Here is a 144,179-nt window from a genome sequence, read left to right on the forward strand (position 1 = left end):
AAAAACTTTTGGAAAAGCCTTCATTGCCTTCAATGGTACAATTTTGAATCAGTAAAGACTGCTGCAACATGCTTTAAAGTATAAAGGACATTTAAAATGAAAATTTTAACTTATAAATAAATTGAATTGAACTTTATTAGCTCCACACTCAACTACAAAAATACATGTGCTCCCTGTGGCAAAAACATTCACACTTTTCCTTACTCATCTCTTCTGATAACTCTGACCAGGTATTATTCTGAGTCTATTATGTGATACACTGACAATGGGTCTTTCTGGTTTTTGTAGAGTCAGACTAAAACTATAAAGGTAACCACTGCATTATTATTATTATTATTTAGCTTGTCTGTTTTCAGTCTTTCCATTATTTGTTATTATTTATTATTCATTCTTTTATGTTTTATTTTATTTCTTTCAAAATTTATGGAAATGATCACAGAAAGGTACCTTCATTTGGTCCAGCATCTAGAAAGCATCAAATTGGTTGAATTTTTCACCATGACAGTGATCTGAAATACACTGACAATGGGTTAGGTTTAGAGTTAGGGTTACACCTGGGTAAATGCAACATTAATTTGCTTTACCACAGCCCAGACCTTATAATTACTTAAGCAGTTTTGGGTTATCTTGACAGAGAACAGGACAAAAGACAGCCAACATCTAAAGAAGATCTTTGGAATGTCCTTCAAGAAGCTTCAAGACTATTCCTGAAGACTATTTCAAGAAATTACAAGAAAGAAAAGTTTTCTACAGTCATTGGTCTGTATTTTGAAAGCTTCCATCCTGGCAGCAGTGTAAGGTGAGCGGTTCTCTAAAAGACAGACGTAGATATCTCCACTTTCAGGAATTTAAATAAAGCTGTGAGGGCAAAATATTGATCACAAGTAGTTTCTCGTCATATCTTAGTTTTTCCTTTATGATAGATGATCCAAGTGGTCGTGGCTCGAGACATGTGGAAAAAACAACACTTTTTTCTGACGCAACAGTGACTGTCCACTGTTGGGCACCATTATACCCCCCAGGGTATCAAGTCGATCACGTGACTGCAAACTATGACTAAATCGCTGCAACTATTCCCGATTTTCCTAGCAAATATGGGGCAAAAGAGATGACGGGTGGCTCAAGACTACACGGTATTGTAGTTGTTGTAAAGGCTCACCTTTTAGCACATTCACTTCACCAGATGCACCTTGTTTCTTTTCCTCACCTTTAATTGGGTGTGGTGCTTGGCCTTAATTGCACTCACCTGTCACTCATTATATAAGGACTGCACTCACCTACCCCTCACTCTTCCTTCACTCCCACATGGGGCGGCAGCTGAGAGATAGCAGTCCATGTGTGTCTTTCCTTCTTTGCTTTATTGAGTTGAGAATAAAAGGAGAACCCTGTGAATGATTAGATGACTGCTTATTCTCATTCTGATCGGATGAGCCCATGATGCTGATTATCTAAACCCTGAACCTGCCTTCCTCCAAAACATGGTCCTCCGAGCCGGAGTAGTGTTATCATCATGGATTCACAGCAGCCATTGACTGAAGATTTGAGACGTTCCGGTCGTGAAAGGCGACCTCCTACCTACCTGCAGCAATATGACGTTCAGTACCCTGGGAGTATAAGTGCTAGATGTGATACAGAGAGTCAAACAGAATGCCAGCATAGTGACACAGACACACATGGGCTGAAGAATCCTGACAGAGAGTCAGAAAGCCAACCAGAGACATCCCCTGCTCCTTTACCCACCAATCAAGATGAGGTGATGAGGGAACTCCTGATGACGATGAGGGAGATTAGGCAATTTATGATTCAGTTATCTCCTCCCCATTCTCGCAGTTCCTCCAGATCTTCAATTCACACTGTCTCATCTGATGAAAGCAAATCCTCTCTATGTGGTTTACAAGCCATTCCCCAAACGCATCAGCAACATGAGCAGTTCCCAGTGATTGATACAGCAACCTGTCAATCACCCTTGCAGCCCCCACAGATTAGCCATCAGTCTGGTTTAGTTCCGGCTGCTAGCCCTCCTTTCCCTAATTCAACAATATTAGATGCTGCAGTTCCGTCAAGTGGTTTGCCTAGACCAGTTTTTCCTACACCAGATGAGACTCCTTTTAATTTCCTGGCCACACAACTGCAAGGTCCGCACCAGATTTCATGTGTTCAACCTGCTGTTCCTCTAGATGAAGACCCCGCTCAACCTCTCATTTGCATTCCAGAACCAAGGCAGCACGCTCCTGTAAAGCCGCAACAAGCTACATCCAATGGCTTACATGAACAGAAACCTTTGGTACCTGTTACTGCTAGCTCGGGTCACTCCTCTAGCATTAGAACACATGTATATAAGCTTGAGGGTCCTTCTTTCCCAGAACCTTACCAGTGAAGATGAAATCCAGTATAGGCTGTTACGAATGGCCCTTACTAACCTTCTTGACCCTCATGAGACAGAGCACTTTAAATATCATGTCCTTCTCGATCATCTGAAAGTAGACCAAGCTAAACGGTTAGCTATTTCCTTTTCCTATGCTCCTGACCCATACACTCAAGCCATCAAAGCTCTTGATGAGCGTTATGGGCAACCAAGACAGCTAGCATTGAAAGAGCTACGGAATATACTGGAGCTTCCTCCTATCAGAGCAGGTGATGGTCGGACACTGGATAACTTTGCTCTTCGTGTGCAAGCTTTAGTTGGTTTGCTTAGCACTATGGGTGATCAAGGATGGACAGAACTAAAGTGTGGCTCCCATGTCGATCGCCTACTTGAAAAGTTGCCTGCAGAGCATTCCAGTCGCTTTAAACGGCACATTTACAGGGAACAAGGAGATATGATGTATGACTTACCTTTGTTCTCATCCTGGTTGCAAATGGAATGCAAGTGTCAACCAAGAAAGGACAGTCCTGTTTCATCTTTTAACCAGCCACGACCTGCCCGTAAGTACACCTCTCCACTTACAACACTATTACATGGGACAAATCCATCCGATCCTGTACAGGCAGCACAACCCATCATAATGACTAAGGCAAGATGTGCATATTGCTGCTCACCTGAACACCACATTAGCAAGTGCCCTGAGTTCATCAACAAGACAAAGGATGAGAAGATAAACTGGATAAAGAGAAACAAACGGTGTTGGCGTTGTGCTAGAACTCATCAGGCTGCAAAGTGCGATCTGAGAAAAGACTGTGCTACCTGCATGAGAAGACATCTACAGATCCTATGTGAGGTGAATCAGAGACCTAGAACTGAAGTTAATCCTGTAGTGAGGACACTGTACTTTGATAAACCTAGTGACTGTCCCAGTGTACTATTGAAAGTTATGAAAATGCTCCTGCGTAATGGCAAAAGAACCCTGGAAACATATGCAATACTTGATGATGGCTCCCAATGTACCATGCTTCTGACATCAGCAGCTCAGCATCTCCACCTAACTGGGAAAGCTGAAAAATTATCACTCAGAACTGTCCATCAAGAAGTTGAAACTATTCAAGGTTCTTCTGTACATTTCCAGATTTCTCCCATCGCACATCCAAAGAAAACTTACACAATTAATAATGCCTTCGCTACAAGTCACTTAGCACTTTCAGACCACACCTACCCCGTATCATCTCTCCAACGGAGATACAAGCATCTCAAAGGTATCCCATTACCCTTTATTAACAAAGCAGCTCCACTACTGCTCATAGGCTCTGATCATACCCACCTTATTACGCCTATTGCACCAGTTAGACATGGACCATTTGGATCTCCTTCAGCAGTCAAAACCCGCTTAGGATGGACACTCCAAGGTCCAATCACAGACTTCCAACCCCAGAGCAGTTCCACGCATGCCCAATGTTTGTTCACATCTTCCAGTTCAGGTGAACCGCTCCAGCACATCCTCGTGTCCGCTGATGGCTCTGAATTCATTCAGCCACCTCCTACTCTACCATCAGCAGTACCTACGTCGTCACCGGCAGTGCCGCTATCACCAGTTCCACCGCCTGTGGCTAACTTTCCGCCAGTGGTCAGGGCGCCACCTGCTCCTGGATCACCTGGTCCTGCCCCTGCCAAGTCCTGTCAATTACACCCAGCACCTGCAAAACTGCCTGACGGTCTGCAGGTCTGGGCCTGCAGCTGCATCCCACGCGGTTGGCATTTGGACCTGCTTTGCCGCCACCGCTGGCTACATGGTCATCCCCCTGAACTATCTGGCCTGCGTTGACCTCCAGGTCGACCCCCTGAACCTATATTAGACCTGTAGTATGTCTGATTCCTCTGCCCCCGCTTCATGAAAAAGAACAACTTTAACCCTTTCAACATATTTCTCAGTAGAAATATGGGGGCGGCTGTTGTAAAGGCTCACCTTTTAGCACATTCACTTCACCAGATGCACCTTGTTTCTTTTCCTCACCTTTAATTGGGTGTGGTGCTTGGCCTTAATTGCACTCACCTGTCACTCATTATATAAGGACTGCACTCACCTACCCCTCACTCTTCCTTCACTCCCACATGGGGCGGCAGCTGAGAGATAGCAGTCCATGTGTGTCTTTCCTTCTTTGCTTTATTGAGTTGAGAATAAAAGGAGAACCCTGTGAATGATTAGATGACTGCTTATTCTCATTCTGATCGGATGAGCCCATGATGCTGATTATCTAAACCCTGAACCTGCCTTCCTCCAAAACAGTAGTTATGGGTTTAATGGGAGGCTACACTACCCTGCAGCACTAATATTTTGTGCAGAATATTGCGACGACGTTAAGTTATATTTAGGAGGCAGCTGCCCACGTTAAACTGTGACTATCACCAGTAAACGTGGGCATTTCCTAAAGTATCAGCAGGTGTTTAACAGCTGACAGGTAAACAGGTTGTATGCAGGTAAACTAAAGGGTCGGTTGAGCTGATCGGTGGTGTCGTAAGGAAAATGTCGGCTTGTTATTTATATTACAGAAAGCCAGAGGGAGAGTGTTATATGTAAACAAATTCAGTTAACCTGAACGACACCGGCATCACCCTGTGCTTAGTGACAGGTGGAACCGGTCTCGTGCCTGCTAATCACTGAACAGGGCGCACAGACTGAGGCCTTTAACGCCTGCTTTGAACTCTCTCGTATCTTCTTTTAAAACAATTGTTAATTATTCAAAAGTCAAATATATTGTCATAACGTAACCGACGTTTTAAGCCTTCCTACTTCCGTCGGAAACCCACATTTTCGTTTTCATCGTCCCTGGCTGAAAACCGCAGGAAAGCAGACGCCTCCTCCGATCTCCTTCCGATCGAACACGAGCATTCCCGAAAAATAAACCGTGGTCTATTTCCATTGGTGAAACGCTCGTCCAATGAACCAGGGCCATCTGTGTGGGATTCAACGCTGTTAGGTTTCTCAGCTTACGTTTCCTTCATCGGACTTTCAATCTCATCGTTTCACCACCTGGTACCAGACTGCAGCTAGCATCATGAAGTTTCCAGTGGTAATTGCTGTAGTTTTGGCATCGTTAGCTCTAACTATCGACGCTACGGTTTACTTCAAGGAACAGTTTCTGGATGGAGGTAGAGCACAGTCAATTTCATATCTGCTTGTCTTATACGAATGATTGCATTAAAAAAAGTCAACGTCTTCACAGCAGTTCACATTAAATCTCTTATTTGGTAATTTAATTAAAGACAACTTAATATATGTTCCTGGAAAGATAAGGTAACTTACTCTATAAATTTAACCCATTGGTATAGATGAGTAGCTGGCTGAAAATAATAGCGTAATATATTAGTAAAGCATACGTTTCAATGTTATTTTTAAGTTAAATGTGTCTAAATGTCGTCCAGTACTGGGTTAAGGGCGCAACTATTTTCTACTACTATTTTCTATTTTCCTTTGTTAGTCTAACCATGATGAATCGTGCTGGAACCTTATGGGTAAAAGCATTTGGATAAAATATTTGGAGCCCCTCAATAAAAATTTTTTAAACAGAACAACTCTAAACCCTGTCACTGCATATAGGAGTTCATTTATATAATCTCTAAGTTTTTCACTTTTATCATGATGTTGAGTAATTGCATTTGGAGTCCTCAGTAGGTTTGTGGTACAAGTAGTGTAATAAATGTGCACCGTGGCTTGGTGTTAATGTAACCAGAATCAGAGGAATTACTGTGAGTAACCAGTGGGGTTTCATTATGTGTTTCAGATGGATGGAAGAGCCGTTGGGTCGAGTCGAAACATAAATCAGATTATGGACAGTGGAAACTGAGCGCTGGAAAATTTTATGGGGATGCTGAAGCTGATAAAGGTAAGAATTCTGTGTAGTGTCGGAAACACAACTGATGCGAGTTAATTTGTTAAAATTGTGTTATTTGCATAGACCAAGAGTTGGTGTCTTATCATGCAAATGCAGCTAACACAGGTTTGCCAATGTAAATATGAGCACAGGGTCAGACAGATTATACTCAGGAGTGGAATATCCTGCAAAGAGCCTCCAGTGCTCTCATGGCCTTTGATACTCCAATTTTAAACCTATTTTAAATTTGGATATTCAAATTTAAAATGTGTGTTTCGAATTAAAAAAAACATTTTGTACTATCGGTAATCATCCCATTTGGTAATGTAAACCTTAGATTAGTTTTCCCATTCCGAATTTCTATTACACTGATAAAATAGTTAATATTGGACTTTAATTACAGATGGAAGAATTATAAATATGACTGATAGTCATAGAGTGCATGGATGTAAACACAGTGCTCTGACCCAATGCAAAAGTACCCTTTTTTTGTCCAGAGAATTTTCCCTGTCAATAGTACCCAAAAATCAACTTTTTGGGTACTATTGGAAACCATGATTTTACGGAAGAGGATTAGTGCTACTGGGGGGGAAAAAGTGGGCACGTCTTTTTTTTTTCTTCTGAGAAAAAAGTCTGAATTCTGAGATTAAACTTAGAACTCTGAGAAATTCTGACTTTTTCATCAGAATTATTTTTCTCAGAATTCTCAGATTAAAGTCAGAATTTTCTCAGAATTCTGTGAAAAAAGTCTGAATTCTGAGATTAAACTTAGAATTCTGAGAAATTCTGACTTTTTCATCAGAATTATTTTTCTCAGAATTCTGAGATTAAAGTCAGAATTTTCTCAGAATTTAAAGTCAGAATTTTCTCAGAATTCTGTGAAAAAAGTCAGAATTCTGAGGTTAAAGTCTGAATTCTGAGATTAAAGTTAGAATTTTGAGAAATTCTGACTTTTTCATCATAATTATATTTCTCAGAATTCTGACTTTAATCTCAGAATTCTGAGAAAAAAAGTTGGAATTCTGACTTTTTCTGACTGTTTTCTCAGAATTCTAAGATTAAAGTCAGAATTTTCTCAGAATTCTGACTTTTTTCTCAGAATTCTAGAAAAGAAGAAGAAAAAGACGTGCCCACTCTTTTTTTCAGTGGCCCTAATCCTCTTCCGTTACAAAATAAAGACGGTTTTATTTCAGATTTTAGAATCTTTGACATTGTTGAAGTGAAACATTGAACCACAAAATTCTGTTAGTGCAAAAGAAGAATAGAATTAAGAAATTTAGGGTGTCAAAAATGTGGCCCGTGGGTGAGAATCGGCTTGCCAGGGGTCTGTTTGTTTGCCTGGATGGGTCTTCAACATGTGAAAAATCCCTAATTATTCAATGGTTTTCATTCTAGTGCAGTTCCTACTATTCAAGATGTAGTTTCAGAACACCAGCATTAGTGCATACAATTATAGAAACAGACATATTACTTTTATTTTTCTTAAGGCATTTCAGGCTGCTCAGTGTTCTTAACATATGGATATTTTAAGAATATACTTCTTTACATGCCTTTACTGAAATTAGAAAGAGTTGTGCATTTATATTCAGTCTATATTGGTAGTAATAATAATAATAATCACTTTTGTGCTCATTCTAGGTATCCAGACCAGCCAGGATGCCCACTTTTATGCCCTGTCAGCCCGCTTTGAGCCATTTAGCAATGAGGGAAAGCCCCTGGTCATCCAGTTCACCGTCAAGCATGTGCAGAAGATAGACTGTGGAGGTGGTTATGTCAAGCTCTTCCCCGATGATCTTGACCAGAGTGACATGCATGGAGACTCCCAGTATTACATCATGTTTGGTGAGTCTTGGAGAGACACTGAAGCCTGAAACCAGAACATGATGGTTTTCCATCTGACTTTGAGCTGTTTGAAATGAAGTCCTTTTGTAATCATGGTATATAATCATATCATAATGTGGCCTGTGTACACAGGGCCTGACATTTGTGGATACAGCACAAAAAAGGTTCATGTGATAATTAACTACAAGGGCCAGAACCATCTTATCAAGAAAGACATCAAATGCAAGGTAGCTATGCACCAAGACTGTTAAATAATTTCCCTTTTTAAATTTTGTAAACCATGAATCTGTTAGAGATTTACCTTAAATTCTCTCCATGTCATCCTTCAGGATGATGAGCTGACCCACTTGTACACACTGATCGTGAATCCAGACCAGACATATGAGGTGAAGATCGACAATGAGAAGGTAGAGTCTGGCTCCTTTGAGGACGACTGGGACATGCTGCCCTTAAAGAAGATCAAGGACCCCGAAGCTAAGAAGCCAAGCAACTGGGATGACAGGGCTAAGATTGACGATCCCAGTGACACAAAGCCTGAAGTAACATGACTTAAATTGATTTTAGATTACTTGCAATAAAGCTATACAGAAGTTCTTAGATTAAATTCCCAAATTTACAATAAAATCTTGAACATGGTGTTAATGACAATGAGCATTTTCTTATTGTTAAATTTTGTTGTAATGCATAATTTCATTAGGCCATCCACTGCAGCCAGAATACACTGAATAGTGCCAATTGTGGTGTGATAATGTTGATCCAGTCTTACATTAATGTTGCCATTCCTTGTTTTTCTTGGAACAGCCAGTATGGATCTATTTGTACTCTTGTACAAGTCACATTCCTGTTTTGATTGGCATCTCTGATTGGTAACTTCAGTGCTGCTGTCTTCCAGGACTGGGACAAGCCAGAGACGATCCCTGACCCTGATGCTAAGAAGCCTGATGACTGGGACGAGGACATGGATGGAGAGTGGGAGCCCCCCATGATTGCCAATCCAGAGTATAAAGTATGGGCTGCATTGCTCGAGTGAAGAATTTCCATTGGAGGTCTTTTTACTAGTATAAAGGAAAAAAACATGTAACTTATTCTCTAATACCTTTGTAGGGGGAATGGAAACCCAAGCAAATTGACAACCCTGACTACAAGGGAACATGGGTCCACCCTGAGATAGACAACCCAGAGTACACTCATGATGCTACTATGTATAAATTTGACAACATTGGAGTCCTGGGCCTGGATCTGTGGCAGGTAATTATACTACACTACTCCCCATTAGGGTCTGTTATAAATAAAATGTTACAAAACACTTTCCTTCATGTAAAAATGAAACTACATTGCGTTTTATTTATTTAGAGACAAATAAATTTATAATTTATCTGTATGTCACAACTATATAATATTGCCTTGTTTTTGTTTTTTTTGTTTGTTTTTTCATTGAAAGGTCAAATCTGGAACCATTTTTGACAACTTTCTGATTACCGACGATGTGAAAGAAGCAGAGGAATTTGGAAAGGAAACCTGGGGAAAAACCATGGTAGGACTGTTTAGATGTAAATAGTCTAATGGGGAGTCACAATTTAAAAACCTGTGTCAGAAAACTGCCCGAAATCAGTTCTAGTCACAATTAAGGGCAACACAATAAATAGACAATGCATATGTAGCTTTACTGAGTTGATCAGACATTTTCCAAAGAAAGAAGATAACTTCTCAACAGCTTTCATGTAGTCTGTAATGTTTCCACAGCTCACAGCTGATCCGGATAAGTGGTTTTGGGCATGTAAACACTAGAAAGCAATAAAACTATCACATGTGAGCAGTTGTCTATGTATTTAAACAGGGAAGATGGTACTTCTTGTAGCTTAAGCAACATTAACTATAGTGCCACTTCAACTCTTGAGCAGCTTATTGTAAATTGAGCAACTTTTGAAATTCCATATTGGCAGTAGAGGTTGAAAGTCTTGCTTTCAGTTTGGGCATCAAACTTGGTGTACTTAACATAAAAAGGACCCGAACTAAAAGTTTGGCAGGTGATAAAACAAAAGGATTTTGATGAAGACAAAGAATGTAGCTTTTAGGTTCAGCACTGGTTCACACTGCAGGTGACAGTTCAGTACTCCCCTGTTGTGGAATCACTTTCCATTATGTTAAACATTAACATTGTTCTTCACCTGCCTAGGGACCAGAGAAGAAAATGAAGAGTGATCAGGAAGATATGGAAAGGAAACTGAGGGAGGAAGAGGAGAAGGAGAAGAACAAGGAGGACACTGAAGGTGATGATGAGGATGATAAAGAGGATGGTGAGGAGGAGGAGGGAGAGGATGACGAGGAGCCAGATGATGATGCTGGGATAGAAGAGGACAATAATGCCAAACCAAAGGACGAGTTGTAAAGGAGTAAGGTCTGTGTGTGTGTGTGTGTGTGTGTTCCTCAGGTTCAAATGACAGACCCACAGAAAATTGGCTGATGCCATCTGGACTGTAGCTTTTCATATAGCAGCCTTTTATTCAGGTGGGATGTTTGAGGGATGCGAGGTTTTTATTGATTTCCATGCATTTTTTTTCCTCCAAACCATCAAATTGGAGAAGGGTTTGTTTATGCTTGCGTTTGTGTGTTTGGTATATACGTGGATTTTCTGATTTAATGTGATTTCTTTCTTTCTTTTTTTTTTCTTTTCCCCTTTGGAAATCCCATAACTTGAGCGTCTGTGATGTCTGGTTGTGCACTTTGATCTCTATCATACCATAATGTACTGTTTGTTTTCTGAGGTGATCCTTTCGTAAATTATTCAAATATTACATTTGTTCGTGGACATGACAGTTCACCAAGTTTTTGAGTTTGTTCATAAGTCCTCTGTGTGATATGTGTGCGCGTGTGTGCATTCCCAATGTTTTGATTGAATATCTTCACTTTGTGAACACAATTTGAGTTAATAAATTGAAGCTTCTCAACTTTGCTGTTTTTCATTACTTTCAGTAGTTGATCTCTGTTGCCTGCCTGACTTTGGCGGTTTCTTTCACGCTGAGTGATTTTAATCTGTGTAGACAGCAAGAGGCATGAGAAGTGCAAGTATTTAAGTATTTGTGTGTTATTTATGTGGCATGCCCATTTCAGAAGCTGGAAAACAAATCAAGTCACCCACTCCCCAGTACTTTTATAAATCATTGACCAAAAAAAGTCTAATTTGCCTTTCACCATGCATCCTTTTTTTTAAAATTATTATTATTTTTTGTTTTGCATTTTTGTATAGCTCATTTATTGTGAAGCACTGGGCTGCAGCTTGCTTCAGTTGATGTCACTGATTACATTTGAACATTTTAAATGCTTCATTCAGCCTGATCAGCTGACTGAGTTTGACAGGCGGACCTTTGAATAGACAAAAACAAAATAGTTGCATTGATAGCTCTTATCCCTGACATGCTTTACTAAAGGGACTATTTGTGAGTTAAATTTAGAGGCTATAATTAGAAATTCTAATCTCCTTGAGGTAGCTGTGTTGTGACTTAAACTGAATTTAATTGCATTATAATCATTGTAAATGTTTTTGTGCTTAGAGTTGGGGTATTTCCGACAGGATGTGAAGTCAGCAGCATGTCATACTGTGACTCCAGCAGTAGATGGCGTGGGTGGCCAGCATGCTCAGCGGCACTAAGACAGCTGAGTCACACAGCTGAGCCGGAAAAATACTGACAAAAAAGAGCTGCTATTGTTGAGAAATTCTACCGAGTCCACTGCTGTCCGAGAACCACCGGCCTGTGACACGATCAGGAAAGATGCTAACTATAACACTGAAGACACTCCAACAGCAGACGTTCAGAATCGAAATAGACCCAGAACTGACGGTGAGTAGAAGTTAACGGGGCCGAAGTAAACATGGTCGTGCTCGGGGGGCTGGCTGAGGCATGCGGGAATTTTACCCGGTGTGGGGAAGTGCCCATAGTAAAGGGTGTTTAAATTGAGATAAATCAGTTATTTTTTTATTACAAAACCCCCCCCCAAAATAAATAACATTACGTCGATGTGACAAAAATGCTTCCAGACAAGTTATCAGTTCTGCAGTATCGCAGAGTTCACATAAGGTACTATAGCGCAGGAAAGACAGGAATAGAGCACATTTCCTTCAAAATAAAAGAATAAAACACTATCGAAAAGTAGGCTCCATCCCCACCACGACCATGCGGAAGAAGCTGCATGAATGGAAGATCTGCAGTTTACTTATGGATGGTGTTTGCGTATTCAGTGGCTTTGGTTGTGATGTTATGCAGTGAGTAAGCAGCGTGTGTGTACGTTGAAATAACAGACCGGAAATATGTTTGTTTTGTTATTTCACTTGACACTGTTTCACTCGGACTTGTTTCAGTACATCACCATGAATGACGGTGCAGTATTTTAAGCCTGTCCACAAATGTAACACTGGGATGGCTGATCGTTAAATGTCTGTTAGATTAAAAAAAAAAGTAAATAAAAAAAATAGGTTTCCTCATCAAATAATAATTCATCAAATTAAATTATGTTTATTAAATTAATAACGTTTTTAATAACGTTTCAAGTATTATGTCATGTTAATGGCAGGGACTGTAACAATCATTGGCAGTACACAGTGTTTGGTGTTTATTTCTTTTTCACATGTCTTTTTATCAGTTGGTTATGCAAATATGAACTGATGTAAAAGTATACCATGAGCTATATAATGAGCTTATAGCTTTTTATGTAACTGTCAGGTCATTTTAAAAATGTAAAATTGCTCAATTCATTACTATTATCTTTTTAAAATGGAAATTTCGCCCAACACATTTATTTTCCCAAGTGGACCTTTTGTTATACAGGTGCGCTTGATTGCCATAAGGTTTGTCACATGGATTGTGCATTGAGCTGGCTCCAGAGAAAAGAGGCTAAAGATATTTAACCATTTTAAAACAAACTACAGGCATATGTTGTTTTATTAGAAGAGACTCACCGACCTACCGCGTGAACTTAAAACACCTTTGTTTCCTAATGTGTTCTCAGCCTGCTATAGCTCTAGGCAGAGGAATGTAGCAATTTTAATACATACAAATATTAATTTCACAGTACTCACAGTTATAGATCCAGAGGGAAGAATTCTAATTATTAAATTATCCATACTTAACAAAAAGTTCTGTATTGTAAGTGTGTACGGCCCCTCATTCTTCCACGTATTTTTACTGCACTCTCCCTAGATTGTTTACTTGTTCTTGGGGGTGACCTCAGCTTTGGACTAAATGAAGAAATGGACAGCTGAATTCAGCAGGAACTCAGCGCAATTGGCTGTCCACAAATATAGTTAAACAGTACATGATCAATTTCAGACTTTGCGATGCATGGCATTCCCTCCACCCTAACCGTAAGAATTATACTTTCTTCTCACATATCCCTCACTCCTACTCTTGTCTGCATTATTTCCTAATCAGCAGCTCACTGTAAAGTGAAATTTCAAACACTGAGATGCACTGAGATACTGAGATGATCCTGCATCTTTAATTATAATAAGTAAGAAGATTATTCCACCAAGTAAATCTGGAGATTAAATACATCATTGCTTAAAGATGAAGATTTTATTAAATATTTAAAAAACAGTGGGCTTTATATTTAGACTGTAATGACCTGCCTGGCACATCAGCATCTGTTTTCTGGGAAGCAGGAAAAGCTGTGATGAGAGGTAAAATAATTTAATTCTCATCACATAAAAAAAAGAGAAAACAAACATATTCAGGAATTAGAAGAAATAATCAAATCGTAGAAGAAGACTGTGTCCTCTCAGGAACAGGAAATACTGAACAAAATATTTAAAACAAAACTAGAATTAAATGACTTTTTTTTTTAAAAACTAACTACTTAGTGCAAAGACTTTGCTTGCAAAATTCTGAACATGGTAACAATTCAGGTCGATTTCCTGCCAACCAGTTAAAAATAAATAAAGAAAAATGACTATAGGTGCTGTTTAAGACTTATCTGGGAACACACTATATGACCCTGAAAGAATAAACAACACTTTCAGGAAATTTTACAAAACTTCATATTCACCACAGATGGACCCATCAAAAATTGAAATCGATCCATTTTTTGACATCGTAATCTTTCTGAAGTTATCAGCTTCACCGCTGACATCAGGTGAACTCCAGTAAAGCCCTGAATAGTATGCCCAATAGTAAGGCTCCAGGTCCAGATGGATTTGGCACCAGTATTCCACAGAATTTTGCAGGAAATCAAGGAAAATGGCAGACTACCACCATAATGAATTCTCCCAACATCAGTCTCCTACTAAAATCAGGCTATAGTGATCGAGAGCATAAATTGCAAGAACGTAGAACATAAAATCAGTCTTTATGCAGATGATGTGTTACTTTTTCTCCAACACTCACAAACCACTCTCTTTCTGAGGTAATTATATTAAAAAACTATCTCAAGAGTTCTAGATTATTCGATAAGCCGATTAAAATATATCTATCAGTCTGCTTAGGTCAAAACTTCTGGTCTCAGATATGTTTAAAAACCTTTAAATTGATTAGAAATCCCAGTCTACAATTAATACAATGCAAAATACTACACAGAGTGCACTATACAGGTTAACGGATGTTCATGATGGGTTTTATGTCATCTAACAACTGCTCACACTGTCAAGGCCATACACCTGACAATTACATCCATGCTATTTGGTTCTGTCCACCTGTTCAGAGGTTTTGGTGCTGGATATGTGAAGACTTGTCAGAGTGTCTGAAATGTAGCATTCCAGCCTCCCCTTCAGTTTGCTTATTGGGCGACTTACATGATGGCACTACAGAGATGAATACAGTTCACATGGCTCTCACCGCCTTATGCATCGCCAAGATGACTGTCCTCATGAACTGGAGGGTTTTGGGGGTTCTCCGCCACCGGGCTGGGGTTTTGGCTGGGCCTGGGGGGGGGTTGGGTCCTGGTTGGTGTGTTGCCAGGGTGGTGGTGATTGCATGCGCGGTGGCCCAGCCCTGGTGCGGGGGGCCTCTGGTGCATCAGTGGAACTGGGGGGGCCCTTCAGCTGCCAGGGAGCAAAAGACAGCCAGAGAGGTTGTCTTTTGCTGGTGGTGTCTGCTTTTGAGGAGTCCACTCTGCAGGGAGGGGGGGATCTAGCACAGGTGGAGGATGAACTAAAACCTGCGTATCCCTGGCAGGGATCTTCATCATCTTATGTAGTCTGAGAGTTGAATGAATGTTGGGGTGGGTGTAGTTTTTCCTCTGCAGTGGTGTCAGGTAGGCTGCCCTGTCCTCTGTGGGGCTTGGTGGTGCTGCTGCTGTGGGCTCCAGTCTGAATGGGCCCAGGCCCCCTGCCCATGGTGGATTTTGGGGAACATGGGTCCCTATGGGAGTCAGGGGACAGGTTATCCCTGTGATGTGCTCCGCTGTCTATTGGTGAACAGAAACTATTTTTGGAGTGGCACAAAGTGTGGCATCTTATTGTGACACCTAATTGTTTTGTAATTTTAATTTTAGTAGTAGTTTTAAATGGTTGTACAAAGAAAAGCCCCAAGGTATTAGCTTTTAAAATTTACAATTTATATTTGCATTTAAATATTAAACATGTTTGTGGTTTTTACAGTAAAAAATATAGCTTTTTCTAACTTGAATTTTATGATTTTTGTGTAATTTTAGATCAATTGTGTTAACACGGTATCTTAATATAGAAAGAATAACTCTAAATTCAGACATGTGAGGTTGTGCTGAAAAGAATGATATCAAACAAGGCAAGTTTTAAAGGTGAAATACAAAGGCAAAGTCAAAAGTAGCGAAAAACGGCCAATTAAACCCTGGACCCCAGAGGGTTAATTAGCCAACAGCTGCCAGGTGTGCCTCATCAGGAGGGTGGAGGGGCACGGGGAAGGAGGTGCTTTCTGGAACAAGCCATTTGAAGACAAAACACACATACAGACAGAGAGAGAGAGAGCAGACTGGTACAGGAGGACCCAGGGGATCATAGTTTAACATGCAAAGAGGTGCAGCTGTTAAAAAGAATTTACAACCTAATAAAAGGCATTAATTCATTCATATCAACCTATAACAATATTCTAGAATATTCTGAGAACCAGGAGATATAATACAGCAACACTTTGTGTCTCCTGCTAAAGTAAGAAAATCTCCCAAAAAGTCAAAGTAATTTTATTTAACATCACTGTACTTGTGATTATTTATTTTTCCATTTAGGAAAATGTTTTCTTTAAAAACTCTGATTTTAATATGGCATGTAAAAACAATGAACAGCTTTGTTTTTTCTGACAGATGTATGCAGTTAAACTATCAAAACATATTACTCAGTGTTGTGGCAAAATGGCATCACTGGAATTATAGAAGCAACAATCAAACTCTTAAGTGTGGTTTCATTATAAATAGTTACATTTTCAGTTATCTTGATAATCACAAATAATCACTTTTACATGAGACAGTGAGTGCAGACAAATGGATCTGTCTGTTCTCAGACAAAGGGTAGTAAGAAGAGTTCATTCCACCTAATATTTCTTGATATGTTTGACAGGTGAAAGCCCTGAAGGAGAAAATAGAAGAGCACAGAGGTAAAGATGCATTTCCTTCAGTGGGACAGAAACTCATCTATGCAGGTAAGCTTGAGGGTTAAGAGAAAATAATAGCTGTGTTTTAATCAGACGTCGTTTCTCATGTCATTACCTCAAAAAAAAAATTAGTAATAATAATTTACTCAGTATAATTAATTTGGGAAATGTAGACTGCAAACACACTATAATTATAGTAATCGAATAGAACAGCTGTGGCAGAGGTGGATAAGCTGCAAAAAATATGGCATTTAAACAGTTCTCCACTTCACGACCTCTCCTGCTATCATCTGATCTTAAAATATTGTCTGAGGGATAAGTGATAATACCTAAGTAAGTTATGTGCCTAAGTTTTAGTACAGAGACCGCCACAGCAAGCAGTGGAGATATAATTGAAATGAAGACTGCCATCTTTATACATTTCAGAAGAAACCCTTATATGTTTGTTGCAGTATATATTAAAATTACAAAAATTGTTGTCTTCTCTTGTAAACTACTCGAATATCACTATGTTCAACTTCCTGACTGAAGGATTTTAATATAACTCACTGGGCTGAGCAGGTTTTCCATATGCTGTAAGACTAAAGCAGAGGTCCAGGCTCCAATCTGCTATTGCTTCTATTTGTTCTCTAACCTCAGCTTTCCTGTCTTCTCTCCACTGTCCGAACACAATAAAGGGTAAAAGCCACAAAAAATACATTGGAAAAAAAAAAAAAAAAGTAAAACTGCTTTAACACACTAAACTGTTTATTATTGGAAAATTTAACTTAAAGTAGTAAATCTAAAAGTACTTTCTCTGCAGAAAAAACTTCTCATTGCTATATGGAATAACACATGTTCTGAACAGGTTAAACGTATTCATCCATCCATCCGTCCTCTTCTGCTTATCTATTCAGGGTCGCGGGGGTGCTGGAGCTTATCCCAGCTACCATAGGGCAAGAGGCAGGGTCCACTCTGGACAGTCTGCTGCAGGGCCAACACAGAGAGACAGACAACCACTTGCACTGACATTTGCACCTATTTAAAATGACCAGCTAACCTAACTCCACTTAGTGCATGTCTTTGGACTGTGAGAGGAGGACCCAGGGAGAAAACACGGGGGAGAACTCCACACAGAAAGGCCTTGGACACATGGTAGATTTGAACCCACGAACTTCTTGGTGTGAGGCGACAGTGCTAACCACCACACAAGATGCTGCCCCAGATTAAATGTATATTAGAAAAATTTAAATGTCACAACTGGAATTAAAGGTGAGAATAAGTCTCATAAGTTTGATTTTGACTACTACCATAATGCTGTTGAATTGGGGTCATCATAACAGCTTTGACTGGCAGCTGCAGTCACGGAGAAACTTGCACATCCCTGTTTGGGAACGGAGGATCAGGACCCTGAGAGGAGGTCCAGCGTCTACTTTCCAAAACCACAATGGACTGTTTAAACTGACAGCGTGAGGTGTTCTGCAGTAAACTGGATTAACCAACAGAAGGACCCGAGGCCCTGGCGCACTTTTTCGGTAAGTTAAATGTGTGTTTGTCCGCTATTTAGCAACTATGTCCTTGGTTAGCTAGCTACGATGAGCAGTCGGCTGTCGGGGAAAGTTGTGTTCATCAGTTAATCTGTGCACATGAATAAAGAAATCACTTTGAGCTTGAATGTTCATTAAATTCAGTGCTGTAGCTCAGACATTTACTCAGCTGCTCTGACTTTACTGAACTAAAGGATGTTCAGAACTGCAGCTGAAGGTGAGGTGCTGAAACCAGTTACATGAGAAACAGGGAAAAGTCACCGGCCTGTTCAGTCACTAACTAACGTGTGTTAAGATTGGAAAAGCAACAGGCTGGACTGTCCTTCAGCTCTGTGTAGAGCTGATTATTAAATATGTGCAAACAGCAGCATGTTTTCTCTCTCTAGTCACATCTGTAAGGACAATAACACCAAATTTCCAAAAACCTTGCAGTTCAATAACTCGTTATTAACACAATTTTAACTGTAGGTGAATTACAGAGGACTGAAAATGTTCTCACAGTTACAGCTTACATCCTTCAGAGAAATACTATGAAGTATTAATATAGGTCCAATACTTAGGCAGCAGCTCAAACACTGGTGATGATACGTCCATATGTTTGTCTGTTTTCCTGCAGCTGACCACGATGCAGCAGGACTGGAAAGCTGCTCCATCAGCTCATCTTTGCAAATCACAATTTAAAAACCACCAACAACTCAAAGGTAAACATTAAACTGTAAACTTTTTTGTAAATAAAAAGCTAATGTCAGCAGAACTGTAGAACTGAAAAAAATTAAGAGTAGAACTGCAGATCCTCAAGTGTGTGAGGACAGGAAAGGATCAGATTTATTTCAGATTTGAGGGATGAACATTTTACAGTTTGTGATGATTCTGTTCTCTTTGTGATTACAGGAGCTGCCCTCAGATTTGACCTCAGCACCACCCAATGACAGACAGATCATCCTATGATTCACGCATTGCAGTAACTCCAACACTAACTGATGAAAAAAGTACAAAGGCTAAAGCACCATATTGTGTGCTTTCAGTGAAATCTGCAGCTGTTTTATTGATAAAGTTTAAGACAAAAAGTCAAAGGGATTAATCATCCATGCTATATATCAGCACAAACAGTACCTCAGTTTGGTGTTTCAGAAAGCTGCTGATCTCAAACCTGCACAGCTTCTGTTTAAAAGACTGACTGTAGTCAGCTGCATGACGAGGACGTGAGATTTCCTCTGACAGCATTAAATACAACCTGATGAAGGTCAAAGGTCGTCACTTCTATATTGAACTGAAAGATTAATCTGCAGTCCTTTGACACTGTGTGTGTTATTTGTAATTGAGTCATTCATACCAGAATAATCAGAGAGGATTATATATTTTAAATATATAACTTTCTACAGGTCTGAATATAACCTGATCATGTGAGTCCAGAGCCTCTTTATATGAGGATGATGTGCAGTACTTCTAACAGCACACAAAGCAAATGTTGCTATCACACCGTTCATGAAGTGCTGGGTTTGTACATTTTCTGGGAAGGGCTTAAGGTGGAGGTCTGAAGATTTCCCTCTGAGGGGGCTGCTGGTAAACAGTGTGAGTCCTGCTCGATCCCTGCGATGAGCTTCAGTCTTCCTGATGTTTCTGAAATGACGTCTTTCTCAGTAGTTAAACAGAACATCTGGCAAAGGACAGCTGTGGTCCTGCTGGTCACTGGTTTTCCCCCAGGGTGAATGTATCTGTTGATGATTCTAATAAATAAATAGAAAAATGACACCGCTTTCTGCTGCTGTGCTTTAAATCTAACGTTTTATTTAAAGTTTCCATGTTACCAGGTATGAGAGTGCTCTGTGAGTGTAATTCATCTAAAACTGTTTAAAACTTCATTTTTATATTATCTTTGGTCTTATGTAAAATCTCAGGGCAACAGTTAACTTCCAGATAATTATGGTATGAACAGTAACTCTGGGCCTCTGTGGAGTGTGCAGTAGTAACAGGTGTGTAGCATTGCTAACTAGATAGCATAAGAACACCTAGATAGCTACCTAGAACAATAAGATGTTGCGATGTGTTTTTGTAATTATAACAACGGTGTTGTTAGATAGCAAGTTTACCTCAGAACAATAAACAGATGTTAGGACGATGTATTTTTGTAATGTTATATTTTCCTGGGCAGCAACGGTGTTTGTTAGCAAGAAGGTCCTGAGGCAAGTCTTTTTAGACCCGTGTTTTTTTCATCAGATCTCCCCCTACATAGTTTGGGGATATATAACAGTAGTAATAATAGGACATTTTCATGTTACCTGTCCAGGGTGTACCCCGTTTCTATGACAGCTGGGATAGGCTCCAGTCTGGAAAGGATTCAATGGATGGATGGATGGATGTTATATTTTCCTAACTTTTCTATTGATGACAGTACAGGATAGAATGAAAGCAGGTTTTATGTCCAGTGTTGTTGATGTCATGGTGTTACAGTCCGCTCATACAGAGGCGTTGCTGCTTCTGCAGCCTGGTTTGTCATCTATAGCCTGATAAGCCTTCCATTGCTGCCACAGAAAGAAGATAAAGAAGTAATTAATTCTTTGAGCTGATCTCTCGCAGTAAAGTATTACACATTATATTCCTGTAAATGATTAAATGTGTTACTTCTATAATATTCACAAGTTGTTTTTTTTTTCTATTTTATTTTCATTCCAAGGTAAAGTATTTGTTGTGTGCCAAGTAAATGGGTTACAGCAACACCTGGGTATGTAGAGGTGCATATATCCAAACCTACACTGTTGTTTTTTATGATACAGCACAATTCCTCAGCATCATTTGAAATGGTTTTCTCCAAATGAAGAAAAGTAATTACCAAAAAAGAGAAACTGGCACAAGCAAGCACAGTGGAAAAAATATTATTTCTTAATAAAAATGAGCAAAGTCACAGTCACCATAGTATTCATAAGCACATTCCTGTCCTATCATTTGACAAGACTGCAGCAGTTTTAACATAAACATCTCATGCCCTATTGGATTTTAATTAAACATTGAGTGAAATCACACTGACATTGATAGACTTCTATTAGCGTTACCCAAACATTAATCCAAAACTAATTAGATGAATGAATGAACCACAAAAAATCAGATTAGATTATTTTTATTTCTGTTCTTAGTATTAATTATTCGCATGCTGACACTGTTGTAAGACAGCCAAAAGGCTGTCACAAATAGTTGACATTTGGGGTGGGGGTGCCATGTTGTCCATCTTTTTTACAGTTATCGATCTTGCCCGTTTCATGAAACCAGACATCTCCATCATCAGAGGTTTACTTCCTAACATGTTAAAGGAGTTATTAAAAGTTTCTTCAAACTACACATTTGCCAGCGTTAGCAGTTAGAGAAAACCTATGATGATAATAAATGATAGCCACAAATTTTGATTAGTTTAGTTATTTCCGATCAGTTTCATGATAACAGCTCACATAGCAAACTGCACATACTGATTATTCTTAAAGTGAGTTCAGTATCATATATTTGTCTGAGCTTATTAGGGGCTGATATGGGCCAAAAGACTCTGAATGTAAAAGTAGAATTTTTATTGTGACTCCCAGAGAAATTTAAAGTAGTTCACTTAGATTCACTCAAAAAAGAAGAAGAAAATATTACTCTCTGGCTCTGTTCCACAGCCTGTCTTTGTCCTGTCAGACACTACGCTAGCACACTGGGTCCAGGCTCCTCCCGGTGCGTGACAGTGTGTGGCCTCATGTTATGAGAGGATGCAGTTCCAGGAGGTTGCAGCAGCAGGCTGCACCTCAGACTGCCCACGAGCTCAGTGATGCCCTGGTCCAGATCTGGGAATAAATCCTCTTAAGCCACCACCCATCGTCTCACTAGGAGAGTGCCCCTACCTTGTCAGGCATGCATACAAGCGGGTGGGGGACATACAAACTATTGAGTACTACTTTGAATTGCTGCAGTGAAATTTCAGCAAAATGGACTAGCCTGACACATATTTTTTTCTGGGAGTTTCAAGGTGTTTTAGAATTCACCCATTAGTAGGCTGATAATTCTCATTTGTACCATTCAATGTGGGGTCCTTTCTTTCCTAAAACATGACCTAGTCAATATCAGTCTAGATATCCAGCTAGAATCCTTTTTAAGGCATAGCTCAGAGATCTCTGTCTGACTGGACTGGGGAGGGTACTTAAACATTTGGTCACAGGTTATTTCAAGTGTGAAAACAATTATTAGCTTATTACTGATGCAGTTACATGATAAGGGCTTTAAGCAGCTTGTTAAAAAGCTTGACCCAAGATATGACATTCCAGAAAAACATATTGGTAGTGGTTTCTATTACAGCCTTGTAATAGTATAGTAGGATAACACGGAGGAACAGAACATAATAATGTGGTAAGTTCTAAGTTAGTACCACTCAATTACAAAGTAATAACCACTTAATACTAAAGTAATATTGTGGTAGCAACAGTGGTTACAGTTGAGTAATATTACACTGAAATTTATGTAATTGGATAATAGAGGCCTAAAACTGGGGGCAATAATGTGGAAACACAGCTCTGTAAGAAAGTGGTAATAGCAGGGTAACAAGTCAGAAACAAGCATTAATAATGTGTTATTACCGCTCAATTACCTTTGGTAGCTTAAAGGTGTGTTATTATTACCTAGAAACAACTGTGGTAGTTTTTACATAATAAGCAGAAACCAGAGCCAAATAAGCAAAATGCAAGGAAAGCAGGAAACAGAGTTTTGAAATGCAAAAGTGCCTAATAACATATTCATAACCATGTTAATAAAATTTTAAAAGAAACTTAAGTGTATCTTGCAGTTTTAACAAGGGAAGCCATTGTAGAAGTGCATAAAACTTTTTGTTTTGTAAAACGTTTCGTAAATTATGGTTCCACTGATATCTATAAGAAGGATAATGCCACTTGCAGTTGCTTGCCTTAGAGATTGATGGGTCACACTATGAGTGTGTGATGTCCCTGAAATAGCAACAGTGAAAATGCTCAGCTCAAGGCTTTTTGATGGGACTTCCTAAACCAGTGGTTGTTGGGGTGCCTGGGTCGTTGACCCAGAGTTTTGAGTTTCCATTATTATTGTACTTTGATTTTTGCTTTTATTTATCATTTCTAGTCTTTTGGCTTCTTTGTCAGAGTTGTGCCTTCTGGTTTCTGTTCTGTTCCATAGTTGCTGTATCCCTGTGTCAAGTCTGCGTCTCTGTGTTGTGTTTCCTGTTTTACTTTGAAGGTCCATGTCTTATGTTAATGTATCTGGTTTTGCTTCCCCTGTTTCATTAGGCCTGATTTGCCCCAGCTGTGTTTCCCATTCCCTGATTGCTCCCTCTGTGTATTTAAGCCCTGTGTTTCTCTGTGTCCGTGTTGTGATCTACCGTCATATATGCTGTGTGTTCTGTATGCCTGTGTAAGTTATTTGGAGTCTTAGTTTTGTTCTGTTTGAGTTCACGTTTGTCTCCAGAGTCTGCACTTTGGGTCCTTTTCCTGCCTGCACACAGCCGACACATGACAGTGGTTGATTTCACATTGGCTACGTTTATATTTTCTATACACCCTATATTTAAAGGTTACAGCCTATAAATCTGTTTCATAGTCAGTGTTCAATAATTCTGTCATATCTTTTGTCACTTGTTGTTTCTGTGTGAATGTCACAGGCAAAATCTTAAACGATGATATCCCACTGAAAGAGTACAAAATCGATGAGAAGAACTTTGTGGTGGTCATGGTTACCAAGGTCAGTGTCTCTGCGCATTGGTTTCTTCTTTAGACAGTCATGTTATACACACAACTTTGTTGCTGTGAGCTTGCTTGTGTTTTTATTTACTCAGTTTTACTATAGCTTATGATGGTTGTCAGGGTGACTGTATTGGTTCTGTGCACTTCCTCCATAAAAATGATATCAATACACTATTATACACTAAGCATCAATTCTTAACACTATCACAGTTATTTATTGCAGTCCTTGTCCAGTTAAAGTTGTGCACAACAAAGTTCACGTGAAGACTTTTAAACCAGTGTGCTTAACTCTTTGCCTGCCATGTATTAGCAATACTGTTATCATATCCCTGTAGTTTGGCACTAAGCCTCTGTTAGAACCCTAAAAGTTCATTTTTCCTGAATCTATTTAATTGGTATACATTTTTTCACACCTTTGGTTTTTCTAGTGAAGTTTTAATATCTGCAAAAATTTCTAATAACATATTTTTCATATCCTTGAATATCTCTGAAAACTAGTTTTATGCCCCACTTTCTATTTTACATACTTTTTGCTCACAAGCTGTTCTGTCTTACCTGCGAAGCATTACAAAAAAAGTTCTTAGTTCCTTTGCATGTCATTGAGTGAAGTAAGTATTTGATCCCCAAGGAAAACATGACCAACTTGGCGAGCACAGTGGTGACAGTTGTTATATGAGGAATTTTGTCCCACTCCTCTTCACAGAAACTCTCTAAATCATTTAGATTCCTTGCCTGCTGCTTGTCTCACCACACAGCTTTCAGCTCCCTCCATGGATTTTCTAGGACTGAGGTCTGGAGACTGACTAGCCAATCCCTCATCTTAATGTGCTTCTTTTTAGGCACTCATTTGTTGCCTTGGTGGTATGGTTTGGGTCATTGCCATGCTATAATGCTAATTCAAGACCCATCATCAGTGTTCTGTTAGAGGGAGGTTCTCATCCAAGAGTTTACAATGCATACCTTCGTGCTTGGCTGTGGGGTGATTTTCTTTGGGTCATGCACTCGCGTCTCTCTTTCTCCACAGTGGGTCAAGTTGACGCTAAAGAGATTCTGGTTCCACCTGACCACAGCACTTTCTTCCAAGCCTACAGACTTCTCTGTGACCTCCTTTAAGAGGTCATTGGTCTTATCCATGGTGTGGATGGATGGTTGTGATGGAAAGACGTTATTCTGTGGACAGGTGTGCTTTATATACTTAATGAGTTGAGTGCAGGAGTATCTGTAATTGATCGAATTGACTGATTGGTTGTGACCAATCCGTGGGAGCCAGAATTCTGGCTTGGTTGTAGGAGATCAAATATTTATTTCACTCAATGACATGCACAACAATTTATAACTTTGATGTAATATGTTTTTTAATGTATATTTAATATCCTGTCTCTCACAATTAAAATAAATTGGCACAAAAATTAATTTCTTTGTAAGTGAGCAAACTTAGAAATATATTAGAATTCAGTCAGTCGCTTTCTCTCAAAGTCATATTTCTGAGAGTGTAATGTTCTATGGATTAATCTTCTCCATAGTAGTCACATTTACTTATTATAAATAAAGGGAAGTTCTGCCCTTTGAAGTATATGGGTTTTCTGTGGGAAAGCCCACTCTGCATTGCCTAGAGAAAACCATGATGGGCGTGGGCTAATCCACACTTGTCCACTGTGGGCTCACATGGAAATGTTTCTTGGGGTAGTTTAACAGGGCTGCATCCTAACTGGTTCTGTTTTAGTTACGTTTTTCACCATGTCTTGTGTTTTTTTTTTTTTTTTTTTTTTTTTTTTTTTTTTTTTTTTTTTTGGGGGGGGGTTTGTATGCCATCAGTGTTGTACACTGGCTGTTTGCCTGGAAAAAAAAACAACAACAATGAAGTGCTTCTGTGTGTTTGTTTGGCTATCTTAGCAACACCACTAATAATCAGCTCTCAAATGTCATTTTAGCCCAAACCAACCTCTCCTGCTGAAGCAGCCACTCACTCAGTTCCCACGCCAGCTGCAACTCCAGTGCCACCCCCAGCTGCAGCCCCAGCACCAGCCTCTGGCCCAAAACAGGTGCCCTCCACACCAACACACACAACGTCCGCTGCTGTACCTGCCTCACAGTCAGTGCCTCCCTCGGAAGCCCCGCCCTCTGTTCAAGAAAACACCACTGTGGCTTCTGTTGGCGCAACAGCAAAACCCACCTTGGACTCACACTCAGAATCAGCTCTGGCCTCTGGTTCCACAGCCCCTGTTGCCTCTTCCACAGCTCCTGAAGCTGTAGAGGAAGCCCCTGCGTTAGTCCCTTCAGATAGCCCCACCCCTGCTGCCCAGACAGAAGAAGAGCTGAGGGAAGACCCAGAGAATGAACCATCCGGCACAGCACCAGTCCAGTCCTCTGCTTCAAGGTTGGATAATAGTTTTATGTAAACTGTGGCAGTTTAATTGATGGTTATATATTGAAGAAGCTCTAATTACTTTCTGCATGTCTTGTCACCTTCAAAGAATCAAGGTCATTTTGTGCCTTTGTGTGAGAGCATGGATAATTACAACTTTAGATGTAATGCATAGGTGGCCCAGTACTCTTCTTTGTATAGTGAAGCTGAGTAGTAGTTGCAGTGACAGTTTTTTCTTCAAGCGTAAGTGTGCTGCTGTAGGTTGATCATAAAACAGCACAACCTTGATGAACACGGTGAATATGGATTCATTTTCATTGTTTAATCAGTGTTTCATTCATTTTGGCCATGTTAGTGCTGTGGCTGTAGGAACTGAGGAACTGAACATGATGTATGTTATTTACTTTTTTTAGTTTTAGTATATTACTGGCACTCAATTCAGTTTTATTTATATCGTGGCAGTTCACAAAAACAGTCAGGAAGAGAACCTCAGTAGTGAATATAAGCATTTCAGTTATAGCATAGTGCCTCAATATAGAGCAAGGAACACTTCTTATCTTGATTTCTATTTTTATCTAGTTCTTAGCCTAAATCCTGGTTCTTTAGAATGAACATTTGTCATGTTTTTATTTGTTTGTTCATCTCTCTCAGCCTCGTTGATGAACTGGGTCTTCTTGAAGAAGCAGCATCAATACTGGGTAATTATCAGTGATTATTCTTTTCTTTGTCATAAATAGTAAAATACTAATGTACTAATTATATGGTGCTTTTTGTTTTAATCATTAGTGTGACTGATACAGTAAACATTCTCTATATTACAGCATATGTGGAGATAGTAAGAAAACTAGAACAGTACGGGTGATACAGAGAAAAATGGTGGCCTTAACTATTTTTTTTTTCTATTGAATAAATTCAGCATTTAAACAGATACAGACTAAATAAGCGGAGTTCCATTTTGGTCAGTAGTTAACAGCATTTTTATTTTCCCCATACTTGACTGGAAATGTATCTTGCCCACTGCAAAACTTTGGCAAGATACGAACGAGCCACCACCCTCCTGATTAGTAGATAACCTGTTCCTGAGCCACAGCCCCTATGATGATGTACAGTACTGTGCAAAAGTCAGGTGCTACCTCTCATTTATTCCTGTTTTGCTTCCAATGAGTGAGACTGTTTTTCTTTGGACATTGGCGACTTTCTTACTCAATTTAAGTCCAGATCTTTTTGTTTGTCTCTTAACTCTGACCTATGGGTCATAACTCAACTGATGATCCACAGTTGTGTCAAGACATAACACACAACAAAAAACAAATCTTAAATTATATATTTGGGCAGTTTATTACTTGCAGTCTCTCAAAAAACAAAAACAAAATTCGTTCCCATTTCTTTAGCTGAATGTATGGGGGGGGAAAAAAAAGGAAAAAAAAAAAAAAAATCCAAAGATGGCAAAACTGGAACCATATGCAAGTATTTTTGCACCAATAAGGTGTTCTTAGTCAAAAATGTTTCATATCTCACTGGAAAGTGGAGAACAAAAGAAGTTGCAGTCTTAAAAACTTTCTACAGCAAATGAACAGTATGTGAAAGTCAGTATCATCTAGCTGACCTGACATCATGGAGATGTTCTTTCAGTTGATCTGTCCACTGTTTGCTGTTTTATCAGAAATGATCACAACAGGTGGCAAGATGTAATGCTTCTTTTTTCTCTTTTAAAAAAACATGTTCTTCAAAGTGTTTTCTGTCTTTAATAGTAAACCAAAGAACAAAACTAACAGTCACTAATCACAAAAAGCAAAACAATAGTACATCACTCCCAGGCTTGGAATTTCTTTCGCATTTATCCATTTGTGTGTTTGTGGACTTTTTTTTTTTTTAATTTTTTTTTATGTTGGGTTATCAGCATCCTCTTCAGATAGGCCAATATCTTTGATAAGGTCCATAAATGGTAATCATACATAAGCTATTTTAAAATTATTTAGTAAAATCTTGTGTTTTTTTTTGTTTTTTGTCGACACATAGTTCTAAACTACTATTTTACTGATTAACATATAGATATAATAAGATGCATTCTGGGAGAAACAGCCATCCCGTCCTGACTGATCTTACCCAACAGAGATCTATGCATATTAGCCAAGTTTTGAATGGCTGATTGAATAGCCTGAATAACGGTGGGAATTTTGGTTTGGATATTTTTTATTTTTTTAATAAACCTGGTTAACTGATGTCAAACTTGATAACATACATTTGCTCTGTGCTGGTAGTGGCATGACCTCTGACACAATCATACAACCAGAAATTTCAGAGAATGAGTCAATGGTAAATGAACTGGTTCACCCATTCACACAAGCACGTTTTCCTGTGTAAGTGCTTTCTATCTAACATTCACATACATTCATACTCTGATGCATCACAGACCAGCTTAGGGTTAGTATTTTCCCAAAGGACATTTGGCACGCAGACCGGAGCAGCTAGAGATCAAACCACCAACCTTCCATACATAGTGGGTGACATGCTGCATCTCCTGAGCTACCCCGGAATCAGTAATAAACGAGATCCCAGATGCTGCTGTGTGGGGATTACTGAAGCTAGAAGAATGTTGTCAGCATACTGAAATAGGGCAAATATTAGTGGTGACGGTAGTAAGCCTTCCCTGGTACCACAGCTAAGATTACATTGGAATGACATAATTCAATTAGAAAAAAAAATCAGCGCTGATGGTTCTGTGTACTTTGCATAAAAAGGAGGCAAAACTCCAGTTCTTTTTCAATGTATAAGTAGAAGCAGCCTTCTCAAACGCCTCCATTCTGGTCAAAGTGAGATCAGTATTATTTCTGAGTTTTCAGATAATATGCAGTAATCTGTACAACCAAACCACTGAATGAAAATGGTTTGTAATTTCCACTTTGGAAAAGATGGCTGCAAGAGAGGGTAAATGGTCAACATATTGAATGAAAGCTATTTTCCTACAGCTTTTGTTGCCCACCATGTTTAATGAAGATGACTTTTTGTGACTGCCTTGGTGATTTCAGTGCATATTTGTGGATATTGTGACGTGTTGTACAGGTTCACTTTAATAGATGCTGTTGGATGAGTCATGTTAACAACCACTACACTGTTTTTCTTGGCCATCATACAATAATTACTCTGTGTTTTCATTGGTTAGAGTAAGTTAAATGTGTTCTGCAGTGAACTAAACAACACTGAGGCATTGGAGCATTTATTTTTAGTATTGCTTGGTCACGTTTGTTCTACTGTGAGAAACCAAAATATTGAAGTCGAGATTAAAATTTAATGACTTGTGCAGCCCTAATATGGGTTTTTGAGATTAGTAGATTGTTGCTTTACACTTTATTTTACATTTTAAATTACATCCCAAATTTGTATATTTGAGGTTGCAGAGACAAGAGGAGGCACAAAAAGGCAGCGTGGACACACAAGTTTGTGAAGATGATAACTGAAGAAATAGGCAAATTAAAATATGTAAATTTATACTATAGGTTCAAGTACTAATAATCTTGGACAAGTTTGAATTTCAAGGCCAGAGGTCAGGTTTTCTGAAAATCTTGCAAATGTGATAACTCAAGAAGGAAGTCACCCAGGACTGTTTGGGTAGAAAATTCTTAATTTACAGATCTACAGACTTTTAAGTATCACTATTCTGTATTTAGTTATATTGATATATCTACTCTGCCAAATAACACAAAGGCAACCTGCACACTTCATCTAGATTCAGGTAAACTTTCCTGCCCCTAAAAACCTCTTTTTGTTACCACAGTGACTGGACCAGAATATGAAAACCTGGTGTCAGAGATTATGTCGATAGGATATGAGCGGGAGCAAGTTGTTGCTGCACTAAGAGCCAGTTACAACAACCCAGACAGAGCAGTGGAGTACTTGCTCATGGTGAGAGTTTAACCAGCTTCATAACCATGCTGCTGCTGTATTGTAAACTATACAGTAACTGTTCATGTGTTTCAGGGTATTCCAGCAAGGGCTAGTGATCTACACAATCCACAGCCAAGTAGACATAGTACTCCAGCCAACCCCTCTACACCTTCTACAGAAGAACCGCCACAGCAGCCTCCAGCACCCCCCAGTAGTAAGAGCCCAGTTTATTTATTTATTTATTTATTTTTTTACTTCATATTAACTTTGTTTTAAACAAGACAGCTTGTTTCCTCCGCATGAACTTCCTGGGGACACGGAAATTATGCCAAGATGACAACTGGAATAACTGTGGTCTAAAGCTACACAACGTCCACAAAAATTCTGCGCACCATTAACGTTTTATTACTAGTGGAACTTTAACATCACCAGAGGAAAAATTTGGAAGTATTTCTTTTTTAGATTATTTCAGTTTTTTACTATTTCCACTTTGTGCTGTGTACCAGTACCATTCCCACAGTATGGTAAGACCACCACCATGCTTGACAGTCGGTACAGTGTTCTTAGGTGTGAAAGTCTCACTTTTACTCCTCCAACTCCTCTTGTCACTGTGTCCAAATATTTTTTTTTTTATTTTTTTTTTTCCTCATCTGACCATAAAACTTTTCTCCAGAAGGGATTTCACTTGTCCAAATTTGTCCTTTATACAAAGCGTCTTTGAATGGCAGAGATGCAGAAATGTCTGCATGTGCCACAGAGCCATATCTCAGTGTTTTGAGTGTCTAAAGAAGTCTCACAGGTCTGAATATACACTTGAAGCCATTTAGAATTCTTCTTGTTTGATTTTTAACTGGACTTTTAACAGTTTAATGAAATTGGACCTTTAACTGTATTTCCATAAGTTTTACAGTTTTTCCTATTGATAAAAATCTCCCTTATGACCATTCATACTACACAAAGTAATTAAGAAATAAACAATTATATGACAGAAAACTTTCTGTTTTTCACTTTCTACTACAGAAATTTCTGTTTTTTATGACTACAGTTAAACCCCACACCAAAACACTGGACAGTCTGGCCAATGAGCTACCAGAACTTTTTCTGTGAGTTTACACATTTATTTCTTACAATTTAAGTCAAGAGTCGTGCTGACGGATTTCTTTTCACAGCAGCTTTTTCTTTATCATGTAGAAAAACACCAAGTTTTGCCTCCAGTGGATGATGAGAGTCAAACCTTAAATACTGATCTGTATGCGTTGGTTTACGGTACACATCAACGTTTAAATGTCCCCCATTACAGATGGAAATCTCACAGCTAGCCTGTCATATCCTCTGTGGTGAATTTGATGTGTTCGCACGTGATCATTGAATTGTGGTACGTCCTGAGATTTGATTTTCACTCAGGTGTCATCAATGACGTGGAGGTGTTCCAGGGTAGGATAACAGAGCCCTCTTTTTCCCTTCTTCCATGTACAAGTTGGGGACAATGGGTGAAACTGGGGAACCCAAGGCACACGCATCTTTCTGCCTGTAGTACTGACCCTTGTATGTTAAATAGGTTGAATTAAGACACAGATCCAAGACCAAACAGACTTGGTTGGTGCTGAGAGTGGTCCTGTTGCTGAGGTTGGAGTCATTCTGTTATCTCTTGCAAACTACCGCCACTGCTTCAGTGACTGGAACACAAGTGAAGCGAGATGTAAGATCGTACAACACTATTATTTTATCTGCCTCCATAATGACGTCTCTCACCTTCTCAACCAAACAAGGTGTTCTCGATGTGGTGTTTAGAGCTGCCTACCAACGGGTTAAGGATTGAAACCAGAAACTTTGAGTTGTTATAGGTGATTGAGTTGATCATACAGACAATTGATCTTAAAGGTACACCCTTTTTATGTATCTTATGTAAACCATACAAACTTGGTGAAGCATCCCCTGGGTATCCGGTCTTTAAGTCTGACGTCATTAGCCTTTCCTGGGTCCAAACTCCACTTCAGGTCCCAAAGTCAAACGAACACTGTGGCATCACTGAGAATTACAAACTGTTTAAATTCAATCTTTAATAAAATGATCAGTGTGGCTGCTCTACCAGGTGAAACAATTAAGTTTGACATCCAGGCATCCACGAAAACAGAATTTATGAAGTTAGAAACTAGCCAGCTAACTCCTTGCTATCTAAAGATGATATATCATGTTCTGATTGAGGGATTTCTGAAAAATTAAAACTTACAGCTCTGCTATTACTTTTGACATAAAGGAAGACAGAAAACTAAACAGTCGTGACGTTTGTAGGGTTACTGAATTTGGGCTAGCTGGTAAATAATGATGTGCTACGTTGTGGCTAGCTACACAGCTATGGTTGTCTTGTTCTAACTGCTTCAGACAATCTTATCAACCACTTCCTGGGTCTCGTTTCAGGGCCTCATAAGTATTTTTGTCACTGAGCAGTAACAAAATTTTCTCATGATAGTCTTTCTGGTTTAGCAAAACCGTGCACCAAGACAGAACTATGAAGCCACTCTCAGAACAGACTTCACTGTTTGGTTTTACGGTCTTTACATTGTATCCCATAAAATGTAATCTCTTCTTGAATAGCAACCGTTAACATTTTGTCCCCTCCTGAGCAGGGCCTGTGTCCGGCAGCCAGCCTGTCACTGCTGGAGGAGGGTCTGGCTCCATAGGGAACCCTCTGGAGTTCCTGAGGAACCAGCCTCAGTTCCAGCAGATGAGACAGATCATCCAGCAGAACCCAGCCCTCCTGCCAGCCCTGCTGCAACAGCTCGGGAGAGACAATCCACAGCTGCTGCAGGTACCACACCACAAAACTCACCATTCTCTAGTGGCGCTCTGTCAGGGTCTGTTAATATAATTTCTGTCTGACTGTTTAAGCTATCTCAAAGAACTGTTCCTAATAGTAAGAGCAATAAAGAAATAAATCTGTAAGTGTATTTTCAGGAAACATTTCTCTGATATGTTTATGCGACGTAAAATCCCCCCAAGTGATTATACTAACTTGTTTACCATGTCCACTGTAGTTTGCCTAAACTGGGTGGTTGATATACAGTTCAACTGTGTCACTTGCAGCAAATCACAGAGCACCAGGAGCGTTTTGTACAGATGCTGAATGAGCCACAAGCTGGAGATACAGGAGGAGAAGATGCTGATGCCCATGGGTCACCACACACTAACTACATCCAGGTCACCCCACAGGAGAAAGAGGCAATTGAGAGGGTGAGTTTGCCAGTCACATTGACACAGTCGAGTTCCACCAAATTTCCACAATTTGTGCAGAATTACACAAGCCTAGGAACAAATATGTCTTTCTTTTAAACATATGAAAGGAAATCAGTCTGAACACAACCTGCTACTGAATTTCTATGACTTTTGTTGAAACATCAGTCATGGAAAATTATGTTGCTGGATCCTTGATGTTTTTCTGTTTGTATTAATGAAACAAATTCTTAAATATGCACAGTGGGGGAAAAAATACAAATTTGAAGGGCAATATTCTTGATAATTCTGTGGCAGCTCGTTAGATGTTCAAGCAGTTATGTATACTTGTTTGAAAAATTACTTACATGAAGAAAAACAACAAATGAATGCATAAATGCAGGAACACGAGCATGAATGTTTTATAGTAGGTGTGTTTTTACATTTAATAGTCTTGTTGAATTGTCCTTAAGGTGAAAGGAGCATTATATAAATGTTTGTTCATTGAAAATGTAAATGACATTGTTTTCCAGTTAAAAGCACTGGGATTCCCTGAAGGTTTAGTCATCCAGGCATACTTTGCTTGTGAGAAGAATGAGAATCTAGCCGCTAACTTCCTGCTACAGCAAACATGGGACGATGAGTAAGCCCACATCACCTGGCTCATCACTGCTCAACAGAGGGCTGCAGAGTGGATGACACCACTGCAAGTCTACCAGGGAGAAACAAGGGCAGGAGAGGAAGGGGATATTTCTTTTCACACCATGAGACTGTGGCCATTAAATGATGATGATGATGACATGGTGTTCAAAGTTAGTTGCGCTGCCTACTCTTCATTCAGCTATGATGATCATCATAGGTGCTACCACTGAGCGTTGCCTCACTGCTACTACATCATTACTGCTGACACTTGTATTGAGTGACCACACTGACAGAAGTCCCACCAGTAAATTTGCAAACAGCCTACATCACAGACCAGCAGGATTTAAGTTAGAGGATTTCCTCTGCAGTGAGCTCACAGGCTGCCTGTTGAACATGTTAAACTACTGTACATGTGTATAGTAAGGCAATATATAATAAATGAGAAAAAATGCATTTTCAACATGCGACCCTACATGTTGGAGTTTCCTGAACATTTGACTAAAACTGTTCACCTCACTGTTTGGAAGCTACTATTCATTTAGATCACAGCTCATATTGGATCCTCTCACTTCTGCTGCTTCTTATGTCCATGCAAAAAGTCTTTGCACATTCTTTCAAATTCTTCTATTGGTGTCTGACCGTGTAGATGTGTAAAGGGTGACTGAATGTCACAGCTGGATAGTTGAAATGTTGACACCTATTTAACCGTTCCCCAAAAAGGAGAAATGATAAAATGTTTTAATTGAGATCATTTAAATTTTAATTAAATGTAGAAATGTTAATGTCCTCTGTCTTTTACAAGTCGAGACTATCTCAAAGTTTTGTCTTTTTGATGACTGACTTACTCAGTCTGTTGCATTAAAAATGCACATCTGATAATATCATAAAGAGTTCAGTGCAATTAGGGTTAGAGAAACTCATTTTCCACAAGACACCTGTTAAGTCAGAATGAATCACTCACACAAGTGCAGTTAAACTGTTGTTGCCTTGTTAAGGAAAGCTCTGGGGACACTTGATAATAATGATAATAAGGCAAATAAAGAATAAGTGATGTAATTTGTCGTCTGCTGTTGCTGCTTCTCCTCTTCCTTCTCCACCAAGCATTTGAGGTTTTAGTAGCTCCTCCCTGGGTCTGCTCTTGTGCCCTGCATTTTGACTTAAAGGTGGGTTGGGTTTTTTTTGTTTTTTTTCTCAGTTTTTTTGTGATGGTGTGATTGAGTCACTGCAGTTTGGTACTTTATTTTAGTGTCATTACATTATTAGTACAAATTGCATCTATTAGTTACATTTTTTCTTGATGGTTTGGATAAGTAATATTTTACTTTATGTAATATTAGGGGCAAGGGTTAATTTATACATTTCAGTCAATAAAATAAACTTAAGGATGATTCATAGAGCAGACAAATCCTGGAAGTGCAGAAATATACACGATACTTTCTCCAGCTGACCCAAGGGAGACTCCTATTTTTTTATTTACTCTCAATGATTGCTGTTTTAATTTGACATTCTCACATTTATATTGGAGAAATGATAAGAAACTGTAGGCATTCATTGGTCTTATATAATAGAGCAGTTAACTTCACTACCCACTGAACTACATTTGTTGTCATTCACCAAGACAACGAGAAAGCCTTTTTAGGTTCGTACTGGGAGGGAAAACTATGTTTATGTGCTTTTTCTGCATAGAATAAACTTCTAGGAGGTTTTAACTAGTTTTTTTTTTTTTTTTACCACTTTTGTTAGATTGGACCTTACATTACTATTCATGTAGCCATAAAGGGAAAAAAATATGAAAATGTGAAACTTTCTGTCAAAGAATCCATGAATTTCTTTTAAACAATCATTTTCTGTTCAGTGTTCTCATATCACATCCTCTATGCATCTTGAAACTGGAAACGGGTTAAGCTGCTGTTCCTCCACACCTTACAGTCAAAGACTTCACCATATTTTATTTTACAAATAGTGTTCATTTAAAAGTGGAATAAAAGAAATGGGAATGTCATTTTTCAGCATCCAGTGTGCTTGTGTTTAGACACACAATTGTTCTGTAGCGTTGTTAATGGGAGAAACTATGTGAGCGAGAACTTGTATTTTGCTGTGACAAATGCTCCTTAGCAAAAGAGTTTTATTTATGGCATGCCTTTGGATTAAGGATTGATAAAACTGCCATTGTGGCATCTCTCTGGTGTTAATTTGTCTGTTGTTTTCTTTTTTGGGGTCTATAAGAATTACTACCAACCTTAAATGTGCGAGTTGAGAAGTAGTTGTGATGGGTTTTTTTGTTTTGTTTATGCGTTGTGTATATTAAATGGCTTTTAAAAAATGAATGTTTCGTCATCAATATTATTTTTGCGTATACAATATTACTGTAAGCAGTCATTGCATATTTTCTGTGTCACTCCTCTGGGTTTTTTGATCTGCTGATCAATCTAAACAATAACATATTTACTTATGCAGTTAAATTCAGGTTTTTATATGAAAGATGAATTTAAGTAAGAGAGCCCTGCTGATACATGTTCCTTTTGCCACATCCTACTTAGGTGAGGTAGGCTTTTCTGTTGTGGCTTCAATCAAGACAAACTACAGATCAAGGCTGGACTGCGGGAGCCTTAAACTGTCATTCTCCTTAACTGCCAGTAGGGGGTAACTCTTGTGACAACCACGTAGATTTCCGTAGATCGATGTAGCTCAGAAATCAGGCTGCAAACCCCTCTGATCCATACGACACTAACTTCACATACACTTCCTGAAATGTAACACGTCGATCCATGAAGCCCGCAACTATTGCGATTAGCATTGGCATCAGTATAAAAAGTCACAAATATTCTTGAAGGAGGGTGCTTAAACTGCCACAATGGACGCGAGGGAATCTACAAAGAAGTAGAAAAACTAGATGGACAATGTCTTTGCCTCCTAAAACAATGAAACAAAAAAGAAACTGACCATAAGAAAGAGCTCGGACACAGGTGGGGAAAAGTCTGGTTATTTATCTCTATCAGCTGTTAATTAACATGTATTGCGCCAACACAAGTGCATCACTTACGTAGGTTACGTCGTAGCTCTACAAAGGCTCCTCGCAAATAAATCAGGCATCAGATTGTACATGACATTGTACATGACCTCATATGTGACCTCTTCTGATAAAATTAGAAACTGAATTGATAAACTTAACAGCAAACACACAAACACACACAGAAAAGGTGAATCTGTACTTTTGGTTGTAAAATATTTGTGACACATCGAGGAATTCACCTTAATGATAAATGTAGAATTTCAAAGTGAAGCTTCAATACTGTCTTCCGTTTATGCAGGGAAGCGTAGCGTTGTCCAATAGGGGGCGGGGGGGGGGGTCATGTTTTGGAGAGGAACGTTGGGTGCGTTCCCGGAGCAACAGGGAAGATGGCAGCCCTCACATCTCTAACCCAGGTAAAGATGCCGTAGTATATGACTTATAGTTTAGATCAGACATATGATTTTTCGAAGCGTGATACAATATACGTGATTCGTGGCAGTCGGTTTTAATGTAACTACGAACTGAAGACGAATTCCTATTTAAATACAGCTGGAAATGAGGCAGGCAGCTAGTAGAAAGAAAGGCCTATTGCAGTACCGTTAGGTAGCGGGCTGAATAGCATCAGCTGGCAGGACCTAGCCGTGTGCCCATTTACCCTACGCCCGAAATATATAATATGCAGTCGCCGGATTATTATTATACGTTTAAGACAATAAGCACCACGAAAGCTGTACATAAGGTTACAGGAAAGTGGAGCGTAAATGAAAAAAAGTGGTAATAAACTATAATAACGTTCACTCCTCGAGCTAGCAAGCCCTAGCTAACCTAGCCTAGTACTGCAAGGATGAGGATAAACGCTCACCCAAGCAGGCTGTGCATTGAGCTGTTTAAGAGTCATCATGCCGAAATAAAACGGTTCTTAGCTCTCAGCGTGGGAGTTAATGTCGAGGCTGATAGCATCCACGCTAATGATAGTCTTGCTTGCCGAGTTTGCACGTCAGTTATATGATATGATATGAATGAACGGATTTTAAATAGCCAAATAAAGAAGCGTTATACGAGTATTTGAATGACCTGTTGTGTTGCGATATGCACGTCCTCTATCTGCACTGAAAGAATTTTCCTCAGTTCTTCTTCTGTTTTTTTTTAATCTTATCCAAAACTAATGCCTTATGGAGTTTTAGAGGCCCCAAGGGTCAGGCAAAAATATTTTACTTGCTGGGGTTATTTTTGCTTGGTTTCTTTCAGCTGGCAGAAAAAAATGTCGTTTAAAATGACAGTGGTATTGGTAGCTGCATTTGATGGATGGATGATGAATTCTGTTTCATTTAAGTTTTATTTATATAAATCACAACAGTCGCCTTAAGGGGCCGTGATTCTGATGAGACAATAACGATACAAAACCCAGAAAGTGAATGGTTTTACAGGTGGTGACCACAGACCGTTGCTCTCTCCTTATGCCTCCTCACTGATTTTTCTGAAGCTTTCCTACTAAATAAGCTTCTGGCCTTATCACAGACTGGTAGTGTGACCTCTGTGTGATGTCTTCTTGGGCTGTCTAAATGGGTGAACTGGAGCAGGTCAGTTTTGTTGTAACAGCTCCTTTATTTAGCATTTGCATGTATGACAAAGGATAACAAACAGTGTCTTAAATTTCCAAATTTGTGGATAATACTATGTATGTATGCTCTAAACCGTGGTACACAGTCACATGCCTGCATTTATGATGAAGGATAGCAAAGTGGGATGGTTGCAAACCGTACAAGGTCTGTGTGAAAAGATGGCATCACATCAGACTTAGCTAGCTATACTCCAGAGTGTTTTTACTGGTAACGATTTCACTCAACAAAAGCATCACAGAAATAATCCACACCAGATGATAATAAACGAAAAATCCCAAGCTCAGATTTTATTTATATTTCTTTTAAGTGCCATATATTTTTGTCCACAACATGCACAGATGTGTTACCTCTATGTCAGAGGTGTCAAAGTCATTTTTACATCGTGGGCCACATGCGTTCCACTTTGACCTTAAGTGGCTCCAGTGAAACTCCCCTTTCTGTCAGTGTAAACAAGTTAAATATTTAACTGTTTTTCTACATGATAAATGAAAAGCTGTTGCAACAAAGAAAGAAATCTGTCAGCACGACTCTTTGGACTCAGATTGTAAGAAATAAATGTCTCCATTTACAGAAAAAGTTCTGGTAGCTCATTACCCAGATTGTCCAGGGGGATACATTCCTTAAGCTTACTGTAAAGCAGTGGTTCACAAATGGGCAAAATATTTTTCTTTTCAGTGACTGGTGTGAGCCTGCTTGTTGCTGCAGATCTTCTCAAACCTGGGTAACAGTTAAGACTGCTACTCTGAGTTCATATTCAGTGCCCAGCTATGATCTGTATTTTGTCTTGATTGAAGCCACAGCATAAAGCCTACCTCACATAAGTAGGATGTGGCAAAAGGAAGATGTATGGTCAGGGCTCTCTTACCTAGAAGTGGGTAATCTTTCTCCACTCCAATCCAAAATGCAGCCAGTGTCTTTGACTTAAACGGCATCCTCTTTGTTGAATCAGAGGTGAGATCAATGAACTGTTCCTTCTCAGATGTGCTGAAGCCAGCAGGTGGTGTTGTACTGAAGGGGTCACGGATCCAGTCATCTTTTTTTAAATCCTGCACCAGAAAATTTCTGAAGGGCAGACATGTGTTCTTTCATGCATGACATCACTGTGTTCTGCAGCTTGTTGTTGTCAATGAATGATTTCAAATTCTCAAATGAGTCCACATTTCCTTATTTCCCAGCCATAGCTTGCTAGTCTAGTCTGCAGATCCCCACAAAGTCCTCCCGTTTGTTACTCTCAGTGCCTTCATCCATCTGTAGAGCAAAGCGGCTGTCACACACCTTAAGCTGCTCCTTTATGTCCTTTCAGATATCATAAATGCACCTGCTGATTGGACAGAGGAATAGCCTGTAGTTTGCTGGCTGTTGTGGCTGTGCCACTTGGTAGGCAACTTTGTTGGAGCTGAGCTGAGAATTTTCCGGAACAGATGCAGCTTTAGTAAATAGACACTGTTGAGCACGACAATTCACAAGTTTTTGTCTGAAAAAGTCAACTGACTTGTCTTTGTGCTCTAGATGTTTTGTCTCCAAGTGGCATCTTCACTTGTTAGGCTTTAAACTGTCTCAAGCTAGCAGTTTTAAGACAGACAACACACTGCAGCCTCTCCTCATTACCCACCATTGTACACCACTGGAAGCATATTTGGCAGTGCTTCATCTTCTGCTTTGTGTTTGTGTGGGAGCCCCGTCAAAAACCTGTCCATTATGATAGCAGTGTCCAAGCATTCTTTTTTTTCTGCTAATACATCAGGTTATCTCTGTCCTGTCTGGGTTTTCAACAGAACTGTCATTATTGCATTACACTTCAGTAGCGTCATCATAGGACTTAGGTCATCCTTTTAGTCGTTCTCTTTCTGCCCTGTCTGGTGATACATGTAGACCGCCTTGGTTAGAGTAGTGTCGATCAGTCTCTGGACCAATTTTCTCATTTAGGGAATGAAGCAGCATCTGCAGACAGTCAACAAGGCCACTGTACTGCAACTGCAGGTCACTTATCCCTGAATGCTCAGCCCATTCATCAGCAAGGGTAGTGAGCTACTCTAATGCTTGAATCACAGTGTCATCAGGTGGAGTGTTGTTAGGGATAAACGTGCAACAACTAACCTTGAACATCCTGCATATGCTGCCCTTCTCTGCCAGTAACATATCTAAAGCCATTCTGTTCTGCCAAATCATCAGAGAAGTTGCATTTAGTTGTTCACAGAGCCCCTTCACTGCATCCCGATTGTGATTCAGAAATCTCTATTGATCGTAATAATGAAAATTAATCCGATATACACGCATTTTTTTTTAATTGTCCAGATAAAGACTGACTCAGAACCCCCGCAGGTATTTGATTTCTAGCTTTAAACTCGTCGGGCGTTCCACGGGGAGTGCCCGAGGAGTTTAAAGCTAGGAATAGGGGTGGGTTTAAAAAATCAATTTTCTGATTAAAATCAATTTTAGCTTGAATAAAGCGATATCGATTCATTAAATCCTGAATCAATTTTTAAATATAGCCAGAAATGCCAGAATATCAGGTTAAAGCTCACAAAACTATTTCAACAACAACCAAACAGCTAAAACAGCACAAAGACGTAAACACAAAGCGCGGATCGTTCATCCAACGGCACGTACACAGACACACCGTCGGGTGCTGAAAGCCGACATCTCACATATTCTTGAGATGAGACTAAGCTGAAAGTCATGGCAGACTTTCTTATGATATATATGGGTATGTGCCGTCCTGGAGGAGCTGGACTACCTGTGCAACCTGAATGACTTGCAGTTGCTGTCTTATACTACCAGTAGTGTTAAGGAGACTAACAAAAAGAAAAACTGACTGGAAAATCACTGAAGAAGGATGAGGAGGTCTTTGGGCAGCACCTGCAAAACCATTCTCCTTTCCGTTGTTGTCTTGTTGCCTCACCAGTGCACCTGCTGTCCCTTTGATTTGTACCAAAGAAAGAAAATGGATTCAGAATGGTTTATTCTTCCTAACTAGACAGATTGAGGCCGCTGAAGTTTAACTGACCGAGTGTTATACTGTGATAAGCAAGTGATTTTTGAGTAGATGTCATATATGTTTGTTAATCATTTAATAACTTTCTTTCTGTGTCACAGTTGTCAAGTGGGAACCCTGTATATGAGAACTTTTACAGGCAGGTAAGATGATGACACAAAACATAATACTTTTAAGCTTCAAACTATTTTGTGTAAAAGAATATAAAAGATGGTACGAGAGAGAGATGCCTATGGAATGTAACACTGCACTGATGATTTGTTTTAAGGTGGATCCTGGGAATACAGGGAGAGTAGGACCAACAGAAGCTGCTCTTTTCTTAAAAAAGTCTGGACTCCCTGACCTTACTTTGGGAAAGGTAGGCAACCAAAGTTACACATCACGTAACAGCTGGTTATGGCTCTTAGATTTTTGCCAGTCAGCACACTCACATGGCTGTGCATCTGTTATCAAAATGATGGTTGAGTTTGTAGGTTTAAGTGCTCGGGTAGAGTAGAAAGGTGCTCTATGAGAACCAGTGTATTTACCATTTGTGGTTGAACCCATGAGAAGGTAAAATAAGGGGAAAATTTAACCATTTACTAAGGGCAGCTTCATTTGGCAGTATTTTAATCTAGAAAGTAAAAATATAGTTCTGTGTAGGCTTTGTCATGTGTGTGCACACAAACATACACAAACAGACACACATTTTCAAGAACAGAGGAGGAACAAAGTCACTGACATCTATCAGTCTGGAAAGAGTTACAAAGCTAATTCTTTGGCAGTCCAGGGAGCCAAAATGAGAGCCATTATCCACAAAATGGGAAAACTTGGAACTAGAGATTATAATTGATATAAATGTAGTGATTCCAATTCCATTATCAGTTCGATTCCTGGTCGATTCTCATTTTGTTTTCATCGGCTCTGCTTTGAGAGTCACCACCATCTCTGAGCGGCATTTCAAAGACATTACTTGTCTAAATTGATTGCATGCTGTGTGGTCAGATGTTTGCACATGTTAGAGGTTGTGACCATTGCTGGGGTTGTTGCTCTAAAAAAGTATTGTGTTACACTTTACTTGTTACTGTTCTTAAAAAGTAATGCAGTACGTTACTCGTGCCCGAGAAAGCTGTTTGCTACACAAGTCGTTACATTACTTTCTTGTTTCACCATAAAATTACCTGAAATGCATCGTTTCATAATTACCATTTAACAATATAAACCTGAGGCTACATTCCCACACACCAACACATATTACTGTCCTAATGAGGACTCACATCCGATCGTTCCTTTAGTGTTTAGGTATGAACACAAAGCAAAGATGAAAATGAGCCCAGAGTGATGATCGAGTCAGTAGAAACAGAGGCTGCAGCCTGACGGCGCCACACTACGCTGCCTTTCCCGGCACATCGGAGGAGGACGATTGCACAACTGACAAGCGACTGCTCGTCTTAACTACCTAGTTAAGGTAGCTGTAGTAGCTTATTGATTAGCATTCAAACACAGATTTAACGTAGGATGATGCCTCAGGTACTTATGTCAGTTTGTCCGGTTTACTACAGGACACCTCAGTTTGAAACAGTTAGTGATGGTTTTGGAAAGTAAAGGCTGGACCTACTCTCAGTCTCTATTCTATCAGAGATACACAGTTCTCTGTGACTGCAGTTACCATTCAAAGCTGCTGCAAGTTAGTAATTAAAATCAAACTTATGAGAAAGGTGACCCGTTGAACTTTTTTTTTTTCAGTCATTGGTTGCATTCATGAAAAACTTGCCAAATCTTCTCTGACAGACAGCACACAGCCATTCTCCAATCTCATAGAGTTAATAGGCCATGATTACCTTTCAGGCCTGTTTGTGCTGGTGTTGGTAGCATGTTCACTGGAACCTGAACATGTGGTGAAATATTATCTTAGTCCAAGTTCTGCCTACAGCCCTTGGATCAGTGTGGAGTGTGGAAAAGCTGCGGAGAATGCCATGCTGATTGGTGCACTGATAGGATAAGAGGTTTTGGTGGAGACAGTGTGATGTATGAGGTTTATCAGGCACTACCATTAGAATTTGAGAGTGGAGAGGGGGGAATGGCCCGCTGCAGTCCTGACCTCAGGCCCATTGAACAGTTGTGGTATCAGGACGTGCTGTTTGTGCCAGAGTGAACAACACAGCTACACTGGCTGACTTGCAACAGTATTGTTTGACCAAGCAGGTGACCACCATGAAGACTGGGTGAGTGTTGTGGCTGTGTTTGGTTCTTCCACATGCTATTGAGCCTCCTGTTTTTTCTGGGCACAGCTCACATACTCAGCTGTGCTCAGTTCACAAATGCATTTTCCTCAAATTGTGGCGCCATTTAAGGGGAAAGAAACACGCTTTCCAACAATTTTTGCCAAGAAAGATTGTTATGAAGAAATAATCGACACACACTCCTCGTACTGTGATACTGCTCTGCTAGTGGCACACCAACTAACAGTCTAAACCACAGTAATGTAAGACTAATGGTTGATAATGTTATTTTTTTATTTCATCTTTTCATTCATTCATTTATTTATTTTACATTTAATCATATACTTGTGCGTTGTGTTTCAGATCTGGGATTTGGCTGATCCTGATGGCAAAGGCTACTTGGACAAACAGGTGGGGTAGAGTTTTAGAGATGATTGTAAATAAATAAAAGCAAACATATACAGATTGATCTACATCACACTGTCCAAAGAAACAGTAATAAGAGCATGGAGAAGAATATGTTTAATTCTCTTAGACATACTGTTGTTCTAATAATTAATTAAAGCAATTGGTAGAAGTCTTAATACTACATGTGAAGGACACAATGGGAAGCACTTTGTTTTCTTACTCAGGGGTTTTATGTGGCTCTACGACTGGTTGCCTGTGCTCAGAACAGTCTGGAAGTCAGCTTGTCCAGTCTCAGCCTAACAGTCCCTCCTCCGAAGTTTGTGAGTGTATTCCTCATTCAAGCAAAAACGGTCATATTTTGTATACAGAAATTACAGCTTACTATAATTCTTTTGCTCATATTCATTTAGTAGATGAACAGACTCTGTCATACTCATTTCATTTCATTATATTATTAAACCTTTTCTTGAAAGTTGAAAAATGATCACTGTAACGTGTGATTCCAGAAGGACACCAGCAGTCCATCTCTAAGCAGCACAGCCTCTGTTCCTGGTGAATCGCACTGGGCTGTCAGGGTGTGTACAAATACACACACACACACACACACACACACACACACACACACACACACACACACAGACGCAGACTTGGAGATGTTGAAGTAAAGCAATAATTACAGAATGGCCTTGAGAGATTAAAAAGAAAGCAACTCAATGTCTTTAGTAGACTTGTAGTCAAGACCGCCTAATCCGAGACCAAGACAAGACCAAGACCAGAGGGTATCGAGACCAAGACAAGACCAAGACCAAGACCAAGTTGAGACGAGACCGAGACCGAGTCGAGACGAGACCAAGACCAAAACCAAGACCGAGACAAAAAAAGTCTTTAAACTGCAGCCAGATGCTGCTTCGTTTACGGGTGTCAGGCATATTTATGTGTTTTTGCTTTCGCACAGCCCTCCTCACCGCTGTCTACTGTCTCACTCACTCACTGAGAGGACAGACAGATGCTCCACTTGACTGTCGCGTCTCTCACGCTCTCTGTTTTTCACATAATGATATCATCCTATATCCTCGCATGTGATTGGCCACAATATGGAGGGATTGGAGCATAACTGAGCCACTGTGTGAGAGCTGAGCAGCGAAAGGAAATTAAGTGAGGGTAGAAATGACTGAAAGATTATTAGGCTCTGTTTTGAGTTTTGTTCAAAAAAGAATGACTTCATATATATATATATATATACACATATATATATACATATATACATATGCAGGACACCTTAAACTAGTTTTTTAATTAAGCAGCAAGGCAGAACAAAGTCGGGCCTGTATCAAGACACAGGGACTAAACCCCAATTCAACCAGACCCAGAACTGATCCGGAATTAAAACAGGACTACAACAATAACCAAGACAGAACCAGAATCAGAACTAGATGATAGTAGCACTGAAAATCATCATAGACCTGCACTACACTTATTTTTTAATTCTACCAAAGTACACGATTTAGATTTTGAAAAGTTTATATAATTATTTAGCCTTGTTGTGCAAACAAGCTTGCATAACTTAATAAATATAGAATTTGAAAAGTAACAAATGGTATCTAAAAAGAAACAGGTACTAGATACATGTTCTGATGAGTTTTGGCAAACAACCATTTGACTAACATGTGTGTCTCACCTGCTCTTGTTCCATCTCTGTTCTGTCCTCATTCTCCATCTCCCTCTCTGTTCCTCTCTCTCCCTCTCTGCTCCTCTCTCCCCCTCTTTGTGCTGACAATCAAGCCAAACACCAACATCATCAAATATACAGTTGAAACCAGATATTTACACACTCTTCAGATAAAAACACAAACACATTTTTAATTGTAACATCAAATCAGACTAAATATTTATTTTTTTAGATTGATAAACATAAAAAACATATTTGTTAACTTTAAGAGTAAAGAGAGAAACTATCTGTATTTCTTAATTGCAAATGGCACCAAATTGTATTCAAAATTGAGCCACACTTATGGAGCTCCACAGTTCTTTTCCTGGTGTTTTGGTTGACATCTCTTGATTTTCACATGTCACAGAAACAGGCTCTGTGTTTTGCCTTATATGCATCCACAGGTGTGCCACCAATTTACTCACATGGACTCTACTAACCTATCAGAAGCTTCTTCAACTCAGAATGGAATCGTCTGGAGTTTTCTTATTAATTAACAATAAACTTAGTGTGTATGTACTCCTAAATTTGATGAAAGTGATTAAAATAGACAGCTCCCTCTTTTTATTCTGACATTTAACTAATTCAAAAGATATTTCAACATTTATTTATCTAAAACAAAACAAGTTTACTCTAAATTGATGTTTAACAGTAAAAAATAGTTTTTATGTTTTCTACCTAAAGTGTAAATATCTGGTTTCATCTGTGAATATACTGCTGTGTATTGAAATTCCTCTTGTTTTGCATAGATATACTGAACAACATACAAAGCATAATATATAAAATAACATCTACCTGAGTTTTTTCTTTGAAAGAAGCTCCTTATGTCCATTGTTGTGTTCATCAGTACACAATTGAAACCGATTTAGAGAGTTTGTTTAGCCGTGGAGGGTAACAACTGAAAATATGAAATGTAAGCTAAGACTCTCTAAAATATCAGCATTGTCGTTCGGCTTTTTATTTATCCATTTGTTGATTCACTCGAAGAGTAAGTAACGCAACCAACTGATCAGTTTGATATCAATCTTTTGTGATACACCATCATATTTACATTATTTGTACAGTACGAATGATTTGCTTTGGTACCTGGTCAAACTTAAGCTCTCCTCTGTCTGCAGCAAACTTGCAGGCAGCAGCTTCTCCCCCCTCGCTCACATGCGTGCTGTGCTCAGTCGCCTACTGCCTGAGCTCGGATCATACCAAAATTAGGGGGAATTTACGACGGTGCGCTCTGTGCTTCGTGTGTTGTTTTTGTTTTATACAGTTGTCAGCCAGGCATCTAACTAACAAATTACACTCCAAAAGACCCCATGCTTCTGAAAAAACGACCCGGGCTTAAGCCCAGTAAGCCACCCCCCCGCTCCGTTGATGGTTGACTCCAAATCTCCCGAACACTATGTCGATTTGAGAACGCAAGACCGAAACAGCGAGACCAAGACCGAGACCAAGACAAAAGTCCATCGAGACCAAGACAAAAGTCCGTCGAGACCAAGACCGAGACCAAGACCACGTAAAAGTGGTCTCGAGACCGGTCTCGAGACCAAGACCGGTCTCGAGACATCCAACCCTAGTCTTTAGTTTTATGAAGATGTTTTGCCTCTCATCCAAGAGGTTTCTTTGTTTGTAAAATCCTAGGTAATAAACCACTACTGGGGGCTGCCCCCTTTGAAGGTGGTCCTGAGGGTCATTAACTGACTATTGATCATTTGAGTCCCGACAAAGAGGGTGTGAAAAATAGTGTGGGTTATTCCTGTCACCAGAGCCTCACTCCAGCATCACATTAATGTGGTCAAAATTTGTTTTCTCAAACTGCCTGATGAAGGTTTGACGGATGTTTTTATCCAGGCTTTGGATTTCTACAAGCACATGTGTCAACTGTATCCAAAAAGTTGTGTTTATAGTGTAATGTCTATACTGTCATGGTTGGCTGTGTGGCAGGCAGGCAGGAAAAAGGACCCAAAATGCAGGACTCTCAAAACGGGACTGGAACTCAAAATGCAGCTTTATTGCTGGCAAAACTTTCTCATAAAATAAAACTCACAAAAGCAAAGCAAAAACAAGACTTAGAACCAAGGTGCTGGAAAGATGGACATAACACACAGCATGTTGAGGGTACAACGCAACAGAGAGGACAGGAAAACACAGGGCTTATATACACAGGGGAGTAATCAGGGAATGGGCAACAGGAGGGAGACACAGCTGGGAGAAATTAGACTAACGAGACAGGGGAGAAGTCAAACTGAACACACTGACATCAGACTGGGACTATCAAAATAAAACAGGAAACAAGACACACTTTACTAAGACACAGACTAGACAGAGAGAGAGACAGACTTGACACTGAACTAAACCTACTATAATAAACAAAACAGTATCACTAAATAATCAGAATATAAATCATAATCCAGAGAAGTACCAAAAAACATAAGAACAGAAAATGCTGGGTCAGAATGACCCAGAACCGTGACATATACTGATTTTCATAAATAAATATCTCAATAAATAAAATAAAAAATAACACTGAAACTAATAAAAACTAAACGTTTTAAAAAATTTAAAATAGAACTGAAACAAGAAACTCTGGCAACTAACTAAAATTAAACTGAATTAAAGACCTGTATGACCTGTATTCTTTGCTCTCATTGGTAGTTACCTCAGTCACATGCCTGAAAATTTAGAAAAGTTTATCTCAGGTCCCGCCCACTTCCTGTTGCTGCGGCCTGTAATTGTTTGACGTTGCTGAATGACATTCACTTTTTACAGTCTGTGGTTGCCTGCGGTTGTGAGTCCCTTACAGTGTGTACATAGCTTAACTTTCTTTTTGATGTAAACATCATCCATTATCTTTCATTTATGTGTAGAGTGATTTGTCAGAGTTATAGAATCACACATATACCTGTTTAATTACAGAATGCATGATTTTTTTAATGAAGCAATCCTTCTGAAAACTTAACAACGCTGTAATATTCAGATACTTTGCTTTTTCAGAAATGAAATATCTGTTGGTGCTCTTGCTTTGGCAGCACTCAGTTTGTGCGTCACATGGCATACATTGTGTTAACTTTGCCTATGAGTTATAATAAGATGACTATTTTTATTTTTTCAATTTAGCACAAGCTATATTTAGCTTATGTATAATTTAAGAAACCTCTGTGCAAAGCCTCAAATTGTAGCAGATGATTGCCATCATATCTCCAAGCTCCAAAAACTGTATTTGGGAAAGCAACGTTTGTCTTTATGGTATGAATAAACACAAGATGTTTAAGCTTTTGAAATAAATAGTGTGTCTTTTGCTTTGTAGCCAGAGGAGAAGAATAAATTTGATGGGATTTTTGAAAGTCTGGCTCCAGTCAACGGCCTGCTGTCAGGAGAGAAAGTCCGCCCAGTCTTAATCAACTCCAAGCTACCTCTGGATGTCCTTGGGAAGGTATTTAGTCCAATTAGGATTTTTTTTTTGGTCTTAATAATAAAAATAACTTAGATTTCTAGCCTTTCAAGAAGCCCAAGGATGCGTAAACATGGCGTTTTGGTTTGTGTTGTGTTCTGTGTTGAAGCTTTAAAATACTGAAGGCAGAATGTAATGGGGTTTTTTTTCAGAAACATTCAGTTATATGAATGTAAATGGTAAATACACTGGGTCTTAAGTAGCGCTTTTCTACTTTACCTGAGCACTCAAAGCTTCACACCCACTCATACAAGTACTTTTTTTCTAAGTAAGTGCTTTCTATCTAACATTCACACACATTCATATTCCGATGCATGCATTGGAGAGCCACTTGTATTGTCCAAGAATATTTGGCATGCAGACTGGGAGCAGCCAAGAACCAAACCACCAACCTTCTGATTAGTAGTTGACCTGCTCTATCTCCTGACAGGCACCCTATAATGTCGTTGTGGCTTCTGGTTTCATGGGCTTTATGGAATGAACTGTTAGAAAATAGTCTTTTTTCTAAAGAAATTGAATGTATTGTACTTTAGTGACCCTTTCAATTACCATTGGTCATCTCACTAATCGTGTTTATTTCTTACTGTTAGGTTTGGGACCTGAGTGACATAGACAAGGATGGCCATCTAGACAAAGATGAGTTTGCAGTGGTGAGTGATACTCATCCGATTAACATTGATATGCAAAAGTTTGACTCACAATATCTGTTACTATGAAACGTTATGTGAATGGAACAAATACTTATCTCCATAATGCTTAAAATTAAAGCTCAAACTGTATTACAAATATCTTGAGAAAGAATACAGTATTTTTTAACCTTTTCAGCTGAAAAAGTAGTTTTTAAGCTTTTTTGCACATTTGGACATTAGACAAAGATAACCCAAGTAAATACAAAATGATAACAAGAGAAGGATAAGAGATCACTGCTTCTCTAGTTCCAAGTAATGTGAATGACTGGTTAACAGGAATTCTGGAGATCAAGTTCATGACTGGAAAGAGAGAACTGTTTGTATGGTTGCTTGAAAGAAAAATCAAACCCCATGTTTGACTGTAGGGATTGTGGACATATGATGAACACCAATAATTTAGTTTTAGGAAAGAAGAGAACAGAATTTTGACTCGAGGTACTCAAAAACTCTCGTGCTGTGTGACTGTCTCTAGCTGGAAATAACTGTGCATGCCTACAAGCCAGTGTTTCAACAGATGGAAAAAAATGGTCATGTCTCAGTTTTAATTCAAGCAAATGAATTATCAGTATAAGTAGAGAAAGAACTGATAGTTTTTTTTTTCAATATTACCCAATAGACAAAAGATTTAATGTGAATCAGTTGAACAAGAATTGAGTATTGCCACTGATGAAGTCAATCAAGCACCTTGAGGTGACTGTTGCTGTGATTTGGCGCTGTATAGATAAATCTGAATTCAATCTGAGGTGGCAGAGCAAGTTAGGAGCAATCTAATGAGGCTTTCGTTTTTGGACTTTTGGCAAAATAACAGGTTTGGGACATAACTAATTTCATTCAGGAGTATGTGAACCAGTAAATATGTAGTATTAGCTTGATATTCTCTCCTAGGCCATGCACCTGGTGTACCGGGCCTTGGAAAAAGAGCCTGTTCCTGCACTCCTCCCCTCTGCTCTCATCCCTCCATCTAAGAGGAAGAAGAGTCTCAGCTCTGTGGCCAGCTCTTTACCTGGACTGCCTGCAAGCCCTCCTCCACCTAAAGATTCTCTACGTTCCACACCCTCCCACGGCAGCATGAACTCACTTAACAGCACTGGCAGCCTGTCACCCAAACACACACTCAAGTCTGGACAGGTAATAAACATTATAAAAATTTAAGGGGACACCAAGTCTTTCCCATGCCAGCCAAGATAAATAATCTCTCCAATCACTCCTGTTTTAGTCCCAGGGCCTCATTTCTGTCACTTGTATTTCACTACCCATAGCCTGTGACCATAGGTGAGGGTAGGAACGTAGTCTGACTGGTAAATCAGCAGCTTCACTTTTCTCTCATTATCACAACAGATCGGCTATGCTAAAATTGTTCATTCATATTTTCCACCATCATTGTACACCAAGTAGCCTATAATTACGAAGCATACTATTAAAAAGGATTTGAAAAGGGTCAAATCCTTGATTAGGAAAATGAATTCAAACAGGTAGAAATGTATACATTTGTTTGTTACTTGTTGAAGTTTTGGGTTGGGCTGCTGGCTGGGGCGTTAGCATGCTGTCTGTGCAGATACTTGCGAAGAGCCAAAGTTGTGTTGGCATCATAATGCAGCTGCTTTTGTTATTGATGGAGTTTATTCTTTACCATCCTGCTCTCGCCCCGAGACATCAAGTCTCAGTTGTTAACTTAAGTTGAACTTAAAAAAGTCTTGACGTAAACAGTGAATCGTTTAGCAGAACGAATTTCAAATTAAATCTACTAAAACTCTCTGATAAGTTTGAAGTTCTGTGATAGTCTCAGGACAAATTTACTAAAATTCTTGTGAATGCAAGTTGATGTGTTTAAGTAGACCCTTTAAAAAGTAACAGGCAGTTACTGTTTGGTCAAGTATACTGTCATCACAATGCAGGTAAGGCTACATTGTGATTGAGAGAGCACTGGTGGCTCCTGGCACTTTTTTTTTTAAAGAAATTACTTTTTTAACTGAGCCATTATTTTATATTCTCATGCACTCAAGCTGTGATGATTCCAGTCAAAATCCCTATAGAGACCTAAAGAGTTGGAGCTCTCTAAGTCTCTGTAGGTTCATTTTGTCTGATGTGCAATGCTTATGTATGTATGCATGTATGTATTATGTAACGTGATCTCCTGAAAAGAATGAGAACCATAGTTAATCATATATGCAAAAGTTGCAAGTCTAGGTAAAAGATTTGCAGATCATTTTAACAGGGTTGATTCAGAGTCAAAAATACAAAAAACGACATAATGTGTCTTCGTCTCTTTCAGCATTCAGTGAACTGGGTGGTCCCTGTGTCAGAACGTGGCCGCTATGACGATATCTTCCTGAAGACGGATGCTGACATGGATGGTTTTGTCAGTGGACAGGAAGTAAAGGAGATCTTCATGCAATCTGGACTTTCTCAGACTCTTCTTGCCCATATATGGTAGGAACTCAACCAGGTTCCTTCTCAGTTTTCTGCAGACACTAATATTCATCATTTCTATTAATTAGCAGTGCAATAACTGATACGTTTAAAAAACAAAAACTGAATTTTATATTTAAAACTTCAATTACAATTGGTGATGCAAAATGTTTAAAAATGTTGGCAGTCCGTTACGAGAGCCAGAATCCAGGAAAAGGTCACCAACATGTAGCCACACATCTGAATGCATATTGATTTGCTCTCCTGATATTTAGACTGTAGTATTGATATTTTAACCTTTGCCTTACGAGAGATATAAATACAGTACTGTGAAAAATATTTTTTTGCATATTTGTCTCGGTTGATTTAGATCATCAAATAAAATGTAATAACCAGAGTAAAGAAGAAATGCAGTTTTTAAATAATGATTATATTCATTCAGGTAAACAAGACCTACCGGAATCATACATTTTGGTTAACACACATTGCTCTGTTTTAATAAAGCATTTGGGAAAATTATGACAAATACTTTATAAATGAGCTATTGTCTTCATCTTTAAGGCCTTAGATTGAGGTAATCAGAGATATGGGAAACACCAGGGTAACGAGACACAGATTAAGCAAAGATAGAGGAAATGAAGAGTCAACAGATAAGGGGAACACAGGAGGCAGGAAAGATGAGACTTAGGGAATTAACTATAAACAGTTGGCGATAATAACAAATTACAAATGGTGGAGACACAACAAAAACTGAGAATAAAACAATGAGGAGAAATATCCTAGGATAGAAAACTCAAAATTACTAAAACAAAGAACAAACTATTCAGAAACACACAATAATCATAAACAGAACTAAAAAAAATCTAATCCAAAATACTGGCTCATACACCCCAAACCATGATAAAAAAAAATGCCAGAAAACTCTCCAATGTGTCTGAATTAAGATTAAAATAATTCTGCCAAGAAGAGTTGCCAAAATTCCTCCACAGCAGATTCCAGGACCAGAAAAAAGAGCTCTGCAGCCATTGCCACTTATCACAAATCCTTAATTGAAGTTTTTGCTAACAAGACGGATACATCCAGTCGTTAGGTTGCTGAGATATTACTGGGTGAAAATCATTATAGTACCATAGCTCTGCCCAAAAAATGTGCCAAACGTGACATTGAAAAATGAACTTGGAGCTGCTTGATTTGGTTGCAATTAGACTTGATATGGTTCATTTCCTTTGTATTTTTATTAGACCCATTCTTTACGATATAAATGCTGAGGTTAACTGAATCAACTGAATGTGTCTCTGTCGATTATGTTGTTTCTCGCAGGGCTTTAGCAGATACAAGGCAGATAGGCAAGCTGACCAGGGAGCAGTTTGCCCTCGCCATGCATCTTATCCAGCAGAAAGTCAGTAAGGGCATTGATCCTCCACAAGCCCTGACTGCTGATATGATTCCACCTTCTGAAAGAGGCACTCCACTACCGGTAAGTAGCATCATCAAAGCTGTTAAAGGTGTGCTAATGTCGACATATTCACATCCCCAGCTTGCATGATATAGTATTGGCTGTCACAGTGAGAGCTAAATTGTACCTGACCTGTTTTAATTCACAATAAAACATAAAAACTAGTGCTGTCACTGTTAATCTCGTTAAAATGACGTTAAAACCATAACCGCATTAACGCGGCAAATCTCCGTTAGCGAGTTAACGCGGATCGCCCCGTGCGTGGGGCTGCACGACGCTAACGCGTTAACAAGCTAATGCGTTAGCCCGTTAGCGTTTGTTGCTCCCATGTCAACTTTGTTAAGACTTGCTGCTGCCATCAAATTCAAAGTGAGCTAATATTAACATTTTCTCAGTTTAAACATTTGATATGTTTTATGGGTATCTTTGTGAATAAAATGTGAGTTTATAAGTTTCAAGTTTGTTGAGTTTAATATTATATTATCTTATATACATTTTACAATGACCTGTAGCCTAAAGCCTAGTTGGTTTTTTTTAATCAAAATTTGCTTTTGTCATCATTGTTAAGCCATGATTATTTCTTCTTTGGTGGGACATAGTGTAATCAAAGTCCCTCTTGTTTAAAAGGTTTTCAAAAGTTTCTGTTTTGACATGGAATAAAGCTACATTGCTTGCTGTTTTACACCATCATCAGAGAAGTTTGCTGTTTATACGTATTGCACCCGCTGCATCCGCAAAGCCGCCAGCATTGTGGAAGACCCCACGCACCCCTCACACATACACTCTTCACCCTTCTGCTTTCTGGCAAGAGGTACCGGAGCATTCGGGCCCTCACTGCCAGACTGTTTCTTCCCCCAAGCCGTCAGACTCCTGAACACTCAGTGACTGGACGACTTGACTTTTACACCATCATCAGGGACGTGATGCTGTTTTTCACCACCACCTTCTCTGTGGTTTCAGAGTATGTCAGGATACATTACTCCAGTGGGATCTGAGATGGCTGCTCTGTCAGAAATGAGGCGGGTGAGTCAGTTCTTCTTTTCTTCCCTGTTCTCCTCTTTCTCAGGCTGCAAGGTGTACATATTTCCCACTACGTCTTCTCTTGGGAGTGGTTTATTTCTGCTGGAAAATATCTGAAACGCTGACCCATGTCAAAATAAAATGGAAATGTTGTGAAGGGTTAAATTGGTGAAACCAAAGACATTTACTGCTCACTGTTCTATCCTCTCTTTGCTGCTAACGTTTCTACCTTTCGCCTCTTCCTCCTCTCTTAGGCCATAATGTTCAAGTTGTGGGTAGGTAACATGGGCTTATAACGTACTACTTTCTAAATGCTTTCAGCTTTCACTGATTCCTGGAAAGCATTTGCAAGAATTTTTTCTCCATTTCGATACAATGCAGTAAGATTGCCTCACACTGTAAACTGTCTTGATCATGGCAAGATTCAGGATCACTGGATGAAAAATTGGTTCTTTTTTGTTGAGGATGTCTTTTAAGGAAGCTCAAATCTGTTAGTAGCAGTTGTAGTTGTGGTCTTGCAGTAAATAACTCAGTTCAGCAATCATCTACTCAGTTGAACGCGCAAAACTAGTTGCAGTATGACAACAAAAAGTGTACCGTAGACAGATATATGATACAGTTATTTTCACATACAATATACTCACCAAACACTTGGTTAGTTACACCTGTTGAACTGTTTGATGACAGACATATGATCAGCCAATCACATGGCAGCAGCTCCGTGCATTTAGGAATGCGGCACTTTTTAAGACGTCAAAGTTCAGCTGAGAATCAGAATGGGGAATAAAGGTGATTTAAGTTACCCTGAATGTGGCATTAATTGGTATTGTTTGTGCCAAATTGTCTTGGGTATTTCAGAATCTGCCAATCTACTGATCTAATCTACTTTTCCCACACAACCACTTCTAGGATTTACAAGAAAGAAAAGTAAAGAAAAAGAGAAAGTATCTAGTGAGTGTCTGTTCTGTGGCCAGAAATGGCCAACATTGGTGATGCCAGAGGTCAGAGGAGAATGGCCAGACTAATAGGAAGTCAACAGTAACTGAGCCTAGAATTCACACAGGCTTACCTAAATTTGACAACACAAGACTGGAACAATGTTACCACGTCTGATGAGTCTCTATTTCCGCAGCAACATGTGGATGGTAGGGTCAGAATTTGAAATAAACAGCATGACAGTATGGATCCATCCTGCCTTGTGTCAGTGGTTATTACTCACCCCATCCATTCATTTATGACCACAGCGGATCCGTCTTATGATAGCTGCTACCACCAGGATAACATATCATGTCACAAAGCTTAGATCTTCTAAAAATGGTTTCTTGAACAGGACAGGAAGTTAAAGCGAGAATTTGCATCATGACTGTGTAGCTGGCTCTGCAACTGTGTAATATTGCGATGTGAGCATGGACCAAAATCTCTGGAATGTTTCCAAGACCTTGTTAAATCTGTGCCATGAAGAATTAAGGCAGTTCTGAAAGGGAAAGAACTGGAAACAACAAACTTGAAACTCAAACTTGGAATAGAGATGGAAGAGGGAAACGAGGCGCACAAGAATACACAGCCATGTGGGACGATGTGACAGCAGGCAGAGGAAGACAGAGGACTAAATACACAGAGGATAATGAGAGGATGGGAAGTAACCTGACACAACAAGGGAGCAAGCAAAACTGAATACACGAAGCACAGGACAAGGGCTATCGAAATAAAAACAAGAGACACACACTAAGATATGGACTTAACACTGGGACTGGGGATCAAACAGACATGGGAACACAGTCAACTGGAGAGACAGAAAGGAAACACAAAACAGACACAGGAGAGTAAACAAACACGAAGACGAGGGAGACTAGACATGAAATGTGGAATGCAAGGGAGGAACAGTAACAAAACCATAGACTAGAACTCTAAATGTAACCTTAGCAGGAAATATCTAACGGGACTAGAAATGAAAATGATCAAACTAGAAACCTAAACAATGCCAGAAAAAGCAGAAGAAACAGAAATGCTGTGTCATAGATCCAGTACCATGACAGGTCCACTCAGAAGGATTTTTAATAGAAGAAATGCCAGTCATATTTTTGCAATGAAGACGGGAAATGTGCAGTCTTTTTTTTAATAATACTTCACTGAAAGCTTATTTGGTTGAGAAATGCGTGTGATCAGACAACACATATCTTCCACTCAACATGTAAGCATAACAAGGGTAGCATGGTGGCGCATGGTTGCTCCACAGCAAAAAAGTACAGGGTTCTTTTCAAAGTCCAAAGGCAGTTAGTGCGAGTGTGAGCACGGATGGTCGTCTGTCTGTGTTAGCTTTGCGACAGACTGGCAAGCTGTCCAGGATGTACCCAGGATCTAACCCGCTCCTCACGGGTTACATCCTGGGTACATCCATTATGTCCCAATGTTATATGAAATCATGCAGGCACTCTAAAACTTATTTTTCACCAATATTACTTTCCAGAGTCTTTACTAAAGATTCTTCTTTGTGGTGCTCATCAAAGCATAAATGGCAGACAGGGTGGAGAGTAATTATTGGAGTGATAATTAATTGAATTGATAGAATTTATTTAAATGCCATAATAACTGTAATAAAAACAAAGATAACACAATGCTTCTGAGATGCATTTTTTTTCATAATAGGTTACACAGACATAAAAGCATTGCAGAATCGTTGTCTTATTTTTATTGCAGGTAACATATCGTTATAGTACCATTAAGTTACTCTGCAATTCCCAAAGCTAGAGATAAAAATACTGGAAGCTTGTTGAAGACCAATATAGATTTTTTTTTAAAGGTGAGGTGAAGATAAAATCGAAAAGTCCTGAATCTTTCCTGTCCTTTGCAGGTTGTCATTGGTGGTGACACCTCCCTCACATGTTGGTGATAGACATAGCCCCACCTCCGTGCTGCTCCTCTTCTTGACCTCCAGTTTTTCTCCTATCTGTTTTTTACCTCTTTCTCCTTCCATTGGCCTATTCTGCCATGGCTCATGTGGTGCCATTTCATCATCCTACTTCATCATATATGTTGAGACAACTTGACCATCTCTTATTTTGTCCTTTTTGCTGTTTTTTACAGGACAGCTCTAGTTCAGTGGGTTCAGGAGAGTTCACTGGCATCAAGGAGTTGGATGACATCAGCCAGGAGATAGCTCAGCTGCAAAGGTAACAAACAGGGTCATCAACGGTACCAAAATTGCAGTACCAAAAAAGCTCCATCACTAATCCACTGTTAACATTAATATCAAGACCTTTAATTCATTTCAGTTCCATCCAATTGTATAATCATAATAACACATAGAACAGTGTTCTACCTTTTCTGTCACCGTACTATCCTGTCAAAATAATGTTGGTAGTAAGGACAAGACATCTTTTAACTATATTGCAGTAGCATTCTCATTTCCAAAGTTACTTTTATTGTGGCCAGTTTTAAAATTTGAACCATTAAGGAATACCAACTGTAAGGAGTTGACAATTGGGAATATGGATGTCTATAACCCACAGAGCTTGATAAATGGGGTGCAGATACGTTTTTAGAGACTACATTCTTAGTCTCTTTAGACTGTTTTCCATCTGTATACATATTTATGTCAAAGGTCACCTGCAAGAAAAAACACAATCAAAGCCAAATTTCATACGCGCAGGTATTCATTGTCACTAGTGTAAATAAATCCCTTACTCATAAATTTATCATATTGTGCATGTAGTACTCAGCAGCCATGTGCACAAAGAAGCCATCACACATGTGAGTGTCTGCTTTGCAATTTCTGCAGCACATTCACACTCTTAAAGGTAACTCTTTACTCAAAGCTGAATTATTTTTGCTTAAATCAATGTTACTTTTGACAGTTTGGAAGGCAGAACCCAAAGGAAGAGGGGTCCTGATGTGATTGGCCACTTTCAAAGCATTGCCACCACAGCCTTTGTGATAGAGTTGCTCAGTTTACTGCATCAAACCAAGTTACACTGCGGCAACAGCATGTAATATATTGCTAAAAGTATTCTTTCACCCATCCAATTCAGGTGTTTCAATCACTTCCATGGGCACAGGTGTTTAAAATCAACCACCTAGGCATACAGATGGTTTCTATGGGTCGCTCTCAGGAGCTCAGTGAAGTTCAGGTGATGGGATGCTACCTGTGTCCAGTCCAGTTGTGAGATTTCCTCGCTAAAAATACTCCACATTCAACTATTAGTGGCGTTATAACAAAGTGAAAGCAGTTGGGAATGCCTGCAACTCATGCTAACTTCTCATGGTTTGTGGTAATCTTTGTGCTAGTTAACACATGGTTTCATTTTAGTTATGTCTCTTGTTGATCAGTCATTCTGGTCTTCTGCCCTTGACCTGCAGATAACAGGGAAATGCCTCACATCAATATTTATTGTTGTTTAAGGATTTATTTAGAAACTTTATTAGTATTCATAAAGAAACCAGCAAGAACAGTATTCAAGAATTGAGAAAATCCTGGTAGGCACCTAGATACCTAGACATACTTTAAATGCAGGGAAACAGGGATGAAAACTGTGTGCATGTTTTATGTTACAAATAACATGAATAAACAGGCTACCAAAATTGTGTAGCCCACATGGTGTAATGCTGATCATCAGCTTTTAACAGTTGTGGAAGAAGTTTTCAATTCTAAATCCTATACTTGTATAAAAGTAGAAATACTACAATATATGTACATTCTGTGAAAATAAACTTTTACTAAAGTAGAAGTACAAATGTTCTACGTTAAAATATCCTTTAAAGTCTAAATAATTGTTGAGTCATTAAAGTGTACACCACACGCTAGAACAAACTGTATTATATTTGGTTTATTTTATATGTAATTTAATAGAGTTAAAGCTTTAAATGGACTTGAAAGTCAAATATTTGCCTTTGTATAGTCTTATCATTATTCTATGAATAAATCAAAAATCACTATGAAAGAATCGATCTGTGCTACACGTCAGTAAGTACTTGTCTTGATTTGTTGACTTGAATGAATGAAGTTTGCCAGTTTAACTATAGCTGTAATTTCTACTGTGCGCTGGTGGATGAACTGACTTATCAGTGGCTTCTGAAAGCATTCCCTTTTAGTCATGGTTCAATTACATGTGTTTGCTGCAGACTAATCAACTTTTTGTTTGCAAGTTTATATGTCTTTGTTTTGTGCAGCATCCTGATTCTCATTAAGAGTGTTCTTTTTATTTATTTGTTTTTAATGATCACAAAAGTTATATAATAGTGTACAATAGACTAATGGGAGAGGAGTGCAGAATATTCTGAGCTTGCCTTATTGTCCCAGGGTTTTTAAGAGTAGTTGAGCAGTAAAGTAGTCTTCAGTAGACAGTTTTCAGTATTTCACTGCTTCACAGCAAAAGATAACTGTAATAGTAAATAACGCATGCTGCACCCACAGGATAATTTGGTTTAAACCAGTAAACAGAACCTGTCCATTACTGAGACTGTGACTGTGACCAGTCATATTAAGCCCCCTCGTTCTTAGGGCTCTGCCTACCAAACTGTCAGTTCAGGTTAATTCAAGCGAGCAAGTCATGAGACCATGAATTTGCTGTAGTGCTTGCAAAGTAGACACTCATACGCGCAATGGCTTCGTTGTGCATGTGGCTGCTGAGATCTATGCACATGGGTTGTTGAATTTACTTTAATTTGTTTGTGATTATGTTTCCCCTCATGTCTGACTTTTGACATAAATATAATTACATAGATCTGCTTTTCATTAGTTCACCCACCCACTTATCCACCCATCTACTTATCTATCCACCCATCCATCCATCCATCCATCCATCCATGCATCCATCCATCCATCCATCCATGCATGCATCCATCTACCTACTTAGCCACCCAGTCAGCCAAACACACAGCTATCCACTCTTCCTTTGATGCATGTATTTTATCAAATTTTTGTTTGTTCACTACTTATTCACTATGCTGCGTCAGCACTCTTGCCTATACCCAGTGGAATACTCTCAGGTAACAAACTGGCTACTTATTACTGAATATACTAAAATGGACTTGCATTCTATCAAATGACACAGAGTGAGCAGTGTCTATCTTACCTAGCTTTTTGTTGTATAATGTTTAAACACTGCTCAAAAACATTTTAAAACCCCACAGAATATAGCATCAGTGCAATTAAATTTCTGGTTTATTGATCTGGTGAGTTAAGCAGCAGAGGTTGGTTGTTAATCAGTTTCAGCTGCTTTGGTGTTAATGAAATTAATAACAGGTGCACTAGAGGGGCAACAATAAGACAACTGCCAAAACAGGAGTGGTTTTACAGGTGGAGACCACTGAGATTTTTTTTCCTTATGTTTTCTGAGTGTTTTTTCACTAGTTTTGCATTTGCCTAGGGTCAGGGTCACGACTGATACCATGAGGCAATACCTGGTCGCTATAGAGGTTTAACAGGTAGTCCAACTCCTCCATGATGGCACACCAATATGAGCCATTCTCAGAAGGTTTGCTATGTTTCCTAGCACAGTTTCAGGAACATGGAGAGGATTCTAGATGGTAGACAGTTACTCTAGGAAAGCTGGACAGGCTTAAAGAAGGTCCTTAACCCATCAGCAGGACTGGCGTTTGCTCCATTGTGCAAGGAGGAACAAGATGAGCCCTACAAAATGACTGGTGTGAATATCTCTGACCACACAATCAGCAACAGGCATCATAACAATAGCTATAGGCCCTATACTGCCCAGCACCATGGAGCCTGAAGAGCATTTACCATAGAATACCAGAATTGCAGGTCCACCACTGACGTCCGATGTTTTTCACATATGTGAGCAGGTTTAATTTAGTAGTAGGTCAACAATGGTGTGGGGACGCATATCCAATTTAGCTCAATTCAGTTTTATTTATGTAGTGCCAACTCACAACAAAAGTTGCCTTAAGGCACTTTGTATTAATGCAGGGTCTTTACTTTACAATATAAAGTAAACAGAGAAAACCCCAACAATGACCCCCTATGAGCAAGCACTTTGGTGACAGTCGGATAGAAAAACTCCCTTTTAAAAGGATGCGACTGGTTGGGGTTAGGGGAAGAAGACAGGTCAAAGACACACCGTGGAAGAGAGCCAGACATTAATAATAACTAATAATTAAATGCAGAGAGGTGTGTAAACACATAGTAAGTGAAAAAAAAAGTGTGAAGAGGAAACACTCCCCCAGCAGCAACACTCAGTGCCTCATGGGAATCCCCCAGCAGCCTCTTAGAGCCATTGCAACCTAAGGAAAGTATCAAGGTCACATGATCCAGCCCTAGCTGTATTCTTTATCTAAAAGGAAAGTTTTAAGCCTAATCTTAACAGTAGTGAGGATGTCTTCCCTCTGAATACAAACTGGAAGCTGGTTCCACAGGAGAGGGGCCTGAAAGCTGAAGGCTCTGCCTCCCATTCTACATTTAAATACTCTAGAAAGCCTGCAGTCCAAGTGCGAAATCCATCCATGGAGGGATGCATAGACCTCTACAGGCTAGGCAACAGCACCCTGACTGCCATTACTCATCAGGAGGAAATCCTTCGACCCATTGTCAGATGTGGTGTAGTGGGTCCTTGGCTCCTCATGGTGCCTGACAATGCCCGGCCTCATGTAACAACACATTGGCCTGACCTAAACCCATTGCCAGACATGGATACAAGCACGTGGGGGTCATACAAAATACTCATTTGAGATGGAGCGTAATTTTTTTCCCACTTCAGATCTGATGTTTTTTCAAAGTGTTCCTTGATTATTTTTTTTAGATACTTTAATCATTTATATCAACCTTGATACCTGAGGACCAGAATACACAGATTGCTATGGAGTCTGTCAAACCCCCGGTGGTCACATATTACCAAGTATATCTGTCATATATGTGCAGTAGATTTTTCTCTGTAAATGACTTTTTCTTTACTATGCAAGACTTGCATAGTACATAGACTTTACAATCATAGTGCCAAATAACGTATCATGTTTTATATCATACATATTAAGTACACAAGAAATGAGGCACTAATTTACAAAGATGTGATAATTTTGTTTTGGGAAATAAAAATACATTTTGTATGATTCTTCTGTCAAGTTGCACACAAAGTTTTTTTTAAAACTGACACCAGTGAAATATACTTTTCATTTATTTATTCTTATTCTGTAATTATTTTATAAACATATTATAAACCTTTAAAATAAGAAAATCAATGTGCCTGTGTTTGTGTGAATGTTTCTGGTTTTGTACAGGGAGAAGTACACTCTTGAGCAGGACATCAGGGAAGCAGAGGAGGCTATCAGACATAAGAGTGCTGAGGTGCAGGTGAGGACAGCTTGTTTTTTCAGTTGGTAGCAACTGGATGTGGACTCAACATAAAATTGAGACACTCTGTCCTTGATGTACGTTTATTTTACTCAGCCACCGCTCATTTCTTTATATGGTAATATTTTTTATGTATTTTTTAAAATTGGCCTTGAGCAGTACTTCTATAGGCTTTCTCGAGGCCTTTTAAAGTCTTTCTTTGAACATTGACTGCATTCTTACTCATTTTCAGTACAGTTCTTGACCATTTTCAGGGGAATATTTATTTTTATTTGTTCAGACACTTAACACTGAACTATGAGTCATTCAAGGATAAAAAAGCACCTAACTAAAGGAACCAATTTTAAATTGTATCTTTAGGTACTTTGTTACTATCAGTTTGTTACAAAAAGAAATTATTTGTTCCCATGTTATTAGGTGAATCTACAAAATGGCCAAAAACAACACAGTTTGACATGTGTAGAATTGTAATTTTGAACTAACAAGGTGCTTCCCAAAGAGCTATTAGCCTCGGAATCAGCTTTATTGATCCAGTGTGTGTGTGTGTGTATATATAGTATATGAAGGTTTCTGGGGGGGTTTTAACATTGTGACACCAACCTTCATTTATATAGAAGCAGATTCTCCCTCTCCTAGCTTTTCTAGAAAGATCTGTATTGGAGTCCACTCAGAGAAATTTGAAGCCCAGCAAATATAATGAGGTATCATGGAATGTGTTCACCCAGCCCAGTTTTGTTGAAGCACAGGGCAGCATATCTGGAATTCAATTCAGTTCAATTCAATTCAATTTTATTTATATAAATCACAACAACAGTTGTTATCGTCTATCAGGAAATGCAGAATGACCTGGACAGAGAGACAACCAGCCTGCAGGAGTTAGAAGCTCAGAAACAAGATGCCCAGGACCGCCTGGAGGAGATGGATCAGCAGAAACACAAATTAGAAGACATGTTGAATGAAGTCCGGATGAAGTGCCAGGAAGAGTCTCAGATGGTAAGAGAGAGAGGAGTAAGCTGATAATGTAGAAGTTTCCCCTTTGTGGAGTACTGCCTCAGTTATTATAAAACAATCACAGAATCAAAATACCTGAAAATTAATGTATTCGATTTCTAATATGCTGTTTTCAGTGTTTGTTTGTTGAAGTCAAAATTACCTTGAGATAACTAGCATGATGCTAAATAGAAGAAAAGAAGAAATCAAACTATCTTTTGACAGACTGATGTAGAATAATTAGCAACAAGCACAGAATTGTCTCTTTGCAGGTTTTAACCTCTGACTCAATCCTTTATGCCACCGTTTTCTGCCTTCAGATCTCAAGCCTCCAGACTCAAATCCACTCCCAGGAGTCAGACTTGCTAAACCAGGAAGAAGAGTTGAGCCGGGCCAAGGCTGACCTGGGCCGGCTGCAACAAGAGGAGAATCAGCTGGAGCAAAGCCTGGCCGCAGGCAAGATTCAACTAGAGACCATCATCAAGTCTCTGAAAGCAACCCAGGATGAGATCAACCAGGTAGGGCACAGGTCCTATTAATGTGTATGTCTAAAAAATGTCAACAGGGGGCGCCACTGGAATGTATAATCCATTTCTTTATCTTGTCAATTAAGTCAGAGGAACCAAATGTGTATGTTTGTCTCAGCTGCTGTGGTGTGGTGTGTCTTCTGTTTCCTGCAAGCCACTACACACACACACATGCACACACATAGTGCAGTTTTTGTATTGTTTTATAACATCCACACGTTGATGTTGAATTCAATTCTTGTATTATATTTGTAAAATTTCAGTGGAAACATTTTTTTGCTCTAAGCATAGCTATGTTTTTCATAGCTATGCCAAAAAGCATTATTTGAGCATTATTGTGCATATTTCTGTGCTTGCGTGTGTGTGTGTGTGTGTGTGTGTGTGTGTGTGTGTGTGTGTGTGTGTGTGTGTATAATAGACAATGTCTTTCATCTTGGCCAAACTGTCTTGTAATGAGGAAAACATATTTAAAAGACAAAAAAGCTTTTTGAAACTAGCTTAAAGAAACTGATCAGTGTTTTCTGGAAGCAAACTTTCAGTAATTTCTATTCATTTTAAATTACCTCAACTTATTGCACTTTACTGTATGATTTAAATATGAATTTCACACAGAGGTACATGTTATACCAGTGTCACACCAGCCCAGTGTCACTGGAAATGTTCTGGAAATGTTGTTGTTTTTAACAGTTTGCTTGTATGTATACCTTGCAGGCTCGCAGCAAGCTGTCACAGATTCAAGATAGTCAACAGGAAGTGTCTAAAAGCATTGAGCAGTACAACAGCACCTTGAATGGAAACCATGGAGGCAGCATGACCAACTTGGCTGACATGAGTGAAGGCTTCAGTGACCGAGAGAATGGAGGATTTCCAGCCATGGTGAGAGCAGTACAGGTCAGGATCTTTGACAGAGGTGTGCCTTTATTTTCCAGTGTGCTGTGTAACATTTATTAAGGTCATAGGACTTGGTTTTATAGTCCCGGGTAGACCTGGTGCTCGTTTGTTCTGCCCGATCGTTGTTACCTTTTCCATTTGTGAAGTTCCATATTCACAAATGGATTTCTTTTTAATTCTTTTTAATTCATCTTGCATGCCATCACAAGTATTTAAGCAAACTTCATTCATATACCTCCTTAAATTTTACATGACCTTCTATTAAATGCATATGGAACCAGAAGTATTATATTGTTTTGACAAGCAAAGATACAGCTTGTGTGACAGAACACATAAAGTTGTAGTGAATCTGATCCCATGGATGTATATGTTATGATATGTGCTCACATTACTCGTACAAATACAGCAAATGAAATAAAACCATATCATAGTGTATAGAAATATAAATATTCTGTTTATGATAAAATGATAGATGATAAAAGCTTCTGTTCTCTGTCTCTTTCTTGGCTTTCTAATTTCCACAGGAGGACCCATTCAAAGTGAAGCCATCTGTGTTTAACAGTCAACCTCAAGGGCTTCCCACTGACCCCTTCCAGTCTGAAGACCCCTTCAAAACAGACCCATTCAAAGGTTGTCATCCCCCTTAACTTTCACTGCATCACCATCTCTAAGTGTTCCTCTTAATCTTTTAATCTAAATGGCTCATTCCTCTCCTCTGCTATCCTCTCCTCTCTTTACTGCACTGCATGTTGGGAGTATGGGTGAATGAGTGTCCAAAGATGATTGATGAGTGTGTGGAGATCATCACGCCAAATCACAACAACAGTCTCCTCAAGGCATTTTATGTTGTAAGGTGGACCCTACAGTAATACAGACATGAGACTACAACACATAGTCTCTTTTAATATAGGCATTTATGTATTGGAGTGACCCATTACAATATTTTTTAAAGTTAAGTACAACAATGGTTTATACACCATGTAAAACTGGATAACTTTTGACTCTGGTGATGTTGGCCTACACTACAAAAGTTCATCCAGCCCTGATGAAGAGCAAAGTGTGGTTATGGGTTTAGGTGAGGAGTGGCAGGATGGTGACTGTGGTGAGCAACAACTTGCAGGCAGAACAGCAGGCAACAGTTAGTGCTGTCAACGGCAACCCACAAATATCTCAGCATGATACAGTATAGGCAGCATCTGTCTCTCTGAAAACTGATTTGATAAATGATGTTGTTTGAACATCCGTGGAGTCCCGTGGCAGTGTGCTTTACACCACAGCATCTGGTGATGCAAGGCATCACTTTGGAAATAGATTGCATGAAGCTCTCTATGCACAGTTCTTTATCTGATTTGACAAGTACTTGAAGTTTGGAGGTCTGGTGCAACTGACTGCAGAAAGTTCGTGACCTCTGTGTACTATGTGCCTCATCATCCACTGACCCCGAGTTGTTGACATCCCAATAATACAACTGACAGTTGACTGTGAAAGTGATAATGATCAATAATCAGTGGCACTGCTGTCAGAGTTGCCATAGAGACCATGAGCTCAGGTTGAATGAAAGAAGACTTTGTTCTAGTTCCAGTTTCCAGCAGTGCTTGTTACTGTAATTGCCATAAAACATGTTACTGGGAAAAAGCTGAGTTTTTAATCAAAGCACCTCTTTGACTGAACATGAATAAAAGCAAGCTTTATAGTTGCTCCTTTCATCCACAGTCATGACACAGTCAAGTAACAGAAGTTAAAACAAGAGCACTCGGTGTGCGCAACTCCCCCCAAAGGGCAAGGGCTGTACAAAAACTTAGATGTTTTATGTTTTTATTGCAACATTCTGACGTCAGCCTGTTTTTGTCAGCCTTTCGTGGCGTTATTATGACATCGTAGGGCATTGTATTGAAAAAACAAATAAAACCAATTTTTTATGGATATTCTTCCAATTTCACATTGATATACTAGGCCTTGGGGGACATGAGTATCTAGGTTGCCCAAGCGTTTGACCTTGACCTTCATTGTTAGTGTCTAAGTTAAAGGTTAACCTAGAAAACATTTTCAAGAAACCATGTTGAGTAACATATCATATAAAAGGGCTTGGATAACATTCCAACACACCTATTTATCAATATTACACCCTATGACATCATAATGGTGCCAAAAGAAGGATGTTAGCCAAACTAATGTCCTTTATGTACAGCACCACTCACCCCCTGCATGACACTGCGGTGTGGTCTGAGGACCGTTGTAGGTCCTTCATCCAAACAGCAGATGGACTATACAGTACCCACACAGGATAATTAGTGTTTAAAAATAGATGTATTTTATTTATCCCACTGCATTTTATGTAGATATAAAAATGAAAAATCCTGCTGTATAGTAACCAGGGGTGGTATAGTAACCTGCTCATCACCTGCCCGTAGTATCGTATTTTGGGTTTTTACATTTTTTTAATATAACTCTAATTCACCTTTTCTTCCTGTTCCCTGTGCTGCTGTAACAAGTGAATTTCCCCAGTGCAGAATTTAATAAGAATTTAACATGAACACACATCAAATCTATGGCAACCTGAAGATAGAATGTTTTTGGCTCCTCTTAATGTAAGAAAGCCTTCCAAGAGTACAGAGTAAAGACTAGTTTATTTTATACCTTAGTTTAAGTTTGGCATTGCTATATTTGTTTATTTTTGCCATTAAATGCTTTCTTTAAAAAACCCGATACAATGAGAGGGTTTTTAATTCTTTTGCTGGATCTTGTAGGCAGTTAAACGATTAAAAACACAGAAGTTTCAAAAATGGAATCCAGCAAGCAGTTTATTTTAAAACAACTGATTTTTGAATATTTATCTATTGGTCATTAAGATGGTAAAAAAAACATTTGTTATCAATTAATTAATGGAATTATCCATTAAATACTCCATTACTAAAATAGTTCATAGCTCCAGCCCTAGTAAGTGGTCTCATCCCTTCTACGCGCTCCTCTCTCCTCTTCTCTACTCCTCAATCTGTGTTTACTGCTTTATGTGTATTAAGTTGTCTTTCCTCCTAGTAGCTTATATTTTCTAGCTTGAGTTAATTTATGACTGTCTTTTGTCTTCTTCCTGCCTTTCCCTCTTTGCTTGATTCCTCTCCTGTAGGTGACCCTTTTCAGAATGATCCTTTTGCAAAGCAGCCATCAGTACCCACAGGTATTTACTTCAGGGAAGAAAGGTCAATCTTTTTTCTTTTTTGAGAGGTAATTTAATCATGGGGCAGAAAGTAAACTGCAATATTTCATCACTTAAAATGTTGCACTAAAACTGTTGTACACTCTACATCGAACAGGTTTAGCGTTTCCTAGAAGGCATGCATGTTTTTTCCTTAAATTAATTAAAATAATTCCCATGGAATGTACCTTACAAATGTATCATGTAGCATATTTTTAAAATCAGTGTTTTTACAACCCCAAGTTTGTATTTTTTACTGAAATATTAAATGGGCTGTACTTTTGAGTAGACACTTTCCTACTCGGCTTGAGTACTCAAAGTACATTCCTACCACAAGCCTCACAGAAGCACTTTTTTGTAAGCCGTTTACATTTCTTATAGGTTTTTAAACATAGAGAGACGAACTCAATAAAAACACCAAAAAAAACCAAAACAACCTCCCAGCTCATTGATTATATTGACTTACTCAGAGCTCATTCCAAGTACTTCTTTAATACTTACTGTGTTTGTTTTGACCTTTTGGTCCATGCTTTAGTTTCATGTTTTTTTGATGCCTATCTGCTGATGCTTTCGTTTACACTTAGCTAGACTTAGCCATACAGTGGGTTAAATAACATATTTGAGTCCCTGGTCAATTTGTAACTTTCACACTTGCAAAAGAATGAACACTCTCTAATCTTTGTTCAGAATCAGAGAGGCTTTATTAATCCCAGAGGGAAATTGAGTTGTTATAGCAGCAAACATCAAGCCCTCATATAAAATGAGTATAGAAACAGAGGTATAAATATAAATATATATATATGTAAATATTAAAGAACAAGTATGTGTGCAAATTGTGGTTTTGTTTTAATAGACACTTAGAATATCAGGCAATACTCCAGGAAAAAAAACGTTACACAAAAGTTATACATTTTTTTGTATGAGTCATTGAATGTAAGTATTTGATCCCAAAGCAAAACATGACTTACTACTCTCTAAATCCTTGAAGTTTCTTGACTGCAGCTTGGCAACTCAAAGTTTTAGCTCCCTCCACAGATAGAGGATAGAGGTCTGGAGACTGGCTAGTTGCATAATGTTGGAAGACCCATCTGCAGTGTTCCGTCTGAGGAAAGGGGATACAGGACCTTGTCCACTGGCCCCTTCATGTGGTCAAGTCCTGTACCCTTAGGACAGAAAAAACCCCAAGGCATGTTTCCAACTCCATGGTGATGGTGCTCTATGGGTCATAGTCAGCAAGACTTCAATCCATTACTTTGTAGTGTCTTACCAGAGGTGTTTTTTGGAGACTGAGGTCCCAGTTGCCTTCAGATCATTAAGAAGCTCCTCCCATGCAGTTTTGGGCTGATCCAATACCTGTAGAATGATCATCCTCACCCCATGATGCAACATATTGCACAAAGCTCCAGACTGAGGGCAATTGATGATAGTCTTATGTTTCGTTCGTTTCCAAATAACCACATCGACAGCTTTCCCCTTCTCTTCAAACTTCTTGCTGATGGTCTTGTTTACCAAGTCTTCAGTCTTGTCCCTATCATCCTTTGGCAGCTCATTGGTCTTGCCCATGGTGGTGGCCGGGAATGATGGATTGATTGAAATAAAGAAAGGAAGAAAGAAAGAGAAAGAAATCTGAGGGAGGCAGAATTCTGTTTGGGTTGTAGGGAATCCGCATGCATGCGCTGCGGTAGCTAGCCAATACGACGTGACTCGCTTTTTTTCTCAGCTTCACTGTGCAGCAGAGAAGCTGCAAGTGGCCATGGCAGTCAAAAACCACCTTCCCATGTTCCCAGATTTTGGCCCTGTGTTAAGTGGCTACACATGTCACTGTGCCCGGCTCTGCACTGTATCTGGAGCTGGATGGTGTGAATGGAAGCTGCCATAGTTAATTCACCAAGTATGGAAATGTCCCTGGTGTACCCATCCGACAGCCATCGTGTAGCTGGCCCCTCGACTCTTCCGTCTGAGCACTGCAGATTGTGCATGATTCAGCAGGACAAAACTGTATATGTTGTACCACATGCATATGTCTCTGGTCAATGACACTTTTAAGAAACAGAGTTTAAGTAGCTCACGTTCATTTCTGCTGTAGATCCATTTGGAGGAGACCCCTTCAAAGAGACAGACCCATTCAAGGCTTCATCAGAAGACTTCTTCAAGAAAACCACAAAGATGGATCCCTTCTCCACACCAGACCCTTTCAGTAAAAGTGCCACTTTACCCTCCAAGGTACTTGTTGAGATTGTATATCTGGCTATCCCAAGAAGGGATCAGAATGTTTAGTTTGCTCCCTCTGTTGCTGTTTTTGTGTTAGGTCTCAGTTTTTACAATCGTCAATAAAAACAACAAAATTTGTATTAATTTATATTTTCATTTAGATTGAAGGTTTCCATAGGAACCTCAGAGATTTCTGGTTCAGTGGCACCCACTGTACAGTTTACTCCAGCATTATAAACAAACAAAAAAACAATAATGCTTAATGCATTAATAAGTACATGGAAAACCACCTCAATAAACATTGTACTTAGAATACATTTTCAATTAACATTGTATTTTTTTGTATTTATTTCTCTTTTCTGTTTTATGCAGCAACCTACTACCTTCACAAGCAGTGACCCATTTTCTTCAAGCCATCAAAAACCTAAAGGATCAGGTATGATTTAATACTTCCTCCTCAATAGCTTTGGACATCTTGTAGTTTTTGTAACCACAGAATAAAAGAACTTGTTATTCTTTGTGCATTGTACAGCAGACCTAAGCTCTATTTTGAGTTTAGCTTGGAGTCAATTTTGGATTTTTTTTTTCAGTTTAGTGTTTGTTTTTGACATAAACATGTTTTAACAAACCTTTATGAATCCATTGGACCTGTTTCAGTAAACTGTGTGTTCTCTGCTGAGATATGAATGTAGTCTATACAAACATGCTTGTGCTATGGGTCAAGTTGACTCTCAGAGTGATTGAAGCAACTTGAGCCTGTCACCACACTCATTATTTACTTAGCTGAAGAGCGCCATGTTAATTTGCCTATTAAAACCCAGGTTGTACAGATGATGTGTCATGTTGCTCACCCATTGCTCTAAGTCCACTTAATAACTCAGATTTAATCCCACTGATCAATGACCATGAGTACCATTCACAGAGTTGGGGAATGGCTGCAATCACAGCATTGTAAGATGGTGAAAGATGTACCCTTAAGCCCCCCCCCTCCTCGATTCAGAGATGGTCTTTCCCTTTTCACGCAAATGGCCTCCTTGACTCTGCGCTGACACCAGCGTTCCTCCCTGTCCAGGATGTGTACATCCTCATCATTGAAAGAGTGTCCACTGGCCTGTAGGTGTAAATAGACTGCAGAGTCCTGGCCTGACGAGGTGGCTCTTCTGTGTTGTGCCATCCACTACGCCAAAGGTTGTTTGGTTTCCCCGATGTATAAATCCTGGCACTCCTCCTGGCACTCACAGCGTACACTATAGTACTGTTTGAGCCAGCAGACCAGATCCTTGGGGTGGACCAGTTTTTGGTGCAGCGTGTTTTGTGTTTTAAAAGCCACAGAGACGCTTTGTTTAGATAAAATGTGTCTCAAGTGTTCCGATACTTCTGACACATAAGGGATCACTAAGGGTTTTCGCTTAGGCAGCAGTTGTCCTTCTTCTCTCCTAGATCACCTGTAGCTTTCTTTAGGTGCCTTCCCAGCTTTGACAAATGTTCAGCTGGGATATTTACATTTACTCAGAGCCTTCTTGATATGATGTTCTTCTGCTTCCCTGGCTTCTGTACCTGTGGGGGTGGGGTTGTGTGTGGTGTAGTGGGGGGTGGGGTTCTGGGTGTCCTTATGACACTCAGTTTGTGCTCCAATGGATGATGAGAGTCAAACCTTAAATATTGATCTGTATGCATTGGTTTATGGTACAATTGTTAATGTCCCATCTCTGAATCAAGGAGGGGGGCTTAGGGTACACTTTTCCCCGTCTTTCCCAATCCTGGGATTGCAGCGACTGCAGTGACTTCTGCAGTGACTCATGACCATTGATCAATGGTCATGTTCTGGTGCTATGCAGACTTGAGTTTCTTTAGCGTTTACATTTTCAGATAAACCTTTTATATTCATCTTTTTGAAAATTCCTGTTGATATGTACTATCAACAACATACTGACAACAAAACAGATTGATCTAGGAGGCAGGTGACTGGGAACCATATTTCTGTTAAACCCTTTTAATTAAACCTGAAAATCTAGACTGCAACACAGCATGATTTCTTCATTCTAAATCTATTCATCTTAACAAAGCAATTTAATCTGATGATGGCTTTGAAAAAAGGCTGAGGTAGTTAATGTAAACTGGGAAAGTGGAACATCAATAAAATTTTATAACAGTGTGAACAGTATCATGGCAGATATAGAAAATCTGGAAATATGTGATCCCAGCCCTACCTAATACTTCCAGGTACATTGAAATTGTTGATATAAATTCAGTGTAACTGTGTCATTTTCAGACCTCTTTGGCACACTGGACCCGTTTGGCAGCAGTTCATTCAACAGCAGTAACACTTCTGTTGGATTTGCAGACTTCAGCCACATGTCGAAGTCCAGAGACCCTTTTGAAGGAAGGGCCACCTGGCTTCCAGACTACCAGAAGGTATGGGAGGTGAACCTCATCTTGAAAATAAACTTTCTACAAAATATATCCAAAACCCACTCATTACATGGGCTCTGGAAATAAAACATAATGACAAAATTAAATTATTCAATTAAACCATTACAATAATGCTGTATTGTAATGGTAAAAGTGAAATTTTTTCAGGTTTTCTGAAAATCTTGTGAATGTGGCAACTCAAGAAGGAAGTAGCTTAGGATTTTTAAATTGATACCATAAGTGTGTCTACTAGGAGGCTGAGGGGTAGCACCGGCAGCTGCCAGTTTTTTTTCATTTTTTTATAATAATGGTTTTTGTAAACTTAGCTGATAAATTAAACAGTACTGTGCCTTACTTGTGCATGTTGGCTCTCTCGTTGTTCCTATTACAATGCACAGTGGTGTTTGCTTCATCCAAAGCACATTGTCTTTTGATTCACCCACTGATTATATTCACAGTGTTCACTCACTGTGTATTTGGGATTCGCTAGCTTAGCTCGTAGCCAACTCACTAGCTGCATGCACTCCTCACTTGTCCCTCTTGCACTCTCCTGCTCTGTGTGTCAGATGTTTAGTTACTCATCTGCCTCCTTTGTTAATAACGATACTTATAATAAATGTAGCCTGTTTGCAGCTCTGAAGGCCGGGATCACTGACTTGGAGACCCAGCTTTGCACTCTTGAAAAACCTGTAGCTAGCTAGGTCCGTGCAGTCGGTGCAGCAGAAGGCAGTATTAAATCTCCCCCACAGATTGTCCAGTGCAGCCAGGAAAACAGGATGACAGTGAGGAGGAAGCGTAGTCCTAAACAGAAGCCCCCGGTACACCACCAACCCGTTCATGTGTCTAATCGTTTTTCCCACTCAGCAACACACCTGCCTAGGGAGAAATTCTGGTAATTTCGATTCTGTTTTGACACATGTGAAGCTGGAGACACCAGCAACCATAGTGAATTGTCTATGGGGGCGTTGGCAGCAATCTTCCATTCCAGGTTGTTAATCAACCAAAGACCCAGACAGAGTTTTAATTTATTTGAAAGCCTGATGCTTTTGTTTGTCCACTATATTTGCAAAACTCAAAAGCCAGTTTTATTTTTTATCTATCATCAACTGATTTCTCAGACTTTTTATCTGATTTAGAACAAGTCTTGTTCTGTTTCAGACAATAAACTGCTTCAGACAATCTATAACCCTCTTCCTGTAACCACTTCCCCCCAACTCTCTGTGAATGGTACCTATGGCCAATGATCAATGGTCTTTGATCAATGGTTTTTTTGATCAGTGGTTATTGATCAATGGTCATAACAATTTTCATATTAATGATCAAGGAACTGACATCACAACCAATTGTTCATTCATTAGGCTAGTTTCTGTTTATAAGACTGGGGAAACTTGCAATCAAATCAGACTAAAGAAGTCACTTGGATGAGTGATGAAATGTTTCTCACTGAAAACACAACGTCCAGATGAACATAATCAGCTTTTTGGGATTTTCTTACCTGGATGATTGAGCATGCATCAAGACATCATTCAGACACTGTTAACTTCTTCAATGACTTGTGCCAAGATAGTGCAGACCAGATACCTGAATGCTAGTCCCACAGAGGTTGATTATCGTGTTAATAATTCTACTTCTTTACTGCATATGAAAAGAAGGCCTCAAATCAGAAGTCTCATTAGCTGGAGAAGAAATGGTACCTCACAAATTTAGAATATCATCGTTAAACCTGGAAAAATAGTTTGCTGCTTTATAAAAATGCCCTCTGTAAAGCTAGAACTTACTATTCATCACTGATTGAAGAAAACAACAAAGTTTTCCTTCAGCACTGCAGCCAGGCTGACAGAAGGTCAGAGCTCTGCCAAGCCAAGCATTTTTTAACCCACAGATGTAACATTATGTACAGTTACTTTCAGTACCATTGATATCGAGACTCCAATATAGACTCCAGTTTGTTCATGTTTGTTTACACACTAAGGTTAATTATTCCACAGTTTCCATTACATTTACATTATACATGCTTCCCTTAGGCAGTATCATCAGAAGGCACACATACATATACATACATTTTCACTGCTATGCAGATGGTTTTATCTATCCATGATGCCAGATAACATACATCAATTGGTTAAACTGCAGGAATGTCTTAAAGGCATAAAGTCCTGGATAACCTCTAATTTTCTGGTTCTTAATTTACAGGTTATTGTATTCAGCCCTGAAAATCTTAGAAATATGGTATCTAACCAGATTCTTACTCTGAATGGCATTACCTCGGCCTCCAGTAACACTGTGAGGAATCTTGCAGTCGTATTTGCGCATGTTAAACAAATGTGTAGGGTTTCTGCTTTCTTCCATTTGCGCAATATCTCTAAAATTAGAAACATCCTGTCTCAGAGTGATTCTGAGAAACTAGTTAATCCATTTATTACTTCTAGGCTGGACTACTGTAATTTGTTATTATCAGGACGTCCTAAACACTCCAAAATGCTGCAGCAAGAGTACTGACAGGGACTAGAAAGAGAGAGCATATTTCTCCTATATTGGCTTCTCTTCATTGGCTCCCGAAATTGAATTCAAAATCCTGCTCCTCACATACAAGGTCTTAAATAATCCGCCCCCATCTTGATGACTTTTTAAGTACCATATCACCCCATTAGAGGACTTTGCTGTCAGATTACGGGCTTGCTTGTGGTTCCTAAAGTGTTTTAAAGTAGAATGGGAGGCAGAGCTTTTAGCGTTCAGGCTCCTCTTCTGTGGAACCAGCTTCCAGTTTGGATTCAGGAAACAGACAACCTCTTAAAGCTTAAAACTTTTGTTTTCGATAAAGCATATCATTAGAGCTGGATCAGGTGACCCTGAATCCTTCCTTAGTTATGCTGCAACATACACCTCTCTGAACTTAATTGTTATTGTTTATTTATCGCTGGCTCTCTTCCACAGCGTGTCTTTGTCCTGTCTTCCTCCCCTAATCCCATCCAGTTACGGCAGATGGTCATCCCCCTGAGCCTAGTTCTGTGGGTTTCTTCCTGTTAAAAGGGAGTTTTTCCTTCCCATTGTCGCCAAAGAGCTTGCTCATAGCAGGTCATATGATTATTGGGGTTTTCTCTGTTTTATTTATATTATTGTAGGGTCTTTACAATATAAAGCACCTTATATGAATAAAAATGATTGGAAATTGAATTAAAATTAGCTATCTCTCATTCCTTTATAATTTCCTCCAGACTTTGTTTTATCTCTTTAAGTGGTTTTAACAATAGTTTTCCAGGCTCTCTGAAGCCTTACACCTTTTTTTTTTTAGTTTTGACTGCATTTCCCCTTATTTTCAGTCGAGTTCTTGTACCTGATGAATTTCAGAGGTGTGTTTTCTCTGTAGGTCAGTGTTATGCATTAAGCCACATAACACTGACCTACGAATCATTCAAGTTTAAGAATGGCACCTAACTCAACACATAACAGTTGGAAAAGTTTTTGTTAGCATGTCGTTAGTGGCCAGTCACAAAAACACACCATTTGTTCCAATTTCTTTAGCTTAATTGATGACCAATCCCAACGATTCAACAGTTTTACTAGTATAAAATAGTATTTTTGCACTGATAAGACAATTCCCAAAAACTTGCCATAGCTTGGCTTTAGGGAACTGGAAAAGTGGAGGACAAAACAAGTGGCTGGTCAAAAAAAAGATACTGGTCAGAAGTTGACCAGTATCTGAAACTCATGTCCTTAGCAAATAGGAAGAAAACTAACAAATACATGTCACAGGACCTGAGAAATGCATCTGGTCCTTCAGTTGACCCATTGCTGAAGCCTCATCAGCGTTGGTTCAAGCCTTTGCACAGTAATGTATTTCTGGATGGTGTTCATGTGATGCTGTTGTTAATCATATTTAAGAAGTCTCAGAACTCTAATGGCCTGTATTTCTTTTTCAGCATGATGATACTGTTTCAAAATGGTACATTCCTTTTCTCAAAATTTTTCCAGCCAGTGTTTGTGGATGACCCATTCAGCAGGAAGAATGACATGCCGGCTCTGCCTCCAAAGAAAAGTGTTCCCCCCAGGCCCAAGCCACCCAGTGGTGAGTGTCACACTGTGTAGGCTTTTGAGGTGGCCTAGAAGGTGGCAGAATTATACAAGGATACTGTTGATAGTATTATTTGTAGGTGTTTGACCTGAACTGTTCTTGTTTTGTAAAGAAAAACTGAGCAGAATTTGAATCTTTTAGCAAAGACTGACAAAAACGTCTGTGAGAATCTACTGTGGTGAGTGAGGCTGAACACCAAAAAGGAAGTGGGACTTTGCCTTCTATATCTCAAACCAGCATAAATTTAGAGTTTTACTAAGTGTGATTTCCGCATCACTGCCATGCCCGTAATTACAGCTCTCCATAACTTTACGAGCATTGTATTTTTAAAGCCACACCAAACACATTTTATCCATCCGTTTGTCTCGTTATCAACATCAGGCATGATTTCAAATCCTGCTTTCTTTCACACATAAAAAGACAGTGAAGAAATTACTTGGAATAAAAAGAATCCTCCTTAAAATCAAAGATGACCTCTTTACAAAAACCCAGTACGATTTAGCCTACGTTTCCATATAACATTGCTTTTGAGAGGAAAATTTAAACAGATTTCAGGTAAGCATAATTTAAAGAAAACTATTGCTTTCAAATGAAAGGAGAGACAGAAGACATTAGGTTTCCAATATGGATCAGGCAGTGACACGGATCAAGCCACTTAGAAAGAGTAGCTTAAACTATTAAAAATAAAATGAAATCTGATGAATTGTGTTTATATAATATGAAATGGTAACATAGTTTAATACAGAAACATCAGTTAGGGCTATTTATTATAAGGAATGGCAGATAATAAATAAACAATACATGAACCTAAAAAGATTAAAAAAAACAAAACTCCAGCATTCATGAAAAAAAATGCATTTATTGATCTATCTCTTATCTTTGACACCTTAGTCTACTGTCTTGTGTTTTTGTGTAGATTTCATACTTGCTTACAAATTGGTGCTTTGTTGTTTGTGTGCACGAACATGTGAAGGTGATGTCGTAAGAGAGATGATGTGTGGTTTGGTTGGCCTGTTGTTTGCAGACACACCCTGACATACTTCCTCTCTCTTTCCTTGATGTGTTTGTATGTGAGTATTTACGTGTGGGTGAGTTGTTGAGAGAAGGGCATTCTTTACGCTGCAGGCTCTGTGCAGTAGCAAAACATCAAAACTTTTTGCAATTTAAGAAGTTAACAATATTAATTAACAATATCTTTAAATATTTAATTAATGGTCTTTACGTTTTCTGCCTTATCCTAAACCTAACCTTCACTTCACACCTGTTTATTCTCTGTTATTTTCATTGCTTAATGAAGTGTAAACTATATAACCGAGGGCAGATTTGTGTGAAATAGTAATTACACATGTATATGTCACTTTGTCTTTTACTGTATTGTTTTTGGTTCATTAAATGCTGCGTGTTGCATGAACAATCTTGTAGTAAACATTGAAGTTAGATGTGAAAAGTGTAGCAAAATGTTTTAAAACAGGGTGGAGCTCATAATTGTGGTTTCTCAAGTGTGTGTGTGTGTGTGTGTGTGTGTGTGCGTCCATGTATATAGTTTATCGAAAGAGGAATAACTGATCGCCAGGCGTGCACTTTTGCTCAGTGTTGAGTGTGAAATGAACTGCTCACCCCAGTCAGGGGTTATCTGGGTAATATGACTAAAGGTATATGTGTGTGTTGTGTGAAGCATGTGGTTTAGCACCTCCAGAGCAAGTTAAAGAAGTCTTAATGTTCCCAGGATCCCTTGTCCACCCCAGGTTTCACTCCTTGCTGCTACTAGCATTATTGTTTGCTTTTTTTGTGGTTGCTCATGTGGTTTAGCGTTACTGCATTGTTGAGACTGATTAACTGCCATTTTAAATGAAGATTGTGTTAAGTGTTGGATTGTTTAGTCCTCGTGGACAACAGAGCATTTTTTATTCTGGAAGTCACAAGTTGTACCTACTGAATAGTCAGTGCAAGAGATCCTAATATGCAACAAATTTAAAGTTAAGAAAACAGGTATATTTAGTCTGAATGATTTCTGTAGAAGTGAAACAACTAGTAAGTTAACATAATTAAATATAGAATAATTTTAATAAAAAAATTGCTTTCTCTTTTCAAGTAAAAATGTGTGTGAGAATTAGCTCTTTTTAAGGACTCTTTTTACAGAGCTAACTTAACAAGAAACTAATCATCCCTCGTGTTCAATGTATAGTTTAACAGCTTTGAATATGCATACTCTATGAACATGGGCACTGGTCTGTTCATCTAGGTGGTAAATTGGGGAACCAGCATTGGGTAGCATGGGTAGAAAGCAAACCAAGTGATTTACTAGGAAACCGTTGAAAATCGTTTTGTGGGTTATAGGTCATTACTTTTGGTTTTTGTCTACTGGGTGTGGTCCTTTGCTGGTGTTTTTTCCTATGACAGCTGTTTTCATGTGTTTCCTTTCTCTTGAGAATGTAGTACTGTTAACGGTTTGCGCTGGGACCTGATTTGAATTGTATAGTGTGCTGTGTGTGGATGTGAAACTTGTGTGGCTTTCAAAGCTGGCAGGTAACTTTGAGGTGACACTGGAGGTTAAGCAGGTCATGAGAAGAACTATGTGAACCAGGTCTTAGTATGCATGGTTTATGAAAAGCACATAAAACAAGATCTTTTGTTGTCAGTATAGTATTTGTGATCTGACCTTGTTCATTTTTATGACTCATGACATCTCTCAGGTTTCACTGAACCTGTATACCTAGTTAATTTATATCTTTCATTTACTTAGGTAAATGTTTGTCTAAATGATACTTTCTTGTAGTTCTTCAAATTTTTATGACATGACAAAGTTATATCAGTGCTATGATCCTGTTGCTTGTATCAGTTTTTAGTCAGCAAGCTTTTGTTGTGGTTTAAAATCAAAACTAAAACTTGATATTGATGGTGAAATAACCTGGAAAGGAAAACTCTTTTCTCTTTATGATATTTACCTCCTTTATTCTTTTATGTCTTCAGGTAAGACCACGCCAGTGAACATGACTGGTTCATCTGACTCTTCCAAACCCTGTGATCCTTTCAAACCATTCAGTGGCGAGGTCATTGACCCTTTTCAGAGTAAAAAGGGCCTGGGAGACCCATTCAGCGGCAAAGACCCTTTTGTCTCATCCTCAGCATCAAGTAAACCCACTAAAGGCTCTACTTTGGGTTTTACAGACTTCAATTCTGTAAGTTGAGATCAGTGATACTGTTTAACTGTCAGTGTGCACAACAGGTGTCACAGCTCGGTGCACAGAGGCAAACTACCACAATTACAAGGTTTCATTTTACTGCAGTGGAAGGATCCTGATGAAGACTGCTGAGTGCCAAAAGTGCTGTTGAAGCACAAGACTTAGCAGAGTGTTCAGTAATTTCCAATCCCAATGAGACAAAAATCCATCATCCTTTGGGTGTGTATGGTTGTCACTGTGCCCTCTGTTTCTCAGGGCCATTTAAACAGCAGCTTTAAAGCAATTCAGCACAGCTGTTGTTCGTTCACCATATGAACGACACCCCCATAGCCTTTCACCCCATGTTTCATTCTTCATATGGATGGACTTTGTAGCTTTGATGACTGACAGTGTGTTAGGTGTTCAAAAAAAAGCTGGTAACGAAATTTAGAGCTGCTTATCAGGAGCTGTAAATGATGTTGACACTATGGACATTCAAAATGAAATAAAGAAATTAATTTCTCTTTCATGCAGAAATCTTCTCTCTATATGTATAACATATACATCTAAAGCAAATACATAAATAAACAAAGCCAGCATTGTCCTCTTTCATCTGGCACTCTTATTATTATTCGTCAGATTTATTATTAACTATATTACTATAGTTATTATTATTCTCCTTCTTCATTTTTCGGTTTAACTTACGTCTCACAGCTTTAAAAAAAACACCACAAGTTATACCTCCGTGAAAGTTATACCTATATGCCTTACAGGCTTAATGTAAGCATCGACATTAGCATTGTCCTCTGTTATCCATTGTTATTCTTCTTATGATAGGAATTACAGTTCTCTCATAAATGCCACTAAAGCACAGACTCTTTAACCACCTCCCTGTAATTAAATGGAATTTAATAATATTTACTTACAAGTACTTAAAGGGAGGTACACTAGAATAAGAGGGTAAAAAGTCATGTTTTTAAATTAAACAACGGAATGATTAAACTATTAATATATATCCTATAGATAGGTGGATGGATATTATATATTTCACAATGCACCCGATACTTCTTGCAACCTTCAGAAGCCAGTTCGTCTGATTGCTCTTTGGGCAGCCCGTTAGAATTTATTGGATTCTGACAATCAGACTGGTGGTAGCATTACATTTTGATTTGGTTGTGTGGCTCAGCAGGTAATTTGCTAATCAGAAGGTTGGTGGTGGTCCAGTCCACATGCCAGAGTGTCCTTAGGAAAGATATTGAACCCCAAGTTGCTCCTGATGCGTTCATCGGAGTGTAAATGCTAGAAAGCAAGACTCAGACAAACGTCCTTGTATGAATGTATGTGTGAATGAGACGTGTTGTATCAAGCACTTTGAGTGCTCAAGAGTAAGATAAAAGTGCTATATACAAACCAGATCTTTTATTATTATTATTCAATAGACATATTATTCTGATTCTGATTGTCATTATTTTTACTATCCTACCCTCTGCTAAAATTCTGAAGCGTAACTTGTCACATAGCTTTGCGAAACCCCTACAGAAGTTATATCAAAACGTAAATGCATAAAATATTAATCAAAACAAAGCTAGTGTTGTCCTCTTTCATCCACTTTTATTGTGTTAACCTGTGATTTACGTGTCTCTCATAAATGCCGCCAAAGCATTATCTGCTGGTGCACTTGGGACATGGGGATAGACACATATACAGTACCAGTCAAAGGTTTGGACAAGTCTTCTGATTTAAAGGTTTGTCTTTATATTCATGACTATTTACATTGTAGATTCACACTCAAACTGTCAAAACTATAAATGAACACATATGGAATTATGTAGTAAACAAAAAAAGTGTGAAATAACTCAAAACATGTTTTATATTTTAGATTCTTCAAAGTAGCCACCCTTTGCTTTGATTACTGCTTTTCACACTCTTGGCATTTTCTCGATGAGCTTCATGAGGTCGTCACCTGAAATGGTTTTCCAACAGTCTTGAAGGAGTTCACAGAGATGCTGAGGACTTGTTGGCCCTTTGACCTTCACTGCGGTCCATCTCATCCCAAACCATCTCGATTGGGTTTGGGTCAGGTGACTGTGGAGGCCAGGCTATGTGGTGCAGCACTCCATCATGCTCCTTCTTGGTCAAATAGACCTAACACAGCCTGGAGGTGTGTTTGGGGCCATTGTCCTGTTGAAAAATAAATGATGGTCCAACTAAATGCAAACTGGATGGGATGGCATGTTGCTGCAGGATGCTGTGGTAGCCATGCTGGTTCAATGTGGCTTCAATTTTGAATAACCCCCAAGAGTGTCACCAGCAATTTAGCAATTTTCCCGACTGACTGACCTTCAGTTCTTGAAGTAATGATGGACTCTTGTTTCTCTTTACTTAGCTGATTGGTTCTTGCCATAATATGTATTCTAACAGTGATCAAATAGGGCTGACAGCTGTGATGATTTTCTCCGCTGTCCTCACTCGCAGTTCTCCAGCCTCTACACCACACAGAGATGCAGCTAGTCAAAATGCTTTCTATGGTACTACTGTAGAATGTAGTTAACATGGGTAGGGGCAGGTGAGCATTTCTTAACCTTTAAGATAGCTAAGTTAGGGTAACTTCCAGCTCCACTGGAATGACTGAACTTCTTACCCTCTCTCTCTAAGGGAGAGGCCAACAACCATTCGGAAAAGATTATTTCTGCCACATGTATCATCGCTTATGACCACAGGTTAGAAAAGGGACATAGACCGAGAGCTAAATTGAGAAGAACTGACCTTATCCCAGGTTTACAAAACACATGCAGACTTAGGCCAAACTCGCAAACTCTAATATCCCTGAGATGATAAAGAGACTAACGAATGAACTTTCCCTTCCACTACTCTGGCATAGACCTTACCAGGAAGGTTGAGGATTGTGATCCCTTTGTAGTTGGAACACACCCTGCGCTTACCCTTCTGAAAGATTGGAACCACCACCCAAGTTTGCTAATCCAGAGTTACTGCCTCGGATCACCATGCAGTGTTGCAGAGGCGTCTCAACCATTACAGTCCTTTCACATCCAGAGCCTTTAGGAAATCAGTTCAACTGAACTTGTCCCATACCAAAGTTTTTCCTGCCCGGGTTGCAGCTGTCACCAGAGTTCCACATGCTATCCAAGCCCAATCGGACTCCTCCTTCAGCTTGATGGCTCCCTTCACCACCATGGAGGTGCAAAACATTGTCCATTTGGACTCAATGTCCCCAGCTTCTCTGGAATCCGGAAGTTCTGCCGCAAGTGGTTGTTGAAGTTCTCCTCTTCAGCAACTTCCTATTGGTGTGGGAGTATGCAAGGGAATCAAGAAAACTAGCGGATTATAGAAACCAACTCGACTATAACCTCACCAAATCAGCATGTCAAGTATAAGAATAACAGCGATGTCAACTTGAGAATACCTTTGTTTTACATTGATGTTACACTTCTTCTATTAATTGTATCTTGTAAAGCTAGGCTTATTGTGGTCTGAGTCCAGAAGAGTCTAGACATGAGACTTGCTGAATCCCAAAAAATTTTGCAGTTTTTCAAAACTGTGAGCTTTTCCTTATCAACCTTTGTTTGCCACTGTTGGAAGCCAGCAAAGGAATCCTTAATAGCCCTCATTTATGTTGGAAAAGATCTAAATTCTAATTAAAAGAACTAAAGTGTAATTACAGAACAGCTATTTATGTCTGTATCTAAGTATCTCAAAAGCCCACTTTAACTGTACCAAATAATCAAAGCCTTTAAATTTACCCCACCCTCTGCAATGGCACTACATAAACTGGCTTTAGAAATTACAGTTTGGTATTGACACTGTAAGGCTTGCAGAACTGCATTGCAGAGAGTCTAATTTTCATGTTGTGCAGGAAAGGGTGTCAGCACTTTGTGTGGTTTTTTTGTTTTGGCAGGAAGAATATCTTAGGTGTTTTCAGGGTTTACCAAGACCTTCACAGAGGCAAAAGGGCTATATCAGTTGTGGCAGATCTGTTTTGGCATGAGTGTTACTCTGAATTGATTGAGTCACTGAGACTAGAACAACAAACACAAACCTGTTGTGATCTTGGAACAGGTTACCAATCCACGGCGAGGCAAGAGACAAACATTCACGCTCATGCTTGGATCCATTTTTAAAATCACCAGATAACCTAACACCTTTTATTCCATTTTAAGCCTGGGAATAACTTTTCTGTCAGATTGGTTGACAACTCAGTTCAAATTTTCTGTTAGAATTATCTATTGAACACGAGACACCACAGTATCACTACTCAACTATCAGCTCTTGAGTCTGTCTGCCCTGCACGCTCTTGATGTTTGCTGCTATGTTTACCGCCTTTGTTAAACTACTTTGTTTTCAGTAGTTGATAAGTGTTTTATATTAACTGCTTATTCTTGTAATGCATGTCTTTGTCTTCCGTTACTGTTTTAGGTTTTTTTCATTCTTCTCACGCATCTACTTCCATGTCTATCTTCAACCTGACACTGCAGCTAAGAACACTGTCTCATGATCTGTCAATGTAACCTAACCTACATTCACAGCTTTACTCGTTAAATTGTAGATTAATACTTCGCTTTACTTAAGACATATGTCTCCTGAAAAACATCACAGTTCATATAAAATGTTTTAGAGTACAGTACAAAAAGTATTTGTGAAGTATTTGGTGTTTGGCCATCCAGACATTATTTGAACCAACATGTACCATTATAAATTTGAATGGTTCTTGGATCTAATATTGGTATAACTATAGTACTAAATCTACTACAGACAACATTTTTATGTCAGCCCTCTGGTAAGGGGACCTTTACATGGAGGTATGTTAGCTTTAGACTGTTCTACTTGATTTACAACGTTTATTTCCACTTTTCCAATATCAGGCAACTGCAGCACCAACACAAGCAAAGGCCTGTACCTCCTTAAATTAAAAATAGTTTAAAAAAGAAAAAAAAGTCATCTACTAAAGGCATAGCACACTTTGCCTTTAGTAGATGACTGTTATATCTGCCAAAACTCACCATTTCCATTGTGTTTAAAATACTCAGACGCAGATTTGTCATCTACTTTCTCTCACTCTCTGCATGTCACATCTTTTTCTTGTAGAGGTCTTGTTAAGCTTTGCTTAGATCTTTGTGTTACCCATTTCTGCTTGAAGGGATTCACTGGCATTCTGTTTCATCACAGTCCATCTGTCTTAATTTTTTACTGCAGCTTCAATATCTTTTATCAGTTTAAGAATTACTGATTTTATCTGATTTATTATAAACTGTCTAGTATTCTAATGCTAGTAGAATCACTTGATCTAAAAATAAATGACTAACAAATCGCTAAAAATAGTTTTTCCAAATGGACTGCACAGAAACTTGGCCAGTATCCATTTACATTGTCTGCTTGCTGTTGTGTGGTGTAACCACAGGTGTTTTTGGTTATTAACTTCTCTGTTCTATAATCCAACTCTCTAACAGGACCTGACAAAGTCAAGGTAAGAAGCACTATTACATTCACATAAAATGATCATTTGCGAAGTGTTATCGAAAATATTGCTGAATATTTGTTGAAGAGTAAGACAAGGATTTCAGATGTACAGTAAGAGCAAGAGCTTTAGTTGCTAAAATGAATGATGTGTCAAAACATACAGAAACTGTTTTTAATTTATTATATGCATAGTGCTGTATACATATAACACAGTCTTCTACTTTTAAAAGATCTTGTAGGTGCACCTGCAAGCAGATTTTTAAAATGGTATTACTAGGTAGAAGTTTGAACGCATATGCTAGTTTGTATTTCTTTGTATGTTAGAGGGAATGTTTGTATGTTTTTTATTATAGATATTTCAAATCTGTCACCTGTTTACACACTCATTCTTCAGTCACAATGTTTTACACCATCTCAGCTGGGTTTATTCTTGACATCAGATCATCTGATGGTCAAACATTCTAGGCTAATCAACTTTGATTTTGACTAGATAAGACTACAATTAAAATTCTCTCATGTGGAATTATCAAATCAAAGTTGAGATTTTTACTCCTCTAAAGTTCCACTTATTTCTTCTTCTGCTTCTTGATTTATTTCACTATTGTTTCTTTACAGCAGTTTAACCAGAAAGACTAAATTTGCACATTTGGCTTTCAATAGTTGATGTTAAGATGTACCTCTGTAAAATCTTAGTTTCTGAAAATGGTAACTGACAAACTTTTCCTCAGCAGCAAATGGTTTTAATCTTAAGTGGTTGGAGTGGTTCAAATGTTCCTCCATCCAAGTGCTAATACATGTCAGTTCTAAACCAATCGAAGGTGCAACATCCAATCAGTATCCATCAGTATCCTGTTTTCAATCTGACACTGGTTCTAAATTACCTTTAATTTTTGATATGTTTGATGACTGACTGCACTTTTGTTACTGTTCAAGTTTGAAACTCTTCGAACTTGAACACTGGACAGATGTCTAAATATGTGGATGGACAAATTTGTGTTCTTTTGCCCACAGCTTACGTCTTCTCTGATCTTGTTATGTGGACAAGGAATTATTTCAAAAACAAGGACTTATATTATAGTGCAAAAGTCTTGAGCCGTGCCTCATTTCCATATCTTTTGCTTTTAATGAGCAACACTTTTTAAAGTGGTCTTGAGCAAGTTATTGGGTTAATCAGACTTAGTCTGATCAGACATTAAGACTACTTGAAGAAATAACCAGAAAGGTGCCTAAGAGAGTTCAGACTGTATTGAAGAATAAAGGTGTTCATACCAGATATTAACTTTCAAGCTGGTTAGAACTGTACAAACTGTTTTTGACTTATTTACTGTATTTCCATGTATGTTTACACATTTCAATAAATCTGTTTTCCATTTTCTTTGCAGAATATAAAGAAATGAAAGACTGCACAGGACTTTTGCACAGTACTGCAAATCTCAACCCTCTCTCTCGCACTCTCTCTATCTTTCTCTTTGCAGTTTGGAAACGAGGCTCAGCAGTTGGAATGGGCTAAACGTGAAAGCGAGCGTGCAGAACGTGAGCGGCTGAAGAGACTCAGACAGCAGGAACAGGAGGACCTGGAACTCGCCATTGCCCTCAGTAAAGCAGAGATGTCCAATGCATGACCTGGAGGTCCCACTACATGTGAATACTTGTATAGCCATAGTGAGGCTAACCTGCAGACAAAGGTGACTGGCTGAAATATTAAGACATGAAACACATCACTGAACTAATTACTGCACACACACACTCTCACACAGAACTCCACACTCAGTGACTTTATTGGATTGGAAGAAAACAAGAAACTTTCAGACAAGTTTGGATGATGGCCCTGCAAACAGAAAAAAAACAATAAAACAGAATTGTGGGTCGCAAAACATCATTGAAAAACGGGTGCTGACATGAAGAAAAGGGGAACTGAAATATAAAGATGTGGCAAGAAAGCTGCTTGGTAGAAAGAGTGTACAAGCCCCATAGTAGCTACACGGTAATGTTGTTTTACCGATAAGGGAGACTAGCGGATCGCTGCAGGTAGAACACCACGACAGTTTGTATTCATGTTTCTTTGTTTCGTTTTGTAAGCTACACTCACCATATGGAAACAAACCTTGCTGTCCTTAATAGAAGAGCAGATGACCTTTTCTTTGGTTGTAACAATCAGCAGCAAAGAAATTGCCCCTGTAATTCTCAGAAGGGACTCGTAAATTGGTTGTATCATTTAGTTAATAAAATTACATGATGTAGTAAGTATGTCAGTTAATATTCAGTGCGAAGCTGTGTTGCCGGTGGAGTAATGCGTAGAATGAGGTGTTAAATTCCCATTTGGTATAGAGAGGCTTATAGAAAGGACTGGACTGAACAAGGTTCGGCACTTTATTTATTTCATTCAATAATACTCATTAACGGAGGGTTTAAAAAATCGATTTCCCCGATTCAAATCGATTTTAGTTTGAATAATGCGATATCGATTCATGAAATCCTGATTTGATTTTTAATTATTTGTAAGTATTTTGTCAGAAACGCCAAAATCTCAGCTTAAAGCTCACAAAACGACTTCAACAACCACCAAACAGCTAAAACAGCAAATGAGAGCAGGTAAACGGATTCCACGAAAAGACGTAAACACAAAGCGCAGGTCGTTCACCCGACGATCTGCGCACAGAAACGCCGTCAGCTGCTGAAAGCAAACAGATTCTGAAGTCGCAGGTTTTGTCACTCTCTGACCAAAATTTACTGATCGGCAGCAAAAAAAGATCAAAACTACGCTTCACGTGTGAAAAACATCGTCATGAATTCCCTCTTACTTTACAGTTTTGCTTCCACCACAATAAAAATCTCACTTCCTGCACAGCTCTCTCTCTCAGTCTATTTCAAGAACAGTTTCCCATCTCAAATCTGTTTTCTGCATTATGTACAGCGCTGTCGATCGCTGTTTTTTTTTCTCTGTAACTTTGCTTCACTTCAGCAGCTTCAGGTAATGTTTATATGTTGATTCATGGTTTTCACCCGTTTTTGTTCTACTGTAGAATATTTTTAAGGCGGTAATCTGCTTTAAAAATCCAGGCCAGGAAAATCTCCTTCATGTTTTTCTGTTTTATCCTCAGTTACTTTGACACTAAGGCATCTGCTGTGATGCTTACACCTCTGATGAAGTGTCAGCTTTTTATACATAGATTGAATCGAATCGAATTGAATCGGGGATCGAATCGGGACCTTCTGAGTCAGATTTGAATCAATTATAGAAATCAGTGGCGACGCCCGGCCCTAATACTCATTAAATATTCTTTTAAGGCCAGACACTTACACTAACAAAGACTGAGATAAGAAGTGAAAAGATATTAACAGTATTTTTAAACTGTATTTAACCACTTTGTTCCAAGCTAGACTAAAGTCACTGCTTCATTTTTTCTTATGACTCCAGGTGAGCGTGTGTCTCCAAATATCAGGATTTAGAGATTAAACACTTTAACCAGATAAAGATTCAGGCAATCTGGGATGCCTAGAGCCTTATTATCCAATGGTTCCACTGTATAACAATTTTAACAGTAATACCTTCATGGAATATTCCTTCTATCTACTACTGAAATTCAAAAGGCCTCAAGGAACCACAGACAATATTATCTTTTCAGGTGTGTGCTGTCGTCCCTGAGTTTAAATGGCTTCTCTTGTGAATTTGTCTTTCAGCCCCCAGTTTAAATGTGACATACTGTGAAAACCCACTTTACTTTGTGTTGTGCTTATTTATCATGAAGAAATAAATAATACACAGTGGGAAAGTGAAAGAGACTCAGAATAGGGTTGGTTTTTTTCTTTGGTGCTCTTCTGCCTTGAGTCTGTAGCTTATATGTTTCTCTTTTTCAGTATTACGTTTGCCACCCATCACAGACGCTCCCTTCCTCTGGCTCATCATTTCAGTTTGAAAAGAAATCTTTTAACCTGGCAGTGTTTAAGGTAGAATGTTTATTGGCTTATGAAGACATAAAAGTAACAGGAGCTGAGAGAAGCTTTATGCATTACACTGGTTTCCTCTAATGTGATAACTACCTAATGAATGAAAATAACTATGTCAGGATATCGACATATTCTTTGGAGTGAGAGTAACGTACTGTAAAAATATTCTTCCCGTTTTCATGAGAGAGGTCATCGTGTAAAGAGTCCTCTGCACTGACCTGTAGTGCTGTATATAGACAGAGCCTATGCCTCTTCTTGACAACTGTACTCTGATCACAATGATGTGATATCATACCACATCCAGCAAATGAAATAAAAGATGAGGGAATTAATTTTCCATATTTTCAACTAGTCTGTTTTTTATCGATTATTTTTTAGAAACTGATGGTTTTAGCACTGTTTTCAGTTGATGACTACAGAACAGCAAACACAAGTTGCAGATAGATTTCTGACTGGCTGGAAACTGGATATTGAAGAGTGCTAATTCTTATGTGACATAGTTTGATGTTCCATAACAGCTCACTTTGTTTATTTTAGGAGTTGTCTCTTGACTTGAACTATCAACCAACGCTTAAGGGAGACAGAAATAAGTTGTTTCTAGAGTTTTGTTTTGTTTTTTATCTGGAATTTTTTTTTTAAAAACTGTCCCAAAAAACAGATTTCGTTGAACTTAACTTCTGAGCTGTTACTGCAAAGCAAAGCTTACTGATGTGATCTTTATACTGTAACATTGCACTGGATGTATTCTGATGGAACCTAAAAATGTTTCAGTCATTCTGAAATCACTTCAGATTTGTTGAAATTTAATGAAAATATAAACTCCTTCTAATAACAGAAAACACTGGCATACATTCTGCTTGACTTGAAGTTTAATACATAAAAAAATGTACTGAAATGTTCAGGTTGCGTCAGATTTCAATCCAAAACTATGATGGGATGGTCCCAAATAACAGCTGGGGGTGTGTAAAGGCTCTGAAAGTGGCTTTGTACTGAGTGATATGACAGAATGACCTCAAATAAGTGTTACACTTGCTTTTCCGCTCATCGCATTGAAAAAAAAAATGCTGGTACTAATGTGGTTACTTTCATGACTGCAACATTGAATTGTTTGTTTTTTTCTTCCCAGATGTCAGACATGTTGAAACCGCTTTCCAGGGGTCAACATTACATAAATCCTTGTAATGTGAATTCACCAAAATAGGAGTGAAAAGTGAAGTTAAGGTTGATAATGCACCCTTGATTCTGCGAGTAAGAAGTGTAAACTGCCTCTCTCAGCTTTTTTTTATGTTTACACATCAAGAGTGTTTCCTTTACTATAGCTGTTACTGAGCGGTGTCCTTAGTATGTGATAAACCTGCCTTCATCTACTTCTCAGTCATAAAACACATGTTGGCTTTTAAGTCTCTGCCGTGAGTAGAAGCCCCCTCGTGTCCGTCCGTTTTCTCCGTTTAAATAAAACTGTTCATGAGCTTCTACCGAGCTAGCAGGTCGTCAGCTACACACTTGTTTTCACTGCATTATAAAAAGTTACAGTTGACTTAATTGGTATCGAGTAAAAAGCTTATAGTGTGGTATACTAGAAGTTGAATAAAAAGCTATGTGTATTATCTAAAAGGTGCAGTATGTTCAATATCTTACTGCAGAATTGTTTGCCCTTGTTTTCCACAGTGGCTAGTGGTGTTACTTTTGTTTATTAACCATATTTCTTTAATTCTTACAGCACATTGACATCAGATCAAGCATGTATTCCAATAGCAGTCACCTAACAACTCATCTACACTAGCTTGAGAAGCAATGTGATCTAAGCTTCTTGCTTGAGGCATCTCTAAACTTGTCACTGCTAATTGTGACATAATAGTCTAACTGCTTCGTTAAGGTGAAGGTTCTTGTTTCAAATCTCCTTTGAGCTGGCCCCTCACAGGTGGAGTTTGACTTTTCAGCTTCCTGCCACAGTTCAAAGACATGGTTGGTTTGACTTCTACATAGGCTGTGATTTTCACACAAATATGCTTCATAACCTAACATGCTGTATACCACGGAGGTCACAATGTGGGAGATTTGCATGTGTTACTGAGCCTGAACAAAGTCTGTATAGATACAGTTAGAGGACTGAAGCTTTTGCTATGCTTCTTATAACTATGTGGAACCCACACTGGCTTAAGTGCTATAGAAGTTTATTTTTCCCAGAACTAAAGAGAGTGTGTATGTGGATGGCTCAGCTGAATTTTGAAAGCAAAACGTGGAATCGTTCTGTATATTATAGGGCAGAGAGGTGCGTTATCTTTATAGCACAGCTGACATTCTGTGGCGGTGTATATACTTCAACAAGCTAGGATGTGATATGGTCACACAGTATAACTAGCAACATGTAGGAGACAGAGGGACCTGTGATTATGCCAACACACTCCTTGAGAAGTAGGGTTGGGCAGCATTTCTATGGGTTTAATTCTGACATTCTGCACCAATGCTGAAAACAAAACTTGAAATATTTCAAAATTCAGAAATTGGAGTATGTGGTGAGATGGAACGACATGCACATTATCATTAGCACCAAGAACTAGCAGCACTCGATACCCAGTCCTTCTGTAAAGGGCTGCATGTGATGTGTGTCTGCAATCACCCCGTCTGCTGTGTACTGCTTAGAGTGCTGTGTTAACGGACTGGTACCATTGTTCATACTGTATTTGTCATTAGATACCTCCATTGTGCAATAGATATGTTTCTTTTATTGTTGTTTTATGTATAGTCTGAAAGAAGTCTAATTTTTTTATATGTTGTGTATGTTTTTAATGTAATTATTTATGTATCCACAGCCAGCCACTCTTCTGACCTGATTTTCTTCCAAGCATCAAAAGCCTTTTATTGCAAAATCCTTTTTTTTTTTTTTTTTGAGGAAGAGCAAGTAAACATAATGTTAATTACTAAATGTTATTAAAATATCAACAGTGTTAGCAGTTAAAAATAAATATCAGCTGATGATTGATGATAAGTGTCAAAATTACAGCTTAACAGTTTCTTTGTTTTTAATGTTCATTTTATCAGAATGGTTCATGTTTTCTTGTAGTGTGAAACCACTGAGTTCTGTCTTTGCTGGCATGCTGATGCGTAATATTAAGCAGGCAAAACGAATTCATTGTGTCATTCGTCATTTTTTTGATTTCTTTTCTAACTCTTGTTGTTGTTGCTCTCTCTGCTATCGACAAATTATTCAGCGCTGTTTTTATAAAAATGCATACAGTGCGTGTACGGTCTCTGTAGTATCATGTCTGGTATATGTGTCCTAACAGCATAAACAAACGAACCAGTGAATTTTAGAGGAAAACATTTGGAACAACGGCTAGAGAACAGAGGTTTACCTAGAAAAGTGAGGATCTATATGGTCTCTATATGGTCTGTACTGTTTACTAGAATAAACATTTCCATTAATGAATGCATGTTTGACTTGTCAACAGTTTTGTATGAATATTAGTAAAGCTTAATATAATATTACACGTTTAGAAATCATTTTTAATTATAAATTTAGGGACATAGTGCCAAATGTATTTTATTAAATCCCTAAATCGCAATTCCATTGAGAAATAAAGTGTTTTTAATCATTTTAGAAGCTATTAGAACTTAAACATCCATCCTTCAGCATTTTCAAAGTAATTTTTTTTAAATCCCTAACAATCTTTTCCAAAGCAGACATCTGTAGCAGTATTCACAGTGCTTCATTTCTTCCACATTTTGTCAGCCTGATTCATTCATTTTTCACCTGAAAAGTCTACACACAATCACCATAGCAACAGTGATGAAAGCTTACAATTCTCCATTTCAACTAAACTCTTCATTTTCAATGTCAATGTTTGAATTTCAAGCAGACTTTTTATTCATGGATTATTTTGCCTTAAATTTTGAGGTGAAAAATGAATCCATTTTGGAATGAGGCTGTAACAAAAATGAATACTTTACGGATGCTCCTCCCCTCCCAGACAGTCACAGTGTGAGGTGAATTACACTTTATCTAATTGACTCAACACTAAATCACTTAAGCAAAATTTTGATATTTGAAGAACATGTTACTTTTATTAAGACAAAAGTATGAAACATAGCTAAGCCAACGAGTTAATCATTACTTATACAGGATTGCGGTAAACTACACTGACATCACATCACAAGACTAATACCTGTGTTACAGCCCATCGGGGAGGCTGAGACAGGAGAATACATCCAGAATGCTTTGTCCAGGCAATTTTTTAGATAGTTATCTTAACTTTAACTACACGTGTGTATTCTGTTTGTCACAGAATGTTCAGTTCTTAAAGTAAGAAAACATAGTCTGTAGCTGTGGTTCACATCAAGAGGCTGGATACTGTTTGCTTGTACTCTCATTATTCCTGCTTACCTGAGACTTTATATGTTAACTGTTTTGTTTTAAGCAGATTAGGATGCTGACTCCATCATTTGGTCAATGACAACCCTTATATGGCTGCTAGCACAGCTATACATTCTCTGATTTCATAGTTGTTGAAAAGCTGATCTAGCTTTCCAAACACAAATTACCTGCCCAAATAATGGGGCTATTTGAGATATTTGACATGCAAATCTAATATGATTTTATCTTTTTACACAAAAATGAACTGAGCAGACTCCCGGTGTTTTTGTAAGAGTGTAAATCTTACCTTCTGCAAAAGCATGCAGCCAGTGTTCGATTAGCTTTGGCTGCAAGCTCATTTTATCCACTGGTGAAAATCTAATCTGGCCTAAAAAATTGTTTATGCATGTGTGTGTATTGTATTTTATATGTGGTACAACTGACATGGTCTAGAAGAACCAGAACTTGCTGGAAGCCAGTTTTTCAGTTTGAAAACTGACATAAACCTGTTTGGTTACTGAGCCACACAAAGTCTGACAGTAGACAGCTGGAGATGTATAAATGAAGACTGAATGATCAGTTTTTATAGTCTTTATATAGTTTTGATAGGAAATGCGTTGAGAAAATTCTTTCGGGATACTAAGAAATAATCAGCCAAACACAAATTTACTTGATAAGTTTATTTAATGTACAATTCAACCTTTTACAAAAACAAAAATAAGCAAGACCATTAAGATTCTAATGTTCAGGTGGTTTTTGTACCTGTTTCTTATGATTTTATTTGGTTTCCCCTGATGTAAACTTGAACTTTTTTTTCCTTTTTAGGTACATTTTGATGCATAAATTTTTGTTTAATTTTCTTCATCATTGTCCCCACACAGCATCACGTGTATAACATATAATTTATCAAACAAAAAATGTTACACTGGTTAAAATATTAAAATACATTTTTCTTACTTTGATTAAATACTCCACCTGCAAAAATAGAAAAACTGATGAAAAAAAATGGTTCGGGAATAACTAGTTCAGCTGGGAGACACGGCGTCCTTTTTGATTTGTGTCTCTTCTAACTATGCTCCTTATGATTTCTCGCTCTCACACTCGGAATTTACGATCCATCTGGGAAACAGTAGGGGAAAACATTCCAGCAGAAGTTCCTGCGGTCCACAGCAGTGCTGCTATCCCAGCAGATGGCAACCTCTTCCCATAAATACAGTTCGGCACCGGGCACCTGCGGCTCGAGGAATTTGTATAGATTCCTTGAACCACAAACAGCTGATACACTTCACTAATTCGCTGAATTTCACCAGAAAAATACTTTCAGTAGAGCAACAGAGTAAACGACTTTAACAAGCAAGAATTTGGTGCACAAGTTTTCACTTTGGAGGGAGGGATTTTCTCCAATCCACACGAGGTCATTAAGCTTCTTGACTGGGTTCCCCAAAATCCTGATCACAACCCTACTGAAAATTTGTGGACTATGCTTAAAAGCTGTGTCTGTACCAGGAAATACACTAGTTTTGAAGTCACACAGCGGTGTAAGCTAAGTTTGGAACCCGTCATCAATGTTGTAAGGAAGTATATTTCTAATGGTGCTGTGTGTGTGAATTACAGAATATGCCCTATTCTGGTTTTAAGCCATTAAATATGTATGCTGTACAACCATTACTCAAAAATGAATCATTCAAACAAATAAAGTGTATGTAACGTCTGACCACAACTGTCAAAACTGGACTTATTAACCCTCAATGTCTGAATAGTGACTTTGATGGACTGGAAACCTGCATACAGTGATTCTACCTCTCATTCTGTCAGCATGGATGCATGTACAGGTGCAGCTGCTCATCCCAGTGAGCTAAACCAGCACTCACAGAGAGGTGGTTTTCTGATCGACAACCATTTGATGTCACAATCAGCTGTGTCTCTGGTCAACTTCTTGTCCCTTTTGTTGCCTACTGAGCCCCGTGTCGCTCATATGCTGTAGGCCCAACCAGCCTACGGGGATTTGACAGCCCTCAGCCTCCCACCTAAGTTGGATCAGACCTCACTCACAACCTCAGTGAACTTTGCCCTCTTCCTTTAAAGGAAATCTATATTATGATAATGATGCATCTAATTCTGCTGCTTTCACAAAGGCAGAAACCAGCATGTAAACCAGGTCACCCTCATGCCTGAGCTTCCCACGCTCCACAGTGGCAGTTACCCTTCTGCACCCAGCTGAAAAAAGTGAAATGAAAATGTTTGATTTTTCACTTGAGTGAATGTACTAAACATAGAAGTGGGGGGTGTTCCTCTTTTCTGAGGGTTGGCATTGGGCACTTGTGGAGATGGTACTGAGACAAGTGACCTTTCACAACCCAAAATAAACACAGGCCTTGTCACGGCTTTAGCGGAAATGGAGAGATAACGAAGTTTCATTAAGAGCCATCACCTATATGCTTCCAACACTATATGTGGCAAGCTTGTATGTTACTTGACAATAGTCAAATTTACAGTTTAAAGAATATTGGATGGTAATTTTATTCTTATAGTTTGGTTAGTAATTGGATCTACCCCAGATTTTTGTGTCCAGTGTGTGTGTGAAGTAAGAATGATGATCATACCCTTACTATTCGATCATCTGTGTCATGCTCTAATGGTCTATGAGGCAACTCTCATGTTCATAAACATAGATTTCCAAATTGTGGCTTTCCCATTACTGATTCAACATGTAATGCATTAAGGGTTCACACCACAGAATTTTCTTTGTGGGGTTGAAACATTCCCTCAACTTAAAGAAATCAACTAGCTATTAACAAGGTTGCTTTTGAAATTAGATTTAGCATTGGTGGCTCAAAACTGTTTTTTTGCAACAAAATATCTGTCCAACTCCCGGCTTCAAGCTGCCAGAAAACAGTCTACCATCAGGCAACTTTTTCTTTTTTGAGCTTTTCTTTATCCCTTTTTTAGTTTATTTGAAACACTGTCTCCATATGGTTTGCCCTTATGTCCCACGTAGCGTCCATCCATACTTTGTAATTATGTCAATGTAATGTTTATATTTATGAGTATATGAGTGGGTTGACCCAATTTCTCAGGATGCTTCACCTATTACTAAATGTCCACATACTTAGAATTAAAAATTAAATAATGCATTTACATGCCCTAAGATATTGCTCGTCTTCTCACTTGCTTTTCTTCTGATATACCCTTCTATGTTGACTCAATGTTTCAACTACAATGACCTTTGAGTGTTTTAACTTTTGTCAAATAAAACCCCTTTTAGAGACCTGTGAACTTTGAAAATCAAACTCTGGAGTCAGAGATCATGTTATCCATTTAGTTTAATATGTACATTAAAATAAACTATTTCCAGTATATAAAATGACTCAATTCACAAGGCAGTACATTTCTTCAAGACACAAACAAATCTTTTTGCCAAAGACGGTCTAGTCCTTTGTCAGTCGATTGGAGTCGAGACGACGCGCACGTCTGTGAGACTGTAAAACCCTGACTTCAAATGCTACTAACCAGCAGACAGACTCACAGACAGGACATTCAGTTCAAACTTTCAAAGAGGCGATTTCAGAAGAAAACATTTTTCTCAAACATTATTTCATCTGCTTGTTACAATAAAACACAGTGAATAAAACTTTGTCTTTTGGCCAGTAGAGATTATGGCACTTGTTAGTTCTGTACTAAAGTGATGTATAAGGCACTTATGGTAAAAAATACAAACTCAAATATCGCTCATTTAAGGATCATCTGCATCCAGTTGCTTCATAGGCATGTGTCTGATATGTTAAGTGGAACATCCCTGTTACCTTTGCAAATAAACAAACAAGTAGTACCAGCTACATCTGCAAGAATTCAGAAAAGAATTCATATGTTTGCTGTTTGTGGTTTTCTTGTTATTTCTTACGCTCACATACACATGCACGTACATACACATATCAATAAAAATATATATATTTTCCCAGAAAATATGTTTATAGTCTCATGAGATGGCACGTCATCTTAATGCCTAATAAGCCTTCATAAAAAGTCACCATAATAATCCTATACAATACATATAGCTATTACAGTGTAGTCAACAGTGGTCCCATTATCCATTCATGGTACCAGTAAAATTAACACTCCTATAGGAACTTGCATCTATATATTGATGTCGGATCCATGTGGCCCATCGTAGGATTCTTTAATCAGGCTGATGCTGTGCAAATCAGTCATTGTCTGTCTGTTGTCCTTCTGGAATTTGCTCACATGTGCCTCTTCATGTGGAGGGCGAGATGGTCAGAGCGGGAGAATGCCCGTTCACACAAGTGACACTGGAATGGCCGGTGCCCGGTGTGCTTTCGGAAGTGACGTGTGAGCTCGTCAGAGCGAGCGAACTTCCAGCCGCAACCCTCCCAGCTGCAGTGGTATGGCTTCTCTCCTAAAACACAAAGAACACCCATCAGTGACAGCATAGTTCGTGACGTAGTTGAATAACATGCCCGCCGCACTCAGCCTGCAGATCTTACCCGTGTGAGTCCTGAGGTGCGCCTTCAGGTGAGAGCTCTTCGTGTAGGTCTTTCCACAGCCGGTGAAAGTACAGGTGTGTGTCGCGGTTCGCTTCCTCGGCCAGGACCTGCGACCCCTCTTTGGCTTGGTGTCCATAATATCCAGCGGGGAGGAGGGCGGAGTGAGTAAAACCCGCTGGCCAGCTGCCTGCTGCAGGCCCATGGCTGCGTCCTCTCCGAAAACGCCGGGCAGTTTATGCTGGTGGAGCGCCTCAGTGAAGGAGAACTGCATCGCGCCGTGCTGGTGAGGAAATCTCGCGGGCGCCTTGCAGTGGTGTAGGTGGAAACTCTGCGGGAACGTCGGCGAGGTGGAGGTGCACATCTGGCGCTGCTGGCACTCGGGGTTCATCAGGTCGTCCGGGCTTAGCGGCGGGGTCATGCTGCCCATCGCTCCCTGCGGGGAGCTTGCAAGCCGGGGCTGCTCGTTAAAAACCATGCAGGAGACGTTGCCTTCGTGCTTGATTTTAGTGCAGCTCTGAGGCGCCAGACCCATGACAGGTCCGTATGTGTCCACTGAGACCGGCTCAGCTTTAATGTTCGGGTGCTCGAGGAATACATCCTGAGTGGTATGGAAAGGCGTGGAACTGACCAAGAATCTGCCCTGAATACCGGAGCTGCTCGCAGGGAGGAAGCTGGTATCCACGTCGGAGCGAAGGAGCTCTGCCATCAGGCTGCTGTATTGGGAAGGACTGTTCATGTCTGGAACAGACGTGTAATCGCTTGTTTGATGGGACATTTCGATGTGATGCTGTTGCTGCTGATGATAAACAGATACCCCGGAATCCTGAAGGCGGTATGACTCCGGTACCGTCCCGGCGGGCGACGCACTGCTGGAGTCGGCGGTGTTCGCGAGAATAAACTCCAGATCCAAGAACCTGTCCAGGTCCTCTTCGTCTTTTCTGCCCTGGCAGCTGCTGTTCATATCTGCTCTGCTGATCACGTCGCTTTGCCACTTCTGCTTCAGAGATGGGAGCACAGTTTGTTTCAGAATGCATCATTTTTTCAACCCGTTCAGATGATCAATATACACAAATAAAACAACAACAAATACAAATATGTTTTCTGATAGCAGGAAGACAAGTGCATGAAGCTCGGTGAAAGCAAAAGTTAATAAATAAAAAGGCCAACTTACATCTTCCCAGTATTTTTCTTTTTGGTTGGAAAATGTGGAGATGGATGGTAAAATTGTCCCACTCGAGGCCATTATGAAAAGTTAAAAAAAACCCACTGATTTCTAAAAAACTTCTGTTTAAGGCAAGTCACCAAAGTCCGCTGAGTTGCCAGATAAGGCTCCGAGCGCGTAAATTCTGCCGTCCGGTGAGCTGGTCCTCGCTCACATGCAGCTCTGCGACTGGAACAACTGGTTTTCTTATAAATATCACTACATACATAAACCGGACCAGTGTGCGGCTAGGGGAAGGAAGCGCGTTCAGGATAGGGACGCGGTGTACCGACCAGCCCCCTAAATTTAGCCTCAGTATAAAAGCGTGAGTTTTCCCCGCGAGTCACAGACAGAGAAGCGGAGACGGACTAGTGCCCAATGCTTTCTCTGCTCTGCTGCGTGGAGCTACTTAACCCTCGCGGAGAAAGAACCCGCCCCTTTGGCCAACAGCTGGCAGAACAACCGCCCCCATATCAGCGCTCAAAGACAGAATAATTAACAGTTTAAATAACGCGTAACAAATATTAACACTTTAACATAAAAACAAAGTAACAGTGTCACACACACAATATCCAACATATTGGAAAGCGACACAGAACGGTCTCCGTTTTAAAGTGAAAACGTCTCATTCTTTCTGATAATTATTGTGTTCTGAAAAGTTTGATTCATGATTATTTAGCTCCTGTGTTTCTGAGTATATGACAACACAGAGGTCAAATATCTGTCGGTTTCTATCTCAGTGAGAAAGCGGACAGAGGTGCGTGCGTCAGGCTAGAACACGACAAGCCAGTAGCGCACATTCCTATGTAGTGAATGCAGCCACGCAGTTTTCTGCAGCAGTTTGCAGCCACCATGCGCCACCTTCACCTTCGCGGATTTCTTAAATGCTTTCTATGAAACCTCTCAGGTTGTTACATATTAGCCGTGTTGTTCATCTGGTTAAGCCTACCCCTCTGTTTCATTTTGGTGACATATAGTTGAGTGAATGCACCAACCCGTTCTGTAACAACCAACAGCCTGATCAGTGCAAGTTTCCAAACAAACCAAATTTTCTTATAAAAAAAAAAGTAAACTTGAGTTGTATATATCCATCTATGACATACAGTTTTTTAAAAAGTGTTTCAATAGTTCCTAAAACTATAAATGTTTAATTAAAAGAACAAAACAGGAACTGAGATTTAACTATAAAAGCTTTACAGAGCTTCAGAGGATCTCTTTTAAATTATTTTTTAAAGGATCTCTTTGAGCATAAATAAAAGTTACCATAGGACTATGTCTTCAGAAGAACATGGACTCTTGATACCTACAGTCAGGGTGTCCAGTGGTGATGCTGTGGGCGGCATTGTCAGAGGTGAAATCAATATAGAAATGTTCTAAGAGATAGTTTTTAATCTGACTCACTGAACACTTACAGGACATTTTGGACTGATACATTTGACAGCAATCTCCACCTGGATCATAAAAAAACACCTAATGAAACACTAGTTATTTAGGCACATACTTCACTGTTTTCACTGTAAACTGAGGCTGATAACTGATACTAACAATTTCACTCCTTTCAGTCCTTATGACATCTGATAGTTAGTCCAAGTAGCTGTACAAAAACACATAACACATAGTTACATATCCTATGTACTGTACATATTTGTGATGGAGGGAGCTCTTTGCATGTGAAAGGACTTGGTTCACAAAGGTTTAAAGGGCATGTGACATTTTTGACATTTTCATTATTTATTGTTTTCCAGTCAGTCTGCATTAACTTAGTTTGCTCTCAGTAATGTTTTCTGCACTGCTTCACCATTAAGCAGCATATCCTATATCACTGACTGCAGCTATCAGTGAGCAACGTCTGGTAAATGCATCTGTTTGTTACGCATTCATATTTCAGTTTAGATCGAGTTTATTATATTAAATCATAATGGGTACCAGTCACTTATGTCCACTGCTTGAGGAACATGTGCTCTGGAGATACTCCTTATTCACTTGCGCAGCACTTGGTGACATTAGGGACTGAAAATGTAAACACAAAGAGACCTCTGAAAGCTCGTGGTGTGTGGCCATTGTTACCCAATCTTCCCTGCCCCAAAATAAAAGTGCAAAAAACCACACAGTTTTCTTACCTAAACTCTTACACTCATGAGCAAGAGAAAACAGTTTTCAACAAAAAGGCTGCCGCAGTGTTCAGTGTGTACAGTTAAAGAGTACTTCGGGTTGTCTAATATATAAAACTATTTATAAAGATCTAGACCAGCTCTCATAAACCAAACACACAAATCTACTCACTAACGAACTTTTCAACTCTGGATTTTCACAGAGAAACACTCAAAGCTAGCAGAAACACAGCCTATTACCTGTATCCATTAAGACCAACCCATTCACACCCCTGGGGGGGGGAGGAGAGAGAAAAACCCACACCCACATCCTCTGATGAGAGGAGTCACACATATAATCACATATATGATCCACATGATCTTGAGTCATAACACCATCATTAATCAGCTGGAGTCAAATACCAGGACTTAAACATGATTTATGAAACTGAAGTTTGCAGAGAACATCCTCTAGATAGAAATCTTTCTGTCCTTCACAAACATCTACAACTGAGATATGAATGGTAACATCCCGTGAGGGTGCAAATTACAGTTGGCTGTCTCTGATTTATGCCACTCTCAGGCTTTCAGTGCAGACTTTATGAGGCTCTAAACAATTTTCTCTCTGCAGCTAATATTGGCCACTAGCTGTAGCAAGGTACTCATGGATTTCAGTGCAGGTGGCATCTTCAAAAATTGCATTGTGTTAGTATGGTAGCATTATGCTGTAAGATGTAAAAATGTTTTCTAAACCAAGGAATTAGATTTAAAAAATGAAAATTGCATGAACATGCATGTATACACACACACACACACACACACACACACACACACACACACACACACACACACACACACACACACGTTTCCCACCACCACTCAGTTAGCCCAATATGGAATTGTCATCATACTGTTTCAGGAAAAAACATGGAAATGTAATTAAAAATGCAGTTTAACTATATGGAATTGGAAAAATTCCATACATAGCTATACAGGTCTATTTACCCACTGTGCTCAAGTGAAGGGCTTTTCTACCTTGTATCTATACCTACAGCTGTTTTCTTTCTTTCCTTTTTTCCTTCCTTCCTAGTACTATAGTTGGAAAGAAAGAGGAAACACTGGCCTAAAAATACTAGAAATTTCATTAAGGGATCAGAAAACGCTTCTCTTTTGGATTTTCATCCATATAATCAATGCATTGCAGATGCCACTGAAGTGGTTCTTGTTGTTATGGATAAGAAAACAAAACAAGCCATATTACACTACAACCCTGAGTATGTTTCATTCAGTGGTCATATGTCTCGTGTCCTTATCTTAAAGTCAGCTATTCAATTTCTTCCACCTTATGTTTCTTTGCTTGTCAGGTGTTGAAGTCTTAGAGTCCTGGACTGTGTTCCAGTTTTTACCAACACTGTATTTCCCAAATTCTTGCTGTCATCTCTGTGGGCTTCAGCCTTTGTTGAGCAGCTTCACAGCTCTGCTGTCAGCTAAAAGCTTGTCTTGTTCCTCAGTTTCCCTGACTGTGTCGTATCATATTTCCAATAAGTCATCTACTTTGATCTCCAAGTTATTCCTCGTCTTCTCTTTCTCCAAGCACATTGCTTGCGTGCTGGGAATCACCTATGTTAGCAGTCCTGCATTTAAAGCTGCAGGACCATCACTTGAAAACAAATTGTACTCTCCCCACACACCAGGACTGCAGTGTTTATCCTGCCACTCCCATCTGCATTTGATTCAGTGTGTTAAGGGAATCTGATCCTTTTAATGAGTTAAACAACATAAAAGTGCTCTCTCAGCCAGCTTTAAAACCAATACCGCACATGCTGAAAATATTAGATGGATATATTATTCACATATTGGCATTTGAGAGGCTGAGTGTTTATGTTTGACCCACTGTCACTCTATGATGGAGTGTGGAAGTGAGTTCTGGTTGTCTGGCTGCATGTTTCTCTGTGTGAGGCTCGGCTGTTCTTACAAATGGCTATCTGGCATTGTGTCTAGATTGAGACAGAGTTACATCATGGCACTACAAGGCTGATGGGCTTGGCTGAAAACGTGTGGCTGTTAGAGCTTTACTTCCACTGCCTAAGTTTGCCAGACTAATTGTTTGTGACAAATTCCCAAATTTAAAAAACTGCCATTTAAAATAATCAGATACTCGGGAAGGGCATCTGGCCAAAAACACATGCCAAATCAAGGATTCAGATCCATCTAGCTGCCGTGCTACCCTGGAGATTAACACAACAGCCAAAAGTACTCTTGTAAACAAACACATGAGAATCCAAGGAATTAGCACAGTGAAGTGAGGGAAATAGTTTTGACTGTTTAACCGGGTAAATATGACTATAAATGGGTTATTTGAGAACATCTGATGACAACTTTTTCTTTTTTTTGTTTTACACCTGTGTGGTTTATCACACTCCTTTTTTTCCATTTTTTTTTTTTACACACTATTTCAGTTATATTTTAATTATGGTCTGGTTTGGTCCTGCCTCTGCATGGTGTAGTGATTAAGAGACAACTAGCGGTACCCTGCTCTTACACTGAAGGCAAAGCCAGACTTTTCTGAGGGTTGCTAACATACCACAGCATTTAAGCTTTACTAAAACACTCAGATAACACATAATTTCATGACTGTACACACAACATTTTATCAATTTCATTTCAACTTGCAGTCACTTAGCTGGGATTTACAGTGAACTGTGAAAAACTATCAGCTCTCCGAGGCTTTTTGGATTAAAGTGTTTCTTCTATACGATTTGATTTTTTTATTAGAACCAGATGACTTTCTCATTGTGTCAAAGTTATTGCAGCGTGTTTCGGGATAAACTCGCTCTCCATGGTGCACATACTTTATGTCTTTGCTAAACTTCTTGGAAACACCTGCTTTGACTTCTCCACTTTCCTCTGCACGGCAGGAAAGCCTTGCTGTTCTGTGTGTGTGTGTGTGTGTGTGTGTGTGTGTGTGTGTGTGTGTGTGTGTGTGTGTGTGTGTGTGTGTGTGTGTGAGAGAGAGAGAGAGAGAGAGAGAGAGAGAACAGAAGAACAGAGGCAAATGTCTGGCCCAGGCGAAGCAGTGTCGGAGTAGAGAAGCAGAGTTTGAGACAGAGTGGGCTCTTCCCTCTGCTTATATAGGCGGGTTATTTTTAAACCAACACCCCCTTCCTTATTCCCTATTATTGCACTTCCTCTCCCTCTTTCTCAGGAAGCCCACTTGGCTGAGTTTCCTGCCGGTATGCCGTGCTGACTCCAAGTGAATTGAAGAAGTAATAGCACACAAGGGTAAGGACTGGGGTGAAAGACACAGAAAAGGAGAAGAAGGAAAAGTCAAATATATTCCTATAGCACATTTAAATGACTGTTGAACATACCATTCAGATGTGCGGAACATCTAAATAATCAAATGATATAAAAACATAGGCCAAGATGACACAATTTAAGAAAGGAAACATAAAATAAGAAAACCTGAGTAAGAAATAACACAAACAAAGGGAGTCAGAACTCATTCTGATTTAAAATGTTGGGGAGGCCCTGATGTGAAGGGGCAGTTTGCTCCAAAGTTTAGGTGCAGCCACAGCAAAGACCTTCTCTCTGTGCTTTAATCTGGACCTTGGGACAGCAAGGAGCATTTGGTCCGAAGACTGCAGTTAAATTTTCAATCTTGTCTTAACGTCCTCCAAACTGTCCAGTTAAAACTTCAGAGGATTCACAGATTCAAGTTTTAGTGTCAGGTAATCTGGCCAAAAGGGAGCAGAAAAAAGGAGTGGGCCAAGAATGGATCCCTGCGGGACACCGAGAGAAAGTGAAGTTTTTGAGGAAGCTGTATCCCCCATACTGATAGAAAAACTTCTGTTGGTATGTAAGATTTAAAACATTCCAGTGCAGTCCTTTTGATTCCAACACAGTGCTCCAGTCGAGAGATAAAGATTCAATGATCTAAAGTATCAAAGGCAGCACAGAGGTCTAAGAGTATTAAAATGGAAGAATCACCCAAATAAGTAAAATTTAAAAGGTCGTTTAAAATTTTAAAAGAGCAGTTTCAGTGCTGTGGTGCGCTTTAAAACCAGACTGAAATACTAATGCCATTTTGATCTGGAAAGGTCTGTCGCTGAAGAAGCCAGACTGTAGAGAGAAAAGGCAATTTAAAAATTGGTCTGAGCAATTTCTAAATTGCCACAGTACTTTTTGTGGGTTTCAAGTGGTTGATTACTTCATTCAGCAGTAAAAAAAAAAAAAAAAAGAAAAAAGAAAAAAAAAAGACACAGACTCAAAAGCAACACAAGTTTGTGTGTGAACAGATGGGTCAGTAGCAGGAGGGATAATATGAGACCTGATATGCGATCCTATTAACAAAGAAGTTCAAAAAGTTTTCACATGTTGCTTTAGCTGCTACAAGAGGAGCAGCAGTGGAAGTTGTTAGACACAATTTTAGAGAAATACTTTGTTTTTGCTGCTCTTACAGACTTATTTAACAGAGATTCTCTGAGTCAACACCTGTCTGTTCTCTGGTGGCATTATTAAGTTTTAGGTTGGATTGAGGATTTCCAAGCAGGTTAAATTAACCAAAAGTCATCAGTGCTCGAGTGAATGGACTTATCAAACAGAAGCTATGATTATTTTTTGATAAGAACAAGCAAAATGATCAGCAGTAACTGAGGTAATGGTACAAGATTCTGGCACATCAGGTTTGACAGAGAATTATAAAAGGGGAATCTCAGCTACTACAGGCATGGGGTCAGGGACATTATCGTCACTGATTTCAGTGTCACAGAGAGTCAGACCACAGTCATATCTCAGCATAATTCCTGCCAAAAATTCTTAGATAAAATTCTTCTTTTGTTTTGGTCGTTGATACACCAGCGCACACAGCAAAGGAGTGGGCTCCTTCATTTCAAACAACTGCAGTTCAAAGCTGGGGTAAACATCAGTTGTTAGCTGCTGACAGTTGAAGCAGTTTTTATACACAGTGGCTAACCCTCCACCCTGGCCGGTTTTCCAAGGCGAGCTGAGGTTGAGGAGTGAATTACAGTCTGAAGGGAAAAGTTCAGAAAATGGGCTCAACTCACCAATGTTTAGTCAAGTTTCTACAGCAAATCCATGTGTCAAGAGGTGAGGAAGTCATTCAGAATAAAAGTGAGGGAGAGGACCTTGTTCAAAGCTTGGTATTGAAATATTAATTCGAGTGCCCCTTTGGACTACTTTTGATAGAGTAAGAAAGATCAATGGAGATAAAGAGAGAAGCACAAAGGGTAGATTACAATCCAAGACAATTCAGTTCAATTTTATATATATAGCGACAAATCACAACAACAGTGGCCTCAAGGCCAGGTCAATAATACATACAGAGAAAAACCCAACAATCATATGACCCTCTATGAGCAAGCACAAACTAAGGACATGGCTTCACCTTCACCAATCAGTACATAAATAAATTTAAAAGTACACATTTAGTATATGTGTTGAGCCCATGAAAAACTTTACATTGTGGGTCATTCTTTTTTTTTTGTTAAAGTGAGCTGACAGTTTTTAAGGTTAGCAAGCTCACATCTGTCATAAACATCTGTTCCAACACATTGACAGTGAAATCGTATTGCTTTGCACAAATGTTCATTTGTAGTGGTTGCCTCCAAAATAAAAGGGACAAAACTGCGTTATAATTTCCCACAAAACTCCACAAAACACTGAGCTTTTATAAGGCTGATTACAGGTCTAGTGAGCAAACCCAAACAGCAGCGGACAGTTTTGGAAAATTTATTAACAAAACCACAAGGGCGGGGAGATAGTGAAGGGGTGCCAACGAAACTGTAGATTTACATTATGAACATGATGAGTGAATCCTGCTAAATGAGGCCAAGGCTATGCAGTGGAAGATGCTGACATTGAGTTTTCCCGAGATTCTGCAACTCCAGCTGGCGAGTGACATAGTGGTGATGACAATCTGCAATCTCCAGCCTTCAAATGCACCGCGCTCATTTGATGAACAACAAAACAGGTGCAGGAAAGGTGTTACCCCTGTAAAGCCCCACCCCAGGGTTTTCTCTCTGTCAATGTAGGGTCTTTACCTTACAATAGTACCTCGAGGCTAATGTTGTTGTGATTTGGTGTTATATATTCAAAATTCAATTGAAATTCAATGGAATTCTATTTTCCCACTGAGTCCCCCAGGCTTGTCAGGGAAAATCAAACTCTTCATGTTATTAAGGAAATCTTTCTCTTTGTTAATTCTCAGGGGCCTCTCTAATATTTTGGGGTAGTGATTACCAAAGTGTGGCCTGTGACCTCTTAGTGGGCTGTGAGAGTACTGCAGGTGGGTCACAGTAATGGCAGAAATTAAGTTTGAAAATATGCACAAATATGCACAGTTGCATATTTATATAAATGTATTTATTTTAAAAATGAATTAAAACACCTTGCATAAGACAGGGTGGCTTTGGCAGTTTATATCCAACAGCCTATGTCGTTTATGTTTTTGACTACACCTTTCAAAGATATACGTCACTTTGTCGTGTGATTTGATTGGGTGATGAATTAAGATTAGGTGGCCCCATGGGATTCTGTGGTTTTTAAGGGGGCAGCAGCACTCTTGACTTTGGGAATGGGTATTCCAGGGTAATATTCTCTACCTTACAATATGAACCACTTTTGGATCTGGTGATATATAAATAAATCAGAAACAAACTTCATATAGTACATGAAATAGACTAGAATACTGCATACCATATAGATGGTGTTTTTCTCTTTTGGTGATTTTGCTGTGTATATGGACTATTATATATTGTTAAACTGTGCTGTTTTTTTGTTCTTGTTAAATGTGCACATTTTAATGTAACACAGTGAAAAAGCTGAAAAAAGGTCAGACATTATTGCTCTATTGAGTTATATGATTTGTCACTTACACTCAATTATGTCCACAGCTCTGACTTCAGCACGTGTGGCTTCAGCTGCGTATGTGTATTTCTTTTGTGAATTACTGCAAATAAAGTATGTTCACCATGCATCATAGAGGAAAGTGCATTTTATTCTATTTGGATACAGTTTATATACTTACTGAATTACATGAAACCTCAAGTAAAAGAAATTCTTATGAAATGCTTTATAGTAAACTATGAATCTGATGCACACATAACAATAGATGAGTTTGATGCATTCTAGAGTTATGATAATGAGAGAATTATAACATCTTGTGAGCAGAATGTCAAGTGGGGAGGAAAACAGAAATGTAGCAGGAAGAGGAGGGCGGGGATTCCATGCATAGCTGTGGGCCAAGTTGGACCAAGCTGCACATGCTGGAGCTTTTAGGGACGTTGAAAAGTAAAGTAGAGTTTGTGTAGAAACAAGGAGAGGAATCATCTGTAACATGGAATATAAAAAACCAAGAAGACACAGCATAATAAGACTTCTGAAAGTTTGTCAATCAGAATAGAAATATGCTTTGTTATAGAGACATTTATGTGCTGCTAGTCAAATCAGAGGAGGGAAGGCAGAGGATAATCTGAAAATCATAACAATGTTATTACACTGACTTCAGATTTTGGGGTTTCACTTTTTTTTCTTATTTTGATATTTGGGGAAAATTAACACTTGCTCATAGTTGGTCATGTGATTGTTGGGTACTCTCTGTTTTCTGTGTATTACTGTAGGGTCTTTATGTCACTATATAAAGAGCTTCGTGGCAACTGTTGTTGTGGTTCGGCGCATGTAAAATGTAAATAAATGGACTTTTAACCTTCAGGAAACTACAAGAGAAACATGTTGCAGACAGATCTGATTTAATAGAAACGATACCACTGATCATATAAACTAATGTAAAATTGGAAAATGATGAATATAGTGCCTATAGCAAGAAACTATGTAGTGGGACTCTTTGTGAGACAAAGAACACCACTGTATGTTGTAAAACAAAAACATTTGGCATAGAAAGACTTTAAATATTGAGATGACTTTTATGCATTCCTCAGAGTTGGCACTATTTTTCTTGTGTCTTTCAGTTTCAGAATTATTTATTACATTGCTTGCTTTTCCTTGTTGAATGCCTGTCAGCCGTGGTTGTAACTAAAACAGAGCAGTATGTCCTTTTGCTCTGGATATGCACACGTCACATGACACATTCAAATTGATATGTTCTACTTTTTCTTATTTTTTGCTACATATTTTCCCAGAGGTAGATGCCCACATAAAACATTACCAGTAAGTCATGCAAACAGGTCAGGCTCCATACTCCTCTACAGGGGAAAACAATGTTTTCTTCTCTTGGATCTATATAACATCAAAGATGTGGAATATCGTCATATAGTCACCTCAGTACACAGCTTTTGCTGTGACGAACCTTGTACCAGGGTGATATCTAAAGGACACCGGCCCTTGAGCCCTGGAGTTCCCCACCCATGGCTTAAAGGGAGGGTGGCCTTAAAGAAGAGGAGCACTTTATGTACATATTTAAAAAAAAATCTTTGTAAGTGTATTTTTGCAATCTATGGTTGTACTACAGGATAACCGTGGTTGGATTTGTCCATCCATCCATTCACTTCCGCTTATCAGGGTCGTGGGGGGCACTGGAGCCTATCCCAGCTGTCATAGGGCGAGAGGCAGGGTACACCCTGGATAGGTCACCAGTCTGTGGCAGGGCTAACACACAGGGACAGACAACCATTCGCGCTCACATTCACTCCCGCATTCACTATGGGTAATTTGGATTAATCAATTAACCTATCCCCACAAACTGCATGTCTTTGGACAGTGGGAGGAAGCCAGAGTACCCGGCGGGAACTCATGCAAACACGGGGAGAGTATGCAAACTCCACACAGAAAGACCCTGGCTTGATGGTGGAATTGAACTCAGGACCTTGCTGTGCGGCAACAGTGCTAACCACTGTGTCACCATGATGCCCATGGTTGGATTTGTATATAATATAAATTAAAAATGTTGATATTTTTCTCAAATACATCTGTAATTCACTTGTTCTCGAGTGTGGGATTAGTAAAGTCTATCTCTAAAGGGGCATTTAGCAGATAAAAAGCAGGGTATTTTTATTAACCTGTAAGGAACAGCACAGATTTCTAATTAGTGTTTATTTTCAACAATGTTGGATGCAAAGTTTGCTGAGTGTTTTGCAAAATGTGGAAAACAAATAAGAGAAAAAACAGAGATATTTGGACAATAACACAATTGGGTGGTTTTTTGTTTTGGTTTTAAAAAAAAATGTTTATTTAAAGGAGTTTAATAAAAAATGATGGGTTTTTTTTTCAAAATTAGAAAAAAAACAGGGATCACTAAGGTCAAAGTGCGGCAGGGAGAGAACTTCACAGGAGCGGGATCCACTGCAGTAGAGGGAGAGGTGGAATATTCCCACTGTGTAGGCTGAATGTGACTATGATTGCAAAGTGAGTAAAAGGAGATTTGCTTACTTGTTAGCCGGGCAAAGCCAGGCTATAGATAGTGGTGGTTCACCGGGTGAGTGGGAGAGTGGTGGAACCAGTGGAACAAGATGTCCAAGAGAAAGACTTGGACGTGGAAACCAAGTTACCCTGCCAAGTTGAGTTTGACAGCCAAGGAACTAATTACAGAGTCTATTCTGTGTGGTCCAATGCAATGAGTTTTCGAATGGTAAATGGACTGGTTCTTATAGAGCGCTTTTCTACTCTATCTGAGCACTCAAAGTGCTTTACACAACTTGCCTCGTTCACCCCTTCACGCAAGCACTATATAAGTGCTTCCTGTCAAACATTCACATGCAGACTGAAGCAGACAGAGTCGCCTACTAACCTTCTGATTTGTCGGCCACCAGCTCTGCCACCTGATCCACAGCCACCCCCATAGATGTTTGATATTTTTCATTGAATTTTTTCCCCCCGTCTGTTGTCTGGAGGCCAAAAAATGCCCAACAGATTTATTTTTTCCAGTTGGACCATTCCAGCTTTTGCTATAATAGTCTACTTGCTAGTCATATTTTATTTGTTTTATATTAGGATTTTTTTTTTTAAATTTTGAGTCAATACAATCACAGAAGAAAGGAGGACGGAAAAGAAAAAGAAAAAAGAAAGACGCATTGGGGAGAAAGGAGAGGGAGAAAAAATGCTGAAAATCTGCTTCAATACCAGCTGAAACCAAACCAAACCACAGCAACAACCAACATACGCATAAGTAACAGTAAATAATAAATATTAAATGTCACTGAGCAGCACACAGTATTAATAATACACGACATGTTTGGAGCAGCCTACCAAGATAGTGTGTGTCTGTGAGTACCCATTTGTACTGAATCAAATATCTTTAGCTGTAAGCAGTACTTTCTGACCAGGCAAGTAACTGGATGCAGTGGAGTCTTCTTTCAGTAGTTGCAGCTATCTCTATGAAGTTGTACAAAAACACGGTGGTCGGCATACTTATTGTTTTGGTCGGTTTGGTCTTGAGCAGAGCCTCTCTGGTGTGAGCCCTGACTCCGTTGGAGGTGATGTTGCACAGAGGGAACTGCAAGGTCAGTTTCAGCGGTGAGAACGAGAGGTGGTCGATAGCCCAGAGATGGTTCGAACATCGATTGACGTGTAGCGGAGGAGATCGGAGAACTATGGGCGTATTCGACCCAGGACAGTCGTGTGGACCAAGCGGAAGGATTTTGGGTAGTGATGCAGCAGAGAGAAATACTTAGTTAAAGTCTTTCTGTCTCTCTGTTTGTCTGTGGATGAAAACCAGAGCTTAAACAAGCTTTGGCCCCCAGGGTGGTGGAAAAAGCCATCCAGGCTTGAGAAATGAACTGGGGCCCTCTGTCAGACAGCATGTAATTCCAGGTAATTCCATGTAATTCCATGTAATTTGAAAACATGATTCACAAGGAGCTTAGCAGTTTCAGATGTAGTTGGCAATTTCTCGAGGGCGATGACTTGAGCACTTTAGAAAACCTATCAGTGATGGAAAGATTAGGGATGGGAATGGACAAAAATGTAGCGATTTATTGATATTACTTATCGATTCGAGTTCTTATCAATTCTCTTATCGATTCTCATTGTGCTCTCACCAGCTCCGCTTTGAGAGTTACCACCATCACTAAGTAGCATATCAAAGATATTACATTTGTGAACATTGATTGGATGTTGTGTGGTCACATGGTTGTGCATGTTAGATCCATTCCCTCTCCTTGTTGTGATGAGTGTTGGGTCATTACTCAAAAAAGTAATGTATCACACATATTACACCAGACACTTTTATTAAAAGTAATGCAGTGCGTTACTTAATTACTCCAAGGAGAAAATAATTCATTATACTCCTCATAACATTACTTTCATCTTACTATGTAAAATGACCTGAAATACACTGTCTCATAATCACCATGTACAATATAAACTTGAGGCTACAGTCCCACACACCAACACAAATCCCTATCGTGATGAAGAGACACATATGGCATAGCGGTGGCTGGGGGGACCTGAGCCAGGGTCTGGGTCATCCCGCAGGCCCCGCCGGATCATTCCTCCAAATCCCAGGTTAATGAGCCAAGAGGGGAAGAGGGGACGGGGACAGGCCTATTTGTTTTGCTGGTTCGGAGTCAATGAGATTCTGCTCTGCCCCAGAGTCGATCAGGGCATGAAGGGGCAACTTGGTTGTAGCAAAGCGTGACTTGAAGCAATAGTCAGGGCTTAGTGAGAGAAGATGGCCCGCCCACCTGTACCCTGAAACTACCGGCGGGCAAACTCGTTTGGTCTCACAGGACAGGAAGCAAGGAAATGCCTGGCCTGAACACAGTAAAAACACTTGTGAGCTCAGCCTTGAAGTGTGGATTCTGGCCAGCATGCTGCGGTGGCTGCAGTCCAGAAATTGACCACAAATTCTGCCATGCTGAAAATGCCCTGGTGGAGGTTTGATCGTTTTTCAACAGAACTGTCCTCAGACATGGGGTGAGCAAAAGTCTTTTTCAGCTTGTTCAAAAAGACATCATATAGGCAGGCAGCAATGTGCTTGAACATGAAGAAAGCCTCAGCGCTCTTCCCCTCACTAAGCTTACCACATAGGAAAGCTCTGCGGCGTCATCAGGAAGGAACCTGGCTACTTCAGAATCGGTTTCAGTTACAACAAAATTATTTCTCTTTTAGCACATAAACACTGTGGTGATAAGGACGGTATAAATGTGGTGCAGAGAGCATCATGTGGTCAGACGGAAAAAACACAAAAACTTGGAAGGCTGGCAATGGACAAATCCACGGATATCAATGGTTACACCCTCGTGCAATAAACAGGATGTAGGTTGTTTCACAAGACACGATAAGAGAGCTAATCTTTACTCATCTACTACTACTACTGTGATGAACATGGAGCTAGTGTAGAGCCTAAATTAGTTGGAAGCTCAAGTTATTTGTTTCATTGAATTTTATATTTGGGGCTTACAAACAGGAAATACAACATGTGGATAACTGTTACACTGAATCTTGGGTTCATGTAGATTCCCGTAGCTACTGCTTGAAGAAACAACATCATCCTGTCAGCATCCAAGTTTATAGCAGCTGAAGCTGTGAATATGGAACGGTAAATAGAATGATGCTTATGTGACCATATATGAGCATGAATTACCTTATTTTGTGACATGTTTCAACAAGCCAGTTGTATCCCTACCCTATGTCAGCTTGTGTATGTATGTGTCTATGCAAACAGTTCACTCACAAATACTAATATGATCATTATTTGATATAACTTATTATTACCTCACTGGAGCCTTTCGTTTGCCTGTCATGTCCATTCAATTCAATTCAATTCAATTTTATTTATATAGCGCCAAATCACAACAAAAGTCGCCTCAAGGCGCTTTATATTGTACAGTAGATAGCACAATAATAAATACAGAGAAAAACCCAACAATCATATGACCCCTATGAGCAAGCACTTTGGCGACAGTGGGAAGGAAAAACTCCCTTTAACAGGAAGAAACCTCCGGCAGAACCAGGCTCAGGGAGGCGGCCATCTGCTGCGACCGGTTGGGGTGAAAGAAGGAAAACAGGATGAAAGACATGCTGTGGAAGAGAGACAGAGATTAATAACAGATATGATTCGATGCAGAGAGGTCTATTAACACATACTGAGTGAGAAAGGTGACTGGAAGGGAAAAACTCAATGCATCATGGGAATCCCCGGCAGCCTACGTCTATTGCAGCATAACTAAGGGAGGATTCAGGGTCACCTGGTCCAGCCCTAACTATATGCTTTAGCAAAAGGAAAGTTTTAAGCCTAATCTTGAAAGTAGAGATAGTGTCTGTCTCCTGAATCCAAACTGGAAGCTGGTTCCACAGAAGAGGGGCCTGAAAACTGAAGGCTCTGCCTCCCATTCTACTTTTAAATACTCTAGGAACAACAAGTAAGCCTGCAGTGCAAGAGCGAAGTGCTCTAATAGGGTGATATGGTACTACAAGGTCATTAAGATAAGATGGGGCCTGATTATTTAAGACCTTGTATGTGAGGAGCAGGATTTTGAATTCAATTCTGGATTTAACAGGAAGCCAATGAAGGAAGCCAAAACAGGAGAAATATGCTCTCTCTTTCTAGTCCCTGTCAGGACTCTTGCTGCAGCATTTTGGATCAGCTGAAGGCTTTTCAGTGAGTTTTAGGACATCCTGATAATAAAGAATTACAGTAGTCCAGCCTGGAAGTAATAAATGCATGAACTAGTTTTTCAGCATCACTCTGAGACAGGATATTTCTAATTTTAGAGATGTTGCGCAAATGGAAGAAAGCAGTCTTACATATTTGTTTAATATGTGCGTTGAAGGACATGTCCTGGTCAAAAATGACTCCAAGGTTTCTCACAGTGTTACTGGAGGCCAGGGTAATGCCATCCAGAGTAAGAATCTGCTTAGATACCATATTTCTAAGATTTTCAGGGCCGAGTACAATAACCTCAGTTTTATCTGAATTAAGAAGCAGAAAGTTAGCGGCCATCCCACTAATCCCAAAGAACTCCAGAGAAAACATGACTACGTTCTCTCATTTCAGCATAATTCATTTTAATGAACTGAACATCCTTAAACATATATGAAAATTACAAGACTAAATTGTGTTTAGATGAGAAATTTAAATTACTAATATTGGATATGAGGTTCTTATATGCAAATTCAACAACTGCCCTATTTTTTTCAGTGAGGTTTTATTTTCAGGGGAATGAGAATCACAAAGAGGTTGCTAGGAAAAGCCACAACTAGGAAAAACCTGCAGAGAGAAAGGCAAGTCCTGAGCAGTCAGCCGAATGGGAAGAAGACCTTAACTCCACTGTTTGTCAGATACCCTGTTATTATGATAAGCTAGCCAAAACAGGAGATAGAAGCAACTGATATCAAGACAAAAAAGCTCCTTACCATGCATGGAGGGTTTCAGCTGCAGTCCAGAGACCTGAGACCGAAGAAAAGAAGGAACACAAGAAGCTTGAGAAATACCAAGGGCTGAGAGAGGAGCTAGAAAATATATATTTATATATATATAATTTTCTTTCTGTCACAACCCGGTACAAGAGGACAGTAGTAGGTCACTGCAGTAGTGTAAGCAGTGTCTGGATGTATGATGTGAAATGCTCTTAAGACAATTAACCAAAATTCTAACCAACCAAATCAAACCCCAAGGAGAAAGAGACAGACAGAGAGGGAGATTTACGCCAGCAGCCTAGATAACAGCCAATCAGGCAGCTCAGATGTAACCTGTCCCATTGGTTACATCTGTCTCTCTAGTCCAGGGGTGGGAAACTCCAGACCTCAAGGGCCTGTGTCCTGCAGCTTTTAGATGTGTCCTTGATCCAACACAGCTGATTTAAATGGCTAATTACCTCGTCAACATGTCTTGAACTTCTCCACAGGCTGGTAATGAACTAATGATGTGATTCAGGTGTGTTGACCCAGGGTGAGATCTAAAACCTGCAGCACACTGGCCCTTGAGGCCTGGAGTTTCCCACCCCTGCTCTAGTTTTTCAATATGAAGAGCCCTCATAACGTGTCACACACCCTCCATAAGAGGGTTACAAGTTACAAGTTACAAGTTTGGCTACAACAACTACATAACTAATTTATTCCAATTTTTTTTTTAACGTAACAGACTACAGTCGTACTAATCTGACTCACCGAGAGCTCCTTCCAAGTTCCCATAAATCTACCTACCAACCTCTCCTCACATTTTCTCTTCCTCATCCTCTTAAACCCAGGAACTTTGATACCTTAGGAAGCAATTTAAGAAAAACACAGCATAGAAAACTCTTAGGAGTATTAAAAAAAACTAAGGTAGAAGTGCATGAGATAGAGCGTCCGTCACGACATTCTCACTGTTTTTTGATATGACATATATCCAGGTATTAAGGCTGTAGGGACAATGTCCATCTCATCAACCTTTGATTGGGATTCTGAAGAGATCACAAGAAATTCAGTGCGTTGGGATCAGTGTACACAGAACACTTGAGCCAACATAAACATCATGATTCTGGAAACCCCAATTAATGCCAGAGTATTTCTTCAATTGCAAAATACTGCAGCTGATAAGGCTTGAACTTCATGACAAATAACTCACTGGTTTGGAAACACCATCTGTACTAGCACCAACATTAATATTGCGCTCTTTTAAATGACTACACAATGGTGCAACTGAGAATAAGTTAACCAAAGCTTCTGCATTTATAAGACAAGGTTGTAGCATTACGCCTCCCCATACTCCTCCTTTCTCCTCAAGTGCTGCCACCACCTGAGATGAAGTGAAGATGCAGCCTATTAACAGGAAATTCAGAAGATACGACCATGATAAGGTTTCAGCAAGTTTACATGAGAGATTTTATTAGATTGTCTTGTTCTGATACCCATTTCCCAACACAGCAAAATCAAAAAATTTGGCCTGAAATGGCGATTCAACAAATAGTGACAATACTAACCCCCGATCACCATGGCTGTAGTGTCGTTGTACAGCTTTATCAATTTCAATTTCAGTTTTTTTAATAGCAACAAATCACAAAAGGAGTTGCCTCAAGGTGCTTTATATTATAATGTCAAGATCCTACATTTATGCAACTTTGTTTTCTTCGGTTGAGATCCAGATGTAGTTCAGTGAAGTCAGTAGTGTTTGTCTGACATGTGATGTGAAGTGAGTAGAGGTTTATGCTCGGGATCAAATCCAGGTTCTTCTGGTGGTAACTGCACAGCAGGGACTGTTTGGTAAACTCTTACTGAAGGTAAGAGTTTACCAAACACACCTATATCAGCGATCACTAATTTAGGATTTGAACAGCAGAAACATTTGTTGATGTTACAGTTTGACCATTGTCCTTGGTTTGTTCACCACTACTATGTCGGGTTGGTTAGCAATCACCAGTTTGTCCATCTGTAATCCCACAGGATCTTAGCTCGGTCATTCTCAACCACCCTAATGGGTGTGTCCCATTTTAACCTCAGGACTTCCAGGCCATGCTCAGCACAGATGTTGTGTATACTATGCTAGCCACGTGGTTATGCAGTTCCATGTATCCTCTGCTTGCTAAAGAAGTTGAAGTTGAACAATATAATTCACTCTATTTGTCTAGTCATAAAAATCACCACAGTGCAGCAACCCTGACAGTATTTGTAGATTTTGGAGGTATTCTTTAAAAGAAACCTTATGTAGCAGGGCAAAAGAAAAATGTCATATCTTGTGTAATATGTTATATATTCTAAGATTAATACATTAACTTAAAAAAGTTAAAGCCTTTGAATAAAACAGTGTTTTTGCTAAAACTCTGATCTACCATATATTGGCACTTGTGTAGTTTTCTTAGACAATGAAGGTTACAGGTGTGCTCATTTTCAGTATAAACATTGGTTTAGATAGTCAGGATGAACTGCTGTCCTGTTTACAGCCTGTCAGAATGTCTGGCTTGTGGTTCTTGACAGGCCAGACATTTTTCTACTTTTTTTAAAGTAATGCCACCCTGTTAGGTAAACCCTAAAATTTTAAATGACAACCTACAATAACGCAGTTGATGCTATAAAGATACCTACCCTGTGTTGCAGTTAAAAATAGAACAATTTGGTGTTGAGAGTGAATAATAAAGGTCTGGAAACTAAACATGTAAAGAATATAGACCATCTGGACAACCTGCATAATCTACAAATTTTTTATTTTGTCTCTGTACTCTGTTCACAATAGATTTAAAAAAAATAATAAATCAAGACATAATTGCAGTCCAGACTTTCAAGAATTCAAAGTTTTAGATAAAGTTGGTGTCAAAAAAAGTTACAGCCATTTTTATTTATAGCCCTCCATTTTAATTGATTACTGTAATTAGAAGGCACTTCTGGGTGCTTCTTATTTGCTGTGGGGTTGCCACATACATGGAATTATAGCGGGTTTACAGAAAATTACAAATTTACACTCAAGAATAAACACATTTAAGACGGCTTGCACAGTTCTGAAAAAATGTGTAAGGAGGTGTGTGGGCTTCAAGACCTGTTATACTGTTTCATTAAGAATTGCTAGTTTTCTAGGTTGCTGAGATTAGTTTGCTTCATAAATTTGAATATTTCAATATAGTGACTTTGATAAGACATATTAGTGATTAATATTTGGTTTGTTGCAGAGTTGGCAGCTGTCCAGTGTCCTCTTGTCACCTTTTGCCTACACACAAACTGAAATCAGCTGATCATGGCGAGAGTGTAAGACCCGGTAAGTGTCCATCAGGCAGACGATTCCAAGGAACTGGATTGCTGGGAACCTGTTCTCTACAAAACCAGATCTCCATTCCCATCCCTGCCTGCCGGTGATCAGATACCCCGCTGGGATAATAAGCTGCCCAAAGGAGGAGATAGAAGCCACTGACGTCAAGAAAAGGAAGCGTCACCATGCATGGAGGGTTTCACCACAAATCCAGCACTGTGAGACTGTATGGTAAGTGAAAAGATGCTGGCTGTGGACTAGTGAGTGTCAGAACCACTTCCAGGATGAGACTACAAGCATCCATGAGTACATCAGGAAGATGGCCACAATTGATCATGTGCTTAGTGAATACCTCAGGCAGCAGAAACCCGAGAAAGAAGAGGAACCATAATGGAAGGACAGGCCCCTGCATGGCATGTATCACCTGCATATAGGATTTCTGGATGTAGCCAGTTCTTCTATGGCTGCACAGGAACGAGATCTGAGCACAAGAGCCATAGAGGCTGGCGAAGCTTGCAACCTGGACCCTCCCTAGCCAGTTACCAAGATTATTTGAAGCACCCTCTGAAGGTCTACCGGATGATGTGAATGCAGCACTACAGACAATTCCTACTGCGACCATCACTGAGACAGTTAGTGACAGTCAGAAAAATTATAATTATGATCACTTATCAGTACATATCAATATTTTTATATCAACGAGGGAAATGGCTACAAAAAACAACGCCATGATTCCCAAGTCTGACAAAAAGGCACAGACCAAGCAGCAGGAATATTCTTGCCTTCACATCCACCTTTGTTGTAGCTTTCATTGACATAGCGTTGCTATGACATCAAGCACACATACACACACAAGATAGTACTGGGTTGTAATGAGAAACCAGTCAATCCGAGTCGTAGTGATCCGTGTGAGTCGGTCCCAGTAGATACTAATGGAAAAGAAGCTTTTATTCACAGCATGTTTTAAGTGTGTTTCTTCACTGCTGTAGGAGCAGGTCTCACATGTGCAGGTTGTTAAGCTTTACCTTACTGGTAACCCTGGGTTAAGTTAGCAAGTTGATAACCATGTTTGTGTGACCATTTATCTCGGTTGCCAATGTTAAGATAAGTGATTCTATAGATCTGAAAACCTGTTTCCAGAGTTCGTTTAAAACCTGTTATTTTCACTTTGACTGGTGGTCAGCTTGTGGCTGGGTGCCAGTTCCACTCAGGTCTGCTGACTTCATGATGTGTATTCACACTTCACTAGTATGATTTTTATTAAGAGGAACAGAGAAGGGCAATTTGTGTGTGTATCTCTGTCCACATCTGCATTTATGTATTCCAGTACAAGTTTGTGAAACACATTTCACAGGATTTGTCGGCACACGGTGTATTGTGTGCAGTGTGTGAGACCACATGCAGGTTTAATTAGCATGGCTGCTGCAGGATGTGTGGTCTGCAAACCACAGAATAAGTTTAGCGCACACTTTACTTCACTTAGTTAATTCTGGCTGACACCTTTGCTCTGCAATACCCACTGATGTAGTTGAGATAATTCAAGTAGACATACAGAGAACAAAAAGAACTAACTATTTATTGATGAATGAAGAGGGAATACAGTTTATCTTGGTAATGTATTCTGCACAGATTCTGTGTGGTTAGATGTGTGCGTATGAAGAACTCCTCTAGCCCATTATGCAAAAAGTGAACAATCCAGTGATCAGATGTGAGGGTAGAAAATGAAAAAAAACATACCCACTCAGCACAGGGCTTCAAGTAACAAAATTATTCAGCAGCATGTAGCAACATACTTCATTTTATTCAGTTTCATCAGTTTATTCATGATACCCAAAAAGTTGATTCTGTTCATCTGGACGCAGCGTTTTCAGTGGAAGAAACGTTTCGTCACTCATCCAAGTGACTTCTTCAGTCTCAGCTGACTGCAGGTTTCCCCAACCTTATAAACATACATTTGCACAATGACTGAAACTAGCACCACTGAGGAAACAATGGGCTGTGAGGTCAATTCCTTGATCATTAATATGAAAATTGTCATGACCATTGATCAACAACTACTGATCGTAGACCATTAATCATTGATCATTGGTCAATGACTATTGATCAGTGGCCATGAGTACCATTCACAGAGAGTTGTGCAATCACAGCATTGCAGATGGTGAAAGATGTACCCTTAGGCCCCCTCCTCGATTCAGAGATGGTCTTTCCCTTTTCACGTAAATGGCCTCCTTGACTCCGCGCTCAAACCAGCGTTCCTCCCTGTCCAGGATGTGTACAAAGAGTGTCCACTGGCCTGTAGGTGTAAATAGACTGCAGAGTCCTGGCCTGACGAGGTAGCTCTTCTGTGTTGTGCCATCCGCTTCGCCAGAGGTTGTTTGGTTTCCCCGATGTATAAATCCTGGCAATCCTCCTGGCACTTAACAGGGTACACTATGTTACTCTGTTTGTGTCGGGGGACCTGATCTTTGGTGGACCAATTTTTGGCGCAGCGTGTTTTGGAGTTTCAAAGCCACCTAAAGAATGATCCAGCGATCCAGGAGAGAAGGACAACTACTGTCTAAGGAACAGCTGAGACAAATTTTTTCTAAACACTGCGTCTTACCTGGATTTACTTACCTGGATGATTGAGCATCAAGACATTTATTCATGATACATTAATCCCCAAAAATGTAGGAAGGATAATTTAAAATAATCTGAAATTTTCCCCCTTTCCTTGTTGTTTCCCTTTTTGTCAGCCACAAACTCTCAATTCTCCTCAGGCCTGTTCTTAGTGCAATAAATGAAAATACAGATGGGTAATGAATTCTAGGACTCTGAACCCTTTCAGGGTATGCTGTGCCTCTTTCTGTACCATCTTAATTAAAGATGAAACTATTTATTTTAGTTAAATTGTATTAATTTGAGTTATAAATATTTGAGGACTCAGTTTTTCTTCATGTTATTTGAATCAAAATTCTGCATGTTTAATGTGTTTGAGTACAGTTTCTGCGATCACATATTTACATACTCTCATCTGCAGTCATGTGAAAAAGATTTTCACAAAACTCTTCTGTGAAAAGTTAAGTAAACCATTACTGCTGCCACGTAACTTAAAAGAGAGTCTAGGTACTGCTAATCAAATACAGTTGATTTACTGATCATCAGCATGTGACTAACTCTATTTAAACAGCCTAGAGCTGGTCTAGAGCAGCGGTCCCCAACCCCCAGGCCACGGACCAGTACTGGTCGTTTGGTACCAGGCCGCAAGAGTTGAGGCTCGGGTGTGAGGGTTTTTATTGGGTTTATACTGTTTTATTGGTTTTAATCAGGTTTTTTTAATCGTTTTATCACTAACTTGGTTTCCCTGGGTCTTTTCCCGTGTGTTATGAATAAATCTTCTTTTTTTTGGCACCGGTACTGGTTTTTTATTTTGTTGTATTTATCCACAACGCCTTAAAGGCTGGTCTGTGAAAATATTGTCTGACATAAACCGGTCCGTGGTGCAAAAAAGGTTGGGGACTGCTCATCTAGAGCATTCATTGGTGTATTAATACAAAGGCACAATCTTCCAAGGAGTGGGCAAAGGAGCCCACAGTCTTACCCCAAGGTCAGACCGTGCAATGTTAAAAAACCATGTCAGACTCTACTTGCCTCAGCATGTTAAATATTAAGGTGAATGATAATATATGTGTCTCTGTTTGTGTTTGTGTGGAAGCTGGAAAACAACTTTCCAACAGATATTTGTATATATTGTCTCAGTAATGTCATTTGTCAATTGACTGTTGGATCCAGAACTATTGCTCGAGGGCAGTGGTTAGGAAACTTTCAATATTATAGTTGTTAGGAGAGGGGAAAGGGGTGGTAAAATGAGATTTTTTTCCAGGGTGGTCTTTTCTTCTACAGTTCAAACACAGGAGACAAAATTGGTTTAAAAAAAAGATGATGCTGGGCGGTCCCTGGGATCATGAACCCACACAACCAAATGGACAGTGACAAATGCTTAGACACACAAACAGACACACACACAGACTCAAACCTAAGAACACTGCAGACACATGCATAAACATATACATTTACACACTATACTTGCACACATATTCCCTCAGATTCTCTTGCATAATGTCATAATTGCATGTTTTTAGATTTGTGTTGTGGAACATTTAGGCTGTCTGAGAGCCATAATAGTGGATAGAAGGGCACTGTTTCATGGTAAGTCACCAGACACTGGAAAATACCAGTTGGGTCTATCTTTGTTTGTCTAACTTGGGACAAAAAGGAAAGCACGGATGGTTGTGATGCTTGTATGTCTTAGAGGCACCACATGATTGTGTCTTTGTGGCCGAGGTGGCTGTATGTCTCTGTTTGTTTAATCTGGAGAGAATAAGAAAAGGGAGGTAAGAGAATGTTGTGGTATTTGGTGCCTCTGTGTCTTGGAGGCTCTGTGTAACTGTCCGTCTGTATATAACTGACGTGTATTTGTGGCTAAATTTATATTCTAGGGTATTTCATTGTAGAGCTGTGATACATTTTGACATTCAAAACTGGAATGCAAAATTGATCAGCTTTAATGGAGGTGTTTCACTGTACAACCTCAGCCTACAGCTAGAACGCACACGATCATTTCTTAGCTTTTCAAGACACCATTACCTATAAAACAAAGCCTGATAGTGTGATTGAACACCAGCTGGAGTTTTTCCATATACCTAAACTTTAGATTTTTACCTGTGTTTTTTTACTGCAGTGACAAATTAGCAAAATAACTTGAAAGGGTTCAGTGGCTTTCACCACATTCTCCTTGACTCATATTGAAAAATTAATTTTCTACTGTATGGAAATTTAATTTTTGATCAAACAAAAAACATCATTAACCCAAGTTGTTGATCCATACAGTCCACACACTGCTTTACTAATTGGGCGGATCTTTGTTGTTTGATACAAATTTTGCAGGTAACAATTCTTTGTCATACAAACTATGGCAAAAATGAGTACTATTGGTTTTTGGTAACTCTGTTTGACACCTGGGCAAAAACCAGAGCTTCTGACTTTATAGGACAAGTAATACCAGTATCACTTATGTAAGATGATGATAGAGTTTCCTTCAAATACCTCCCTTCTATAGGAGGCATCTGAGCATTAGTGGAACTGCATGTGTTTGCTATAAATTATTTCTTGTTAATGTTCAGATTCATTGAAGTTGAAACCATTAACATGTATCACTGATTCACTTTGTTTTTTCTTATATTGCACATACTACATACTGCATGCTTTTCCTGTTAAGCCATATATTCTTCATTATTGTTACTGTGACAGATGCTCAGCATCATGAACCACGATCCAATGGCAGAACACCTTTGGGGTAAATTAGATCAGAGACGTATTGAACTGTATGGTGTATGATTAGAGCTCAAGAATTAAAATATGGGCACGGATAGCTGATGGAACATCATATCTCTGAATAGTACAATTCATGCTCAAAAGTTTTAATTTTAAACCGATTCAGGTGTATACTGGGTACGCCTTCATGGGCAGCCTAGGTCAACAGTAGCTTTCTCTTTGACAAGAAATCTGATGCTGCAGTCAGGGTCAACAAAAACACCAACTGCTAATATGAAAGATTTTCATTTCTGCTGAGCCTTAAGGTGGATGATCGCATTTATTATCAACAGCATGAATATATGGAGCTAAACCGTCTTGTGTCAACGTTCCAGGCTCCTGCAGTCAGTTTGTTGGTGTTAGGAATTTTTTTCTGGCACACTTTAATCCCTTTAATACCAACCAGTCAGCTGTATATGAAAGTTTATTTTCATTGAATTGTGGATCTTTATTGTTTTACAATCAAAACAGAAGCATAAGAAAATATTTACTGCTGACAGAAGATATCATGCAAGAGCGGAAAACTATGTGACCAATATGGTACATTATAGCATTTCAGCACGGCTGACAACTACAACACCAAACTCAGAAGTAAAACGCAGAAAACAGAAAAATAAAGTTCTTAAAACTAGAACATTATGAGCTGCTGAGAAATGCAAGCACAGTGCAGAGGCTCAATAGCAGACTTGTTTAAAGTGGTAGGTATTCTTCACACCATTCCATTAGGCTTCTCCTCTCCTTTCATAAAGACTGTAGATGACCTGTTTTATCGGTGGGGGGTAATTACCGGCATGCACAGACTCTGCATGCGTGCACACACACACAGACACACAGACAGGCAAACATACACATAATCATATATAGATGCACACAGGATCGTGGTCTGCTTTGATAGTTCTTGTAATTAGGCAATACTCGCTTCGTTGGGGGTGGGGGTGGGTAGCGTGGAGGTAGTACATGGTAGTCGTCTCTGTAGTATGGAAAAAAGAGCTTCGGTCTTATATTAAAGCACTCATCACTGGGTCTGTTTCATGCTTAGACATCAAACATGAGAGACTCTTATGTGACCGCTATTAACATCATTGTTCCTCCTTCTCCTGTCTGTATTTAACAGCAGCTCACTGTCTGGATACAGAGGCAGCAAGTATGACTTTTCTTCAAGGCATGATGTCACTATTTACTGAAAATTTCTTCAAACCACTCAAGTGTTGAATTTCTGTTATCCTCAGTCCCTTTTTCGGGAAATCATCAGTGTAGCTTGGACTTTAACACCATTTTCTAATAGGTTCCTTGCTGGTTAAATAGCAAAAACAAAAAGATCAGAATTTTATTTCACCATTCTTCTCTTTCATCTCTACTGTACAAGTTCTGATTCGAGCCGCACTTGTTATGATTTTAGGTAGGGATGTAAGAAAATATCGATACATTGAAATATCACAATATTTTGTGTTACAATACGGAGTCGATATTCAAAAGCAATTTACGAGCAATTTTCTATTTTTAATTTACGAGTACATGTGTCTAGACACCATAGCAACGTAGCGTCTAATGGTAATTTTAAAACCAAATGAGGTATTCAATGGAAAATTGAAGAAGTTACGTTTTCGAAACTACCAGCAACTTCAACTCGTGCAACAAAAATAGCGCAGTCAGTACTTGTGTTTATTTGCAAAGGCATTCGCCCTCTGAGTGTTGTGGAGAACAAAGGATTTTGTAATTTGATTAAAACACTGGAGCCCCGTTACACCGTTCCTTCCCGACAACACATCACGGACATCGCTGCCAAAGTTGTACCAAGAAGTCAAAGCGACAGTGCTGGACTCTCAGCTCAGCAGAGACAGCTGCTTTGACATGCGACGCTTGGATTTCGAGAACCACCGAATCGTACGTAACCATTACAGCACATCACATAACTGATCAGTGGAAACTTCAGTCACACAGATGAACAAATTCCCTTTTTCAGGTTGCACAAAAAGTGTTCCATTGATGGACATTGCAGGGCTGTATTTACTTTTATTAGCACTTTATTTTAATAGCACTTTATATTGTCAATGTTTACTTGGATGAATTCTTCAAGCAATTTCATTTTTGATTTGTTTATGTTAAGGTAACATAAAAAGAGCTTCATTTTGATGCTGCAGGGAGCATTTTTTGGATTAGTATTTTAAAATCAAAGTACTCAGTAAGTAAGACCTCAGTGTTACATTGTTTACTTTTTCATGTCAAAGAAATAGTTGATATATCAGTAAAGTGGATTTTGTTTGTTTATTTGAACTCCATTCATTTTGACCCTAAAGAGAGAGTGTTTTCGTTTCCTCTAGTGAAATGTATCCCTCTATTTTAGTTGAGATAGCTCATGTCAAGCATTTAACAGTTTGGACTGTTTACTGTGAGTTTTCCTACAATTAAAACAAACACAAATATTGTCTGGCTTTTAGTATCGCAATATATCATCTCCCCTGCATTGTGATACATATTGTATCGCCAGACTCTTGCCAATACACACCCCTAATTCTAGGTCTGATTATGGGTTTTAAAGCCTTTTAGGTTGTATTCTTTGTTAGGTGTTCATTGTTTGGTTTATTGATATTTATGTTTCACTGAGTGTTTCAGTCTTTAATTCCTATTATAATTTAATTCTGGTCTCAGTGTTTGTTGTGTTTTCTCAGTGTTTCTTGTCACATTCTTTTGTGTCCACTAATTTATGTCATATTCAATCTGTTTTCTGATCAAAACCAGGTGTGAAAAAAGTGTATCAACAGGTTTGTAAATGACAAAAACACAACAACGCTTCATACAAGTGCAGATGTCATGTCTTTAACATTATTTAGCCAAATACAAACCAGAAAAAAGCAGAGAAGCCCTTGGAGCTGAGTGGAGGTGAAAAGCAGACCATGGAGAAACTCTACATTGTTGAAAATCTCATCATGCCGTTGCTTGGGTGCCAGCCATCTTTACTCATCTGTGTTGACAGCATAGACATAGCAACCCTGAATTTAACGTACCCCAAGCTATGCAGATGTCTTGGGATGACTTGTCGGTCATATGCCAGTAAGCCAAAACATGGAGCAGCACCATTTTCCCTGAAAGCCCCAGGAGAATTCCCCTACCACTTCTGGGAAAAGTCAAAGCAGAGCTCAAGCTCAAATGTATGGAAAATCTGGGTGTCATCAGCCCTGTGGGCGGCTCAAATGACTGCTGTGTTGGCAACCAACAGGGAAAATTCATTACTTAGCAGGCTGATAAAAAGAAGTTACTCTACAACCTCCTATAAACATAAAAACAAACAAAAAAAATTAATTTCTTAAATAGATTCATGTGCTAAATTGTCAAACATAGCAATTTGATATCCTTAACAAGAAGGTGCTGTAGATGTAGCTTGGTACTGTGCTCTCTGGTACTTTTCCCGTTTTTGTTTATTTGTTATTTGTTGCATATATAGCAAGCACTTGGAGACCATGCTCTGTTGTTTTAAATGTGCTATACAAATACATTTTGAATTTGAATTGAATTTGAATACATATATATATATATATATATATATATACAAAAAGATCTCTTTGTCACGGTCATGGCACAGTGTAAAAAAAAATCATGCAGTCATAACTTGGAGACCATTTTCATTGACTGTAAATTGTTTTATTCACCACAGGAGTTATACTCATTTATTCTGGTTAGCGTTTACATCTCACCTCAGGCCTGTGTTGGGATGGCGTTAGAACAACTGGCTGACCAGATAACTAACACTGAGCACAAACAATCTGGCTCCCTCCTCTTGGGGACTTTAACAGAGCAAACCTCAGCCAAGGGATGCCAAAATTTAGAGAACACATGAAGAGTCCTACCAGTGACAAAACACTATAGACCATTGCAGAACCTCATTAGAAGATATCCATCGCTCTGTCCCCCATGGTGCCTGGGACTCTGGTGGTGAAAAGATGGACCAATAAGACAAAGCTGGAACTACAAGCCTGCTTTGACTGTACTGATTGGAGCGTTTTTGAGGGTGCATCTATAGACTTAAAGGATCTCACTAACACTCTGAGACTTTACAATCCCACTTTCACACACCTCAGCCTTCCCAGTCACATCACACAGCGACCTCCTCCTGCCCTTCCCCACCTCTTATAACTTGCAAAGGAAATGTGAGGAAATACTTCAGGAGAGAAAAGTCTCCCATTATCTGAAGTGAAAAAAAAATACTGGTGCCAACTGTCCCTCAATTCCAGATAGTCACGGGTTGCTCTGAGGATCCACTCGCAGGACTCCGGAGTAGCGTTTTAACAGAGACAGTTTATTTACAAGGTCTTCACCAAGTGTATTTACAGACAGTGTGGGGATTGTGCTACGTACAAGACGTGAGGGGCAGGGTTCCAGGGCTCCAGGGAAAACAGGGGAATCACACACGCGCTCAGTCCAACCTCTCTCTCTCCACTAGCGATCAGTCTCTTCTTCCACACTCCACACAGGGAAACACGGGGACGGGTCCGGGGAATCTAGGAACACAGAAACACACGTTAACTCAAGGTGGCTGTAGTTAAACCTTTACTCAAAAAGCCATCTCTTGACCCAGCAGTCTTAGCTAATTATAGGCCAATCTCCAACCTTCCTTTCATATCAAAAATCCTTGAAAGAGTAGTTGTCAAACAGCTAACAGATCACCTGCAGAGGAATGGCTTATTTGAAGAGTTTCAGTCAGGTTTCAGAGCTCATCACAGCACAGAAACAGCTTTAGTGAAGGTTACAAATGATCTTCTTATGGCCTCCAACAGTGGACTCATCTCTATGCTTGTCCTGCTAGACCTTAGTGCTGCGTTTGATACTGTCGACCATAATATCCTATTAGAGCGATTAGAACATGCTGTAGGTATTACAGGTACTGTACTGCAGTGGTTTGTATCATATCTATCTAATAGACTCCAATTTGTACATGTAAATGGAGAGTCCTCTTCACCCACTAAGGTCAATTATGGTGTTCCACAGGGTTCAGTGCTAGGACCAATTCTGTTTACATTATACATGCTTCCCTTAGGCAGCATCATTAGAAGACGTAGCATAAATTTTCAATGCTATGCAGATGACACGCAGCTCTATCTATCCATGAAGCCAGGTAACACACACCAATTAGTTAAACTGCAGGAATGTCTTAAAGACATAAAGACCTCGATGGGCGCTAACCTTCTGCTTCTTAATTCAGATAAAACTGAGGTTATTGTACTTGGCCCTGAAAATCTTAGAAATATGGTATCTAACCAGATTCTTACTCTGGAAGGCATTACCTTGGCCTCCAGTAATGCTGTGAGGAACCTTGGAGTCATTTTTGACCAGGACATGTCCTTCAACGCACATATTAAACAAATATGTAAGACCGCTTTCTTCCATTTGCGCAACATCTTTAAAATTAGAAATATCCTGTCTCTTAGTGATGCTGAAAAACTAGTTCATGCATTTATTACTTCCAGGCTGGACTACTGTAATTCATTATTATCAGGATGTCCTAAAAACTCGCTGAAAAGCCTTCAGCTGATCCAAAATGCTGCAGCAAGAGTCCTGACAGGGACTAGAAAGAGAGAGCATATTTCTCCTGTTATGGCTTCCCTTCATTGGCTTCCTGTTAAATCCAGAATTGAATTCAAAATCCTGCTCCTCACATACAAGGTCTTAAATAATCAGGCCCCATCTTATCTTAATGACCTTGTAGTACCATATCACCCTATTAGAGCACTTCGCTCTCGCACTGCAGGCTTACTTGTTTTTCCTAGAGTATTTAAAAGTAGAATGGGAGGCAGAGCCTTCAGTTTTCAGGCCCCTCTTCTGTGGAACCAGCTTCCAGTTTGGATTCGGGAGACAGACACTATCTCTACTTTCAAGATTAGGCTTAAAACTTTCCTTTTTGCTAAAGCATATAGTTAGGGCTGGACCAGGTGACCCTGAATCCTCCCTTAGTTATGCTGCAATAGACGTGAGGCTGCCGGGATTCCCATGATGCATTGAGTTTTCCTTTCCAGTCACCTTTCTCACTCACTATGTGTTAATAGACCTCTCTGCATTGAATCATACCTGTTATTAATCTCTGTCTCTCTTCCACAGCATGTCTTTATCCTGTCTTCCTTCTCTCACCCCAATCGGTCACAGCAGCCGCCCCTCCCTGAGCCTGGTTCTGCTGGAGGTTTCTTCCTGTTAAAAGGGAGCTTTTCCTTCCCACTTTCGCCAAAGTGCTTGCTCACAGGGGGTCATATGATTGTTGGGTTTTTCTCTGTACCTATGAAGCGCCTTGAGGCGACTTTTGTTGTGATTTGGCGCTATACAAATAAATTGAATTGAATTGAATTGAACTCTCTGAGACGGAGGCAAGGGAAAACTTGGGCTCGACATGTACTGACTAAAGTCTTCACAACAATCCAGCGTTGAACAGCTGATCTCCTCCCTCTAAAATACCAGCTGGTCTGATGAGGCCCAGGTGTTCCCAATCCAGGAAGGCGTGGGCCGAGGGCGTGAACCCACCATGAGTTCCGCCCCGGCAAGACAGGGGAGAGAGGGAGAGAGGGGGAGAGAGGGGGAGAGAGAGAGGAAAAGGAGAGCTAGGAGTGGGGAGATTATGATCAGCGCCTTGCTGATCCTGCAGGTTGTGACATATGTACTCTGCAGAATAAAGCATGGAAGGGTTAGGATTAGGTCAACTGCACAGGGAACTGGTCATCAAAGTTTGGCACAAACCAGCAGTCCCAATAGCCCCAGCCCCAATAACTGCCTCACCCCAGCCGCAATAACTGCCTCACCTCTTTTTTCGGACATAGGACGTGGGCATGATGCAATGGCTGCTGTCTCATCCATCTTGGAGTGCACCTGCCCACCTCCCAAGTGGTATCCCAGATACTGTACCTCTCTCTGTCCACTTGCACACTACTTTGTGTTGGGCATGAGCCCCACCTACCTCAAGGACTCCAGGACCATGGCCACCCACTGCTCATCCTCCACTCAGGTATCCTCACTTCCTCACTATGAATGATGACATCATCATAGTAGGTGGCAGCATATGTGGCATGTGGAAGTTGCACCCAGTCCATGAGGTGCTGGAAGGTGTTTGGGATCCCCAAGAAGCCAAACATGTGATAAATTGGTACAATGCATACACAGTGGAGAAGGCCATTTTCTCCTTAGACTCCTTAAACTACCAGCAGCCCTTGGTTTAGAAAAAATGACTAGTGCCTAACCAGTCCAGGAACTTGTTGACTAGGGGCCTGAGAAATGCATCAATCATTTTAAAATGGTGCTCTATGAACATAGTACGTGTGCAAAACACTACTTTAATGCAGTAACATTTGCTCTCTGGGTCTGTGTGAGATGGTCATCACAGTGGAGGGAGGTGGGAATGGTAGAATTTAGAACCTCTGGCCCCATCTCATCTCTTTCCCTCACCAGGCTCACCACAGAAGCAGTTTTCGGATTCTCTCCATGCCTCTTCTGAGCCTAGGCCCTCTGTTGTACAGGCACTGCTGACACACTGCAAACAGTTTCTAGCCAGAGATCCCATTTGTATTTATCCTCGTCAATGAACTTACGAATCATTGAGTCTTGTTCAGCTGCTCCACCAATCCATCTGTCTGAGGGTGGTAGACGCTAGTTCAAACAGATTTAATGCAGTTATTTTAGTATGAAAGACATGAACAATGTGCTCTAGTCAGTCAGTATCTCTTTCAGGACACCGACTTGGAGATAACATGAAACAGCGCCGGTTTGCACAAATGCTGCACAGTGGCACTGCTTCAGGATATCAAATTGCACTATCCACCAGAATAAATGCAAAGAGATATCCCTGTGCCGTCTGGTTAAATGGCCTGATGAAGTCCATGCCAATGCGTTCAAATAGAACCTCTATTAATGGTAATGGACAAAGAGGCGCTTTTGGAATAGCTGGCTGCTTTACCGGCTGACATTCCTGTGCAGGATGCACACCACTGGCACATATCACTCTGGACCCCCTGTCAATCAGGCCATATCTCATGTGACCAGGCTTTGGGTTATAATCAGGCTGGAAAATCATTTCTTAGTGACACCAACAACCGAGTGTTCTCTTCCTGTGTGCGAGTGTCACAACTCACTCGATATAATCTGTCCTTAATCATTAGAAAATGTGGCAATGTCAGTGCTATGCTAGGGTGCACCATGTGCCGTTATTTTCATCACTTATTTAAAGTAGCAGGGAGGCGTGATGAGCTGATGAAATTCCGGTGTGTCAGCCTCCCCTGCAGCCGCGCCACAAACCACGCCCATCATATTTTATTAGAGTTTTATTAGAATTTTTTTATTTTGAGTTATTACAATCATAAAGGACAAGACCCGGGGACAGAAAAGAAAAAGGAGTAAGGGAGACAAGTGAACAGAAGGAGCGGGAGAGAAAAATAGAGATGAAGAGGGATATAGAGTGAACGAGAGAGAGGGGAAAAAAACACTGAAATCTGCTTAAGCACCTGATAAACAAAAAAAGAGAAACCACAGCAACAACCAACATATGCATACGTAACAGTAAATAATAAATATACTGAACAGCACACAGTATTAATAATACATGACATGTTTAGAGGCAGCAGCCGACCAAGACATGTGTCTGCACTTGTATTCATAAGGTTTCTCCACGTAAGTGTGTAATATTGTGTGTGGGAAGCCACAGCCCTTCTCCAAAGGACATGAAGCAGGCATGGAGGAGACCTGGGCTCCAGACATCCAGAGGCCTCCAGAGCATGAGAGCCGTAGGAGGACCACCGCAGGGACAATCAAAACACCCACTCAGAAAAGAGCAGAGAAGAGCCCTACAAGCGTCGACGAAACCACAGGCTCCACCGGCAGCTGGCTGTGCCAGAGCAGACCAAGCCCCGGGGCCAGACCCAAGGGCCCCCCACCCTCCAGGAGTGGCCTGACAGAGCCAGGGGGGGCAAGGGGGCTTCTGAACGGAGAACGAGGGTATGAGAAGACCCAATGCCTCACTTCACATGCTCATATGTGGTATTGTTGCACGTTGTTCTAAAGTGCATTTAAAACAGGGGAAGGGGAAGGGCATGGTGCCAACAACCCTCAATGTCTACATGCAATTTAAAAATGAGAAGTGAGCACCAGCACCAGAGGTGTGGCAGAATGAACAGAACATCCTCTGGATGCCGTTCAGTGAACCCAACCCCAAGGACCTATATTCATGTGTCATGAGAGTGTAAGTAAAGTGAATGTCTAAGTTGTGGAATAAAACGGAGACACAGGTGGCCAGGAGGTGACAGAGGAGCAATACCTCCCCTGCACCTCAGTGACACACCTGAAACTCAAGGCCCTGCATGTGTAGTGGTGTGATGGACCCGTTTCGAAATCTACCAGGGGCAGGGGGCCCAGGCCCATAGCAGCAGTACCACAGAGCCAGCGGCGGCTCACCCGACCACACCGCAAAGGAAAAACTACACCCACCCCAACATTCAGTCAACTCCCAGAGTACATTAGACAATAGACACCCAGGGTGAGTTCATACCCGTGCTAGGCCCGGGCGCCTGCACATGCACCAACCCATAACCCCAACCAGCAGCCAAGCCCCCCAGGCCTGTTACCAGTCTGGTAACCTACATCTGCCTGGACAGAGAGGGTCAGAAAAACACCACCCAAGAGCCACCAAAACCCCATCCCGGTTAGGACCACAGACCCTACCAAACCTCGTTTGGCCTGGATTAAAGCTATTTATACTACTACGGATTAATACTCAGTGTTTTATCGTTACTGCTTCACAAAGCGTTAAAAACTGTATGTCCACAGTTTAGACATTTTTAATGAAGAAACATTTATTGAAACAATTTGGTGGCAGAGCAAAAGCAGAACCAAATAATAATAATCAAACCATCAAATTACTTGAATTGTACTTATCTAACCTACTCTAAGCTAATGCTGACTTTGTCCTGATCTTTCGGAGGAGAAAGATTGGAGAAATGGACATGCCACCTTTGTGGACATAATCCAATAGGAAAGTTTTGGAAGTTGTATTTCAGTCAGAAATATACCAATCCTCTTGAATTCATAAACTGAAATTACAAAAATGAGCAGGGAAAAAGTTAAAAATCATGAATCTAATTAGTGGGTACAGTGATGCCATGGGTTGCTCCTCTGGTGTTAGTTGCTATAATTTCCAACTGAGGACTCCAAGAGCCAAATCTTCTCTTCATTGCGAGAACTACAGGAAGTAACAATGCTGCACTCTCTGTTATAGTCTGCCAAGTGCCTATTTGCATCCCCCTCTCTCTCTGCCTCTTTCTCTCTGATTGTTGACATACCTGATGTCCAGCCACACATTATCATCCTCCCTTTCTCTGACTTTTCCACATACAAGATCTGGGCTTTGTGCCATGTTTACTTTCTTTGCTGGTACACACAATCCCAGCACAGAAGCACACACACACATACACACATGCACCTAACCACAGTAAATCTCCAAAGGTCAGATATTAAAACATTACTACTCAAACTGTTTTTCTTTTGTCATATTTAGTAGACTTTAATTTAGCTCGGGAACGCCAAGTTGTGAAAAAGGCGTGGGTCAGTATCAGAGGTTTTGGGCGAAACCACGGTGAGACGTTGCCTCACACTATTATATGAGCCACTGACATCACCTGACGCAAGATGTGAGTGGGGTTGAGGCGCCTGATCTCAAAACTGCATTGTAGGTGGTAGAGAGTTGGTGTCATAAGTCACCCCCTCTGTTCAAAACTGGTCGTTTACAGTGGACATAGATGGCCTCTTTCACTCCTCTTTCAAACCATCTGTCTTCTCTGTCTAAAATGTGAACATCTGCATCCTCAAAAGAGTGACCTTTAACCTTTAGATGAAGATGTACAGCTGATTCTTCTCCTGCCGAGGTGGCTCTTCTCTGTTATGCTATGCATTTATGGAGTGGCTGTTTGGTGTGTCCAATGTAAAGGTGTGAGCTTTCCTAGCTGCACTGCACAACATACACTATATTGTTTAGCTTGTGTGTGGAGGTGTGGTCCCTGGCTCAGCTGCAGGGGAGGGGTGGTGCAGTGAGCTCAAGGGGGCGGTGCTGGGGAGGCAGGTGAGGTCACAGCTGGGGATGATCTGCCTAACGAAGAGTCTCCGTTTTTATAGTGAAGCTGGAGTGTGTGTGCTGAGACCGGCTGCAAAGTTGTTGAATCAGCTCTTGAACCAAGCAACACTGTATGTGGGAAACTGCAATAAACACTCCTTAGCGTGAACACAACAACAGTGTGTCGGGTCCGTCTTTACAGGGAGTGTTGTCTTTGGGATGAACCAGTTTTTGTCTAAGAGTGTGGCTGGCTTTGAAGTACACTTCTTATCATGTTTGGAGAAGACTCTCCTGAGTTTCTCTGATAAACCTGCTACATAAGGGATGGCAGTATTGTTCCATTTGTCCTTCTGATTCTCCCTAGTTGGTGTCTGACTTTCTTTCCTGTGTGGTTTTGCTGATTTGATGAAAGCCGAGTTGGGATAACCACATGTTTTAAGAGTTTTCTTTAAACGTGTGCTTTCTTTTTCTTTCCCTTCTGGCTTAGAGGAAATGTTTTCTGCCCGGTGTTGTAGGGTCCTGATTACTCCAAGTTTGTGTTCTAGAGGGTGGTGGGAGTCAAAGAGTAGGTACTGGTCTGTGAGTGTGGGCTTGTGGTAAACCTCAGTGTTGAAGTTTCTATTCTCGTCAGCGTGCACAGCACAGTTCAGAAACAGCAAACTATACCTTTGTATGTTCCCTGGTGAACTTTGTTTCTATCCACTGAGTCAAAATGAAACCTGAAGGGATCTACTTGGGTTTTGATTTAGACCCAGGTGTCATCCACATATCTGTACCAGTGGCTAGGTGCTGTTGCTTTAAAAGAGCCAACAGTTTCGCTTTCCACTTCCTCCATGTAAAGTTTGGCTACAATAGGTGAGACTGGGGAGCACATCCATGTTTTGTCTGTAGAAACCCTTGTTGTATTTAAAATATGTGACCTTAAGGCAGAAATCTAACAGTGTGCAAATCTGACTGGGGTCTAAGGCTACGTCCACATGTACCCGGGTATTTTTGAAAACGCAGATTTTTCTTTGCGTTTGCACCTTTCGTCCACACGTAAACGGCGTTTTCGATCACTGAAAACAGAGATTTTTAAAAACTCCTGCCAGGGTGGAGATTTTCGAAAACTCAGTTTTTGTGTTTACGTGTGGACGAGGAAAACGGAGATTTAGTCACGCAACATCAAAGGTGTGCGCCTTTTTTGACGTGACGCTGTGCGCCACGTTATTGTTTACATGAGATTATTTCTACAATGGCGGATATAGACAAAATAATGTTGCTGTTAGTCTGACTATCTGCAGTTTTTACATGCATACATATACACACATTTACTGTCCCTCCATTTACAAAGACAGAGGCGTCAGAGTGAACTTCATTCAACTCAGCCGCTGTCACAACCCAAATCCCAACATCGGTTTTGAATACATTTACTTTTTTTAAAAATTTAAATTTATGTATGCTGTATGTATTTTGTTCATTCCTAAGTTGTGAGTCTACACCAACCAAAATACTGTCTTTATTATTATTATTATTATTATTATTATTATTATTATTATTATTATTATTATTATTATTATCATTATTAACATGTGAAATATTGAAGGCACTTGAAAAGTAACACAAATTTATTTGCCTTTCCAGGAAAACAAAAACTTTTCGGAAGTACTTAAGGTTTTGTGAGGGTACAAAAACCTGTCTAGTCTTTTCCTCCCAGGCTTCTAGTCTTCTGATTCACCAACATTTTGTTTTTAGCGTTTACATGTGGACAGAGATATTTTTTCAAAACTGCACGTGTGGACGGGAAAATCTCCATTTTCAAAAATACCCGTGTACGCATGGACGTAGCCTTAATGGTTTAGGTATTGACTCCACAATTTAGACGTTTTTAATGCAGGATATTTTATTGAAGCAATTTAACAGAGAAAAAGCAGAATAAAATCATGGAGAATGAAGTCCAGCTGCTTTCTTCCCAAGCTCCTTAGACTACCATGACCTGGATGACTGAGAACCTAAACAGACATTTAGACCTCAAATGAAGGCCTCAGACAGTATTGTCCGACAAAAGGCAAGGTGCAGGAGCGAGAAGCATCTTGGGATATGAGTGTGAAGGTGTGGGGTGTTTAGGTCCCCACTGGAAGGTAATAGGAAAGTTTTACAAAGAATGAAACTAGTCTCACACCTGTTTTCCAATAGAAAGCACAACATTGTGGGGGAATAGTGCCCGATTTTATTCTTATTATTCATCAAAAACAAATCTGAGGAGAAAGCCAGTCATCAGATTTGATGACCAATAGGCTTATAGATGAAAAAAAAAAAACCACTGAAAAACAACACGTGTTTCAGCCAGAAAAGACCACCCAAATTATCTAAGAGTCAGTTATGATTAATATAAACATTATCATTAAAAACCTGAGGTCATAATGGTAAACAACATTCAAGGCCTTACACATGGATGACATGAGACAAGGAACTGCTGTTTCCTTACAGTGATAGTGCCACTGCTGAAGTTGAGGACATCTGCTTTGTGTTAAAGAGTACACTGGGCCTCTCACATGATGAAATCCTGCCTGGTGCTCAACAGCACAGCAAGATACTCTCATTGTTCTCTCCTCCCCCTCCAACACTAGCCAATCAGAAACCAGCAAACCCTAAGGAGATGTTAACCAACTCTGCCAACTGTCCTCCTCCAACTTTCCATACTTTGGTCCCTCTAAACCTGTCTTTTTGATGCATTGACTTCATATGGGAATATGCCTATTGAATGTCTTTATAGGATAATGAAGCACTGATACATAATGGTATTGGTTATGTTTAGAATCTTTTTAAAAAAATCATAATTAATAATATTTCGGACAGACATTTGTAGGTGCTGTCTTTGGTCGCTTGTACTGGAAAGTGCTGTTTGCGATGCAAATTCAGCTTGCTTTCTTGCTTATCTAAAGAAACCTTGAACATCCTGTACAGTTCATATTTTAGAAGATGTGAATGTAACATTAGATGGAGAACAGCTGTGTGGGTTTCCCCCTCAAATGCCTTGACAACCAGGATCCCTTACAATAACAAACTGGTTTCTTGCTTGTTTTCCCTCTTGCGTCATTCTTCACATTCTCCTTGTAAAAAAAAAAGGGAAGAGAAAACCAGCTCCAAATGTTTCTCTCTGCATGTCTCCATTATTTCAGCTTTACATTAGTTTTGGATGACTTGGGATTAAACACACTGTTTTGGACATAACCATAAATTTTAATTTAAACAGTTAATAATAGAAAATTATGCAGCTTTGTAATATCCCCTTGCTGTTATTTAGTTTAAAATGCAAAAACAAGTTATAATAACTAATTATATGTCAGGAACTGCAGATCTGTTGGGATTTTCACATAAAACCATAACAACCACTTACAGAAAGTATTAAGAAACAACCCCTGTCAGTGGATGTTGGGTTAAAAATTACACTTCACGGACAAAACCTGTTTTAATCTCCAAATTGTTCTGTTTTCAGTCCCACTAAGACAGATTTACAAAATCAAGTTTCTAGGCTTGCAGTCCACACAAAGTTTTGTGAAAAAATAGGTGGTAGGAGCTCACTCACTCAACTTAAGTGCAATACTTACATTATATTTGGTATGTGATAGAATGGGAGAAGAGTATGATCAACATTGATGTTGTCATGTTAGTGGTAGATAATAAGTAGAGTTGTGCTTATATGGCAACTATATTTATCAGCTCTGAGCATTCAAAGTGTTTCCTTATACAAGCATTATTTGCCTACACATTTATACATTTATTCTACACCTCTGAATACTTTCTAACAATCACACACATACTCACACTCAAGTGGATGCAAAACCAGCTCCAGCTGTGTCTTGCTGGCAACATTTAACACTGATTTGTGTAACAGAGGTGCCCAACAGCCCTGGACTACATGTCAAACCAGCGTCCCATGCAGGCAGTTGAGTCACTGGCAAAAATAGTAGGGGAGCTAGCTGCAATGCAGGTGCATTGCAGCTAGCTCCCCTACTAGTCACAAGATCTGGCTTCTCTCTGGCACCGTCTCTTCTCCCCCTGGCCCACGTTCCACCAGATGGGGGAGGAAGACGACCACCGGGCAGTCTTTGAGAAGTTCCAGGCCTCGGTGGAGGCATGCTGGTGGCCCAGGGAGGAATAGGTACCGTTCTGAGAATGCCTTTGCGCTCACTACTTTTAATGGAGGTCCCATTTGAGCGTCTTGGCATGGACCTCTTCATGGATTATGGAACGCGATATGTTGAATGCTCCCCCTCTGCCCAGGCATCTGGTTTCATGTGCTGTGCCACCAGGCCTGTAATTTAAATATGGACATGTCTGGTATATTAAAATCCCAGCTAAACGCTCACAAAAACATTTCTATGACCACCAAACACAGCCTAAACAAACAAAGAGCAGGTAAATGGATTCCTGCTCCATTTACAGGTCTTGCAGATTCTTGGAAGTTTCATCACGCTCCAAAAATTCACTGAACCAGCAGCAAAAGACCCAAATTAAACTTCACATTTGAAAAAAAAAGAAGAATTCTGTCTTATCTTTGCTGTCTGGCTTCCAAAGACTCCACCGCTATAAAACCATTTCCCACACTCTCCCAACGTGCTTCATTAGCAGTTTCCTATCATGAATCGATATTTTCGGTCTTATTTGCTGGTTTACGCACAGACACATTGCACAACACTCTGCTGTTGTGTAAAGTGTGGTCATCCACTCACTTTTTTTGCTTTGCAAAAAATGACCCTTGACAAGAACTGATTCATTGTTTTCTTCAGCTTTTGGTTTATTGCTGCCAATTTTCACCTGAATTCAAATATTGAATTCATTTTGGGCATGTCATACTCAAGTGGGAAAAGTCTTCACCTTAAATAATAGTGTGGCATAGACATTGGCTCCGGAGCTGAATTGCTAACCATACCCATATTTATTGTGATGTCACTGAGCAGCTACATTTAAAAACCTCAGTCATATTGCAGTAAAGTTAATGATTGCTACAATATCAATGTCTGCAAATAGCAACAGATTTTCTCCTAATAAGTTTGCCCTCTATAGCGCTATAAAACTAAGAACACACAAGGCACTTTTTAGAATTTTGATTTGAAAGCCTACGTTTGTTTGTAACAAACATAGGCTTATTTGTGCTGTTTATCCAATAGTCAAGAATGCAAAATCTTGTGTTGACAACTTCCATATTTAAACATATTAATCTCTTAATTATTGCGCAAACCCACTGAAAATGACCAAAGCTTTACCACTTTTACTGTCATTCTTCCGCTTACGCTCAATGCATCAAATTTTAGATATGTATTTACAACATAAAATTAGAATTTAACAGTTTTATCTTTTAAATAAACAGCTCTTCCTTTTCTAGGATTCAGCATGCTACTGAAACAGGGGAGGCATGATTAGACCATGGCCACCGAGCAAGTTGGCCAGCCTTCCCAGGCACTGCTCCCTGAATCTGCTGCAATAGATCTTATTAAAAAGAACAACAAAAGAAATCTTCTTCTTTGTTACACGATAAACTACAAAAATGTAAATTGTACAAATGTGCAATGGTAAAGTTTTGTACAAATAATCATCTTTATCATTGTGTGGTAATCCAGGGTAGTGGAAAGAGAAGGCTAGGATATGTAAAATCTGCAATGCAGACCATCCAGTGCATGAAACAGATGCTGAGCATGGCGTGTAACAGTGGGGAGATTAGAAAACATGTCTATATCTTTCTTTCAGTGATCCAAAAGCTTCTTTAAAGGCTCTTTTTTAATCTAAGAGTTATCCAAATTAAACAGTTCTAGAAATTTCAGCTTTTCAAATGATCCAAACATTTTATGCAGCTGCGACACAACTGTGTCAAAGACAAGAAACTGCGTGACTCTTCTCACTGCAATGCACTGCTCACTTTGCTTTGTGCAAAGATTTTCAGATTTGTCTGTTTCCCAAATCCAAACTGGGAGCTTGTGCCAAGCAAGAGAGGCCTGAAGCTGAAGCCTCTGCCTCCCATTCTACTTTTGAGTATTCTAGGAACCACAGGTAAGCCTGCAGTACTCAAATCAGGTGATACAGTACTATAAGGTCACATGGATCAAATAGGGCCTTTTATGCAAGACCTTGTATGTGGTGAGGAGGATTTTAAGGATTTCTTGCTGCAGCATTTTGGATCAACTAGAGGCTTTTCAGGGAGTTTCTAGGATATCCTGATAATAACAAATTCCAGTAGTCCAGCCTGGACGTGTGTCTTGGGTGTGTTTCTTTTTTAGTCACCTTTTTCCCTCACTATGTGTTTATACATCATTCTGAATTTAATCATTAGTTATTATTAATGTCTGGCTCTCTTCCACAGGGTGTCTTCGTCCTGTCTTCCTCCAGTCACAGCAGATGGTCGCCCCTCCCTGAGCCTGGTTCTGCCAGAGGTTTCCTGCTGTGAAAAGGGAGTTTTCCTTCCCACTGTCACCAAAGCGCTTGCTCATATGATTGTTGGGAGTTTTCTGTTTTCTTTGTATTGTTGTAAGGTTACAATCTAAAGCACCTTGAGGCAACTATTTTTGTGATTTGGTGCTATACAAATGAAACTGAACTGAAAATTGAACTTCCAAAGAGGTCTGTAGCTCCCAGCATTCACCATTGCTTCTGTAATTTTCTTGTCTTGATGTCAGCAGCTTCTCCTCCTCCTTTGGCCAGCTTATTATCCCAACAGGATAACTGAGTTTCACCAGGGTGTAGGTGTTGATTGCCAGGATCTTGTTCTTCCCATTCAGCTGACTCAAGAAGTCTATACAAGTACTTGGTGATTGTTTTTGAGAAAGGTTGGTGGGACTGAAAAAAATTTAAGTCCCCCAGCTAACCTCTCATTACATCTGAGTGAGAGAGAAAGGACTTGACATCCAGCCTGTCAGAGTGCCAAAACAGAGTTTGTCAGCTTGTGCTTTTGCTAATAGTAAAACATTTTTAGTTCTAATCAAAGTAATATATATGATTTTTAAAAAGAAGCTATATTACGTATAATGTGATTGACAAACACTGTCATGAAGAGAAAAAGTAATGCTGTGTAAATGAGTTAGAAAGATATCATGTCAGAATCATAGAGTCATAATGTTTATGTGAGACTTAGCTGATGATAAATCCTGTTGAAGTGTGAAGGAAAGTATATTTAAATATGATTATTCATATGTGATGAAACTATGTTGAAGTACAACAAAGAAAATATATATTGCTATAAGAGCTGTGTAACACCCCGAAATTTCTCATCCGTGGGATAACAAAGGTTTATTTTTATTCTACTCTATTCCATCAAGGACAAGCAAGGAAAGCAGTTTGCCTTGTCAAATATAAACTAATTTAAATAGACATAATATAAAAGACACCACATCTCAGACATCGCTGTCTTAACCTTTGTGCCCTCCTCAGATTTTGCAAGCTTTCAGCACCTTCATTGACACCAATGTACACGCACAAAATCTGCCATAAAATGTTCAGAGAACAGAATTTTTTCTCTTCTTTTTTCATAAATCAAAATGATCAAACATGATATTTTCACGAGTTTGAAAATCCATCAACAGAGTATGGATGACAGGAGTAAAAGGCAGTGGATTTCAAAAATTTGACAAAAAAAATTTCCTGCAACAATCTAAGCCTAAGCTATAATACAGCCAAAATGATTGCCAAATCAAACATAAAAGGAAAAAAAATTATACAAAAATGCCCAAGGAGGGCCTGTCAGTTAATATATCCATCCATCCTTTACATTATTGCCATCTTGTGGCAGCTGTGCTTATTTCAATCTCGTTGCAAACAGTAGTCATCTCTGTCTCTGATCATGAGTCCATCTACTGTTAACGCTGACC

General features: G+C 39.5%; 4 protein-coding genes across 13 annotated transcripts; 3 read left to right on the plus strand and 1 right to left on the minus strand.

Moving 5' to 3' along the window:
- Positions 1 to 5,306: 5,306 nt before the first annotated feature.
- LOC116320843 (calreticulin-like) lies at positions 5,307 to 11,033 on the plus strand. The gene is made up of 9 exons (XM_031740565.2): positions 5,307 to 5,521; positions 6,154 to 6,255; positions 7,882 to 8,085; positions 8,218 to 8,312; positions 8,415 to 8,624; positions 8,978 to 9,091; positions 9,190 to 9,333; positions 9,527 to 9,619; positions 10,262 to 11,033. Exons 1-9 carry the CDS (start codon positions 5,428 to 5,430, stop codon positions 10,472 to 10,474), a joined length of 1,269 nt encoding a protein of 422 aa, XP_031596425.1. The 5' UTR covers positions 5,307 to 5,427; the 3' UTR covers positions 10,475 to 11,033.
- A 685-nt stretch (positions 11,034 to 11,718) lies between these two features.
- rad23ab (RAD23 homolog A, nucleotide excision repair protein b) lies at positions 11,719 to 36,318 on the plus strand. Of its 4 annotated transcripts, XR_005608867.1 has the most exons (11): positions 11,719 to 11,924; positions 16,604 to 16,685; positions 23,808 to 23,887; positions 25,821 to 26,266; positions 26,906 to 26,952; positions 30,030 to 30,157; positions 30,233 to 30,353; positions 31,185 to 31,242; positions 32,767 to 32,948; positions 33,224 to 33,370; positions 33,883 to 36,318. XR_005608867.1 is itself a non-coding variant. In XM_031740537.2 (10 exons), exons 1-10 carry the CDS (start codon positions 11,856 to 11,858, stop codon positions 33,994 to 33,996), a joined length of 1,416 nt encoding a protein of 471 aa, XP_031596397.1. In that variant the 5' UTR covers positions 11,719 to 11,855; the 3' UTR covers positions 33,997 to 36,318. The 4 variants fall into 4 exon arrangements, 3 of the variants coding, with proteins under 3 accessions (XP_031596397.1, XP_039457126.1, XP_039457125.1); XM_031740537.2 differs by lacking the exon at positions 31,185 to 31,242; XM_039601192.1 differs by lacking the exons at positions 11,719 to 11,924; positions 16,604 to 16,685; positions 31,185 to 31,242 and adding an exon at positions 20,684 to 23,560.
- A 1,030-nt stretch (positions 36,319 to 37,348) lies between these two features.
- eps15l1a (epidermal growth factor receptor pathway substrate 15-like 1a) lies at positions 37,349 to 93,573 on the plus strand. 6 transcript variants are annotated; one of them, XR_005608781.1, is made up of 27 exons: positions 37,349 to 37,417; positions 41,723 to 41,764; positions 41,890 to 41,979; positions 44,186 to 44,233; positions 44,455 to 44,550; positions 44,737 to 44,805; positions 49,240 to 49,365; positions 49,974 to 50,033; positions 50,958 to 51,200; positions 52,345 to 52,502; positions 53,802 to 53,958; positions 54,898 to 54,960; positions 58,042 to 58,127; positions 63,187 to 63,259; positions 64,091 to 64,252; positions 64,570 to 64,767; positions 65,488 to 65,667; positions 66,192 to 66,297; positions 68,792 to 68,842; positions 70,947 to 71,083; positions 71,444 to 71,507; positions 73,344 to 73,486; positions 77,456 to 77,549; positions 80,526 to 80,687; positions 86,182 to 86,198; positions 87,667 to 87,876; positions 90,050 to 93,573. XR_005608781.1 is itself a non-coding variant. In XM_039600725.1 (26 exons), exons 1-26 carry the CDS (start codon positions 37,391 to 37,393, stop codon positions 87,734 to 87,736), a joined length of 2,769 nt encoding a protein of 922 aa, XP_039456659.1. In that variant the 5' UTR covers positions 37,349 to 37,390; the 3' UTR covers positions 87,737 to 89,057. The 6 variants fall into 6 exon arrangements, 5 of the variants coding, with proteins under 5 accessions (XP_039456659.1, XP_039456657.1, XP_039456658.1 ...); XM_039600725.1 differs by lacking the exon at positions 90,050 to 93,573 and having other exon boundaries at positions 80,526 to 80,734; positions 87,667 to 89,057; XM_039600723.1 differs by lacking the exon at positions 90,050 to 93,573 and having other exon boundaries at positions 87,667 to 89,057.
- A 4,225-nt stretch (positions 93,574 to 97,798) lies between these two features.
- On the minus strand, positions 97,799 to 100,565 carry LOC116320844 (Krueppel-like factor 2). Of its 2 annotated transcripts, none has more exons than XM_031740567.2 (3): positions 100,167 to 100,565; positions 98,996 to 99,989; positions 97,799 to 98,907 (listed from the first exon to the last, which is right to left on the minus strand). In XM_031740567.2, exons 1-3 carry the CDS (start codon positions 100,236 to 100,238, stop codon positions 98,732 to 98,734), a joined length of 1,242 nt encoding a protein of 413 aa, XP_031596427.2. In that variant the 5' UTR covers positions 100,239 to 100,565; the 3' UTR covers positions 97,799 to 98,731. The 2 variants fall into 2 exon arrangements, with proteins under 2 accessions (XP_031596427.2, XP_031596426.2); XM_031740566.2 differs by having other exon boundaries at positions 98,996 to 99,992.
- Between the last annotated feature and the right edge of the window lie 43,614 nt (positions 100,566 to 144,179).

The sequence above is a fragment of the Oreochromis aureus genome, linkage group 17 (genome assembly GCF_013358895.1).
Source record: "Oreochromis aureus strain Israel breed Guangdong linkage group 17, ZZ_aureus, whole genome shotgun sequence".
Classification (NCBI taxonomy): domain Eukaryota; kingdom Metazoa; phylum Chordata; class Actinopteri; order Cichliformes; family Cichlidae; genus Oreochromis; species Oreochromis aureus.

Coding starts and splice junctions, on each gene's coding strand:
- eps15l1a (XM_039600723.1), top strand. CDS start 37,391: ATGGCAGCCCTCACATCTCTAACCCAG. Junction 44,234..44,454: donor AAGGCTACTTGGACAAACAG/GTGGGGTAGAGT, acceptor TTTCTTACTCAG/GGGTTTTATGTGGCTCTACG. Junction 44,806..49,239: donor AATCGCACTGGGCTGTCAGG/GTGTGTACAAAT, acceptor TTTGCTTTGTAG/CCAGAGGAGAAGAATAAATT.
- LOC116320843 (XM_031740565.2), top strand. CDS start 5,428: ATGAAGTTTCCAGTGGTAATTGCTGTAGTTTTGGCATCGTTAGCTCTA. Junction 8,086..8,217: donor CCAGTATTACATCATGTTTG/GTGAGTCTTGGA, acceptor CTGTGTACACAG/GGCCTGACATTTGTGGATAC. Junction 9,620..10,261: donor AAACCTGGGGAAAAACCATG/GTAGGACTGTTT, acceptor TCACCTGCCTAG/GGACCAGAGAAGAAAATGAA.
- rad23ab (XM_031740537.2), top strand. CDS start 11,856: ATGCTAACTATAACACTGAAGACACTCCAACAGCAGACGTTCAGAATC. Junction 23,888..25,820: donor TGGTGGTCATGGTTACCAAG/GTCAGTGTCTCT, acceptor ATGTCATTTTAG/CCCAAACCAACCTCTCCTGC. Junction 32,949..33,223: donor ACAATCCACAGCTGCTGCAG/GTACCACACCAC, acceptor TGTCACTTGCAG/CAAATCACAGAGCACCAGGA.
- LOC116320844 (XM_031740566.2), bottom strand. CDS start 100,238: ATGGCCTCGAGTGGGACAATTTTACCATCCATCTCCACATTTTCCAAC. Junction 99,993..100,166: donor AAGAAAAATACTGGGAAGAT/GTAAGTTGGCCT, acceptor CCATCTCTGAAG/CAGAAGTGGCAAAGCGACGT. Junction 98,908..98,995: donor GCACCTCAGGACTCACACGG/GTAAGATCTGCA, acceptor TTTGTGTTTTAG/GAGAGAAGCCATACCACTGC.